This window comes from Mugil cephalus, chromosome 11 (assembly GCF_022458985.1).
Source record: "Mugil cephalus isolate CIBA_MC_2020 chromosome 11, CIBA_Mcephalus_1.1, whole genome shotgun sequence".
NCBI lineage: Eukaryota > Metazoa > Chordata > Actinopteri > Mugiliformes > Mugilidae > Mugil > Mugil cephalus.
This window is the reverse complement of record NC_061780.1, coordinates 1,196,631-1,319,165: the sequence shown is the minus strand read 5'-3', so window position 1 is coordinate 1,319,165 and position 122,535 is coordinate 1,196,631. Positions and strand designations below refer to the sequence as shown.

The 122,535-nt window shown below is 40.3% G+C and overlaps 4 protein-coding genes across 17 annotated transcripts; 1 reads left to right on the top strand and 3 right to left on the bottom strand.

Annotated features, from left to right (window-relative positions):
* Positions 1–4,510: 4,510 nt before the first annotated feature.
* ptpn23a (protein tyrosine phosphatase, non-receptor type 23, a) lies at positions 4,511–19,003 on the top strand. Of its 3 annotated transcripts, none has more exons than XM_047598710.1 (24): positions 4,511–4,749; positions 6,437–6,511; positions 7,199–7,326; positions 7,951–8,027; positions 8,374–8,423; positions 8,504–8,635; positions 8,709–8,789; positions 8,888–9,019; positions 9,114–9,161; positions 9,541–9,597; positions 9,729–9,790; positions 9,914–9,993; positions 10,601–10,715; positions 10,796–10,861; positions 11,271–11,416; positions 11,895–12,212; positions 12,407–12,561; positions 12,669–13,000; positions 13,181–15,722; positions 15,950–16,134; positions 16,251–16,355; positions 16,681–16,819; positions 17,091–17,238; positions 17,720–17,857. In XM_047598710.1, the coding sequence occupies exons 1-23, from the start codon at positions 4,666–4,668 to the stop codon at positions 17,208–17,210; spliced, it is 5,229 nt and encodes a 1,742-aa protein (XP_047454666.1). In that variant the 5' UTR covers positions 4,511–4,665; the 3' UTR covers positions 17,211–17,238; positions 17,720–17,857. The 3 variants fall into 3 exon arrangements, with proteins under 3 accessions (XP_047454666.1, XP_047454665.1, XP_047454664.1); XM_047598709.1 differs by having other exon boundaries at positions 4,513–4,749; positions 9,732–9,790; positions 17,091–17,204; positions 17,720–19,003; XM_047598708.1 differs by having other exon boundaries at positions 4,513–4,749; positions 17,091–17,204; positions 17,720–19,003.
* LOC125016292 (SREBF chaperone) lies at positions 19,004–49,356 on the bottom strand. Of its 5 annotated transcripts, none has more exons than XM_047598714.1 (23): positions 49,178–49,356; positions 43,321–43,521; positions 41,039–41,159; positions 39,802–39,959; positions 38,564–38,784; positions 37,076–37,181; positions 36,174–36,346; positions 35,461–35,587; positions 34,197–34,309; positions 34,020–34,114; positions 32,812–32,910; positions 32,125–32,337; positions 31,444–31,829; positions 30,647–30,796; positions 27,840–28,041; positions 27,188–27,303; positions 26,407–26,947; positions 26,031–26,116; positions 25,730–25,812; positions 25,436–25,602; positions 25,199–25,279; positions 24,851–25,057; positions 19,004–23,859 (listed from the first exon to the last, which is right to left on the bottom strand). In XM_047598714.1, the coding sequence occupies exons 2-23, from the start codon at positions 43,440–43,442 to the stop codon at positions 23,614–23,616; spliced, it is 3,813 nt and encodes a 1,270-aa protein (XP_047454670.1). In that variant the 5' UTR covers positions 43,443–43,521; positions 49,178–49,356; the 3' UTR covers positions 19,004–23,613. The 5 variants fall into 5 exon arrangements, with proteins under 5 accessions (XP_047454670.1, XP_047454669.1, XP_047454668.1 ...); XM_047598713.1 differs by having other exon boundaries at positions 49,182–49,356; XM_047598712.1 differs by lacking the exon at positions 49,178–49,356 and adding an exon at positions 47,286–47,967.
* A 103-nt stretch (positions 49,357–49,459) lies between these two features.
* elp6 (elongator acetyltransferase complex subunit 6) lies at positions 49,460–53,709 on the bottom strand. Its single transcript, XM_047598717.1, has 7 exons — positions 53,449–53,709; positions 53,216–53,294; positions 53,035–53,105; positions 51,641–51,765; positions 51,169–51,376; positions 50,890–51,051; positions 49,460–49,860 (listed from the first exon to the last, which is right to left on the bottom strand). The coding sequence occupies exons 1-7, from the start codon at positions 53,500–53,502 to the stop codon at positions 49,735–49,737; spliced, it is 825 nt and encodes a 274-aa protein (XP_047454673.1). The 5' UTR covers positions 53,503–53,709; the 3' UTR covers positions 49,460–49,734.
* Positions 53,710–66,965: 13,256 nt separating this feature from the next.
* Positions 66,966–117,049, bottom strand: cspg5a (chondroitin sulfate proteoglycan 5a). Of its 8 annotated transcripts, none has more exons than XM_047598526.1 (7): positions 116,501–117,049; positions 99,045–99,993; positions 84,521–84,709; positions 76,092–76,170; positions 72,310–72,366; positions 70,081–70,182; positions 67,836–67,983 (listed from the first exon to the last, which is right to left on the bottom strand). In XM_047598526.1, the coding sequence occupies exons 1-6, from the start codon at positions 116,595–116,597 to the stop codon at positions 70,096–70,098; spliced, it is 1,458 nt and encodes a 485-aa protein (XP_047454482.1). In that variant the 5' UTR covers positions 116,598–117,049; the 3' UTR covers positions 67,836–67,983; positions 70,081–70,095. The 8 variants fall into 8 exon arrangements, with proteins under 8 accessions (XP_047454478.1, XP_047454479.1, XP_047454480.1 ...); XM_047598527.1 differs by having other exon boundaries at positions 76,092–76,167; positions 116,501–117,046; XM_047598522.1 differs by lacking the exon at positions 70,081–70,182 and having other exon boundaries at positions 66,966–67,983; positions 116,501–117,047.
* Between the last annotated feature and the right edge of the window lie 5,486 nt (positions 117,050–122,535).

The window sequence follows — 122,535 nt, the reverse complement described above, 5'->3', positions numbered from 1 at the left end:
GTAAATGCGGGTGTTGTGGTAAAAACTATTTGTGGCTGTCAGGCAGAGCGAGGCTGCATGGCTACTGAAACCATGGCAACACCAGTCCAACTGGAACGATAGTCACACTTAAAAAACATTAAACGTATTTGGAAAATCACAAGGTGCCGTGCAAACAAGTTTATGCCTGCAATATCGCATTTGTCTTCTATGTTTTCTTTTTCGACTTTCCCACCTTGTTGGTATTCTACTCAGCTCCTGTATTTTTCCTCTTCACTGTCCATCCATTCTGTTCTGCTGTCCCTGTAATCTCTGTCCATCTTTCTCCCCCTTCCTCTCTCATAGGCACTTCATTTATCCATTTCTGTCTCCCTGTCTTCTCTGCCTTCATTTACCCGCCGATCTCTCCTTTCTATGCTCATTTATTCCTGCCTTCGCTGGAGTGTGCATGGTCATTTTCTTTCACATGTCTCCTGTAGTCTACTGTTGTCTCGTTTAATGAGCTTGTGCCCAAATGTATTTGTGACGCCAGAAGAAATACAGATGATGCTTTTCAGTCCTCCTCCTTGCATGCCTCATCCTTTCTTTTGCCTTATGTCCTTGTGTCATCACCCCTCTCCTTTGCCCTCATCACCATCTTTCTTCTTCTTCACATCATATCTGTTTTCTCTAACCCCACCCCTCCTTTGTCTCTGTGTCCTCTGCATTTTTGACTGATTCTGACTGATCTTACTTAGTGCCTTTTTCTGTCCTCAAATGAATTTCTCTCCATCCATTCATTCTATCCTTCCACCTGTAGCAGTATCCTGTTGAACTGCACCCATCTTCCCCCAGCAGGAGCTCGGCCACCTCCCTGTGGCCACGCTGAGCCGCTCCGTGCAGTGCAGTCATCTGGATGCTGTTCTGTACAGAAGAACATTGACCCCTGGTGGTGAAAGATGAAACGAGCACAAAAAGAGACTGATGAGAGCAGAGCAACATTGCAACAGAGTTAAACACGTGAAGCACACTGAAACATCACACAAACATTTGTGTCTGCGTTTCAGTCATTTGGTTCATGCTGAACCACTAAAACCAAAGTCGTCGGTGATATCTTTTCTTCCTCTTTATTTATTTATTTTTATATATGCCACAAACCTTTCATCATACGTCGTTTTGCCTACGGTATGTCGACATTAGGGATCGGTATCAGGACCGATCCAGACATTCTTAAAACGGGCGGATCAGATCGAGATTCTGTCTTGACACTACGTCAGCCACAGCTCTACAGGAGTTTGGGTTAAGGCGGTATTATCGCATTAACTTACAGCCCTGTTTAATGTACTTAATACAGTCGCAGGGTGCACACGTGACCTAGAAGAATACAGGTAAGATAAGACCAGGCCTTATGAGTCCTAAAGGAATTTTATTAATTTGTGGTCGGATTAGAACTCGAAAGATTGGAATTGGATTAGGGGGCAAAAAATCTGGATCAGGACGTGTATAGTAGACACGCGTCAGGAGCTACCAGCCACCGCTGCTATTGATTTCTGTCTGCATGTCACCTTTACAACCGTGCAAAGGTGTAGACAAGAAGCAGTTTACATCACACAGCAGATGTAGAGATAACAAGCATCACTGGAGGAAAGCTGGGGTGAATTAGCTAAGGGGATGATACATGCACGGTTATTTTTCTTACCTCGTGTTAATGAAACGTTTATTTTCTCCAAGAACAGCAGCAGCTATAGCTACATTTCACACTTACATAAGAATATTCTCATCCAGATTGTTCATACTGTAAATGTAGTACACTGATTTTACTTTTTTTTTTGTCCATTTTGGAAGTCAGATCCATACTAGTTGCAATTCTTTACGTTTTTCTATTGTTTCCCCTGTTGATTGTAGCTAAAAAAAAAAAAAAAAAAAACATTAAAAAAAACATTTAAGAGCAGTGAACTTCAGGGAAAGTCAGGGGACTCTTGTGATGCAGATTAAAAGAAACTGAGCTCATTTGGCTCTTGCTCAGGGCCGAGCTCACTTCCAACTTGATAGCAGTATCTTTCAAACTCAAACAATTCAAGTTTGCCAGGTCAACAAGTTTTACATACTTCAAATCCTGTTTCAGCACAAGCCAGAACAACTCAGGTTAAATCATCTGAGTAATGTTACATGAATTTACAGATAGTAACACTGTTACCAAACTCATACAAAGTCTGCTTACAGAGCTGTTAAATGCAGGTGAGGATTTATGTATAAACCTAGCCAGAGGAATTATGAACACGCTCCTAGTGTCAGTAAAGAAGTTCAGAATTACACCCCAATGAATTTTCTGCAACATAACTCCTGTCACCATCCACTTCTTTAAGTTAACTCTATGCTGCTCGCATCGTGTCAGATTTATCATTGGTTTTAGAGATGATATAAGTGGTTATCAGAGCCTTGGAAGTTTCCAGCACTGCAAATATGACAGCTAATTAACGAGTGCTGACACTCCAAGGTAATGGAAATCAAAATTATCATCATCAGTTTTATTCACATAGTCAGCTTTACCTTGGAAAAAAGTGACGAATCTGCACAAGTAGCTAATCTTGAATTCATATCTAGTATTAATATAAATGATCTGGGATGCGTCTCTTTTCAAAATGTATAAAGGTGAAAGCTTGCGTTTCTGTATTTATTTAAAAATGCAGACATCATGTGAACTTCGAACTAATCCACTGAATCCTTTGCCCTTCACAGCATCTCCACAGTTACAGTTATACCTTATCTTGTAGAAGACACAAGCATAAGGAAGCACGAAATGGATGAAAAATAAATAAATAAAACTGCATTAGTATTATGGACTGTGCTTGTGAGCAGTAAATTATACATGAATGTTATATATAGATATGATAATCAGAGCCAGAGGACTGGCTTGTAGATTTTCTTTAATGTATGCATGTAAAAAATATAACTAAATTATTTACAATAGTAGTTTGTTCATTACTTTCTTATATATAAAGTATGTCATTACATTTTTGGCAAATCTATCTCTTCAAAATATGCAATTTACTATCAAATACATATATAGACACTGAATATTCTGACTGTACACTGTGGTGCCGTACATGTTTATTACAGCAAAAGATTTGATACAACTGCTGGAATTTTTTTTATCTCTCATTATTATGTTTAATTTGTAGATATTTTGATAAACAGTTATAATTGCTTATCTATTGTTGCATTATTTCGAGCTTGGGAAAATTTATTGTATGATGGACAAAACATGGCCTTAAATAATCTTATAGACCAAATAATTAATTAATAAAGATAATATAAAAGTCACTCAAGCCCACTGTGTGAAAAGAAAAATCTAAGAAAGTCAAAGTGTTGCTTGTTGAATGTTTCATCCCGTCACACTTTCACTGCATGGCAACAAAGTCTGACATGATAATAACAGATGAAAATATCTGTTTCGTGGCAACCGATAAGATATCACACTCATTTTATTGCAGATTAGCCAGAAGATTATTCCATAATTAACCCATAAAAGCCTCACCCAGTTTTTTTTCTCTCTCTCTCTCTGACTTCACCATCAGTCCACCTCCATTAGCCGCTCTTAAGACACACCAGTGACATCTGAAAAAAACACTATGAGGCTTTCAGAAGGAAGTAAAGAGGCCAAACTCTGGCCACAATACAACACGGACTTAATATGAGATATGACTGTTCTAATGTTTTGGCATTGTTGGCATTAACTTTCATTTTACTTTTGGCTAGTGCATTTTTTTTTTTTTTTTGTATTTGGTTAATATTTTGAGAAAGAGAATGGATTGTGCATTCATGGTGATAGTTTTGTAACTTCTTGAAGATTAACAGCATTGTTTTTTTTTTCTTTTTGTTTTTTTGAGTGCGTGTGTAAAAGAGAAAAATATATACATAAATGTGCAAGGATTATATATATAGAATACATATATTATACAAAAAAATATTATTGGATGAGAGCAAATATCAAAGCAATCGCCAGGAAAACTGAGATGAGAGGGTTTTAACTGTGTTTTCCAGCCTAGTCAGCTCCTGGGTGCTTGTGTTAAATCACAGCAAACTCATTGTGTTGTTAGTGTTGGTTATGACTATGTAGGAAATTGTTATTAAATTCCTAAAAGCGGACTAGACCACCGAATCATTCCAAGCACCTTTTAACCCAATGAAATAGGCCTAATAATAGATTATATTTTCTGTTCGTCACTGTAACATGTTCTAAAGCATGCATTAATGTATAAAGTCACTTTAAAACTGAAAATACCATATTTCATCTAATTTGAAATGACATCACTGAACTATCCAACTGTAAACAGTCAACAAAAGAAGATAATTTGGGTGCATACTAAAGCATTTTGTTTGACACATTAAACACATACATGTAAACTGTGTATTTTTAAAAGATCTCACTTCAACAGTACCTGATTGGACCCGAATCCAACTGAAAGGAATTATTATTATTATTATTATTTTCTTGGGTTGTTTACCTGACTACATTTCCCAGAAGGGCTCACGTAATTCAGGGCTACGTCACGTACGTTCCCAGCTTCCGGTTGAAGTGTAAAACGATACATGACACAGTTGTTTGGGGAAAGCTATCTCCTGGAAAACCGTTACCGTTCACCAAACTACAAACGGGGTTTTTAAGACCGTACCGGCTGACAGTCCCGCGTGGAGCCGGCCGCGATGGAGGCGGTCCCCCGGATGCCGATGATCTGGCTGGATCTGAAGGAGGCTGGGGAGTTCCAGTTCAGCCCGTCCGTGAGGCAGGTGAGCTGGGTGGGGAATGGAGCAACAGGGCTGAGGTCGAAAGTCAACCTAAGAAGGATTATGTACGGGTAGACAACCCAGCCGAGAAGCTAGCGTTTCTCTGAGTTGAAAGCGGAGGGTTAGCTGTGGCTATTGGGGAATTTTCCAGAACAAGTAGCTTGCCAGCTAGCTGGAATCTTGCAAAGCCCACAGACCTCCGCCTATTGTTTGCTAATGTTAGCTAGCTGGTTGCTAGCTAAAACTGAGCTAGAGGCTCAAGTTGAAGTCCATACTTAACCTTCAACTGACTAACTGACAAGTGATAAGCTCCCGAGAAATTAACTAAACACTGCGTCAAAGGCAAATGTGCATATTTCTAAAGTAAGCAGACAGGCTCTTCCCGGCCCAGCCTGACTGCCGACATGAAAATAACAAACCGTGATCTCATCGTCACATGCACCTGAGCCAGAGCAGAAATGTCTGCTAAAGGAAATGCATAATAATAATAAAAAAGCCTGATATTGCCAATATATATATATATATATATATATATATATTATATATATATATATATATATATATATATATATATATATATAGTCGCATCATTGGGAAAAGAAAAGTCACCAAGTAACACTTTTTCACTGCTTCGATCAGAAGAAAACTGATGTCCAGTCCAGGTTTCCTGTTTTGTAGTACATGTCAGAGAACAGCCATGCAAAAGAATGTTTTGTACATGGCCAGAGAGTAAACTGTTTATATGAAGTCCACCTTCTCATCTCTATTCAATTCAATCTCTGTTTTCATATTGTAATGACTTAACATTTGGCGGATTTCAGTTTGCAAAACACAAATTTGCTCAATTACACATATTAAGGTAACTGAGATTACGACTTTAAAATCACTTGTATGTCTGATATTTAGAGGAAGGGATTTTCAGGTCATTCGATTTCATTATACTCGTCTTTATCTGGTGTCCCATTTTACAGATGCAGATAAAGTGAGAGATCTTTGCCCTCTTGACTAATTTGTGACTCCTTCCAGTAACCAGGCCCAAATTGATACATTGAACATTCTCCTTAAAGAATGCTTTAAGAACAGTATTTCACTAACCCATCACTACCATCAGTATTGAGGCAGGATTGTTTTTTCTTGTTGCTGTTGTAGTTTTTTTTAAATTTCATCTGTTGGTTCTCATCTTGCAACATGATAGTAAATATATTATGTGAGAGGAAACTTGCATCTGTTTTTTAAATCTTAAGTCTGAATTACCAGTATTTCTGCCCTCTACCCAAATCAAAAGACACACCAGCAAACTACCAACGGTGACTTGTGAAAGTCAAAATAGGACAGTTTTTGTGTTATCGTGCATCTTTCGCAGTGGTCTTGTGGCCCTCCAGCTTCCAAGATTTAATTATAGGCTAAAACAGAACTAGAAAAACAAGAGTGTGTCTGCAGGACGATTATCCACTTGACCTGACATTAAGTAGCTTGCTTCTTATTATAGTGGCTTGTGGGGACAGGGAAAATCGTTGCCAAGCATGATGAAAGATCTTCAGAGTCTGAGATTCGTATAATGATTAATTAGCTACTGAAATTGAAAGTCACTGTAAATAATCCTGAATAGAGAATATTCAATTCTGTTGTTATGTCTACAGCTTTAAGATGAAGCAGTTTGTTCATCTACTTTCACGTCTGTCTCCTCTAGTTCATACTGAAGAACTATGGAGAGAATCCGGACAAGTACAATGAACAGCTGAAGAAACTCGAGACTCTGCGGCAGGTGGGCAATGTGTGAATGAATGCTGTGTGTTTGGGACTGCTGTCATGCTACAGAATGTTTCTCATTAAATGGTGTCTAATGAAGACCTGAATATTTTGTGGTTTTGGCCATTGGATACCATTATTTTAAGCTTTGCATAATGATAATGGATTTCCTCAATTTTTGAAAGTTTTACTGATCTGTGCTAGTCACTCATCTGTTGAAGATGACATGATGATTTATCCTCAAAGTGTCTGATGTTGCTATAAAACTATTTTTAACCCCAGTATTGTGTAAAATGTCATTATTTAACATTATATTTTGTTCAGCATAATATAATCATAGATATTTGTTGTAAAAGGTCTTAAAGATGAAGATCATAAGAACAAAGACATAATAGCTCCTAATGTTTTCTTAGTGGTGCTAGTTTTCGATTAGTCTGTTTACATTACCACCAGAAAGTTAGCTGGACATTAGTAGGTAATGTGTTTTATTGTTTAAAGCTTTCAATATTTTGGATAGGTTCAGTCTAACATCGAAATGATAAGCATCTAAATGAAACCTAAATATTGTCTCTTTAGCTTTTGTCACTAAAACTTGTTAAATAATCTACAGCTGGAGCAGGTTACTGCGTGTTCTCAGAATGGTGATTTTGTCGCAGAACGTTCAGGAAACGGCTGGTTAAGTGCCACTGTGTCTGTTTTACAGAGCGCAGTGAATGTAACGAGAGATTTCGAGGGTTGCAGCACACTGAGGAAGTACTTCGGCCAGCTGCATTACCTCCAAAGCCGAGTACCCATGGGAGCAAGTCAGGAGGCTGCGGTACCCATCTCATGGTAGTAGCACTCAGAAATACGATGAACTAGTAGAACAAGAACAAGCATTCACATGTGCCCATCCTGCTACAGTCTGTAGTACTAAATTGACTTTTACAGTTACTGCAGCGTCCTCTGGGTGTGAGCTCTGCAGTGTAAATCTTAGTGTGACAAAATAATAGAGACATTCTACAAAAGATGGCAAATGCTAATGATCAGTTTCTGTGTCACTATGTAGCAAATGTTTGAGTTATAGCCATGTTGTAGTAGATTTGATCATGAAAATGGGTCTACATGTCCACAAACTAGATGCTGTCTATAGTCATTTAAGACGTGAAGCTAATGTGATTTCTTTATTTTGAAAGGTAGTTTGATACTAGCATTTTTTTTTTTTAAATGAAGTTCATTTTTTTTTCAACAGTAACAATCCAAGTTGTCTTGCTTTACAGAACTTGTAACCTGTATTAATGTAGTCTCATATTAGTCTATTAGAAGAACTGATGTCTGATATATACAAAAATCCAAAATCCATTGCCTTTTTGATTGTGTGTGTGTGTGTGTGTGTGTGTGTGTGTGTGTGTGTGTGTGTGTGTGTGTGTGTGTATGTGTATTTATATGTATATATTTATTTATTTTTTAATTCAGGACTGAAATATTCTCTGGAAAAACAGTCACCCATGATGACATCAGTTATGAGCAAGCATGTATCCTCTACAATCTTGGTGAGTCATCTGGTTCAAACTCTTAAATTGTTTTAATCCACTGACATAATCAGATGCAGCAGTTATGGCTCTAGTGAGTGGTTTTGATTTTATGTATGAACTAGTTAAAAGAAATATCTTGGACCTCATATTTTCCACCTGCAACTTGAACCGTTAGAGCAACTATTAACCCTTTTTTATGTACTTGCAATATTAGCCTGTCAAATGTGGAACTGTTTTTTAAAAGGCAAAAACAGTATTTACTTCCACTGAGATGGCTTGTGTTGGAAACTGAACAAGTATTAAATGAATGTGAACCAAACACCTTGTAAAGCCCTTCTAAATCTTGTCTGTGCATTCTCTGTAGGAGCCCTCCACTCTATGTTGGGCGCCATGGATAACAGGGTCTCTGAGGAGGTAAGAAATGCACACTGATAGAATACCTGTGTCTATAAGTGTACACACTCTCCCACTGACCCTCTGCACTCTGTGTTCAGGGGATGAAGGTGTCATGCACTCACTTCCAGTGCTCAGCAGGGGCTTTTTCCTACCTGAGAGACCATTTCAGCCACAACTTCAGCGTGGATATGAGCCACCAGATTCTTAACCTCAACATCAACCTTATGCTGGTAGGTTACACACATGAGTATGTGCACAAACTCACTCATACATGTGTCACATCAAACTGTGTATTCTTCCTAGGGCCAGGCTCAGGAGTGTCTTCTGGAGAAGTCCATGTTGGACAACAGGAAGAGTTTCCTGGTTGCCCGCATCAGTGCTCAGGTTAACTTCTTAACCATGACCATGCATTATCTACAATTCTATCACTGCAGTCAGTAGTTAAATATTAAAAGCTCATAAAATTGGTTGTTGTGCTGCAGGTGGTGGATTACTATAAAGAAGCCTGCAGAGCTCTGGAGAACTCTGAGACAGCCTCAATGCTGGGAAAGATTCAGAAAGACTGGAAGAAGCTGGTTCAGATGAAGATCTACTACTTTGCTGCCATCGCTCATGTGAGTGTCTAATGTGGCGAGTGTTTGTGCTCTTGTGTGTGGTACTTTCGTGCACATATCAACTTGTTTATTTGTTGTTGTTGTGTCTCATCAGCTTCATATGGGAAAACAGGCAGAGGAGCAGCAGAAGTACGGAGAACGGGTAGGGACAAACAACATAGTTGCTGTCATTGTTGCTGCATTGGTGTTAGCAGTGTAGAATTAATGCTCATTCAATTAGTAGCTATAATATCTGCAATATTATTTTTTCTCAATACCAGTTATTTGCTAATATTACCATTCACAGCTGTTCTACAATACCAACTCTAACTTCAGAACTATAAAACTGCTAAAAACGTAGAAAAGGGGGAGGGGCATTATATTCCTCTTGTCTTCTCTGGACATACAAACACTGGGCTTCACATTGTGTTCCAATTTTTTTTTCTAATATTTGTGTTCACGTGTTTGTGCAATAAATAATTTAGCACTAGCAATTAGCGCTAATGATCAACTGAAAGACTTAAATGCTCTGTTTCCTACAGCTGGCTTACCTGCAGAGCTCCTTGGACAAGCTCAGTGAAGCCATCAAGCTTGCCAAGGTACAAAATCTATCTTGTATTTTCCTGGAGCACATGAGAGGATTATATTAGTGTCACTGTAACTTGTCTTGGTGTCAACGTTCTCATTGTTTTCCAAAACTAAACTCTCCTTCATTTTGCTTCGGGGCAAGCAGGGTCAGCCTGACAGTGTGCAAGAGGCCTTGAGATTCACTATGGATGTCATTGGTGGAAAGTATGCAATTAGTTTTATGTAACAGATATGTCATTTATATGTTATATAACAGGTGTCTTTTTGGAAACCCTTAGAAAGAAATGGTAATGTTTTATTTTAATTACTTTCTCTTTCAACTTGTAGGTTTAATTCTGCCAAAAAAGACAATGACTTCATCTATCATGAGACCGTTCCTTCTCTGGAGACTCTTGCGTCAGTCAAAGGTAACAGGGAGCCTCAGTGCCTTTATCAGTGCCTTTATTGGTGTGTGTATGTAAAACTAGATTTGCACATGGATTTGTTTATATAGAGTTGTTGAGTGTAAATATGCGCAGTGATATGAATAGCATACTGTGTGTCTAATGGCCTTAACTTGGTCGGCTGTGACTTTCTGATGAGTTATAATCCTGACCTTTTACACTTACAGTTTGTTCATTGAGTGAATTAACATCTAATTGCAGCTACCATTACTATTTTTTTTTGTTTTGTTTTGTTTATGTAAATTAGAAGTTGTTTTCAGTGTGGAGTCATCTGGCAGTTGATTTTGATTATAATAGCTGCTCACTGCAATTTCTCAACATTGATAAATACAAATTGCTTCTTTTGTTTGGGCAAAGCTGTTTTGTATTACAGAAGTCTATGGAAACAACAATATATACCTAAGATCTAGAACAAGTTCATTTTCGATTTTTCTGAAGTTCATTTTTGGTCAGACAAAAGCAGAGGATTTTGTTGCAGAATACTTGTCTTTTGATTCTTTAATATCTTCAGTTCTTAGAAAGAATGACCTTAATATTACTGGGCTTGCTCAAATTCTAAAACCTGTTTCAGGCGCTCCACTGGTGAAGGCTCTGCCAGTCAATCCCACTGACCCCAGTGTCACTGGACCAGACCTGTTTTCCAAGTTAGTGCCGATGGCTGCCCATGAAGCATCCTCTCTATACAGGTAGGCACCATCTGTGGATGTTACATTCAGGTTAGTTTTTATGCATTAAGAAAGATTATTCATGTCTATGCTTTTTCCAGTGAGGAGAAAGCAAAGCTGCTAAGAGACGTCATGGCCAAGATTGAAACTAAGAATGAAACACTAGAGTGAGTACATGAGTGTATCTGACTAATTGACAGTAGTGTATTATATTAAGGTATCTGACAATTCCTTATAACAACATTTCTGTCAGTAGCCACTAACAAGCGCTGGTAGCTTGGCCACGCTTCAATAATTTTTTCCTCAGAATTTTTAAGGTGGTCATACATACAAAGCACAAACCATTGTATTCTTGGCAGTGTGTGAATGTAGTCCAGATTTCATAATTCACAGTTTATGTCTTGAATTGAGAACAAAGACCTTTGGACATCTTGGTACAACAAGACAATAATGATAATATAATGATAATAGTAATAACTATAGTAAATTGCCACACAAAAAATTAATAGCACAATCCTGGTTATAGACATCGACTTTTGCTTCTGTATCACTGACTGGCCTCATCTCCTCCTTCAGACAGTTCATGGACTCTCTGGGCTTGGAGCCGGAGTCTGTGGACAACTTGGACATGTACAGCCATATCCCTCCAGTCCTGATGGAGAAGTGCGCTGCTCTCAGCGTCCGACCTGACACCGTTAAGAGCCTTATTCAGTCTATGCAGGGTTGGTGCTTCAAACACTCGCACAAACACACTATAGCTATGTTCAGATCATAGACTGTATAGAAATGGTAAATGGTCTTGCTTTTATGTAGCGCCTTGCTACCTATTGGTATGGTAAGCACTATACGGTCACAGACGCGTCTATCCATTCGCTCACACAAGCACACACACATTCACACACCAGTGCCATGCACTGGGAGCAACTGGGGGCTGAGGGTCTTGACCAAGAACACAGTCCATTGAAATAAATTGTCTGCACTTTGAGGGAAGGCTTTTGTTCATGCAAAACTGGAATTATCTCTAGGAAAAAAACTGTCATGGCATCCATGGTGTTACTGCAGTACCACATCTATTATTGCTGGTGTATGCATATACATAATTTCTACCCTGAAATTAAAACGCCTTGTCTATGTCTTTGTGTTTTCTTCTCTGTTTTGCTGTGTGCATCTCTATAACTAATGCCTTTCACATCCTTCCAGTGCTCTCTGGTGTATTCACCGATGTGGAATCTTCACTGAAGGAGATCAGAGATGTCCTAGAGGCAGACGAAGCTGGTGAGCGAACTCTTCAGGAGGTTGGAGGCCCCACTGCAGGCGAGGTGCACCCAGCTTCACAGAGCCACACTCTGGCTGAAATCCGAAGGGACCTAGAGAAGTATATGGAGGCCCACGAAAAGGCCAGTTTCACCAATACTGAGCTCCACAGGGCCATGAATCTGCACATTAGTAATCTGCGGCTACTAGGAGGCCCGCTAGAAAGTCTGAGAGACGCCCTACCGCGGCCCCAGCTCAGTGAAGGTGAGGATGTAATTGTAATGTACTGTAATTAGTGACATTTAGATTCTTTAAATAAGTAGGATAAACGTAAAAAGTGTTTTGCCAATATAAAATGCAAATAGATTGTGAAATATACCTAGTGCAACGTCCAGATTCTGAATATAATTTTAATAAATAAACTGTAAATGTGAACAAATTTACATGTGTGTATTCAGAGGAAGTAGCAGGGCTTCAGTGTATGAAGCGAATCCTGGGTAAGGTGCAGGAGATGAGGGAACAGAGGAGCTCTTTGGAAAAACAGCTTCGTGACCTCATTCAGCAGGATGACATTACATCCACCCTTGTCACCACAGACAGAGCAGACATGAAGGTATTTGAAGTTTCCTTAAGTACACATAAGAAAGAAATTCAAATTAAAATGATACATGCACTTGTCAGTTATAAAGAGATTTTGCTGTTATATATCATTCTTTCCAGCGTATATTTGAGGAGCAGCTGAAGAAGTATGAGCAGGTGAAAGTGTATATTGACCAGAACCTTGCAGCTCAAGAAAACATCTTGAAGGCCCTGACTGAGGCAAACGTTCAGTACGCCTCCGTTCGTAAGGGTCTGAGCCAGACTGAGCAGCAGTGGAACAGCACTGTCCAGGGACTGGTAGGCTCATACGAAGCCTATGAGGACCTGATGAAGAAGTCCCAGGAAGGAAAAGAGTTCTATGATGACCTGGAGGCCAAAGCATCACGTTTGCTGGAAAGAGCAAAGGCCCTCTGTCAGACCAGGACAGATGAAAGGAAGCCCATCCTGGAAAAGTAAGGAAGACTTACGGACTTAGTCTTCTTTTATTGAAATCAAAAGATGACTAGACAAGATTCTTCTTTAGTTAAAGAAGTGAATTACCATGACAGTGTTACTTTGATTTTTCCCTACAAATTTTCTACAAAAGCATTTTTGATGTTGTACCACTGTTCTATGCTTTGTCCCCTCCTCAGAGAGACCCAGAAGAAGCCTCCAGCACGGCCCACAGCAGCTAAGCCCTCCCTTAAAGCCAAGGCTTCTGATGTTGATTCCGCTTGTTCAAGCCTAGATGATCCAGAGTTAGCCCAGCTCAGTGCAGCCATCTTAGCCTTGGGTGGTGACTTGCCTGAAGACCTCCGCAGCCTCCCCCCTGACATTCCTTCCCTCCCTACCGCTGCAGCTCGTCTTCCTGGTCCTGAAGCCTTTATCCCACCTTGCGCAAACTTGGGTGGAAGCGCGTCTCTGCCGTGGCCTGGTGCTCCAGCCGCTGGTCTTCCTCGCTTCCCTGCCAACCTCCCACCTCCAGAGCTTCTGGCAAGGATAGCTCAGTTTCCTACTTCAGGGGGTCTGGCAACACAAGGACCCCTACCACCTGGGCCCCTCCCTCAGATGTCTCCACAGAGGCCTCAACAAATGCCCACCCAAGCAGTGGTGTCCAGTTATAGACCACCCCCTCCCCAAGCTCCCCACCCAGGCCCTGTTGCCCCTGTCCCAGTGCGGCCCTCAACAACCACTGTAGACAGCATCCAAGGCCCTATCCCCAGTTACTCCCCTACACCACATCACCCTGTCTTACCCGCAGCCTCAACTGGCTACTCTGTACCCCCACAGATAGGAGCATATTCTCAGTATATGACCCAACCAGGGGTCCCTATTCAAGGCCCAGGCCATACACCTGCACCACAGTCACATCCACAGAAGCATCCACAGCAGTACCCTCAGCCCATTGGACAACCACTCCCTCAGGGTTATCCCCCTGGACCAAGGGCTATTCCTGGCCCTCATACTCCTCTCCACACCCAGCAAGCCTACCCACATGGCTATATGCCTGGTGTTCCTCACCAGTATGGACAGGCTTTCCCAGGTCACCTGCAGCCACATCAACAAAATGGCTTTCAGGCTCAGATACCCCAGGGCTACCAGACTCCACAGGGCTATGTGCCACAGCAGCACCCTCAGATGATCCCAGGCACTATTCCAAGGCCACCTCAGGTTCAGATGCCCCCTCAGGCTGCACATCCACCAACGCCTGCAACTTCACAACCACCACCCCCTGTATCTCAACCCTACCCTCCCCATCCTAACCAACAGATGCCCAATGCATTTCATCACCAACACATCATGCCACAACCACAACATATTTCAGTGCCCCCTAATGCACAGCAGATCCCTCCGCACCTACAGATGCAGATACCAGGTGGTCCTAGGCCACAGATGCCCCCCACAAGTCAGACAATGCCTCAAGTCTCACAGAACTACATACCCTCCTCTAGCCAACCAAATCAGACTCCTCATCACCCTCAGATGCCTCCTGTTTCACAACCTCATATGGTTCCTGGTCCTCAGGTCCACATGCCAAGGGGCCATATGTCCCAAGTGCCCCCCAATTCTCTACCCCCACAACATCACCCCCACCCTGGTCAGCCTCCTCTACCCCAGCAGCCAATGCGGATGCCCAGTCAACCTCAGTCTCAGCCTCCTCATTCTGGGGGAGTATGCTACCCTGGAGGGACTCCAATGATGCCCCAGAAGCCCCTGGCACCACAACCTGCTGCTCCGCAGCAGCCTCAGGCTCCTCTTCCTATGACACATCCACAGCCTTCTACTATGTATCCTTCAGCTCCAGGACCTAATGTACCTCAGAGTGCCCCACAGCAACCCCCTGCCATTGTCCCACATGTTCCACATGCCCCTCCTGCTCAGCACATGATTCAGCCCTCTCCTGGAGGCCCTACAGCAGTGCAACCACCCAACACTATCCCACCTTCCCCTTCCCCTGCCCCATCTCCATCGCCCTCTCCTGGTCCTACATCTCTGGGTCTGAACCCCCAGCAGAGACCCGCACCAGCCACCACTCCTGGAGCCACAGCCCCACACACTCTTCCCTCTCCCTCTGCTGTTTCTCCCTCCACATCACTTTTTCAACGGCAGAACTCAAGCACAGATGACCTCCTCTCCTCGAGTCCAGAGAGTCAGCCTGGAGGCGTCAAGGCCCCGACCAATGTCCTGCAACCCACCAAAGCTGACCCACAGGATGGTGAACGTCGAAGGAAGAGTTCCCAGGGGGTCCTCCTGATCCAAGGGGACCCATACCAAGCCCCAGAGCGTGTCGCCCGTCTTCATGGTGAACTGGAACGTTACAGAGCCCAGGTAGATTCCCTAGAGCACCCGTCAGAAAATGAAGGGGGCCTGTCGGTTCTGGATGCCCGCTGGAAAGAACTACAGGACCAGCAGGAAAAGGACGCCCGCCAGCTCTCCATTGCTATTGCTCGTTGCTACACCATGAAGAACCGTCATCAGGATGTAATGCCCTATGACCTTAACCGTGTGGTGCTGCATTCAGGCAAAGATGACTACATAAACGCCAGCTACGTGGAAGACTTGTCGCCATACTGCCCACGCCTTATTGCCACACAGGCTCCACTCACTGGCACCGCAGCAGACTTCTGGTTGATGGTGTATGAGCAGAAAGTGTCAATGATTGTCATGCTGGTTTCAGAGCAAGAACTGGATAAGGTACAGAACTGAGATCACCCAGTAGAAGTTATTAAAACAACACATGGTTGCAAAAAAAAAAATCAAATGTATTTTTTAATATTTACCATTGATTAAAATACTTGTGGGGCTAGTCTGATAGTAAACTCTTTAAACTGTCCACAACAAACAATGATTTTTTTTTTTTTTTTTTTTTACTGGTTTTGTTTTTTGGTGTCTGTGTTTAACGTCTTTGTAATGTTTCCCAGGGAAAGGTTCTGCGTTACTTCCCAACAGAGCGCGGCCAGCAGCTCTCTCAGGGACCAATCACACTCAGCCTCACCACACAGAAGACGACACCAACTCACATGGAGCGCATGATCAGCCTGCAGTACCGCGACCAAAGCCTCAAACGCACCGTTGTTCATCTCCAGTTTACATCCTGGCCGGAGCTGTGAGTCATTTGATGAGAAACATGTCTTGTTTTTTTAGCGATTAGCTGGAGGGGATTATTATTTATTCAGGTCATCTCATTAAAGTGTGTTTCATCATGTCTTTGCATCTCATTAGGGGTCTTCCTGATAGCAAGAGCAACCTGCTGCGATTCATCCAGGAGGTTCATGGACACTACCTCCACCAGAGGCCCTTGCACACACCTGTGGTGGTGCACTGCAGGTGATTCTATTTTTTATGGCTTTTCATCTCATCATTTTTTCACTCACATTACAAAGTTTAGCCATTCAGAACAGCTTGAAACACTTTTCCTTAAATGTGGTCAGAGGAACCCTAATGAACCTGTTTTTTTTTAATTTATTTATTTTTAGTTTTACTATTGAATGACTTCCTGGGATCTAGGAATCTAATTTCCAGATCGAAAGCCTGTAGCTTTCCATTTTTAATAATTATTTTAATAATTATCCTTTGATCACTGCAGATACAAACCCGTTATTTTAGCTTCACAGTTGAAAAATACTCATCAGCATTTACATCTGTACCTCAGCTCTGGTGTTGGACGTACTGGCGCCTTCTGTCTCCTGTACGCGGCCCTGCAGGAGCTGGAGGCAGGAAATGGGATCCCAGACCTCCCGCTGTTGGTGAAGAAGATGAGACAACAGCGGAAGAACATGCTACAGGAGAAGGTCAGATGCATGCAGAAATACAAAAGTTGTCTTTGGGGTCCATGACTTGTATCGGAGGCAGTGAATGATGAATCTTAACTTTATAAGGACCATATTACCCAAATGTAACTATTTAACAGACTTTATTTTAACATTTACAAATCAAAAACATTACCTGCTGACCCAGGGACTATTATTACAGTACAGTACGTATTACAGGTACAGTTCAGTCGCTGAGTCTCAGAATCCATTAACAATCCTTATATTAATACTATTTTGTATCTGTCTCAAGCTCCATTTGAAGTTCTGCTATGAGGCTGTGCTGAAGCACGCTGAGCAGGTTCTTCAGCGCCATGGCATCACGACAGCCACCTGCAGCAAGAACACCAACTGTGCAGCCACAAAGGTTTGATGCTCTTCTTCTTCAAGTCTCTGTTCAGGTGATAAAATGCTTTGGTCACCTGCCTGTAGTATGAACTTCGGTCTGAAGCTGTAGCTTGAGTTAGACCTTATTGTATAACAGCTGCAACTGATTACCTGCTCATGAATTGGTTTATTAAAAGAAAAAAAAGATCTCCAAATAAAATATGTACAAAAAGGACATTCTACATAGGAAGCTCCTTGAATGTTATTATTAATACATTAGAAGACATCTGGAAGGATTTGTGGTAGAATTTAGTCATCTCAGTCATTGGTAGCTCCAGATTTAAAGACTTATTTAAAAACTTTTATCTGATTTGAATGTTTGTATTTGTTTACATTTCGCACACCTGATTGTTCCAAAGGAATTCTACGAGCTCTGGTCAGAGGAGGTACTGCTTTTACTTTCTGTAGGAGTGTCACAGCAGTAGATGGAGCCAGAGCTTGATTTCCCTTCTTTTCTTCCTCTTATTTAATCTGAACATGCCCCTTGTTCTGCAGCCTTACTCCAGACAGGAGTCCCAGCAGGATATCGTCCTTGGTGGTGACATGCCCATTAGCTCCATCCAAGCCACCATCGCTAAGCTCAGCATCCGGCCACCGAGTGCCACAGACCCAGCCATGGAGGCTGGGGCCCCGTATGGTTTGGAGGAGCAAGTTGACACTATCCTACCTGCCCTGCACCAGGACCCTTGTGCTCCCACAGATGAACAGCCCCCATCCTCCTTCAATCCACCTCTCACCTCCCCCACTCACTCTCCTCCACCACCTAATGGCCTGGATGCTGTCTCCCCCTCTGCTCCGTTGGCACCCAACCACCAGTCAGCCCCAGCAGCTTCTCCCAGCATCAGCCCCCCCCCTTCCTCTGCACCGGCTCCATCGTCCCTGGAGCTCTTGGCCTCGCTGACACCTGAGGCCTTCTCCATGGACGGAGGAGGTCGAGGAAAGCAGCGGGTGACCAAGCAGAGCTTCCTACAGCCAGCAGAGGGCCAAGGTCTCCACGGGACTCGAGGTGATGAAGGCGATGATCCGCTCAGCAGCCTGGACCCTCTCTGGACCCTCAACAAGTAACGAGTAAACAGACTGCTGCCACTCTCTAACTTCATCACCAGGCCCTAGCCAAGGCCTGTATTTCTTTCTAACCTTGCTTTTAATTAAAAAAAACACACAAAAAAAACACAGAATCCTGGGAGACATTTTAGTGTGGTTGATTACCAAGACGTGCCTGGTGGCAAACAGTAGCGGTTGAGTTTTGAATTTGAGTGTATTACTATTTCAGCGTTGTGATCCCTGAGACACTAAACGCATCACTATTGGCTGCTGGGACCAGATCACTTTGCACTTGTCCTTCATTCGTCCTGTTGCTCTTTGCTGCTTTTCTTTGTCTGTCTGTGGTGGATGGAAGCACCTCTGCACTAGGCCCCACCAAAAATGAAAAACTTCCCAGCATGCACTCCACTTTCACAGCTCCCTTCACAGGTGAGTGTCAAGGCATCACCCTAGTGTGACCATGCTTGGCTGCTCCTTGGGATTGATTTGAAAGATGATGGAACAATGGATGGAGTCACGGGCAGGAACAGGAGCTGGGTGGAGCGAATAGCTCAGTCATCATGGTAACACAGAGAGGAATACAAATCAGCACGTCTTAACAAGTTGATTATTTTTCTTTCTAATACTGTAAATATCTTAAATACTATTCCAAAAGAAATTGCCCCTCTGGGGAAAAAAAAAAGACTAATCTTTCATTATTGTACAAATATTAAATAAATCCAGTAGACAAAACAATTGTTGTATCAAAGCGTCTTTATTTGAAAATTAGTACAAAGTCTTGTTCTTTTTTTTCCTTGTGTTACAAAACAGTAAATAAGTTACCTCTGATACTCCAGCCTGCGTAGATTGTAGCCAGCCGAGGAATGGAGCAGACGTGGGGTTTTACAGACTATGTTCGTGTTCCTCTCCCTTTCTCTGATCCCAATTCTCTTGACAGATGTGAAAAGTTACAGAGTATAATTTCTACTCACAGCTGGAGGAGGATTTCGGGCTTCTGACATTTATTGCGAAGATACTATGTGAAGGCTGCCCCCGCACACTCCCAATATGAATGAAAGGCACGGGGTAGAAAGGTTTGTTGGAAACTTAGAACGGCAAAAAAAAGGTTTCCTTTAATAAACTGGGCTCATTACCTGAAAGCAACCTGCTGGCTATGCTCCTTTAAGAAGGCCAAGTCCATCAGTACGAACCAGTAACATTCAAGATGAAGAAGCAAAGACTTAAATAGCCACACCACCCTCCCTTTCCTCCTTCCTTTACAGTAATAGTTTGACATTTTGGAAAATACTTTGTCACTTCAGTCACACTTAAATATTCTGTGAATTTGGCCGACAATATTTAAATGCTGTGTATTTTGGTTGAATTTTCAGTAATCTCATCAAGATTTCTGATGATCTCTGACCTAAGTGCAAATCATCCACAGATAAGTAGAACTTATAATCCTCATGTGAGGGATTTTACTGGAAATTAAACAGACTCCAACAATCACTACACAAGTGAATAACCACGCAACAGAAGCTCCAGTGGTCACAGAATAAATCGGTTAGGTCTGGAACATTTACAGCTTTACTTGTCATCTCATTGCAACCATTTCTTTATATCTGTGACAGTTATCTGTCATTCATATGAGTTTTTTTTTTTTTAAATAGATTTAGTCTTTCATCCAAGTAGCATCTTCAGTTCAAAGTGATTAACCTGAACCTGTATCCTTGGTGTTCATGATGAGCGGTTCTTAGAGTATGGAGAAAAGCACCCATAAATTTAGAAAAGAAGAAAGCACTTGGATGAAGTCGTGAAATGTCTGAGAAGACTCAATAAGTCCAGTTGTCCTTGTTTTAGTGGCTCTCGCCATGTAAAATGGTCATTTCCACACATTATAACTGGTGAGCCTCAGAGGCGCTGCTACATTTTGAGAAGCCCACTTTTCCCTCCTGTCTTGGTGCTAAAGCTAACCCAGTGTAACCGCTGGTCCTCATTTGAATGCCACAGAAAAGTGTAATTCCCAAAATGTCAAACTTTAACTCCAGTTCACATTGCTAAAAAAAAAAAGTTTTAAAAGAAATCTAAAAACTATGCATTTCCCATTTCAAAAGCATTCTAGACTACACAATAGACAACACAGAAGTAAATAAATGAACACAGCCTACAGTGCACAGGAGGCTGCTTTCCTGGTTTCAGTGGGATGAAGGCGCTGCCTGGTCCCTGCATGGAAACTGTGCACCTCTGATGTCCCAGTCAAACCAACACCGCAGGCCTTGACATGTGACTGTCTGCTGCAGGTGTGAAAGCTAGTTTCATTCACCTCTCCTGGAAGCTGATGTTTGTAAAAGTGCCTGTGTGAGCATGTGCATCGGAGAGGGTTAGTAGTGCATTGAATTAGTGTTTACGACAGAGGACCTGGCTGGACATTTCTTAAACTTTCAACAAAGATGGAGGATGATGGTATACATTCTGGATGTTGTTAGTGAAAGCTCGGGAGAAGTATTAAAACTTGAAAGATTTCATTCTTTCACCAGGGCCTACGTTTCCACGAACACTACACATCATCACAGTCATGTGATTGATCTGTATGTTTCTCTGTGGTTATAATAAACCGATTCTTTCTGCTCATCAGCGTGGGTCATCTTCTTCTGTTTAATGAATATGCTGTCGTCAAACATTTTCTGTTACATTTCCACAGCAGGCAGAGCCACTTTGAGCCTGGCAACAAAGTTTTTTGTGGCATGTAAACACCCAGTAGGACAGAAGAAATATTATCCATGTAAACATAGCCAGTTATCCAGAGCTGAAAGAGGCACTGATTAGAAAAGGAGGGGTTAAATGTCTCAAAACTTATGATCACTTTATAAATTATATCTTTTTTTTTGTCTGGGGATTGAGCTTGTACTTTCACTCATGTACTTGTACTTTCATTCATGATGATAGATTATCAGTTAAGGGATATTACTTCCACTTCATGTCTGAAAGCAGAGCAGCATCTAGAAATCCAACAGAAATCCAGGTTTCTGTAAGTGATCACTTATCAGTTCATACATGAAGGCACTGAATGAATGTACCCTGACTGACTACTACTGGGTGTAAACTAATGGCATAAACTAGGTTGTTAAGTATAAGATATCAACTCTTTCAAGAGGAATAGATTTTCATTGTATAGGTACTTAAACCAGGAGCTGGACACTGGGAGTCAAATCTAGTGAGTGGACTGTTATCCCTCAGTGCTCAGAGACAAGGATCCCATTTTTATAGCTGCTGAATCCGAGCATAAGCGTGAATAAGGGACTTTTTTGGAGAAAACAAACATGAAAGTGTTTATTGAGTTTATACTCACTTACCAGTTACTAGTGAAAACTGCTGAACCAGTGACAGGAAAGTGGGTAATCACTCACTTTGGAGGATGAGGTTTTTGGTGCTGTTAAACTGGATTGAATTATAAGTGTCCTCCACAATGAAAACAGTTTAAAGTTATTTTAAACAAATGCTGAATATGTTCCTGAAGCTCAGATTTAGTCCCAGACTGTTCCACTAGAATTCCCTCCTTTTCACTAGTGTACCTAATGCACTGGCAAGTGAGCGTATATGTCTGTCTTGAAACATCAGTAGTTTCTTGCTCCCACGGCTGCAGTTACTTTTCGAATCCTCAAATCCTCATCACGAGAAACGAGGGACCTGCCTTGCTTTGCTTTCCAGTCATCTCCTGTGTCTGGATTCCTCAGCCTCCAGTTCCAGCCAGTGACCTTTAAGACCGGGCGTCCTATATCAATATTTTACACTTGATGAAGAGCTGCTCTACAAATGACTGTGGGAGGAAAGAGACAATGAATACTAATGTTTCTTTTAAATTTGCTTTTTGGTCCACTAAAGAGTTTTTTTAGACACCTTTTTACACTTAATAAAATGAAAATCTAATTCAAGTAAAGCTGGGTTCACATGCATTGATTATTGAAATTAGCAGTCATGATCCAGACTTTCAGTTTTAACACAATCATATGTATGACATACACACAAACAGTATATATGTCATCTATAACCAGTTTATGGGGACATTTAACCAAGCAATGTCTTTAAAGTTCAGTTCAGTTTAATATATATTGACTACTTATTTGCCTTTCTTCAAGTTTTTACTGACCGTTTACGGGAAGAGGACACTTTTTAAGATGGACTCTGCTTAAGTTTGCATCAATAACTGAAAATCTACTTCGGTCCCATTTCCAGAACCTTTGTGGTAAAAATTTAAATCCTGGATTAAAAACAGTTTAAGTTGAGCCAGTACACAGTGATAAAAATCTGTAAAGGGCACAATTTATATAAAAAAAAAGAAAACAATACCAATGTACTGTAAACATGACGCCAGCCAATCACGGCCCGTGCAGAGCCACATCAGTCGTCCAAAACTCATGTGATTAGGAAAATGGAGGTAGTCTGATGAAGGTGTAACACACAGGGGGCAGAGCGACCCCCAAGTACAGCATCAGTAACCCCAGAATCAGGGGCCGAAGCCCCACCCCCCGCCCCCCAACTCCATCACAACAAATGCTTCCAGCTCAATATTACAAATAATCACTTTATAACCAAGCCCAACCCACCACTGCCAAACAAACACCTTCTTACATTTATTTCTGCATTATTATATTCTCCTTTAAGAGCTAGGATTAGCAAACATAAACAAAGTGTTATCCAAAAATGTATCGCTAATAAATAATAGATCTATACATATAAAAACAGCCCCCTCTGGAGGTTCACTTTATACAGTAATCATCAGTTCTCCCTCACATACTGCACACATGACCAATCAGTATATCGTTTTTTGTTCTCACCAGTGTTTGCCATAAAAAGGGTTCCATTCATTTCTCATTCAGCCTCTCTCACACAAAAACGCACACACATTGCTCAGTTTGTCCCAACAGGCTGCACATGTGTCCAGATCACTGTGGCTGCACTTTGCTGTCCAACCAACGGCACAGCAGGAATATGACGAAGAAGAGACTGTTTTATCTTCCTCACTGGGCGAGTGAAGCCCCACCCGTGTCAGCAGCATAGAGGGCAGATCCACAAAATAAAAACACATGAGCGTGGGCACACACAATCTGGGAACTGGCAAACTCTCTTACGGTGAGACGCGTCCAGCTTTTCTTTGACAAACCCCATGACCTTCATTAACATGACGGCTCTGATAAAATGCAGCAGGTTCAACAGTCAGCTTTTCTTCCTCACTGCCATTAATAATGTCTCACTGCCTCACAAAAATAACCTCGTACACAGCTCAAGTCCCATCCACATGTCAGAAACAACAAAGCAGAAACCCCAATGTTCTGAGTGTTCCCACCGACATCTGCAGCCGACGCTCCTCAGTCCAGTTTCTCCAGCACTGAGGGCACATAGACCAGGCTGAGCTCACTGCCAAAGTCGCAGACGATGGCCGCGTTGTCCAGCACCAGCAACTGCCGGACGCCCTGACCGTCACTACTCTGGCCCAGGTAGACTGTTTGCAGCAGGTCTCCAAAGTTCAGGTCCCAGAAGGAGACACAGCCCTGGCCCCCCGTCACCAGCAGAGACTCTGAGATCACTCCCAGACTGGCCCCACAACCCACCTCCTGGTGAGGAGAGGAAGAGAAGACAAAAAGGTAAGAAACAGCTGCTTATTACATTTCAGAGCATTAAATAATCATTACAAATTTAGTGAATCTTCTACAGATAGGTCTGAGGTCTGGGAACCTTCTTAGGCATAAAGGTCACAGTAAATCTAAGGGCGTATTCACACCAGGCTCGTTTAGTCCGCTTGAAGCAGACTTTTTCTCTGGTGCAGACAAGTGAACCGAGACCACCTCTATAGCTGGGACTCGGTTATCTTAACTATCGGACTTTCCTGGTGTGAATACGCCCTAAGAGCTGAAACACAGGTGAGACATTTCATCCAAATAACTTCTTAATGACCAGTGGGTAGTTTAGGTTTTTTATTTTTGGGTATCCAGTTTTTTTTTTTTCTTCCAATCTCTGGCTTGTGGCCAGCCAGAAAGTGGGATCAATACAGGATAAATAATTATCTTTCTTCTTTCTTATTGTATAATACATTAGTATAAAGATTATCACTTATCCAAACACTTATGTCCATGACTTGTGATATATCTATCATAACACACTGACACACTGTATGTACACTCAGTTCATTATTTTAACCTCTTTATACCTTATTTTGTAAATCATTACAGTACTAAACTGATAATGACAGGTGCAGCACATACCTACAAAACTACACAAATAGCAGTATTGTTTGGACTATGGAGGTTATTGACAATCTATAAATAGAATTTAGACATTGCTCCTTATACTGGCTGGTGTCTATTTGTTATTTGCTGGTTAGTAGCTGGCTGCTAGCCTCGTTTTTTTTTGTTGTTTTTTTTCCCCAGTTTGACTGGGCTTCTAAATGGGTTTTGTCTTGGATCTTGACACAAGGGACTGTAACATCTTACATGTGGTGTATGTATAATATATAATTACTACTTACTAGTAACAAATTATTCACATGAAACAATATAAAAATTAAATGGAAATTATACTGTTATATAAATACACACGCACACACACCTGCTGAATTGAATAGAGTTTGATCCCAGTACTCCGGTCCCAGATACAGATGAGGTCGTCCAGTCCTGAGCTGATGACACAAGAGGTGGTGCAGACCAATGAGGTGACGTCGCCACGGTGACCATAAACATGGCTGACGCGGCTTCCTGTCAGGACGTCCCACAGGCAGATGGCGCCGTCCTGCCCACCGCTCGCCAGAACCATCGTCTGAGGGGAACGACAGACAGGCTCTTTCTACATCAATGCTATAGTGCCTTATATGTGGCTCTAAATTACGTTGTGTCTCAAGCATTTTGGGCATTTTTGAATTTTGGAAAGGCAGTGAGATGTCGCCCTTATTTGACTGACCTGGTCTATGTAAATGGCTGTAATCCCCCCAGAATGACCCTGCAGGGTGAAGAGACAGCACGAGTCCTCCAGGCGATAAACCTGTCCAATAAACACAGACAAAGAGGAAAAGTATTAGTAGCGTTTTCCACCTTGTTTTATGAGAAACCAGGGCACAGACATATTTTTAGTATTTGTTGGCCTTTGTGAGTTACATGTCATTAATTCTTGACACGGTAGTGTTTGGTTCTGCTTTACCCGGACTGTGTGGTCCTGGCTGCCGGTGACGACCCTGCCGGCGGCTGCTCGCAGCACTGTGATCGGCTTGTGGTGAGCACACTGTACTGAGCGTGTGAGCTGGCAGCTGATAACGTCCTCACTGCTGTAACAGGGAGATGGAGGCATGCTGCCTCGCCCAGGAGCACCTGCAGGAGGAGGAACATTCTAAGTATCCCATATAAAATGTATTTCTTCCTCCTGATTCATCTTTCTGGGACTGTCTGGGTTTATATGTGTAGTAAAATATGTAATATAAGATACACTGAGCCTCACCTCTGTATTGCAACAGACCCAGAGGTTTGTTTATCTCAACAGTGAAGAAATCTAAGGAACCGTTCAGCCGAGCCGCCACGATTCTGAGGAGGAAGAGGAGACATGTAAAACTCTCACACTTTACCATTACACATTCTTAAGGAAGAAGGTGTAGTTACATTTTAACTGGATTTAATTGTTCGCTCAGCTGCAATTTTCTGGTTTTGTATACAGTCTACATGTGATGTGATAGGAAGAAAATCTTCTGAATTTAAAACTGAGGCAATGAGAAATGATTTCTTTTTGTTTCTGTGTGTTTAACCTGTTGTTGAGGAAGGCCAGAGCTGTGATCCCAGAGACACCATCCTCATTACTGCAGCGTAGCGACCCTTCCACTGCATCCCACAGCTGTAAACGATTTAACATTTCTTTAATCAGTTTCACAGAGATCCATGACAGAAAAAAAGCATTAAAGTTTGAGAATCAATTATCAAATCTTTCCAGAACCCAAACTTTCTTGACTTTGGGCTACGTATTAACTTCCTTACACTTTTCTAAACTAAAACACACCTCTTTTAATTGCTTAATTTGGACTCATAAGAAGCAGAAGATCCACAGAGATGTACAGAAAGGACTAATAATTTTATAAATAATAAATCAATCTTTAGATTATGTGTTACTTATATCATTTTACACACCTCCAGTTTCCCGCTGCTCCTACCAGCAGCTATCAGATTTCCTCTCAGCTCCATTGCCCAGACAGAGCTTTCCCAGTCGATTGCTTGGTTTCCAGCCACAGAGGCTCTCTCTTGGTTTAAGGGTGAGGCTACATCCCCTAAGCTCAGTCTTCTCTGGAGCTGAGCACCTGAGGGTGGCGAGGAAGAAGCTGAGGGGTAGGTGGATGGCGAGGGGGGCTCATGCTCCATGTAGGCGCGCTCCACCAGACCTCCAAAGTCGAAGCCTGTTCTGGGTGGAGTGGAGAGGTGTGACGGAGGCTGGGAGGTGAAGTTGGATGTGAAGTTGGTGTCAATGAGCGGGGTGAGATCTGGCTGGTCGGTGAATAATGTGGGCCGAGTGGGCGCCGCGCGGCGTCTCACTGGGTAGCCCTCGTCCTCTGACAGGCCGTCACCATTGATGGAGAGGTCTCGACCGTCAGTGCATAAACACTCTGAGTCTGCGGCACCGCTGTCCCACCCGTCACGCTGCTCCCAGCAGCCACTGCTGCTGCTTCTCCTCCGCCTGAAAATGGTGTCATTTCCCAATATTACTAGTAATGTCAACTCATTCTTTATTAGAACACATTTTGGCTAAATGATAAACTGCAGTACACAAATGCTTCCTCAATTTATACATTTTGAGATTTGAATAAAACTGTTGTCTTGATTCTGGATCATCTCGTTGGACAATAAGCCCAGTAAAGCTATTTAGATTTTTTTTTTTTTTTTTCTTTTTAAAGAAACTGTATCATGACTGTCTCACCCGTTGTTTGGAATGACAGTCAGACAGTCTCCAGTCTGTGCATCCCAAACCCGGATCTGTCCAGCCAGACAACAGCTAGCCAGCAGCATCCCATCACTGGCCAAACACTCGATGTCCTGCCAGAGGGAAAGACAAAACACCTCAATCACCTTCAACAAACCTTCTGAAAACCACTACATTACCTGGTTTTATTACTACTACTACTACTACTATCTGGCATGGTGCCAGAATAATTTAAGCCCTGTGATTACTTTACCTCTAGCGCTCATAATATGAGGAGTAGGTATGAGGCTTACATGCAATTTTAGATTCTGAAGCCTTAACTAATTTTTTTATACCAGTTCAAGTGTCTTGAATATCTGGACAGATTGTTACTCATCCAAGCTGTAATCTAATCCCTCCAGAGAAAAGCTCACACTCACTTCTGAGTAATTAGAAACAGAACCATTTTATAATTACACTACAACTGAACTCAACAACACCAGATCATTTAAGCTGTCAGTTGTTTCTCAGGTTCTCAGTTTTAAATAATATACGTTTTTCCAGCCAATTCATTACATAACATCAAGACTCACCTCATTTGTTGGTCGTCTGGTTAAATGTATTTGTAATCTGGTGTGTTATGCAGTTCTTAATCGGAGTATTTTCTCACCATATTGTGGCCTCTTAGAAGCAGTGGTGAAATCTCGCTGACAGGAGGAGAGTAACCATAATCATCACAAGGCAGGTCACCTCGACGCCGGCGCCCGTGGGCGACACCGTTCTGACCGTAGTTACGTGGGCACAGAACCCGGTAGAGACAGAAGAGCAGCAGAACCAGTAGGACCCCTGCAGCCAGGCCCAGAGCTGCTACCCTGGGGGAGAAAACAGAGAAGGACAGTTAGTCTCTACACACACACACACACACACACACACACTTGATTTCTGCAATATTTAAGCTGCTCTACTCGTTCAACATCAAAGCAAGCAGCACATTTTGAAGTGAATTCTTTTTTTTCAGACTTGGGGAACTAGGTTGAGAACTAGAAATACATGGCACATTTTCTACATTGTTCACTAAATGCTTTTAACTGGAATAGATGAACTATGAACTTTTGTCTGATAAACCTTTCCAAGTGCGCAACCTTATACATAATGTCTTCTGTTTTAAGGTCTCTTTCTATGTACGTATGTATGTAACCTCTTCAACACATGTAGTTTTGTCCAAGAAAGGAATCGTATTAAATAAAATAAAAAATTGAATGTGATTTTTCTTCTTTTGAGCTTGTTTAATTAATTAAAGCTGAAGCAGCAGATGTTAGCAATGACAATCATTTGAGTCCGTTTAACCAAGCTGAACAAGTTCAATTTTGTACTCAGCTCCACAAGGAATCAAAACTGATCTGGACAGTGCTGGATCTCTGCCCCGCTGAGCTTTGGATGATCCCGCAGCACATATGCACAGTTGGACACCTGATTCAAAGGCAGTTGCTGGAAGTATCTTGTTTTCAGTACTGGGAATAATAACACTGAATAATACAAAAGAAAACACAGCATGGCCCTATGGTCCTTAAAAGGCTGAAGCTGCTCCTTTCCAATTCTCTCTTCAGACAAATTAAACTAATATTCTCCACTTATTACACACTTTGCTTGCTACAAACACAACACTTGCACGGTTACAACCATACATTCCCAAGATCTATAGATTAGCACAAAGGCCACAGGTCATTACCTGAAGCCTTAAAGCTGCGTAGTCTCGGACAGGCTGGGTCATGAATTGTAAGGAGAAGGAACTGGCTACAGGCAGTAATTTTTATTCTCTTTGCTGACTCATTTGCTGATTATTTCTATGCATCTTCTAGATTATAAAAAAGCAAAGATGCACTTCAGAAACCAATAAATAAAATTAAAGATATTTCCATGTTGTTTTACATGAATTGATTAATTTTGTTTTATATACAGAACATTGTTAAAAAAAAAAGAAATAAAAGTTGTCTGAACTTCTCAATGCCACATTTATTTTCTTTTTTTGCATATTTTAGTGTGTTTAAAGTTCTGTTTTTACCTTCCTAACCCAATTTCCCTCACTGTGCTAGAACTTTCAGTTTCCAACACCTTTATCACACTGACCTTCTATCTGTCTAAGGGGCATCTAAACCAGCCATAAACTCGGCTGCCTCTTCCAAATTGTGAAGAACATGACCCTGACCCTTCTCCAGCTGATAACCTTCATATCTGTTGTCCAAAGATGAAATGTAGAACGCAACCTTTCACAGAGCAGTCAGGGTCAAACCATGTTACCTTACACAATACAGCACAATGACAACTCATCCCCACACTTCAGTGAAGCATTAACATGTGTGATTTCAAATGAATTGCAGAAAATCACAAACCACCATCTTAAAACACTGTTTCTACTGTCTAAGACGACCAAAATGTTAAATTAGACTGCAGAATGAAAATTTGTAAAGACATGGATTAGCTGACTGTCCCACACCTAAGTGACTCATCTGCATGAAAAAAAAAAAACTGTCAAATGCTGAAAGTAACCAGTCAACCAGGTTTGTCCAGTCACAGAGTAAATCCTTCCTGAGGCAGAGATTACAGAATATTTTCCTTTTCTTTGTTTTGTTTCTTTGTCTCTAACGTTTTGCCTCTGAAAAGATAACCATCAGTCCTGTGACACTTGACACAGTGAACTTCAAGTCAACATATGGACATAGCTTCAACTTTACTCCCACACACTGTTTGCAGACATAAAACACCCAAATACAACTTGTACCCCAATGAATGACAGAGTTAACCAAAGAATCCAAACCATTTGAATAAAAGGCCTCCTGCTCACGCCCATCTGTGTAGGAGTTCTCAGTGTTTTAACCACATGTGTATCAAACATTTATTTTCTTAATTGGTCAAATTATGTTCATGAATCTGGAGAGATATGATTTTGGTGTTGTGAAAAACACATTGCAACAAAATTCATGTTGTAAAACAATAAAATAAAAAAACAAACTAAAACTATTAATTATAAGGATTCGTCAGCATTGATGATGTAACTACTGAATTTAGGTGTTGTACAAAAAACTGAGGCTGAGGTCTATACCTGCTGCAAAATAGTTTTTAATTAAGGTGAACACAGTTCTTGTTTTGGTAATATGGCAGTGCAGTGTTCAGCTTTTTGGGACGGAAGAGCATTTAGACAGAACTGAACTTGATATAGACTACAAATGCAATAACCCATCATCATGTTTTCTGTTTGCTTTTCATCATAATCACACATAAGCATATGAATTCATTCCTGACAAAAATAATGTTTATTTGCAAAGCATTACGATGAAAATAGTTAAGACGCTGAGAACGTCCACAGAGATGGCAGATGCAAGTTAAGCATTACTCACGGAGCCATATGGAAATATAGGTTGTTAAAATTTTAGATGGGAAGATGTTTACGCCTGTGTGTGTGTGTGTCTCAGTACTAACTTGTAGAGGGTGAGATCCGTCTGTAAATCTGCAGAAACCTTAGGAATGGATGGTGGAGGGTGTTTCGTGTCCTGAGGGTGACGTGTCTCAATGGCCTCCTGAGGGTTCAGGTGAACGGTCACAGGAATGACAGGTAAGATGCTAATGTACCTGTCATTTGAAAAGACAACAGAGATGATTCATCTAAATCAAATCTGATGGGATTTCCTGTTTAAAATGAAAATGTGGTCAACGCGTCACAGGACAAAACAGTGATATTTGTGGATGTTACTAACAAAACTGTTACTTTCTCTATTCTCTACATATCTACATAATTAAAAACTGAAACAGGTTATTGGCTCATGTCTGCAAGGAAAAGCTGCAGGAATTTACTGATTATGTCTATGTCTGGTGTCTCTTTCATCTTTTATTTGGAAATAATCTATTTGAGCAAAATAGCATCATTCATTATATGCTGTGTCTTTTCAAATAAAAAAAATGGAAAACAATCTAAAGAGGGACAACATTTTAGTTCTTTAGTTACTCCGTTTGATGTCTATTTAAAATATCTCCTTCTGAGAGAACGATGCAGACATAAAATGCTTTTTAAGTCTTAAGTTTATGAAGGTTACTCTAACACAGTTATGACATCTTCTAAGTCCTTTCTCAGTAATTTATCACCCTGAATGAACTCATCTAGGTAACTTATTATTTGGAAGTAAATAAAAACACACATTTTTTAAAGTCTATATTTACTTCTGGCCCACTGTGTGGGACACTGTGACTGATGGACTTCAAACAACTTTAGCACCACTCACCTCTTTGCTAAAGTGATGTTGTAGTAGCTGAAGAGTGATGGCCAGTGTCTAAAGGACAACCTCCTCCATCCCTCCTCATCCTCTGCCCCCCAGGTGATCTGTGGAACAGCAGACGGGGCGTGGAGTAGGGGTCCTGCCCTGGCTGAGCCATGGTGGCCCTGTGACTGGTTCTCGGGTAAGGGAGTTGGATCTGGAGCAGGATGGATGCTCAAGGTGCTAGTTGGATCCCCACCACGGAAAACCGGGGCCACCCCCAGATGAGGAGGCAGACCTCCTCCTCCTGAGTCTCCTAGAGGGCTTTGCTCGGACACCTGTGCAGCCAGATAGGTGCGGATTCCAGCTGGGTCAGTATAGACGAGGATGCCTATCCAGATCACCGTACCAACCTGGAAATGAAAAAAAAAACAAGGATCATTAAATAGTTATGATTAGCTGTCTGTTGGGAAGAACCATCTGGAATTTTTGATTGATTTTAGCTGACATTTAACTTAACATAATTAAGCCACTAGCCTCTTTTATTTTTTTTTCTAATGCAAGCCTATGGCATACATTTTAAAGCAGACACCAAATTTCGGCCACATTGATATGTTACAATATGACGTTTCCTGAATCATGAAAGAAACCTGACAGCAGATGGCACAAATCACAAATTTCCTCTCGGTGTTGAATCTGTCTCCTCACCATAATGATGCGCTGAGCCAGACGTGTTCGGGCCAGGAAGTACACCACACGCAGCCTTTTTGGGAGCCTCAAGTTTCTGAAGGCCGGGGCCTGCAGGGTTATTGTGTGTGGGGAAGGTCGCGGTGGAGGGGGAACCTCGCGAGGACGAAGGGGGCCCGGCTTGGGAGGAGGCATACCCGCTTCAGCCGGCAGGCGACGATTCAGGTCAGCCAGCTGGATGGAATGGATGTGGTTTAGACATTTCTTTACATGGAGAGGTTGTTTATGTCCTCAAAGCCATGTAGATCTCAGGTCAAGCTGTTCATTCACCTTCATATACTTCTGAATATTGAATCTAGCTACTAGATCTTTTGTGTATATAAACAAAGGAGCATATGTGGCTAATGCTTATTTGGTTTATTCACTGAGCTAAACTGTGTTGAAATGCTTTGGTGTGTATGTGACAAAAAAAATGGCCAACAGCAAAACAGTGGAACTATGTGGTAAATGTATGTGGACCAGTGACCTCCACCTCCACCTGCTCATGAGGTACAAACAAGGCAGAAGAATGAACCCAATTCTTGTATTTTTGAATTTTTTTATTTTGAATGGCGTATTGCCGTTACTTACAAAAAGTCATTAGTGAAAAAAAGTTCTTAAATGTGATAGTATTGATTATCACAGTGGGTATATATGGGACAATCTCACCTCCATGCGGCGGATGTCTATAGATAGCACTGTGGTGAAGAAGAACATCTGGAGGAAGAAGTCAGACACCAGCCCCACAACAGCAAAGAGACAGAATTCCTACAACACAGAAAAAACAGTGGGGGTGTACAACAAAATAATAAGTCTGTTTAGTATATGACCTTTTTCTGAGTTTTGCAGTCATCTTGTTAGTGCATGCATAAATTCCATCTCAGCATATAGCATACGTCTAATATATATTTCAAAATAAAGGCACAGGCACACCAAAACAACATCGAAGAAATGCAACTGGTGTCTCCTTTAATCGTTTGTGTTTGGACCAAGAAGTGGCACTTGATCACACTGCGATGAATGCAGACAGTTTATTAAGTGCATAAGTGAATACAAATGCACTAAAATGTAAAAATCCTGCGTTAACTCTTATCCTCATGACTGGTCTAATGCTTCATTTATGCTGAGTCAGAAAGGTGGAAATTCAACTGGAGGCTCATTCTGGAGTATGTAGTTTGTGGAGCTGTTAAACTGGACTGATTAAACACTAAAGTGCTAAAATAAAACATGTGCCGGCACAACACCAAACAATTCAAGAGTACAACAAACCACAGCCTCCACAACCAAAACACAGTTAAGTTATCAGCTCTCTCAGTTATTTTAAATAGATGATAAGTACTATAAGTTTCATCTAGATCCGATTTACTGCAGAAATATCAGAATTATTTGTTTTTCACTAGTGTACCTTAAGTTTTGACATCGGAGAGTACGTCTTCTGCCTGCCCACCCACTTTGTGATGCTATTCTCTTGCTCTTTATTTTTTACGTTCCACTCATAGACGTCCTAATTGTCCCTCGGGGATAAATAAAGTTTTTTCTGATTCTGATTCTCCTTTCAACTTGCTGAAAAGCAGCTGTGGTTTGACTAAGAACAACAGTGCAGGACACAATGCAAATAGACAATCACTGTCTACACCAGCAAACCACTGACAGGTGGTTTGTGTGTGAAAATAATACATGAATATCTGAACCAAACAAGGACAGGTTTGCTGGACTGAAAAAAAGCACATAATAAAACCAACTGGAGAAACAGCAGGGCTCCACTTTTTACTCTTCTGGACAAAAACAATTCTCACTTTTTTTTCATCAAAGTTTTGTTAAACTATAGATTTTTCATATTTATCGTTTGTTGGGTTATTCAAGCATATTTCTGATACCTGGATAGCTGGCACTAGAGTGAAATATCCAATGAGGATGATGCAAAGTTCAGTGGCCATGTTCTTCATGATAGACCAGCTCTCATTACTGAGGCCTGGGAAAAACAAACACAAATTTAGAAAGATATTTTACGAACTCGCAAAATCTAATTTGTTCACTTCACTCTCTACCCCTACCCTGAGCAATACGTAGTTTGACCTCCAGGTCAACAGGTGTGGAAACCACGGACTTGGTGAGGACCAAGACGTTCTCCAGGCCGATCACCACCACCAGGTACGGGAAGATCTCACTGCAGAGAGAGCAACACAACCTCAGGAATAAATTGGAATTGAAAAAAAAAATAATAATAATAAAAAAAAACTTATTAGAAGGAGCAACCTTTGGATATTGTTGTCAACCGATAAACAATTATTTTGCACAATGCTCTGTTTTTTCCCCCCTCATTTTAATTAATTATATAGTATCAAAGACACAACAACAAAATTGTAAATTGTTGAGTGTAAAGTGAACGCGGTGGCTGGATCTCAGTATTAATGGTTCACAAGTCAAAACTACACCAATAACAAAAAGAACAGCTGGAAGAAAAGAGCAATCAATGTTCAAAAGTATCTGTCAATGTTAGGTAGACATCTGCTTGCAATTTCCTCTTCTACTGAAGAGTGGAGGCAGATTAGTGTGAGAGCAGAGATAAGCTCTAGAAGTAACTGTCTAACTGGGTTAACGGCTCTTCCTGTTACATCAGAGCCACTCAGTGAAAGTGTAAGCAATAAACACACTATCACAACAAGATCTCAGAGGGTGAAACCCATTGTGACTAAGCAGAATATGTAGCATGCATTTGTAGTTTGGTTACGCTGACCTTGATGTGTGTTTATGATAAAAAGTAAAAGGACAGCCCATAGCTGACCTGCGTGGATCTTAGTTAGTGGTCAGCCAACGGTGTGCCATTGTCACGCCATGAAGTCTGCTTTTTAATAATCCTCAAATGATTGGACAACTGTTACACGTCCATACAACCATATCTCCGCCCCCTGAGATAGTGCAACCCACTTTCATACTAAGTCCTTTCCTTTTTGTCCCCCGACACAAAAACATTGCCTCTCTGCCCTCCTGATGTAAACATTAACACAAATCTCAGTAAAATCAATATAGAGGAAGTGGGAAGTCAATAATCTCGTATGTGTGCTAGTGAGAGAGTTGGTGGACCTGTCCTTGTGTTTCTGTGACTATGATAAGAGATGATGATGAAAGTGTAACAGTAAATATTACAAGGACAACTTTGAATCTCAAAAAAGAGAACCTAAAGAGGACTACACAGCAGGCTCCTTCCTTTCTTAGAGGTTTAAATGTTAGAAATGAATAATTTTCTGCTGTATTACAAATTCTGACCAAATCTTGTTAGTGATCTTCACAAACTGTAGAAGAGGTGGGCAGTCCTACCCTCCATTGAGTGTGGGTGTCAGTCCAAACAGTGTACACAGTCCCACAGACATGAGCAGAGAGCTGAGGACTGTGACCACAGCAGCCAGAGCCAGGCCCCACTTAGACTTAACCATGTCAATCTTACCTGCAAGAAAGGAAATGGACATGTGTTGAGGACAAGGCACCGTAGACATGACTATTAACTATTTAACCCTTCAGCCATGAAATCACCACCATGAGTGTAATATCTAGTTCAGCACAGAAGGGGGAAATTTACTTGAAAGTATATCTTTTTGGGGGGAATCAAGACGGCCACCCCCACTGTGGGCCACACTACAGGAACTTTAACTTTAAATTTAAAGACAACATCATGAATACAGCAGGTACCAACAATAATTAGGTAATTTTAGCAACATGCATTTGAAAAATGTGTTAAAACAACGTGCCAAACGTGATCCGGACTAATCAGCCAGAGTGTGAATGTTGACCCTGAGGTAATGTTTGTGCTGGCAAGTTGCTGAGGGTTTGCTGGGTGCATTCTTACAGCAGCGTGCAATGTTCCAGTGAGAGGATAATCCCCACACCTGACAGGGACAAACTTGGCACACAAACACATGCATGCGCACAGAGTAGCGCAACAGGCATAAGCCTGAATCTCTGTTATTCTTCAGAAAAAAGAAAGACATCAAGATGGAAAAGGACAGAGCAGACAGAAAGGGAGTTGGACTTACGTGTGGAAAAGTAGATGTAGGCAAAAAGGATGATGTATGTGGTGACAAGGGGGATGAGTTCAGCGATGCCGATTTCCTCTTTAAAGTGGACATGAACCATGTGGTCGTCCCTCAGGCTACAGTTAACTGATGGGTGGAGCTGCTTCAGACGGGCCCGTAGGCTGCCCAGGAACCTGGACAAACACAGACATGAAGACCATCAACTTTTTGAAGACTTGGATGTGATACTAATAATGCAAGGAGAGGAGAGTTCTTATCATTTCCCACTTGCAGGACTGAAACATGAAATACAGTAGTATGTAAACCGTATTAGTGTAGACTGTCAAGACTCACATTCTCTACTGTCAGACCCTAGAAGAACTAATGATGAATTTTCCTGACAGTTTACATTTTTCAGTCTATCCTGTTGAGATTAGAATCTATTTTTCCATTTTTACAATTTCACTTTTTCCCTGTCCGGTAGCAAAACCATCCCGAAATAAATAAAAAAGATAAAAATGATTTCACAGTGACTGGAAACAACTGGATCCCTGTCACACAAACCTTCAGAAAGTCCTGGAGGCTCTGCAGTGGCGACTACATTTGAAAGACACATTGTAAATATACTTGAAACACTGAGTAGCTGGCAAGTCCCAACAAAGTTTCTCGCACAGTTTTCAAATATAACTATCTGACCTGTGGAACATGCAATTCAGACCAAAAAGAGCTACCAGATGTCTCAGTAATGCCTATTATTTCAAAATGACGCAAATTAACCATTGGAATGCAAACAAATGCCATTCAAAACACTAACGTCTGTACTGCAAAATACTGTACAGAGATGGCGCTAATATTGTTTGCTTAAGGCAAGAACATAACCAAACTAAACCTCCACTTTTATCACCTCTTCTATTGTAACTGACCTTGCATCATAGCTGGACAGCACTACAGTGATCGTGTACGTCACCACCCTCTTCCTGTTGTAGTGACTGACTCCTGTGTACTTCCCAGGTACGCCAAACAGCAGGTCTGAAACACAGACACGCATAAAAATGATCAGTATCACCTATTAAACAGCAAATCATATACAACTGTTATTACTGCACCACCAGATCAACACTAGACAGCGGTAACAACAGTTTCTTCATATACAGGTGTATCTTTATTGTTGCTTTAAACTTTTAACCTTGAATGTTACAATCTGATGTGACAAAATGTGTCATGTTTCAGAGCTTAAGCATGTGTAACAACAACGGGAAAACATGTCTCAGTGGAAATGTTAAACCAGGCATTTGATCACACCTAATTTCCTTAAAATACATAATGTGTTCTTTGTGATTTTAATACAATTCAAACTGGGTATCTTGTGAAATTTGAGGGCCACTGGCTGGCAATAGTAGTTGGAATATATTTCACAACTTTCCCAAGGCGGGCCATCTGTCAGCTCAATGTGAAGATCAGTCTGACGTTATCCAGCAGCCAAGCTGCCACTCTATCTGGCTCCAAAATAAGCTTCCCACGTCTACTTGAGTTGGAAGGTGAGGCAAAATGCTGAGTTGGCTGTGAGACAGCCAGGGAGGGTGTGACTTGGTTCACTGTGTCAGTGGGTAAAGTTTTAAGAGAATTCAATAAGTTTCTGAGGAATGAAACAGCTTGTTCTCAGTCAATACAAAAGCCTCTTAGTTTGCTGATACGACTAATCCCACATTCGTTCACTACCTCCCTACAGTAACTCATGCTGAATAATGAGCGACTACTTCAGACAGAATATAACGGACCTTTAGTTTTTGCAGCTCCGTGTGAATTTTAACCGAACAATAACTATAATGCAGACAATTTTAATTACTGAAAACAAATTACACAAGGAAACCAACAATCCAGGCACTCTTTATCAGCCTATAATTCAGGATATGTCTGGTTTGTCCCCTTCATGGCCCAAAAAATGTAGCACACATCTAGACTGGAGCTTTAAGAATGTCAAGAAAAGATGTCGAGTAAGAAAACATCAAAGATCAGGTTTGCTTCACTAATGCTAGTTTGCCCATTTGTAGTGAAGTCTAACAAAAACAAATTTATTATGTGATTTAAAACGATCACTGGATGATTGTCACTATGTCACTATATTCAAAGAGGTTCATTACATTGGTGGACTCTTGAAATATATTTATTTAAACTATGTTCCATCACTCAGTCATGGAAATGGAAAGGGAGCGTTGACATACTTGTGAACTCAGCAACAGGCTTCAGGAAAGTGAAATAAATATACCATAAATATATAACTGGTCTCAAGTTCAACAACCTCAACTTTTATTTTCTCCATTTACCAAAGTTCTACTGATCTGTCTGTATGAGCTTTTCATGCTGTCCTATCATAGAGCTTCCCACACCATCTGAATCCTCCAGATCTTTACCTCGCAGTGTCGCTGAGGTGTGCAGGCCCTTCGGCTCATGTTTCTGGATGGTCTTGAGGAGGTCAGCGTCCGAGTCAAACAACTCCCGTTGGTTCTGCCAGTAGTTACCAGGAGAGACGAGCAGGCAGCCGTGCTCCGGCAGCACCGACTGCATCCGCCGTAACCCTGGAAACAGGTCTGTCACCTGGAGACACAGCGACTCCAGACTGCGAGTGCCAGAGCTGACAAGACAAAAAGAAGATAGAAGTGAAGAAAAGAAGGGAGGGGGTGAGAGAAAAAGGAGTAGACACCAAATGCTTCTGGCATGATTAATTAATGTTGTAAATCATTGATAATAAGACAAGGCAAGTAATCAATTTGCTTTCCTGCAAGCTCCAGTAAACTGTTCTGTGAATCAGTCCTCATGCCAGTGCTCGGTACGCTACAGCTGTCAAACAGAAAACTGTGACACGGCATAACTCAAAGACCCTGTGCTTTGAAAGACATCACTGACTCACTGGAAATCCTGTTTGTCTTGTACACAACTGAAGGTCTAAACTGAAACTGACCTGTTTGTTTTTTTCTTTCCTCCCACCAAAGGCCAAATAGTTTTCAAAGCTTTGCTCTTACCTACTTTACTAGACTAGATGTATGAAAAAAAACAACAAAAAGTTTAAATGTGAGACATGAAATATTTTAATTTGGCATCTCTGTTTGTGGTCTACATTGATGGAAAGGAATTTATTACATTTAACTGAGGGGCAGTTGTCTAGGATAATTTACATAAGTATTTGAAGATATTCTATTATGAGAAAAACATTCCTATGTTTCTGCGAATTAGTAATAAATGTCTGAAAATAAAAACTACACACCGGAGCCATTCTGTATCAGGTGAATTCATTTTCATTGCTTCCATGTATTTTGAATCAGTTATATTCATAATGTTGGATTTTTGGTAAATGGTCTTGCTCTTATGTAGCGCTTTTCTACATACTCAAAAGTACTCAAAGTGCTTTTACAGTCAGAGACACATCCATCCACACATATTCACACACCAGTGCCAGTTGCACTGGGAGCAACTGGGGGTTCAGTGTCTTGCTCAAGGACACTTCGGCATATGGCACAGTCAAGGGATCAAACCGCTAACCCTTCGGTTTGTGGACAACCCGCTCTACTGAGTCACATGTCATATGTGGTGTTTTTCTTAAGATTTAAAGTTTTTTTCCTGACTGGTCATTGACCCATATGTGTGTGTGTACCTGTCAGTGTGGACATGGTTGCGAATCTCGTCCAGCAGGCTAAAGACTCGACCCAGCGGTGACCGGAACACATCCACCGGCACCAGGCTGCTGTCCCATGGAGACACCGCTGCCTTCACCAACACCTGCTGGATGTAGGCAACTGGAGGACCCCGGTACTACAACGCACACACAATACAAACATGTAGGTGACATATTCAAATATTGTTTAAGTCTAATACCAACATGTTTTCTGTTGTTCTGCCTGAAGGGCTTACATTAAATTAAAACTACTGCTGACAGACGGCGTCTTCTTTTGCCTCCATCATGTGTGTCAGAGAACCAGTTTAAATGAGTAGTATTTTTTTTTCCATGGTGCAGATTCAGGCTTAACAGTTAATTATACCGTGGTCTGGATGAATCCTCAATTCTGATTGGCTGCAGGATGTACATTAAAAAGTTATAATAGACACCCATAAAGATTACCTGATGACATTTCTAAATGATTGCACTAGCTCAAACGCTTGGGTAACCGTGGCAACAGAAACACAGATATACGTTATTTCACAGTTTATTTGTCACAATGGCAATACAGTTGACAAAAAAATCAAAGATTTTATAGTTAACTTTAACCTATTTGGTGAATTTGATCATTTTGAAGACTAGGATGCAGCAGAAGAGAAAGACAGACCCAAAGAAGAAGGAGATGCGACACAAGGAGATGACACCGGAGGAAATATTTCTTGCAATAAAAAACGATTTAGTAAACTAGTAAATCTGTGGACTCTGTGGAAATGTCTCATGATCCTTTGGACACATGCGGTAATAAGTGCACTGGATCTCAGAAATGATACTTTGTATCATGTAATGTAACGTTAAGACATCATCTCAATCATCTCTCTTCCCCTCCGCTGATTAATAACTGCTGCTGCAACGCCTGCGGACAGGAGATAGTCTGCTCAGCCGCTTCTTGTGAAATACGTATGATTTAAACAGTAAAAAAAAACATTAACGTATTAATAATTGACCTAATATTTATTTATTTCGTAAGTGACCATGGTATAAGCGGGTTAATGCCCTCCGAGGTGTCCATTTTCAGAAATGAATGGACTTCGCAGAAGTAACCATTACTTTCTGATAATGGACACTTCGTCGGGCATTAACCGTTACTTAATGTGGAGTAAGTTTCAGTGTTATGGAAAGTGTGCAATTGAAGGAACAATGGAAAAAGTATTTATTATGTTTTCTCTTCTCCTACCCAGTCAGGCCGTTCTCCGAGGTCTCCCTGAGGCTCGTGAGAAGGGACGCTGTAGTCTCGCACCCCTGTGGTGAACTCCACAGGACCTGTACCAGGCAGAGGAAGCCTCAATAATGGATAACTGGGAGAGACAGAGAAGGGAGGGGGTCATGAATTTCCCTTAAACTTATGTTCATCAATAACATCTTGTTTGTCCATCTAATTCATCTACCAAGAGATTGCTATTGCCAAATAAACCCACATAAAGTCTGATGATTCTGCAGCCAAGAAACCAGTGCCTCTGGCTTTTCTTAGTATAAGATAAATTGAGTCCAACGTGCTACCTGGAAAGACCTGCCTCCTCTTTCTCCAGGAAATGGGTGGGTCCTCATGAAACAGACTCCCTCTGAGTGTATGTGTAGGGGAAGTAAGTTTGCTTTGAAATGCTAGTGTTGGGCAACCCTGGAAAATATCTCACAGACTGAGCATTCAGTGGTAGAAAGAGGGACCGACAGGATAAAGCTTAGGAAGTTTCACATAGTGTTCATAGGACGGAATGATTCTCTTGATCCATGTATGCGTTACTACTGCTTTCTGATCTGGAATATGAACAGGATTAACACAGCTAATGTTTCTTAAAAACATCCAGTGTATTTGCTGCCTTTCAGCAAATACACTCATCAGCTTGAATAGCTGGAAAAATGCATGTTTTAGCCATAAAACAATGCAAATGTATGTATGTACAACTTAAAGAGATGGCTGATGTTTTATCACAATAGATCACGTATGACCATCTGAGAATCTGGAAAATATTTCTATTTATAGACAGGACATTGGCAATATACAGTACCTTTGCTGTGTTGATCATTTTGTTGGTTGACTGAAAGTTTGGTATGACTTAATTTAAAGAATGATGTAAAGAAAAAAAAATCTTTACATGTTTCATGTAAAGATTAGTGCTTGTGCCGTATGCATCTTTGCGCAAAAGAGTCAGTTTGAGAGAAACCTCGCTTCTCTGTTTTTCTGTCCTTCACTTCCCTCCCTCCATGTTTCCCGCTGCCTCCTCCGCTCTCCTAGGTCACTGTAAGTCCACAAAGGCCTCTTTTGTGTGGAGCCAGCTCCCCCCCTGACAGGCAGATGGAGGGACAGACATCCCATTCTCACAGGGCCACTTTCTCACAGCCCTCTGCTGTAGTCCTGCCTTTAGCATCCCTGTCGTCGGACTGTTTCTTTTACTTCCCCCCAGGTTGCGGTCAGTTGTCTATTTGGTCTGCACCCCTGCTGTAAGGTGCTAATAGGACAGTACGCAGCAGGTTCATGTGTATGGTTCAGATTGTTGAGGTTTCGTCACAATGCCTTAAATCATGAAATTCAGCCACCTCTCTGACCAATGTCCTCTCCTTTGACCAGTGATTTAGACCAGCACACATAGTAAGTGAACGTTTGTGTGGTAGTGTCAGCAAGGGGGTGTTATGTGTGTTCAGATGGCCGGTTAAACTGAGCAGAGCTGGTTACTTATCTCTTGTTTGCATTCTATTTACTCCATAATCCACCAGACGACTGTTTCCTCAAGTTTTATATTAGGCTGTACAAAAAACGCTGCTTTTATCAGGTGCTGCGCACCAAGCAAAGTCATAGCTGTTGCAGAAGATTTTAAGGATCCACTTATAATCAGAACTAGTTTGATCAGCCTTGTGTCCAACTACAAGACTGAAGGCAAAGTATTTACAGCTGTTGCTGCCTGAAGACAGGGTAAAAAAATGGAGCATTAAGAGGAGGAAGAAGGGGCAACAGCTCACATGTTCATAATTTTTCCTGTGTTGCATTCATCTGTAGACAGGAAAGGTCACATACTATTGATTAAAAGGTACAAAAGGTCTGAGCCTTGCCAGTCACTGTGTCAAGTGGCTGTCAATGAATATATTTACATGGACACCAATATTCCTCTAATCAGTATATGACTCTCATGTAACCACCTCAACCACAACAGACCAACCAGATCAGATGAAAATTTCAATCAGATTGTAAAGGGAGGTGTACACTTTTGATAATGGTTCAAGAGGAAAACATCCATCTATGAAATGATGAACAAAATATATCTTCTGTCTGTCTTTTGTTTCCGGCACATGTGACATTACACTGGGCAGAACTACTTGGTCAAAACAGTACTGTTACTGCAACCACTGTGACAGATAATCTGGGGCATGTAAAACATATACCTCATCAGATCATTTTATTTAGCATCTATGTTAACAGTTCAGTCATAATCTAATTTTAACAGAAAAACTTCACAGGATACCAACCAGCAGGTGAGGATGCTAGCGGAGGTGAAGAGGATGATGGGAACTGGGTAGGAGGCACACAGCAGCCCATGGCGGTAAAAGGCCGCCGAGATCTTCTCTCTGAGCTGCTCGCGCAGCGTCATCTTGGTGGGCGTGGTCAACTCCCGGCCATTGGGAAGCACTGGACGTCCAAGGACAGTGCGCCGTGGTGCATCCAGGGACCTGGGTGTGCAAGACAGATTGACCTTACAGTTTCATTACAAACACACTAACAGGTTATAAAACTATCGAACACTTGTTGCATCACATACATTCAGGCTTTCTTTCTGAATCTTTAATTTGTCATGGGAATATTTACACAGTAACTTATTACTCTTAACTATAATTTGATAGCAACTGTCAGTTTTTTGACTGCTGATCAAGCAAAACTAATAACTGGTAGTCCTTACATGAGGCTTATCTGACATGAATTATCCCTGAGAGCTTAACGTGACATGTTCAAATTGCTATTTTCTTCTATAATGAAAACCATAATCTACTTTTGGAAACATTTGGGTTTTTGTTTGGCAAAATAAGACTAGAATAGGATAGACTGACTTATTGTTTTAACTAAAATCAGTATCATTACATTTTGTCATAACATTTTAGTTCAGAATTACGGTATGTACACAAAATACAAGAAAAAAAATAGTTATGAAATACAGTGATGGTTATTTAAGTGTGGATAAATGAATTAAATGATTCTTAATTGAAAGTCTGAAAGCAAAATTAATCTGATTACCCAGCATATTTAGTTGAGAGGTAACAGGTTTTATGATATTTTTTCCCAGCTAGGTTGCCAAGTTTGAACAAATAATCAATTGTAAAAAGATTGCTTGAACTGATTTTTAGACACTGATTAGTCATTAAGAATATAAAATATCAGAAAATAGGAAAAATTGTTGTCTTATCCAGGATTTCAGAAACCTTATAACATTTTATAAGGGGAACATTTTACTATACATCTCTTACAGAATAACAACACACCCACAGAAGTCACCTCTTTACCGGGAAGCTCTGTCCTCAACACCTAATAAGTCACATACTCCTTATGCTGACATGCCTGCCTCTAACTAAAAGCACAGTGTGTTTTTCCTTCAGACCAGCTCGTACTGCGGTCACATGCTAGAAGGCACTACAACACACAGCTCATTCAGCAGCCAAAAAAGTATGTACACATTCCACGCCGTTGAAAACATCCAACTCTGGCAGAGGAGCCAGACTGAAACAAACACATGAACATCTCATCAATCACACCTGGAAAATGTCAACTTTCAGTTTCGCAGAGGCCGAACAAGGCATGAAGATGGCAGCATTTAGCAACAAAAACACATACAAAGGATCTGCTGGTTTCAATACGTCAAAGAAAATTCATTGACTACATAATTATTACCATAATCAGTATCATAATATGTTGTCAGAAGTATTAGGTTCAGTATTATGGTATGTACAGAAAATCTCACATGCAAAACAGTAACAAAATACAGCGATTGTTATTTTAGCTTGGGTAAACAATGAAATCATTCTCTTAGGGGTGGGCAGTACACTGGTTCATACAGACTACCGGTATTTTTTTTTTGTCATGATATGAATTTTTAATATACCGGCATACTGGTGTATTTGATTACACAGCGTTTGGAACGCTGCGCCGCAAAACACCGTTTCCAACCGCACTATTTTCAGTGTAGTGCAGAAGAACTGGTTCCATGTCAGTTGTGTGAGTTTTTTAGGGTGACTAGAAGTTCCCATTTTCTGTAGACAGTCCCCATTTTGGCCTATTTGTCGTTGTCAGGTGAAATAGAAGCGCCCTAACCACGCCTTCCACAAATCACGTCATCACTTAACTTATTATTATTATTATTATTATGGATGGTTATCTTTAAACAGCCGCTCCCACCTCCAGTAAAAAATCTCACTCCAAACTAAATTCAACACTTGAGAGCCCTGTTTTAAATATGAATAAATATGTCAAAATAAATTAAAACGCAATTGTCTCCGTTTCTTCAGTTAATCTTGATAACATTTAATTCTTTTTTTTTTTTTTTTTATCTCTGAGCTGTAAATGTCCCCAGATTTCATCTTATAACACGTTGTGAACTTGTAATTATTCATGAAAAAAAAAAAAATACCGTGATACCGTCAGAATTTTGAAAAATACCGCGATATCGATTTTTGGTCATGCCGGCTAGCCCTACATTCTCTTAGACTACGGGATCACCTTAATTTAAGTCCATAATTAATACAATGATATATTTTGGTTTCTTAAAACTTCTTGACAAGAGACTCAAAAAACATTTAAGTCAACTCCAGCTGAAGAAATGTGTGAAATCTTCAAGCTTATTGACTTCACTGCGAACGTAATCTGATTCATCAGTTTTTCTTATCGACTCAATCTCGGTTGACTTCTCTGGCTAATCTCAGCCCTGCCTGTCTGTTGACTCAGCTGACAGGTTCAGCGCTGCCTGCCTACCAGTGTTTGTAGTTACACATTGCTATATTACAATGTTTAACTGGCTTACTTGGCACACATGCGACTGATAAATTTGTACAGTATCACATTATTGATTGTTATCAAACAATGGTCAAATCTCTAAGCTACACTGTATACAGAAAACACAGCATCACACGCTAATAAACTGTACACATCATTCAAGCTTTGCTCTGTTCTGAGACCATACCTGCTAATAGGAGACCAGTTTATTTCTCTGGCTCGTAGCCGTTTACTTCCCCTGAAAGCAGCAGCGCTGGGTTTTTTTAGCTTGATCTGTGCCTTGTGGTTAACATAGTGCTCCCTCCTTGGCTCAGGCGGAGTGTGCAACCGCTTGGCTTGTCCCCCTGGGAGCAATGGAAACATTCCCTGGGAGGAGCTCGCCTCAGGAGTCCCTTGATCTGCCGTTATAAATACTACACAGTAAACACCACAACACCCCAGTGAGCTAGCACAATGGGTTCTGCAGAGGTGAAAAGAGGGGTGTGAAGTAAAGCCTTTCCACTCTGTTTTTGAAGCAGTGTCGATTCTCAGCCAGGTTCCCGTTCTATTTGCCATCTTGCCAGGAAAAATCTTCAATGAACACCTCCATCTTTCAGCTGTTGGTCCAGTTCACTGCATGCTGCACAGTTACATGGGTGTAGCTGCAAGGTCTGATTTGGCAAAGACTCAACAGCATCTCCGTCAGTAAACTAATCCGGGATTGAGCTGATCGGAAATTCAATGAGCAGGGCTCAGGCCCTGTGGCCACCTCCCACTGCTTCCCTCCTCCTTAGGTCAAATTGCCAGTGGTCTATCATGCAGGACCTAAGAATCCAAAACATCCCCCTCTCCAGAACACAAGTTGAACAACGACTCTACAAGAAAAAATTCTCTACTAGAAAGGAAAATTAACACCAGTCTCAGGTCAAACGCCGGTAAGCAGTAGTGTCAGGTTTTGTGTTCTGTCTTCAGACATTTTGGAAGGTGACCAGCAATTTTTTGTAAATCCTATTCTGTGCGGTCAGATGGTGTTTGTTAAAACCCAGCAAGACATGAACAAAAGTCTTTGGCAATGTTTCGAGAAAAATTAAATAAAAAATTTAAAAAAAATTAAAATAAAATAAATAAGTCTGTGCTTTTGCATCTGTGTGCTAGACAAACAATAATTTAACAGTGAACAGTCCACATTCTTCCCACACGAGAAGTCAGGACACTTACTTGGAAACAAAAACACAGCTACAGTGTTTCACACTGCAAGCACAATTTCAGTCTGCTGCTCTGAACCTTAATTAGATGCCTCGCAGATTCAGTTAGATTTATAAAGCCATGTGCCTACAGCAATGCTGAAAAATAATGTATAATTAGTTTTTAGCTGAACCTCAGCCAAACCTTTTCCCACTCTATTTTAAAACTAAGACAGTGCACTTGCAATGGAATGCAAGGTTTTGCAAAACAGCAAACAGCAGCAGCAACTTACCTCTTTTCAACACTTCCTAAAATGCCCAACTTGAAGGCATCTCCAGGGTTTATAGTAGTATAGTTCAGTGGCATAATCAGCAGCTTTGTGGCACACGCAATCCATTTACACAACTTAATAAATATCTTCACGTGAATTACAGCAAACGAATGTCCACAGACCCTACAGAGAGCTTTAGGCAATGTCCATTCTCCGAAGCATAATTGCATCCAAATTCAGTGGCACTGTTTCATAATCCTGAAGTGCACGCCTCTGATCACCGAAGACCATTAGTGTTGCTGTAAATGAGAATACGAACAAAGTGACTGCAGCACAGCCTTTTACAACCAAAGCTGCTGACAAAAGAGGGAAATATCTGGTTAATCAGTAACCATGCCTTTACATGTTAATAATAAATGGTACGTCACAGGCAGTCCGTTTCTGCGCAAGGAATTTTGTATTTTTGACCAAAAAAAAAAAAAAACACAAGTAGAAAAAGCAACTTTTGGTCAATTGAACTCTGAATTAGAAAAAAGCTTTAAAAAAAAAAAAAGCTAAACAAGATCATATTACACTAACCAAAGTGTTGAAATATCTAAGATGTGACACAAGTGAACACTGGCAGGGATAGTGAAGCTGATGCAACACTGTGGCAACATCACCTGCAAAGACAGAATAACTAACGTGACTCCTACAGCCAACACCAGAGATGCCCAAGGGTTCTTTACAATGTTCTGAATTTATATCCTGAACAAATATGCTTCTGTTTTGAATATGTACACTCGCAATGTATTTGCAAAATGACCAGGCACTGCAAAACTGGTTACATAAGACTGAGTAACCCACCTCAGTGTCATCAGCAGGCCTCTTAAAACACCACCATCAAAGCAATTCAACAATTATAGTTTGAAACCAGGAGAAGACACTGAACCCTAAGCCATTATATAAAATAAATAGCCCAATTTGGACTACCATTGAAGTATGTCAAGAGAACGAGAAACCCTCACCTGTTCACCTTTGTGTTTTTCCTGACATGTGGGAACAGATATGTGTAACTGAATACATTTTCAGATACCTGCAGGCAAGTGTGTCAACAAGCTAACACTATTTAAAACAGCTAGCTGCCGTTAGCCACCCCAACCTAACCAACTCTTATCACACTTATCACACTATAAATAACGGAATAGCACTTGGATTAAATTTACACCTAGACTCAGATTTTAGACTAAAACTGACAAAACTCATTAAGTGTTTACCTGTGATGAGACTATTTGTTAGCTTGCCAACATGCGTCAGTGTGACAGATCTCACACGAGAAACGGAAAATTAAAGAAAACAACAAGAGACCAAACGTGGACAATAAATGTGTTTCTTAATCTAGCTACTACTACGAAAAATGCAAGTGAAACGTTACTTTAACATATTGTACTTTTTCGGTGACAATTTGTGAAAGCGTCAAGAACAAGACTAACGCTGCTAGGAAACCATTAGCCCTGTTAGCTCCCCCCAACGAACCTGGTGAACTGGGCTCCCAGTCAATATAGATCAGACCAAAAAAGCTTATCTTAAGCAAAACAGGGACCTACGTGATGCGAGGAGCTAACGGAACCAACTCCCGAATTAACACTGCCGGGATAGATCAACTACTGGAAAGGTGCTACCTACAATGTTCCAAAGTGTCCAAAGTAGTGCTAACTTAGCCTGCTTTGTATTAGCATGGTGTTGTGGTTTGGGGAAATGTCATGTGAATTGTTGTCAAATCAAGGGTGCGAGCTAAGCAAAGTCAAACTCGCTTCTCTGACAATAACAGAGATAAACAGCTAGCTTTATACGCCGATTAAACAACTCAGAAGATGCCATGCTTTCCACGAAGTCGTCCCTCGCAACGCAGCTAATGCTAGCGGCTTACATACTTGCCTGGACAACCTTCACAGATGAGATTGTGGTCTTTCTGGGTGCACTGGCGGCCAGTCTAGGTGTGTTTTGTTCCGTTGTTTTATTTTAAGAAAGCTGAAGGTGGACGCTTTACATCTGAGCGATGATGCTGAGATGCAGAGGAGCACCGTTTGAGTGCTGCTAGTTGTCAGATCCCAGTGAAACCTCTCCACTTCGACCTCTCACCGTAAAGAGGAGCGAGAAGGGACAGAGAGACCCCTAGTGGACACAAACAGTGACAACTTTTTTTTTTTTTTTTATAACTCAACTTTATTTATAGCATTGTAGCTCAATAAGGCAGTTTAGGACTATTCTTCTCAGCCAAACACAGAACTATAATTACCAGCCAGGTAACTGTCCATTTGGAGTTCTATAACCAGGTAATATACATGTCTGCAGAACGCTATCCAGAGAACTTAAATCAGCTGACAGGATCAAGGTGCCCTTCATCCAGACGCTCTGCATTCAACACATTTTATTTCCGTCCCAGCTTCTGTGATGTCTTATAATATTTAAATAAAACAATTAAAGTGGACTAGAGAACAGCACTGGATGTTCCACGAGCAAAGAAAGAGGTTCCTTTATCGTGGACCTTGTACTGAAAGAGCTTCTTCTGTGTGTGCTGCCCATCACTGTGTCTCCTCCTCCAACACACCTCCACCTGAAAAACAGAGCTGGTTAACTGTTTGTCTCAATATTCTGTACACCATGTACAACATGTACTGTATAACTTCAAAGTCAATGCCACATCGCAATTAAAGGTGTGGTGTTCAATTATGGTGGTGTAAAAGACCAAATATTTTCAATTCTGAAAAAAACCCAGACATACAGTATTTCTACAATTGACTGAAATGAATGATCGTCTGTAGTTAACCTGCAATTTACAATAAAAAATCACACACTTTTCTCTGTTCTAAATTTACTTTAAAGAGATATTTTTCAGTTTTTTATGACTCTTAATATGGGAGATGACAATTGAAACAATCCAAAAAACAAAACAATGACATTTACTATTCAAAATATTCTCCACAAAAACCTTAAAGTTACCACATTTTCCAAAAATGAACTCATAAGGGGCAGGAAGGTTCTTCATATCAACTGTGTGCTTGGCCACTACTTGGGTGGTAACTCAGCTCATTTTGACTGTATAATGTATGTATATGTAAAGTGTGTTTGTTGTTGTTCAGACAATCATCATCCTGCTGCATCACTTCCTGACTACAAAACTACTGTTATGGTCAGGTTTCAAACCACACATCATGCTTGTGTTGATCATGTGTCTCAAAAATGAGTGGCATTAAAAGGAAAGCATGTTAACTGTCTATTATTGTTTTAACCTTGACAGCCATTTTTCAGCAACACTGCCAAAAATCATTGGTCACATTAGATTATTGTGCCATTCTATTAATCTGAAATTTAACAGAATTAATTTGTGTTAATTCAGTTCCGTTTTGATCCGTTAACAGAATTCAGCTTTTGGGACATTGCGGACATGAAAATACTGTGAAAATAATAAGCAGGTGAATTTGTGATTAAAATAACCATTACAGACTATTTTTTTTTGTTTACAGGATACACACACCAGATTGGGTCTTTACAATATTTGAATTACAGTATATGTATATACATATCTCCTGTTGTACTGGACTGTACTGCATTTGTAAAAAGAATTCTTTCTGCATACACACACCTGCCCGTGTATGTCCTTGCAGTAGCCGGTTGGAAGACCCTCAACATGAAGAGTGAGGCTACACTGGTGGGTCAGGCCCTTCAAGAGATGCTCTGAGCCCTCATCATCTCCGTCATCCTCCTCTTCTTCCCCATCACAACGTGCCAGCATCACCATATTACCCTGCAGTCAAAGTCGTGTTAACAAGAGCTCTTATATGATACATTTGCAGTTGAATCGCAGCGAGCCAACTGAGCATTGAGGCAAAACTGTGTTCATTATTCTTTACAATTGTACGACCTGTAGCTGAGAGCACACTGTGGTTCTGCAGTAGTGGCTGAAGTCCAACACGGCTCCAGCACTGACTCCCAGACTCAACAACACGCTGACGTCATCCACCAACAACACAGGGGGTCCCCACTCTTCTGTCCCTTCCTCTCCTCCACCAGAGCTGCTCACAGTGGACCGGACAAACTCAAACAGACTCCGCAGGCCAACAGCAGGATCCCTGAGTCAACAGAGAAAGTGGAATATCTGTCAGACTGGTCAAAAACTGTTATGTAGCATAATCCGCTGTCATTTTTCCTAAACATATTATGCATTAATATAAATATATATAAATATATTATCTGAGAATGTGTAATATTGATAGATATTAAAGTGAAATGACGACAAAGTGACAGTATGTCAATAAAATTCTCCAAAGTTGTGCAGAGGATGATGTTGATTATGTGAGAAAAGCTGGGAAAGAACAATATTTATTTGATTCTACCTGAGGAATTCCATGTCTTTACTTCCGATGCCAGCTTCTTGAGTTATTAAAATAGACAATGACTCTTTCAGTCCCTCAAGGAATATCAGCTGACCGTTCTCCTTTGCTTGTGTTAAATTGACACCCTGAGGAAACACATTTCACACACATATATCCGCTGATGATGAAAGGAGAACATCTACTTTCCACAATAATTTAGAATAACAGCTCTGTAGACCCATCAGTACTTGACCAACCATCATGTAAATCAATACAGAGATGTTAATTACTTCCCACCTATTGTCATGTAGCATAATGCACACTTTTGTGATCATGTATTTAACATACTTTATTTTCAGGCTTTTATGCAGTGTTCAGTCAAAATAATAAACCTAATAGATATGAATACACTACCAGTCAAAAGCTTGGACACACCTTCTCATTTTCATTAAGAAAGTGTATCCAAACTTTTGACTGGTAGTGCGTATATATAGATTTGAGACTTACATCAATCAGGCATGAAAATACGACCACCTACTTAATAAAAAAAAGCAGTTCTCCCTATGCCCTGACCTGAGGCATGAAATTCACTACACCGTGAAGATGTGCTGTGGTATCTGGCACCAAGACTTTAGCAGTCGATCGTGTAAGTCACGCAAGATGTGAGGTCAGGCCTCCATGGATCAGTTCAACTGGATTGAGATTTGGGGAATTTGAAGGGCAACTCAACACCTTGAGCTCACTGTGTTCCTCAGACCATTCGTTTTTTGCTTTTTGGCAAGGCACAATATTATTATTATTAATGGGAGGGTGTATATGGTCTGCAACAATGCAACAGCAGGTGGCTGTGGCTCAGTAGGTAGTGATGGTTGGATACTGAACCCTCACTCAGCCATGCACTTATCCACCTTCTTCCATGGCTCTGCAGTCCAGTACTGATGTGCATGTGCATTGTGGGCAAGTGTCACACGCATTTCAGAACAAACTGTGAATCACTGCGTGTTCTGGCTGGTATCAGAACCAGCATCAACATTTTCAGAATTTTGAGCTACAGTAGCTAATCTGTTGGATTTTTGTTCCCCACGTGCATTAGTCAGCCTTGGCCATCCATTATCCTCTGGTTTACCTCCTTTTCTTCCCTTCCACCACTTTCTTTGACACATACTGACTACTATCAGACATAACTAACTATCCCAATATGGTTCCTATCACAGTAGTACAAATTCTTTCTTTTGTCCATTTTTCATTTGTCTAACGTCATCTTTGAGAACATGTTCGCTAGCTGTGTGGTACTTCCCACCCACGGACAGGTGTCATAATAACCAGTGTAATGCCCTTAAAATGTCAGTGGTCATAACGTTAGTACTGATCGATGTGGTAATGTCAAATGAAAACTAAGAATTGCAGACACTGACCAGTCTTTGGCTGATGTGACTGTAGTGATTGAAGGACTGCACCAGACCAAGAAAACACACTTTGCATCGAGCTACAAACAGAAAACAGAAACATCAGCCGTTAAAATGACCAATTATCAAATTATCGGTGCAAAAGAATTCATTTAATTCTGACAACATACTAACAGGGGTTACATCTCACCTCGAAGGTAGAAAGACAGGAAATGGTTAATGAGGAAAGAGGCATCACTTTGCCTGTCTGACACCAAAATACATTCACCCTGTGGGTTAAAACGATATTACAAATATGTCATCAGTAAAGTAAGAATGCAGCACAATTCCACCGTGTACTGTCACGTTGGCACGAAGGACATCTGGATAACTAAATGAGTACTATTCACCATTCTCGATTATTGAAAAATGTTTAATCGTCACCTTTGTGAAGTTATCTGGAGTGGTGTTCAGGATACTGTTGAGCTCAGTAAACATGGCCAACCTTAGCCAGGCTAACTATAAAAAAAAAAACAAAAGAACAAGGCAAAAGAACTGGTATTATATATGAGTCGCAAGCAGGGTCGAGTCTAAATATGTCTCTTAAATTCACGGGTTAAAATAAATCAAAGGTTTAAAGGCTTTTCTCTCTGCTAGCCGATGAGCTAATGTCAAGCATGTTCCTAAAGATGCAATTAACAAAACAGCAGGTCTCACTCTGCACTATTTTTCCGCAGCGCTTGACCACGGAAACGCAAAATGATCATTGTTCCACAGAATTTTGGACACAGAATTATTCTGATCATCTGTACTTTGATCTTATGTTTAATTATATATATACTGCATATTCTCTGGAAACTACACCACAACCCTACCTTTTTATATGAATTTAGTTTTGAAAAACCCACCGCCTTCTTAATAGACGATCTTTGCTTGCACATGGCAACGTCTCTATCTTCCTTTGGTTTGCAGGCAGAGCCATCTGCTGGTCATGCTATGCTAATGAGTGAAAGCAAAGGAGTAGAGCGCTGACGTCGGGGGAACACAAGTGGAAGCTGGGATGACAAGAGCAGCAGGCGTATTATTAACAAAGGATTTATTTCAGTTAAATGTCAGGAAATAATAAATTGACTTCATGATCGAGAGGAATTCCAATTAAGAGATACTAAATCAGCACTCAGTTCTGTGTATTCACATCAATACACTATAAGCACAATAATTTCAGTTAGACCAATTTACTTACATGTAATATAATATTCATTCAATATCTGAAACTGCTTATTCTCTAAATCATTGATTCTCAACTGGTGGGTCGCGACCCAAATGTGAGTTGCAGGCATGTTTTCAATGTTTCAATTTTTCAAAAAAGAAATGTAAAGAAGGTGCTGGCTCTTCAAAGCTCAATGTTTTTTCAGTATTTATCTACTAATAAAGCAGTGGGGTCAAACTTATTTTAGTTTGCTCTGAGCTGGTCATGTGTTTCACGGGCGCCATATTAGATACATCTAACCAATATTCACCCATGAAGAAGTGGCAATAACAGAGAATAAAGTTGGATTAAAAGTTAATATGCCACAGTGCTCAGTCTACAGCTCGAGCACAGCATCAGGAAAACACAGGGGAAACTCCACCATTTCCCCAGTGAACAAAAACAGAGAAAGTAGGAGCAGAAGATTAAAAGGAAGAACTTAATGTCAACTGATTTCTCCCTATTATCTCAGGTAAATGTCAATTTCTCTCTTTCACGTTTGTTCTAGGAAAAGGAAAGTCATGCCAAAACCGCTTTAAAAATGAATAAATTTCAGGTTAACCAAGCCTCATGCTAGCTCTATGCTAGCTAGTTATCCAGAAGGTTTAGAGAAACAGCAGTTACCTTCATATATACTGTGAAACCCATGTGTGCATGTAATTTATGTCCATGTAGATAGACAAATTGAACTGACACACAACTTTACTTATTATGGCTACCGGGCTAATAATAATTATAATGATAATATTAAATAACAGTAAGACTTGTTTAATTTTCGCTATTTCTGTGTATTTATAATTTTTCTGAGCAATTTAAACTTTTAACGCAATGGATGAACACAGGTGTCTGAGGAGAAGGTAAACACAGCTCCATGACTGATGAGGTGATTGGGCTTCAAAGCATTTTACAGGCTCATTTAAAATATTTCATGTAAATTGACACTGGGATATTTAAGTGAGGGCCTTTTATATATTGACAGACATTGGCAATATAATTTATAGGCCTGTTAATGGTGAAAATAAAACATTTATTTAAACATAACTCATCCACTCCATAGGGTTACACTGTAGAATCTTCCCTCCAATGTATCAAATGTGGCACCCATGATTTGAGTTGGACAGACTCTCTCTAATATACATCTGCGATTTGTAGTATCAATTGTGTGCACTCAAAATATATGCAATATTCTAATAGATATTGTAGTTAAGTGAAGGTGAAAACAAGGATACAGATTTATTTAACTTTTTAACTGATGATGTTTGTGAAAAAGAAATAAAGCATTCTATTTTTTATAACTACCCCGTTTCTTGGTCGTATTCATTTTAACGATACTTGAACCTGGTACTACAGATATAAAATAGTATCTTGCAGGCTGGATACAATTGTACCACAGGCCTTGGGTTTGACATGTGTGATAATGTGTGTGTAAAAGAAAAGTTAATTTTGTATTCCTGAATCCTTTTGAATTGCACTTTGTGTTTAATTTATTTTGTGGATAACACTAACTACTGCTAAGTTGTCTGTCATTGATCCAGTAAGTGAGAATTCCAAGTTAATGCTACATTTATTTATTTTTTTATTTCTTTGGATTTTTCAGTAGTTGAACTTTTTTATTTCCTCTAGTTTGTATGAAAACACAATCTGTTAAAAATGTCTTTTAGTGAAATGTTGTGATTGTCATGTCAGCCTTATTATTAATAAATGAATAAGTGACTGAATTGTTTTAAGAGGACATTGTTATATATTTAATGAGTGTGTCATCAGCTCATTTAACCTGCTTCTCAGTAGTTGGCCTTTCTCATTTTGTGTGTGTACATGAAAGCTCTGTTGAGTTAAAAAAGACTGAAGTTACTGAGGTGAAAAGTTTTACTTTGAATTTAACTCCAGCTAATTGAGTGTAAATGGGAATAGTTCCCTCTCTAGCATCACCACTTGCTGGTCATTTTGCTTTATCATCTGTTGTTTTTGTGTTTTCATACTGTGATATTCTATTTTACTACCTGCACAATCTTTTCATTCAACAAATTTAAGAAGATGAACATTTTCTTTGATTTGGGTCACAGCTTGTCATTAAGGGGTGATGGTGAGTCCAGAAGACAGACCAGTTGAGAACCACTGCTTTAAATCAAGGGTGTCTCATACAGCCCTATTTGATCTTAAGGGGGGCAGACCAGTGACATGATTTCATAATACCCTATAAATAACAATAACTCCAAAAGAACTCGTTTTGATTCAAAATGCTCTTAATTGACTCACATTAAAATCTAGAATACAATTTAAAATCCTCCTCCTTACATACAAGGCCCTGAAAGGCCTACCTCCATCGCATCCTAAAGACCTCACTGTCCCAACAGGTCCCTTCAATCCCAAAGTGCGGGTCTACTTGTGGTTCCTAGAGTTTTGAAAAGTGGAATGGTCCTCTCCTGTGGAACCAGCTCCCAGTTCGGGTTCGAGAGGCAGACACCATCTCTACTTTTAAGGTCAGGCTTAAGGCTTTCCTTTTTGATCAAGCTTATAGTTAGAGCTGAAGTTAATCATCCCTTAGTTATGCTGCTATAGGCCTAGGCTGCTGGCGGACAATACACTGAGGACACGTCCTCTACCCTCTTCTCTCTCGCACCAAGCTCCTATCCTCTACTTTCTTTTCTCTGGCAGCGAACTCTTGTCCTCCAGTTTCTTGACATATTTCTTCTTTATTACTAGCCATGCAATTCTGTGCTACTACTGTATAACGTGTTAAATGTTGTGTGCCCCCCTCCTCTTCCTCCTCTCCTCTCCATCTTCTTGTGAGGGCCTTTGGCCCAGAGTGGTGAATATCTGACCTGTGGAGCTCCATAAACTACATCTGTTGTTGTGGTCTCATCAACCTGCCCAGTCTTCATGGCTTTCAGTTGTCCACTCCTACTTGTCTGAACAATTCTCCAACCACCTCTATTATTCCCGAATTTCCCCCAGTATTTTTGTATTCTGTTCTCACACTGTCATGTAACATCATCGGCTACTTTTTGTATCTCCACTAGCATCAGATTCTACATGTTTTCTTTAATCCAATGTATGGCAGAAGTTTGTTTATCTTGTTTCTCCTGCTCTTCCTTTCTCTCTATCTTCTTTGTTTCTACTCAGCTGGCCTTCAGCAGATGGGCCAAATATGAGCTGATATAAGCTGGGTTCGGCTCAGGGTTTCTTCCTGTTAAAAGGGAGTCAAGTCATCCATTTAATTTTGAATTAAATTAGAAAATAAAACGGGTGTGTGAAAATTAGACAATCATGGTTTATGTTTCTAATCAGCAGATGGCAGTGTGTAGCTCTCAAAAAACTTAAAATCATAGAGATCAAAATTCTTAGTGCAGTGAATTTGATTTTTTTCCTATGACCCTGCTTTTGGTACAGCATAGCATTGGGCTCAGTTGCCATGTTCCACATCCCAAAAATTATATCTTATAGGTGCATCAAGTTGTTGCTTAATCTGAGCTGAGAGAAAACCAAAACAGTACTTTACTAGCTGACTGTACAGTAAGTGGTGGAAACGTGATGACACTGTCATGTGAGATGAGCGATATAGCACAATCCATTGAACTTTCATTGACTTGTCCTTTGGCAGACTGCCTGCTTGTTATGGTATAATTGTTGGCACAGTCACACAAAGTAGGAATAAACAGTTGAAATTCCACCTCTTTGAAGGTTGACAGCAGCCTTTGTAGAAACTTTGCAGGTCGAATTCCTGCAGTTCCTGAAGTGCTCCTGTGCAAGACAGTAATACACTGCTTGGCCAAAAAAAGTCACACTAATATTTTTATTGGACATCTTTTAAGTTTGATTACAGTAGAATTCGCTGTGGCATTGTTTCAGTAAGATTGGGCACAATGTTGCTGAACCTAGTCCTGAGCAACTGCAGTAACCCCAGATCATAGCACTGACCACTTTTTTCTGACCACATTTCTTCTTCGAAGGTGATGATTCCCCACTGTTCTTCCAGTTTTTAATAGTGCGTTGGGCCATTTTGGATAGGCCAGCTGAAAGATAATCACCCATGCAGTAATTATCCTATAAGAGGTTCGTAGATATTTGCATAATTAAATCCAGGTGGTGACTTTTTTTTGGCCAGGCAGTCCATGACTTCACAATAAGACATGACAACAACAATATATTATTAACTTCAGCTTTTATATCATTGGGTGCAAGGCGAATTAAATTAAATTAAATTAATCACTAATTTATTGACTGTTTTGATTAATTTATTGATTTTATTGATAGATATTTTACAATAATTTCAAAAAACTCTTTTTCTATTCCAGAAAACATTATATGTTTAGCTCTTCTCAATTGCCAACAGTTATTTTTTTTTGGTGCAAGCCAGTGTTCCCCTGGAGCAAACTGTAAACTATTCCTTTTCATCTGAGTCACTTTGTTTGAGCCCGTTCAACCCTTTCTCCTCTGCATGATGGCTAGACTTCCTGTTTCAACTTGACATACAGTATGGGTCTTAAACTCAACAGAAATGTTTGTGAATATCAATTTCCCTGAAAGAAGACAGTGAGATGGAGAGTTTGTCAGGGGGCGTAGGGGCTGAGTGTCCACTGTCTCGGCTGCTGAAGCTCGTTGATCATGGAGGCTGGCAGTGAGTGAGTACTGGCAGGGCTGCAGATAGAACAAGGAGGAGAAGGTGGGTACATGTCATCCTCCCACCTCAGCACTCGATCTTTGAGTCTTCTGGGGCCATTAACATTCTTGTGCTTTGGCCCGTTGGGGATCTGGGGTGTGGTTTTGGGCACCCTGTAGAGATAGACTTCATAGTGTGCAAGAGGTCCTCTGGCAGACTTCTTGCTGAGGTGGAGCTCCAGGTCAATCGTCACCTTTCAGTGCAGGAATAGACTGGTTAGAGATGTGTAAAAGAAACTGAGAGAAACATACCAAAAATAATTGTTGTTTACACTAAAAAACATAAAGCAGCTTTAATATATTTTGCTTTAAGATCCATAGCACACTGCAACGTCCAGGTTTCCAGTATGTCATTCAGGTTTTGTAGTTTAATTAAATTCAGATTTGTCCTTGACTGACTGGCCTGACTGAATTAAGAGGTGGGTGTAAACTGTATATCCCTCTAGTAATCATATTCTATCAAGTTGGTATAAATCCATTATTTCTACACCAAAGAGGGACAGAAACATGGAGGTAGCAAAAACAACCAGCTCATTCAATTTGGGCATTGCTGTTTAAAATGCAAGTCCGTCTTGGTCATATTCTTCTGTTGAGTTACCAAGTGTTTTTTTCACATGTAAACTTTTCTATCTTATCTGGTCATTTTAATTAGTGTCCATGTCAACAGTTAAGGCCTAAATCCTAATCAGAATCAAGAAAAGGAAAAAAGAAACACTTTAACTCTGACCAAAAACCACCAACAACAGCACAGGCTAAAATGTTATTTGGTCATGGGTGGCCTCTTGATCATCATCAAACTACAGCCTCTGCAGAAGTGAGCAGATGGGTCACATCACTCTGGGCCCTCTGAAGTCGCTGCCATTACAGTGCCCCACCGCCAAGCCACTCACTCACATGTAGTGCAGAATGAGAGGAGGATGGGAGGGTGGGGGAGGTTACTCTGCTTTTGAATGGTGATGTATCACCAGATTTCCATTAGAAAAGAAGCCAGAGGGTCCTGTTCTGATCAACAGCATTCCTCTGAGCCTCATTAGTAAACTAGACGGTGCCAAAACGATTCATTTGACTCTGAGAGATGTGCCCTCTCGCCCCCCTGCCCCCCTTTCTCTGTGTGTATATATATATATATTTCTTTGGCTGCATTACATTTCAAAGAGAATAGGGTTTCAACATCTGATTTTGTGCTTGTGCATGCACGCATGTCAATCTAAATTCAAAGCAGTTTTCTAGATGTCCCTAAATATGTGTCATTTTTTGCATTTGCCTATTTGAATGCACAAGTATATCTAAATTTAGATTGAGTTCATTCCAGCATTTTGCATTTTTTTTTTTTTTTTTTTTTACAAAAATACATTCATGATTTTGTGTGTGTGTTTCAGCAGTCATGCCTCCTTCATGCACCACTATTTGTGTGCACCTGCCTCAGCCAATCACAACAGCCACTCTAGAACCCTAACACCATCATTCCACCGCATCGTCAGCCAATCACAGGCCGGTGATGCATCCCAAGTCCCAGCAGGTTTCACTCGGAACAGCGGAGGGAAAAAAAATAAATCTTCAAATGCCATCACCATGTTTTCTTTTTCCTAATTCTTTTCCTGCTCACAATCTTGATACCCTCCACATGTTCTTCACGCCCTTGAGAGCACATTTTCTCCTTAAGTGCAGCTACAAATTTACTACATTTACTCAAGCATTGTGTAGTCCTGAGGTTCGTCTTACTATTAACATGCTATTCTTTTTTGTCTGCTTTAGATGTCAAAGAAAACACTTGTACATTTTGCATACAAAACACAAAGTAAATATGATATTGTGAATTTTAGACCAGAGCAAATTATTTTGCTGACAAATCATGTGTACTTGTTCCTCAATACATAATGCTTAAACACATTTTTTTGCAGGTACAGAGACTATATACTAAAATTAGACCAGAGTCAAGATGAGGGCAATGCTGTGAACGCATTTGTGTGTCAACCAACAACTGTAAATGACAGCTGGACAGCTGCATTGGAGAGGATTAGGGTTCTGTGAAGAGATCATAGGGTGAAACGTTCAACCTAAAGTGAGGCTGAGAGCCATTTTAATGATCCGATATTCTACAGTTTATTATTAGATGACAGAAAAGCTACATAAGAGTTAATCTGCTTCATCCCCCTGTGTGTGTGCATGTGTGTGTAACTGTGTGAAGGCAGAGGAAGCTGGAGGCCATCGAGTTTGGATCTCGTCTGTTCAAACTGCAGCCACAGAATGGGTTTCCATAGCAACGACGCCCTCTGAAAACGCATAAAATCACCCACAGCAACAGATAAGTAAAAGCAAAAAAGAGAGAGATGTAGAGAGGGATGCAGTGATCCTTTCACTGCTGTAGTAAATACAGATCAATGCAGTTTTTGTCTTGTGGTGGATTGGGTATTAGGGTGGTGACATCCTTGTTGGAAGCTAAACTCAGTCCCTGCTAGTTCCTGGTTATATTCTCCTGGTTATAATCCTTATATCATATTTTGCATTTCCAAATCTTTCTGGCTTTAGCAACATTTAGTTTGAAATAAACACAGCACAGTAAGCACAGTAGCAGCAGCATTAGGCGTTAAGATTGAGCAAACACAACAGGACCACCTACTAAGGGCATATTCACACCAGGTTCATTTAGTCCACTTTTTGGTAGGTGTGAATACAAATCAGTGGACTCTGGTGTGGACCAAACAAGTGAACCGAGACCACCTCTGCAGCTGGGACTCGGTTCACTTGTTTGGTCTGCACCACAGTCCGTAACCAACCCTGGTACGCTTCGTTTGTCCTGTGAATGCAATCCGAACCTTTTCCGAACAAATGCAACATCTGAGTGGCTTTTTGGTATAAACAGGCTTCCGTTGTTAGTGTTAAATGTGAGAATTTTCTGAAGAAGATTACAGAAGTCATCGGTCGTTTCATTCATTCATTCACTCGTTTCTATTTTATACCAAGAATGAGCCGTGGGCCAACGTGGGGCACAGAAGAGAGCACTGCCTCCTTGATATATGGTCGGAGGAGAGCATATATCAGCTGCTTGAAAAGACGCACAAAAATGCAGACGTCTACGGCCAAATCGCCAAGAGAAATGTGGCTCCTGATGAAGCCTTCTGTTGATTAATGCTCTCCTACGTCGCTGTCTAGCGTGTCTTTGTCTCCGACGATGTAAAATGAGGAGGATGAGCAAATTACGTACATGTACATGTTGTTCATGTTCTATGAACATCTGCCACATTTGCGCCTGGAAATGCCAAAGTAAAAGGACAGCAAGAAACACTTGCATGACCTCCATTGTGGATTCCCTTTATGAAAGATCCCGCCAATAATTTTTATCCAATGATTGAGTGGCTACGGGACACACATGTTGGTCTTCTTGTTAAAAAATGCAATGTGAATACAAACTGACCTTTTCACACTGCCAAAAAGATCTGCAACGATCTGGGACAACACTACATTTTTGTGCAGTGTCAAAAACAGTATAGAAAGCACCCCTTATTCGTATCCTTATTCAGGGGAAAGTTTGGAGAATAGCTACTCACTGATAAATCCCAAAATATGATACATTTTTGTTAAAGCTGCACACTAAAATATATGAGTAAAGCATTATGCTTAATTCATTATTTTGTAAAGGCAAACCAATCCACAGGAATACATTAGTTAACTGTGTCTAGCAGTTTGTGTAGACTTGTTTATGCAATATGTACTGTGACTCACTCTCCAGGACAGTGTTACCAACCGGCGTTACCTCTTATTACCTGCAAAGGTTGGCATTGACAGGACCAGAATGGCCGACCTGTAGACAATAACACATTGGATGGATGATTTGACAGGACTTCCTACTGTTTAACATCTGGTACATTTACACATACCTGAGAAAGAAACCATACACTAAAAAGAAAATAAGAGCATAAAAATCCTTAGACGCCTACAACTGTGTCCTGAATGGTCACTGACAAGGCTTAACGTACAAAGATTTAACAGGTGAGTTTTGTGTTGACTGAGCAAAAGTTCTGCCTAGCTAGCAGCAAGGCTGAAAAACAAATCTGCATCTGGCTTGGTATATTGTGACAGCAAACTGCACTAGCATGACTGGTTAGGTAACCTAGATCAACCGTAAAGTTACATATTCAGGGGTTGAACAATAGAGAAGTCGACTGGTCAACCACTCTAAAAGCACCTTAAGAGAGAGAATTCATTTCACTATTATCACTTCCTGTGTTGAGCGAAGGTCTAGTTTTGGGTTCTAGTTTTTGTCTTAGCATAGAAGAAGAGCAACAGATGGACCCGAGGCTCAGTAGCGCCCTTTTCCATGCTTTTTCAGTGCAGTTTAATGTCAGATCAACAAGACTTGAAATACATTAAATAGGCTATGTAAAATTAGGATAAACAATAAAAGTACAACCATTATATTGATAAAATACAGAGAGTTAGTCACAGGCACGCTCCAAGGACACAAGCCTAACCCAGTGTGTGAGATTGCAAGGTGAGGCTCAGCTCGCTGCTTCTTCAAAAAAATAATGAAAAAATAGAATTTATGAAAGGAATAGACACCTGGCAGTGGGTTCATGATGGACAAAATATGCAGCAGCTACTGTTTTAGATGAGCATTTTGGGAGTTTATTTATCATTTAACTGTTTTTAGTGGCTTTAATCAGATTAAACTTTCTTTTAAACAAGCATGAAAAGGTTCAGTCTGTCACAGTGTTATACTCAGAGGGATGACTGCACTACCACCCCCACCCCCACCCTTCTTCTCTCTGTTGGTAATGTAATGCCCACTTGTTGCCATGGTATCTGTTGGTACTTCTGGCTTCACTCTTTTTACTTCAGATACCCTCCTTTACTATCGTTATGCGTGTTTGGGCATTTTCATGTCCTACTGCATGTGCCAGCATGTGTGCGGGTAAGTGTGATACTCTCTGTTGCTGCTGTTTTTTTGTTATTTAGTTCTTTTTGTAGCTTGCCTACTGCTGTTTCCTGTTCTGTATTTTAAGTATTTTCTTTCACCTTCTGTCGACTGAATTGCTCTCTTACCCCCTCAGTCTATTATTTGAAGAAAGGGAAGGGAAAGAAGACCTTCCCCCACCCTCTGCCCAACAGCACCCCTCCACCCTGGGAAGGAGTGCCCACAATACCGCTACATAACCCATGGCTTTCGCAGTGATCCAAAGGGAAAAAATGACAAAAGGCTGTAGGCACTGCGGCCTCATCTGAGACCCATTCAGGCCTGTTTGTCAGACCTGGGGTAAAACTGTGTGTTGTTTCTCTTCTTCTAGCCTTGTGGGAATGATGGTTTACATTGTTACAGTGAGATCACACTATATGAACCTCACATGAATCTCAACATACAGGACTTACATGACTGATATGAGATGTGATGTGTTACAGATCTGACTCACTTAAGACTTGACTTGATGACTGTAGTATAACCAAATATCACCTGTGTCTGGACCAGAGAGTTGAACTTAAAGCCCCTGCAAAGATTACTGAATGTACTGGCAATGGTGCAGGTCACAACAGCCCACACAGGCAAACACCTAAACTTGTGAAGACCTGAGACAGGATTTAAACTTGACTTTAGACTTGGCTTGACAAAAACATGCTTCAATTCAAACTTGGCTTGAACTCATCTCAACATCTCAATCTTATCTCTAGTTGCTTAAATCGTCCACTAGGACTTTTGAATCCAGTTGATATTTGACTTATACTCATCTTGATTGACTTAAGTATTTGAATAGAGAACCCCACAGGAAATTGAGTAGACTTGACTTGTACTTGAGATGCTTCTTTGATGTCACTGAAAATATAAAGAGTCCTTGGGTAGCTTAGTGTTGTAAATTGATTTAGACTTTTCTGTAAAGACTCATGATTTAATTCTTGACTTTAGCTAATTTTGAATGACTTGGCTTTGACTTCAGACTTGTCTAAAATGATCAAAGACTTGACTTGAAACTTGATATGACTTGATATAACTTTTCTGCAAAACTTTTGAGGTTTGACTTAAACTCGACTTGACTTGAACTCAAATGACTTTGCTTAGACTTGAGACTTATTTGGTTGTTGCGTTGAGCAAATGTGTTTTTGTTAGTGAGCGTCCTACCAAGTGTAGAAGTGCAAATGCCTTTAAATGTGTGTGTATATAAGAGCATGGGAAGCTGACAGATGTTTTGTGCATGTATGAATGTAAGTGTGCATAGTGTGTGTGTGTGTTCTTTTGTGCAGATTCAGCATCCTGAATGGAACAAAAAGTTCACTACAGCTGAATGTGTGTGGGATGTGTGTGGTTTGTGTAGGCAGAGAAGCATGAATATGAGTTAATTTCTATATCCGTGTAACAAAAGGTAAAGAAACTCGCATCTGTAAAATATTTGTCAACCAACAGCTACTGCAGTCATTTAATTTAGCTTTTAAATACACCTTTTTAAATCCATGTGTGGCTGCAGCTGTCTTCCTATCTTATTCCTTATTTACATTATGCGCCTCTGTAAGTGTTTTTTATTTGCAAGGGTGAGCTTGCCCGCGTGTGTCCAGCTGGAAACAGAGAGGCATCTCTGCGGACAGGCAATGTGCAGAAGTAGCAGACTGGTTCCTGGTCTTTGTTGTCATGATTTATGTGCTACAAATACAATTTCTTTAGGAGTCGACCAACTGTCAGTTTCGGAGATGGAATACTTCACAACCAGATCACTTGCTTTCTGACTTTTCTGCCAGTTTAATGTGAGAAAGCTTGTGTGATTTTAGTTTTTTGTAAATTTTGCATTACTTAACTCAGAAATCCTTTGATATTCAGTGATGCGTTGCTTCAGTGATGCGTATTAGTATAGTATAGTATAGTATAGTATAGTATAGTATAGTATAGTAATGCGTCTTATGGCCTGAGGGAAAAAACTTTCTCCTCAACCAGTCCATGGAGCAGGACAGACAGCAGCCTGTCACTGAATGAGCTACTCTGTCTGACTACAGTTTCATGTAGAGGGTGATGGACATTGTTGTTGATGAACCAAAGTTTTAATTAATATTAATTAAATTGGATTTAAACATATGGACTGCCTTAACAGTACATATTCTGTGAAATGTAACTAAATATGCACAATAGGATCACAGTAACCCTAGAGATCTGGGCCAGTGTGTAATCCACTCACCAAACAGTTATTAATTATATTCAGTTTATTTAACCCTATAACATTTTGTGGGATTGTATATGAGATAGCAATAGCTTTTTTGAAACAAAAGAGCCATGTACACAAGTTGTGTTTAAGTAAATGCTGCATGCAGTATTCAATTTTCAACAAATGTTTTCAAAACAAGAACAATCAGGCGAATCCAACAGCTTCTTATTTTTTAACGGTGTGCAAACTTCGATTACATTGACTGTTCAAGAACAATACCACTTAGAGTGATTCTGACTTTTGTGATAGAAACTTCAGAGTCTTGACTTTCAAAAGAGACCAAGACATGAGCATGAATAGTTGGTATGTCCTAAATAGGTTTTCTTTTTTTTTTTCCAGCAAAAAGGCTGGAATCACAAGAGCTTAAGGCATAAAAAGCATTAAAACCCAACTTTTGATGAGTACATTTTAATTTGTATAAATCCATTATCGTCTGGTTAAAAAATAATAATAATTGCATACTCACAATATGCATTATATTCATGGATTTCCTGTCAACTAGGCCAACTCCAATTGCCATTTAAGGCCATGATGTATATGTGTGTGCGTGTGTGTGCGTGTGTGTGTGTGTGTGTGTGTGTGTGTGTGTGTGTGTGTGTGTCAGGGACATCCAGTGAATAAATGGAGTTTTTGTGATTTTTTTTGTGTGAAATGGTATCAACTGGTAACTGGTAACTTTTTACTGGCTTGCAGTCAGTAAAAAGTCCTATAAGTGTTGAAAATGTATCTAAACCTGACTGTGTAGGAAGCACAAGTAGGCCTACTATATGTCAAGGATTGAAAAAGCTGCGTTCAAAGCCATGCAGAGAGCGTTGGAATTCAGGGAAAGCAAACGAGGGGATGCAGCATTGAGGAAAACACAGGATCCACAGACATCATGTTAAAAAGGTTTATTTCAACAACTGTCTGTATCTCGTTTGTTTATTCTCTGTTCAAAGTCCCAAAAAAGTACAAAAAAAAACATAAACAAGTACATCAAAGGATTAGAAATCACATCAATGAAAACCAAGACACATTGTGTTGCTTCTTTTAAATCAATCCAAGCAGATTCAATAATTTTTTCCAATATTTATACATACTCACTGGATTAGTCAGACAAACATCAAAACCTCTCAGTAGCTTTATCTTAACTTTTTTTTTTTTTTTTTTTTACAATGACGTTTTACGTACGTTTTTAAACTTCTGTATGATTTCTTCTTTTTACAAAATACACCAATGCAGGCAGGGGAATATGTGTGTTCATACATATAAGTGTGGTAATGTACTTCTCTTTTTACATTATGTGTATGCTGCTTATGTTTGTCTGTGTGTGTGCATGTAAGAAAGATAAGGGACAGTAGAGTGACAGCAACAAGGAGGGATGGGGCTGCGAAACAGGGGCTTGACTGGATTTGAGGGTTGGATTGCGGGAGCGGCAGCAAGGTGGGGCTGGGGGTGGGGTTACTTTCAACTGGGGCAGTGACAGTCGCGGTGTATGTTTTTCTTTTTTTTGCAGCAACTTGGGGCCGCTTAATGGCAGTGTTGCCGTGTCGGAGACGTTGCAGACTGTGTTGGTTGGCTGGTACGTTGGCAGGCTGGTTGGTTGGTTGGTTGGTTGACCAGTTAGGAGCACTCGGCAGTGGATGGACAGAGAGCAAAGGAATGCTTTGCAGGCTCTTATTGCCGGAGCACCTTGTCGTTTTCAGTGTTGTGTTGTCAGGTTGCTGGGGTTGGTTTTGTTTTGTTTCACATCATGTTGTTCTGCAGTGAGTTTACCTCCGAGGAGTTCTCCTCGCCCAGGACCTTGTGTTTCTCATGTTTGGGGGTCAGAGAGTTGTGGATGTTGAGGGAGTCATCCTCCTTGGTTGGAGCCTTCACCTGGTCCTCCAGCTTGTTCTGGGAATTAGGATCATCCTACCCGAGAAGGGGTGAAGGTGAAGGGGTGGGGGCATAAGGTACAGTTAAAACCACAGCAAGGAATCATGAGAAACCATTGAACTTTCCTCTAAGATCATACCACACAGCCCTACCACATTCAGTGATTCTGTAAACCTCCATTTTATGTCCATTGCTAGCATTCAAAGCACATTTAAGCAGTGCTGTGTTATTGTAAATGTGGGCAGCTGGGAGCCACGAAAGGATGTGGAGCTATGTCCAATTGCAAACCTTAAAATTAATGCCGTAACAAATGTTTCCTCGTTTTGATCAAGAGTCAAGGTCATGTAGAACAAATCAGTAAGCTGCAGATAAACAAGAAAAGACTTTTCGATGAGCTCTGCGTTATTAAGTTGCATTATGTAATTGAATTTTTTAAACGTTAGCAATGGACTTAATTTCTGTTTTTTTTTTTTCCAGAATTGCTCAACACTGACTTCAAAATTTGGTTATAAGTTTTAAGAAAATAAAGTGACACTAAGGTGGATTAATTTCATGCATTGATTTTCATGTTCCATATTCATGCTTTAAAGGACTACACTCGAGTGAGTTTTAGCTACTTAACTACAAATTTTAAGCCACTGACTTCCATTCATCTCTGTACAGAGTTAATATTTCTGTAGTTACTTGAGTAATCCATGACAGGGAGGATAATGTTTGAAATTCTTCTCTTCATTTTTGTCTGTACTGCATTTCTTTTTAACAACTGGCAGGTTTCACTACAGACATTTTGACAGGACACAAAAAATGACTATAGAACAATGAGCCAATTAAATGAAGGTGCCACAGCTTACTGCAGCACAAAAACTACTAGTAGCTGGGTTCTCGTGAAAATTTGTATTATTGTATAAATAAAAAAAAAATTTAATTGAAGTTATCTATCATAATTCAACAAAAATAACGTTTGCTTTTAAAACATGTTTAAAAAGGGGCCTGGTTAATTTTCCAATGTGTATAGAAATTAAAGGAAACCAACTGGAATCTGGAATGCGCCATTGGCAACACTTTGCTTTAACCCAAGTATCTCAAATTGATTACCAATATGCAAACAAATGATTGGTAATTATAATAAGTAGTAACGTACATTGCTTTGTACTTAAACACGTGCAATGACAATGAAGTTGAACCTAATCGAATTTTTTTTTGCCAAACAACTCTTAAAAAAATCATTCCAACTGTGTTTTACTAATATTTACTAGTAACTAATTGAATTATAGTTTGTTATAAAGCAGGGATTACAGAAAACATACAAGAAAACTAAATGCAACACATGTATTATCCTTTAAATACTGCCAGAATGGAGCAAAATATAAAATGTTTAGGAAAATCAAAATAAAAGCTACGACAAGCAATACCAGTTTTTTTAGCAGCCATTCCAGCAGATTGAAAGCTCCGTTTGAAAATCATCCTGCTTGGCTGTATTCGGTTGAGGAGGCACTGAGGTGAGCTGCATGAGCGACACCACCCACCCATTTTCCCCTTTCAGGCACCCAAGGAAGCACATGCACATCCACATGCAAGACCCCTATAATACACTGTGTGGACAGTCATGTTCGCTCATGCAGAACATTCCATTTTGTCCTTCTTCACCTCTAATGCCCATTTATTGGCCTAAAACAAAAAATTGTCCACCCTGATTGGTGATCTGTGGGTACCACCGTCATACATACCCAAGAAGGGCGGCATCATGTTTTAGTACTTTCAGTTTAATTCATCTGAATTTATTTCAGGTCAAAGGGGAGATGAGGAGGTTTGGGGGGTCGGGGGGGGCGGTGATTGCAGAGTCCGTTTTAGCTCAGTTTTCCAGGCTCTTATCCCTATTAATTTTGCATGGCGTCATCGACCCTGCTGTGCAAAGGCATCCTGGGGCATCAGTCTGTGCCTCTTTATCACACTCGCAATCGTACAGACAGACACACAAGCAGAGTTTGGCGAGACAGACACATTAATTTGTACGCACACACGCATCAGATTCCAGGCCCTGAGGCCTGTGCCATTTAGAAACACTCCCTAATTGAATGTTTGCATTTGAATTCAATGGCACTCTTAGAAAGGAAGAGCAGTGAGAGAATTTACCCGCTGGCTGCTGGCCTAGATAGTAACTTCAGGCAGGACGTGTGGATACGTCACTTCCATGGTTACGGGATAGGGGCCCTCTGTCCTCCCGTCAGCGTGAAACTGGAAAATGTTTTGCGTTTGTTGGATTTCATTGTTGCTGTGCATGGGTGGAGGGGTGTGGGCAGTGGGTGGGAGGCACAGAGTCACAAGGACTTTTGAGTGGGTATTGTTTAGTGGGAGTGGGAACAGAGATAAACAGGGTTTTGATGATGATGATGATGGAGGTATATGGACACTTTAGTCTTGTACTGGATTGTTTGAAGGGGGGAAACACGTCAATATTCATTTTAACAGAAACTATCACTATTGAAATATGTATGATGTTGTTGGGTCCAGAACACAATGGAGGTTTTTAGTAATGAAAGACCAATCTTCTCAGAGTTTGACTGCAGATTTTGATGTGATCAGAGGATCTTTCAAATTGTGAGTAGGTCATCTCTGCATTATCTTTTTGTTGCCATTGCGACACAATAGAGCAGAATGTTGGTTTGCTGGACCGACTGGTTTTGAGTGAAAAATCTGAACTACGACAGCCTTTAAATTAGGTTTCAATGCCCTAGTCCCCTGTGGATCAATTTTATCTTTAAATTTTTATGTAGAACCATCATCGAATCAATATTTGTGGTTTGTAACTGTGTGACATGCAAATCATTGCATTAGTATTAACTTAATGATGTTAGCCTGATAAAAATGCTAAGATAAAATCGTGATCACCATCATTTCTTACTTGATAAAACCTCACTATGTTGGCATGATAGGTTGGCATCTCATTAAACTAGAGTTCCAAAAGTGTGAAAAAGTTCAAAATAACACCTTCAAGTTAAGTAAAAGGAAAACTGATTGAATGGATAGCAGCCTTCAAGTGGAACTCTTGGGTAGGAATGATATGGGACCTTATTGAAAATTTCCACTTACGAGGAAAACATAGGATGCCTAATTTGTAGGAAGAGATTCATAGGAAGTGACTTTTAGCTGTGCCATTTTCATGGTGATGCATGTATTTTTACATATTTTCCTGAGTTATGTACTTTTTATGACTTTTAAACTTGTACAGCAGTGTGTTTGGTATGAACTGCCTTAAGTCAAATTTAAAACTCAGAAACTGTTTTGCATCACAACAATTTATCTATTCACTTTAAGGAGATTCATTTCAAATGCACTGTCCTACTGAAAACCTGCAGAGTTTGGACTTCAGGTCAATTCAGTTGTGATAAGTCATTGTGAAAGCCAATTCAGTCGATGGAAATAAAATCCTCTTAGAAATTATAGCCAGCACCACCTGGGTCAATTCATTTTCTATGTCAATTTATGTAGTATTGACAAAAAACAATTTCATTTCATTTACTGCAGAGGAAACTGTGCAACTAGACCCCACTGAATTACTGTAAATGGAAGACTGTGGACAAGTGGATTCAATCCACCACTGTGAATGAAACACAAAGCATTATATTACTACAGGGAAACATAAGTACTTTTTTAGTATTATTGTGAAGAAATTACTGGCCAGTGATTGTGTTTGTTTGGTTGTAGGATGTCGGCCTGTTTGTGTGTACTCATGTGTGGTTCAATTGTTCTGTAAATTATTTTCTAAATGCGTTTTCATCTTCTATAAAAGACTCATTTTGAGTGTCTGCACTTCACCTGTCTAGACATGTGACTGAACCTCACAAGCTCACCTGGGCTCTTTTGTGTCTGTGTATGACTGGGTTTGGATTTTACCTACCGACTCTGTATCTTAACGTGTGCTAAAATACAATTTATTTCGTAGAATTTAATTAAATTATCTGTGCAGGGATTTGCATCTACTGTAACTATGCTCTCTTGGGTGATAGTTCCTTTGCAAACACAATTTTTCTAAGATTCATGTCATTTGCGTACACTGAACTGTGTCAACACTATTAGTTGCCCTCAAAATTGCTTGTTAAACCATAAACTTATATAAGCTTTTACCTATAAATGTATAATTCTCTGCACAAGTCTAATTAAGTATTCTTTATGATAAGAATTTTCTTTATATTTTTGTACATCTGTTTATGTGTATTTATTTGGCAGGCAGGAGTAAAGGCAGCAATTGATTCATTGAGAGTTGAAAAGGGTGATTGACAGGGCCACAGTAACAATGAGAGAGTTTTTTGGGAAAGTGAGAGAGGGGATCGGGACTATCTGACATTTGGAATTTGGTCTTACCTCACAGTCGGACTCCTCTTTGGTCTTACACTCCCAGGTGTATCTGCTCATGGTTTTCTGAGGGGAGGGGGATTGGGCAAAGGGTTATACTCCTCAAAACCATAAAAGGCATCCTCAGAGAAAGACAGATAGAGGTGGACAGAAAGAAAGCAGTGGGAGACGATACAGAGAGATAATATGGCAAGAGAGATGGAGAAACGAGAAGCAGACAAGAAGAGATAGAGAGAGAGACAGATAAAATAGACAGAGAGAAATAGAGCGTTAGAGACAGCGAGCAACAGTAGGAGTGACTAGACTTCCTTTCAGATGACAGCTGATATTCCCAGCTGGCTGCAAACACTGACTCCGTTTAGACACTCTACTGCTGCCTTGCCGTTATTCTGTATCACCACAGTACATACAGGTTTGGATATTTCTGTGGAGGTTCTCTACCGTAGTGGCACAGACTGTTAGTGTGGAGGGAGACTGAGGTTAATTGCCTTATTATAAGGAGTATTTGGGTTTATTTGGGGAAAACTGCTGAGTCGGTATGGTTTTTGGTTTAGGGAAGCCCATATGTAGAGATGAGATTTGTGTGTGTGGTTGGAAAACTTGTTAGAAAACAACTGGGTTGAATAGTAGTTGTGTGTACTGTGTTTTTTAAGATGAGCTGAATACAAGCTAATGAGATACAGTATCCAAAATACAGTGAAAAAGATTTTGTATCCTTTATCAAATCTGTCTAGCTCTCAATATTACTATTACCAAACCAGATACAAGATGGAAGCAGGTACTGTTTCTTAAAGGCTGTATCTCACCAAATGTGCTGAGTCTATTTACTAACTCATAAAATCAGATATGTTGTACAATGCACTGAACATACTGTACATAGCCTCAAAAACCAGAGCCGTATATTAGAAAGAGTTTAACCAACTAGGGTATGGACCGTCTGAGCTATCGCTCTATGCTGAGAGAAACTTTATGTCACTGTTAGGGTCACGCCCCCTTCTGGGTATAAACAAAGGAGATGTCGGGAGCAGATTTTCTCTGCTCCCCTAAAGAGAGAGGGACAAAAACCGAATGAATGTATGGTTTGAGGCCATAAAACAGGTGGACAAAGATGGAAAGCCATGGGACCCTGATAGATGTGTACGCTGTGTGTACATGTGCAGCAAACACTTAATCATGATGATGCTAATGTTAGCTAATGTCAGTCGTCACAGTTGTAAGTTTTGTCTAATTTGTTAAAAATTCTAAATTCATGTTGAAAAGTCAAATTAGTGAATGTTGATGCTGAACTGAAATGACAGTAGGTAACGACAGAGCACAGAGATACATTACTATAAAGCGTTTTTATAGTGAAAGGGTTAGTGTTGGCTAAGCTTCATGTTGTATTTATGTCATGATTAATTAATTTAACATTAAATGATTATGAATTGATGACAGATGTCACACATTACTGGGTGATTCAATGATGTAAGAGTAAATGGGTATGACACATCTGGCCACTGAGTGGGGTCATTCACCCATTTCTTGGTCAGTAGGCTATATGGACATACGGCACTTATTTTTTCAGGTTTTTCTTGATAACGTCAGCGACCGTCGCTCGGCAACAACATTATATATGTATCTGCCTGACTAACGGTAGCCATTTCCCCTGCTTTCTGGTCAACACATGCTAGCAACACAAAATAAACATCGATCACAGGGGGATTTGTATTTACAGCCAGTGGTTTGTTTTCACCCAAATGGTGGTGTGGCCTAATTTGCTACTCTCTTCTATATGGCTCTGTCAAAAACAGCTCAATAGCACCACAAATGACCAAAATTTCACAGCATACTCTTAAGTACCTTTTTTAAACAAATTATTCATATAATTTACAAATACTATTCAACCCAGTGGAGGAGAAAACTTTCAAGGGTGTAATGTTTAGGTTGTGTTGAGGTAGTTAGTTTGAATTTAAGATATGTTAACATGTGATGATGGATTTATTTTGTTTTTCCTTCTGTTTTGGGATTTAATGTCTGTCATGATAATGGCAATGACATTTAGGTGTGGTTAAATGAGTGGGTGAAACACACTTGCCTATAAAGGTACTAAGCCTAAAACTACTGCAAGAAATAAATTAGCATTACAAGGTCAGAAATTTCATACCGTAATTTAACCAGTTAACAAAACTTACGAGTTGTTAGAGGGTGGTACCACATTTCTAAAAGTATTTAAATTTCAAAACAAAACAAAAACCTCAACAAAAACAAACTATTTCAGTTGTAGCACGACCACTACCCATGCTGCTACAACGTTAGCATTAGTGCTAGCTACCCATGCTTCTGTTAGTCAGGCACCTGTTGGCGCTCTGCTGCCACCTGCAGAGCAGCGACACGTTGCATCTCAGATGTTTATCCTGATAACCGTGACCATTTCTTATACACGCCCCACAACTGGTTACCTTACCTGGTTGTCACATCAAGCGTTTCCACATCTCCCACCCAGAAAAGCAGGATAAACCATTTTTTACTGATTGTAACGACCCCTCCCACTTCCCTGTCCACTTTCAGGATAAACAAGTCAAGCAGACATTTTGTTAAAAGTGCAGATTTGTAAAATAAATAAATAAATAAAATAAAAATAATAATAATAATAATAATAATAATAATAATAATAATAATAATAGCAAAGCAGAGCTGCGGTGGCTGACATGGCCACAGTGTGGCGCATATTAGCGATAGAGCAGGCATGCCATGATACCGATGCAAGAGGTGATCAGAGAGAGAGCGCAGGTTAGGAGGAGGCGGGATGGGGAGGGGTCATCATGAGGAGTTTTCTCATTAGCTTGGGTTAAAGTCTCAGGAGCTTGATTGTCAGTTGCACTGTGAGGACATGCCATAAATACTGAGTCTACATAGTTTCAGGGGGAATGTAACCCCTAACCCCGGCTGTGTAAGTGCCCTGGATTTATGCCCTTAGCATGTAACCTTAAAAATGTCTGACTTTGTTAGGACATACATTTAAGTGTTTCTTGGTGTCTGCTCAGTCAAAATAAATCAAGTGTATATTGCGGCACATTCCTAAAATAATTAAACAGGATTTGAAGTACCTTCAGAACACGATCATAAGCAATGAACCAGGAAACTAATCAAATAGACACAATAAAACCATAAGGCTTAATAGAGTTTGTGAAGTGTTCTTTTGCATTTATTTAACTATAGAGCTTGTATAATTTACATTTCTGTATGTGACACTTGTGGTGACACTTTTAACATGCAGCTTTTCAAAGGTTTCAGTACACATTTCCAACGTCCCATTCACCTTATCACTTTAATTTTTTTACATGCAATATGAATGTAGATTTTTGAAAATTGCTTCTCTGTGTTTCTAACCTTTTGTGGTGATAACAAAGCAGCCTTTGTTTAAATGTTCCAATCGAAAGGTGAGTGGATTACTGAAAAGGGTCTAAAACATACCAAACCCCTGGTATGAACTCAAAAATGTGCAGAAATTGTTTACAGCACAGACTCCTGTTTTTTTGATTCCGTGCACTATTTGAGAAAACTCCCACTACCCTTCCTTGAACTCCAACCCCATCCCCCTCCTTTGGCGTTTCACACCTCTGAGTATCGGAGAATACTCATGCCCATGCGTTGGAGGGGAGTCACGGGGCCCGGGCAGGGTTTGGGAGGGGGATGCAGAAAAAGGGGTGAGAGAGAGGCGAGAACCACGTTACCTGACAGATAATGTTATCATAGTAAGCCAATGCACGGGCATGAGGGACGTTAGGAGGGGTGTCGCACAGTTTCCTTACATTTGGGTGGGAGCCCTCAGCGATGGTGGACAGTGAGAAATTATCATTGTGCTGCTCCGATGAAGGCCGGTACTTACTGCTGGGCATTGGATGGTAGGGGGTAGGGGAATGGAGAGGAGAATCAGGGAAAGAGTTTAGGGGAACAAAGAAGAAAGGAAGAGAAGGAAATTAAAGTAAGTCCAGAAAAAAGGAGGAAGGAAAGATTTGCAGCAAGGCAAGAGAAGATTGAGATGAGATGGAGATGGAGAGAAAATTTGAGAGCGAAAGAAACAAGAATGTTAGAAACAGAGAGTCACATTGGGAAGACAAAGAAGCCAAAGAATAAAAAAGTAGAGTAAAAAGAGTAATGGGTGGAAATTGAGGAGGTGAGATAATGAAAAGGAGTTTTGGAAAGGCAAGATTTTTGAAAAAAAAAAAAAAAAGATTCAGGAGGATGTGATTACATAAAGATGGATGAAGTGTGAAAAAGAGGGAGTGGGACATTTGAGCAAATTCAAAAAAAAAGATTTTAAAAAAGATAAAAGGAGAAACAAAAAAAATCAAAAGAAGAAACAAGGGGAAATGACCAGGGAATAGGAGCAAGAAAATGACAAGTTTAGGAAAAAAAAAACATTTTCAAGGAACACAGATAGAGAAGGGATTGTCAGAGAAGAAACAGGAGGGTGGAGAAAAAGCAAGAAGGCAGCATTAGTTAGACAGCAAGATTACAGCTTTGTTTGTGAATAGGCAAACAGAATAACATTGCAAAAGAAACATTTTATCTGTGATGCAACAAACTAATGAGAGTAAAATGTAACTGAATCTAAAAATACAAACATTCATTTGCCGGTGGAGGACTCATCAGAAGTGTTACATGGCTAAAAGTTTCACGAAGGGAATAAATGACAAATTCCCAATTTTTTTTCAATATTTTTTATTGTATTCTTATTTTTTCTTTATCCTCAGTATGAACGTTTTGATGTTATGAAGTAACTAATGCTGCGCTTCGTTTAATGCTGGGATTTGTTTTCTGCCTCTTCATGCAGATGTACTGTACTTTTGCACCTCACCGATATGTTATATTGACGAATAAACAAGCACACAAGCACAATATTAACTGTGTCATGCTGAAAACTAGACTGTGACTGACTTTTTTGTCTGGGCTTATTTCAAACATACAGTCTTGTTGCTTTTTATTGCATGCCTGATTCATGCAAACCCTACTTATTATATCAGAATCAGAATCTCTTTATCGGTCAAATGTACAATGTACACAGGATTTTTACCTGGTGTAATAGCACCACATAACATTAAATAAAAGTTAACTTAGCGAGAAAATAGGACAATATATACAATTTAGACAAATTAAAACCTGGAGATATACAGTGAGCAATAACTGTAATAAATACAGCCAAGAGATAACTGTTGCTGTGGATGATGCATGTAGAAATTGAGGGGGGTTCTACTGTTTTAAGTGTGTTATATTATTAAAATCCATACTCACCAACCATACTAACCACATAATAATTAGAAAGCATCAATTCTCGCATATTTTGGTTTAAGTCAATCTAATGAAGTAGGGGAAGCTTCCATAGAAAACAGGAAATTTGTTGTTATTCTGAGAAATGTTTCATCTTCAGGTATACTATAAAGAAACATTGTTTTACATAATTTTATTGACACACTGGAGATAAAGTTATCGTGTGATTCCAGCTTCTGCCATTAACAATTTAATCTGATCAATAGGATGGTCATCTGAAAACTTACTGTACTACTTTTAAACAGACATTAATAAACAGACGCTTTGCTTTCATCTCGTCAGGGAGGGAGCAAACTTCAGGAAGTTCTCTTCTGACTGACTTAGACTGAACTCCTTGAAATTCGACCTACTTTCTCTTCTTCACCAACTTACCAAAGAAAGTTGTTTCAGGGACCTAACTTAGCAGATGAATAAATAAAGCAAATAAAAATAATAATAAAATATCTATCTAACCTTTCTCTTTTTCCCATCAGTCTTCCTTGTCATATTTGTTACAGTTGTCATTTGCCTGTCACTCATATAAACCTTTACTCTCAATGTTTTAAGACACCAAGAAGCTCACGTCTGGTTGTGTTTGTTCTTCTCATCCTTTCACTCCCACATCAAATCTATAGTTAAAGAGGCCGTGATCTACTTTCTGCTCAACGAGCAAGGCATGCAAGCTTCCATTCCATTTATATTTGATGAATGATGCGACAGGACAATCAAAGTAGAGGTGACGACAAGAGAAGGACAGAAAACTGTTTCCCACCATAGATGGCCTGGAAGTTCCGCCCCATTTACACGTAGCTGGGTTTCACACTAAACCGTAATATATTTTATCATTTTGGCATTCTGTCTTAATGGAGCTGGTGTTTTCAGAGCACAACTTCTTTGAGAGTCTGAAACCACACCAGCATCCAGAGAGGGAAAGTTTGAAAATGCCACCCCGTGCAGTTCCGTCATTTTGCTGATCACTAGATTTTTTTTGGAGACGATGATGTTACAGCTTACTCGCTTGCTCCAGGTCTTCTTCTCTGGTTCCAGTGAGTAACCTTAGAGGGCCTGGCTTAAGTACTGCAGTGGTTTCAGTCATTTTCAGTGGTTCGTCTAGATGCTAACATTTTAACCAAGATGGACGCATGTTTTTTTCTTAATCTTTTCAAACACATTTGTTTTACTATCTTCTTGTTTCTGTCCTTCATGAAAATTCACCATGACATTTATTCTACATGGAGCAAACATGCTCAGAAAGGATGGATTTATTCCAACCAGAGAAACAATCAGATCAAGTGTTTGCCTGGTTACTAGGAATTATTTTCCTACTAAACAGATCAAAGAATATCACCACTCCTCTCAATCTAAAAACTTTATTTTGCTTATTGGAATAGTAGCAACCTAGCCAGTGGCTTTTCCTTCTAAGGCAGGCCTATTCAGTTACAAATTCAGTTGGGCCAAGTTTCAAAATCAAGAAATAAAGACGAGCCAGACATGGCAAGCACCCAGTAAGAAGCTGGTTATGAAAAATTTCAAACCAATACAGATCAATGTGATGAAAAATTAAGCACTTATTCATTCCTCATTCATAGCCGTGAAAATGTTACCAAATTTGCACTTGATGGTAAACTAAAGTATTTGTCAGTCCAGATAGAGTTAAATGAAAGCTTTTAATTTTAGAGTTGAAAAGGACATGCTTTACACTCTACACGAGGTTTCAAAATAACATGCTGCATTGTGGGTAGACTGCTGCATTAATGGTGTAATAACACTGTAGGAATTTCTGAAGTCTTGTAAAACAAGATGCTCTTGTTGAATCTCTTCAATTCATTTCAATCCAGTTGAGGCTGTACCGCAGGCTGGATCACTCAGGGGTTGGTTCTGGGAGGCATGCGGCCTGTGGGCCATTAAGTGAATAGGCCTGCTCTAAGTGGACAAGTGCACCCAAACTATGCCAACACTACACCACTGAACCTATGCTACTCGTTTTTTTCATGTGCATGTAAACGTACCGAGTGATTGACTATACTTAATTTAAATTATGCACTACTGGGCAAAAGTTTTAGAACACCACACTTTTTCCTTTTTTTTTTTTTACTGAAAATTATTCAGTTTGTTTCATGTCACTCTGAAATGAAAACATAGAGCAAATAAGCAATTTGAGTTGAAGAAGAAATCATGGAATCAATTTATAGACCAAAATGTATTAAACTTTTAACTCAAAGTAGCCACCTCTGGCAGATGTAACAGCTGAACACACTCATGGCATCTTTCTACAATAGAAATGAAATATTCTTCAGAAAGTTCTTCCCAAGTCTGTTGCAGAAGTTCCCATTAATGTGTGGCACTTGTCGGTTGCTTGGCTTTCACTCTTCTGTCCAGTTCATCCTAAACCAGCTCGATGGGGTTTAAGTCTGGAGACTGTGCTGGCCACTCCATGTTTTCAAGCTTACCATCTTGTTCTTTTTTCCCTGAGGTAGTTTTGGCATAGTTTGGACTTGTGTTTTGGGTCATTGTCTTGCTGTAGGTTGAACCTCTGACCAACTAGGTCCATTCCAGAGGGTATTGCATGGCGTTGCAGAATGCTGTGGCAGCTGTTTTGGTTCAGGGTGCCACTCACTCTGTACAAGTCACCGACCCTGGATCCAGCAAAACAGCCCCAGACCATCACACTCCTTCCTTCATGTTTGACAGTTGATGTCACACACTGTGGAACCATCCTCTCGCCTACTTGACAGCGCACAAAGATCCTGCGTGATGAACCGAAGATTTGAAATTTTGATTTATCAGTCCATAATACCTTTTTCCAGTCTTCAGTAGTCCAATGGCAGCCCAGGTGGCCCAGGAGAGCCTCTTTGTCTTATTCTGACATCTGAGCAATGGCTTTCTTGCTGCTCTTCTCTTCACAGTTGAAACTGAGACTTGCTTACTACGACCACTATTAAGCTGTGCTTGAAGCCGTTGTCCTGTGAGCCGCCTATCATGCAAGCTGTTAACTCTGCTTCAGTTGTGGCTTTGGGTCTGCCAGATCGCTTCCTGTCAGAGTTTCCCCCAGCACCTTTTGCCTTTTGATGGTGAAGAAAACTGTACTCACTGACACCTTGACTTTCTTTGCAATTTCTCTGTAGGAAAGACCTACATTTTTAAGTGTTATGATGGTCTGTCTCTCTTCCACTGTTAATTGCCTTTTACTCACCATTTTTGTAGCAACACACTACTTTCTGCAGTGCAGTACTGTTCGCCTGATGCTCATGAGGGTCTGGTACCACAGTGTGTTCCTACACTGCTTTAATGCAGACAGAGGGGGTTGTAAGTAATCAAGAAAAGTTGGAACACCTGTAGGAATTAGTAGCACAAGCTTTCAAGGCTGATTCAACCTTCATTGCTGCAGAACAGCAGTTTTGGGTAACCAAACCTTTTTTTAATCTCTGGCTGTTCAGTACTCATCTTTGTACCATTTCAAGCTATTCATTGGGCTTGCATGACTTGAACTGCAATAAATAACTGGAAAAATTAGGGTGTTCTAAAACTTTTGACCGGTAGTGTATATATATTATGTATTTAAACTATGCTCAGTTTAAAGGTTCGCCTCTAATTTGGAGGACCTTTATATAATATCTACAAAATGAATAATAACTAAATCCTATTACTTTAGCAGACAGATAACACATTTTAAAATGTCTTATGTTGAAGGTCATCTGTCACTTCTTCCTTACTTCCTTCCCACTCTTTCACTCCATCCTTGACCAAGTTGTTGGGTCTAATCTCAACTGCGGCAGAGAAACACTGTGACTGCAATTCCCTAAAGCAGGTTGGTTGTATTCATGAGCCAGCAGCTGATACTCGTCTGAATATGTCCTGCTGAGCATTTTTCCATGTCCTGTTTCCTGATTCCTCTTTCACTTTCTCTTTGTCTTCTGCAACGGTTTCTCCCTCATGCTTCCCAACCTCCGTCTCACCCTGCCCCCCTTCCTACCCCATTCAATTCCTCCTCCTTCTCTTCTTCATCATTCTCCTTGTCCCTCTTCAATTTTGTTTAGCAGACCACTGGATGAGGCTGTGTTGTGTCTTTCATGCTGTACCCTGCTGCTCACACCCCTCAGGTCGCACAGCTGTATGTAGGTCAACCCCGCCCCCCCTCCTTTCTCCCTGCCTCCCCTCCTCCTGTTCAGACTGCCCTACTTTCAGCTGGATCCAGAGTACCAATGACATCACCTCTTTCTCTCTCTCTCTCTCTGTCTTTTTTTGTTGCTTGCTAGCATTACAGCCGCTACTAAGTGAACCACTTTTCCTCCTCGCTACCATCTTTATCATTCACCCTCTCCTCCACCATGATGAAGTTAAAAATAACGTGGGATCTGGTGCAGAGGATTCGGTCATTCAGTTCACATTTGCATGCATGATGCTCCATCGCCGCGCTGCTGCTCATCCACGACGGCTCTGTTGCTAGGGAGATGACTGCTAAAACACCAGTACTACCAAAGCAATGCTGAAACAACCCCCACCCACACCTTTTTTAATATTCAATCCAGCCCTTCAATCTGTCTGTCACTCTCCTTTTCTCCTTTACTGTTGGTTCAGTCCACTTCTCTGATTCCCCTTTCCTCTGTAAATATTACACAAAAATGTCTTTTATAAGCCTCTAACAGGTTCCTTTTGGACTCTGGTGACATGGCTGTAATCCAAAGCATCAACCGTTTGGATTTCTTTTGATTAAATCTTGGAATGGGAATTATTTTACATTTTAAGAGGACAAACAAAAATCTATGAAAACTAGAAGATTTTCTTGTGAATGCCCCTAACTATACTGCAAAATACAACTCAACTTATAGACCTATGTCTATTTTTCAGCAGTACGAGTCTATGGCTTGTTTCTTATCTTATCTTGTGCAATTTATTTATTTTAATAATCATATTAAATTATTGGTCAAATTTGTGTCCCTTGAAGCATCCTGAGCGCCATGTAGTATTTTGTGACTTTGACATATTGGTCACTCCTGTGGTATCTTTACCCTGTACATGATTTATTTACATTATTTATTGACTGCTTATATTTGTACAGACTAATATAATCCAGCACAACTGCTCTGCAACACAGTCTCTTACTAAGGTTACTGTTCAACTCCTAGATTCTGTTAAAAATGGTTTATTTTAAACATTTTAGTGCTGACCATCTAAGTAAACAAACTTTTAAATCCAGTTACAACAGTTACAAAAGTGGTTAAAACATTTGGGCCACAGAAGCATTCAAGGTTTCTAAAATGTTTTCATCCCACACATTAATTATTCTTAATCCTACAAAACCATAAAGACTCTTTCCTGGTTTGTTCCCTGAAAGTTAGATTCTTTGTCCTTGAGCCAGGCACTGAACCCTTCACTGTATCAATCGTTTAGTCGTTCTTCATTCTTGAGTCATGCTTCCTGGAAAATGTAGCTGTGGGAAGTTATTGGTGTGAAGAATAATTCTGCCCTCAGGGCACAGCAACATCTTCTACACCTCCTGCTGAAGGACACATGCTGTTGTTTACTTTCCTTTTTCTTCTATGTTTTCCACCTACATCGCAAGCTTTACTTGTAACTCTGCTGTGAGCACCTGGCATTTTACAGAAGCTCCTCCCCCTCAGTGTTTGCAGCTCTGTCACTTTCATTGACTGTCTCATCATTTCCGCTGTTTTAATGGGAACACATTTTTAATGAAGAATTCAATTTTAAAGAAGAATTTGACCAAGTTTCTAAATCTTTCAATAAGACTGAAAGTCTGAGTTGCAAAACACAAATTCTTTGAGATTGGTGGCTCCCAAAGAGGAGGTCAGGTTGCTATGGAGTTTAAGAGAACAATCAAGATATGTTGATTGTAGCATATCATGGTTCAATTCTAATTTAGAAAAAGAAAAACCTGCCCACTTCAAGACAGTCTACGTATGTTGCTACCAGGTGCAATGCACATGCTACTTTAAATCTGAAACACTCTTAGTATGACAACTTTCTTTGAATTTAAACATTTCGTCCTGGTGATCAGCAGATTCCAATATATAAATGCAGCATATGCAGCTCTACTTGTACCTTCTAGACAGTTTTTATAGAATTATATACCACTAGCATTCAGAGGCCTTGTACATTTTGTGTTCCTTGTATAATTTTTTCTTTATCCTCTCTGTCCTTCCCTGTCTGCTTCTGCAATTATTTCGCAGTGAACACAAGCCCAGGCAGCGCCAGTCAAGAAAACACTATTTTCTGGTTTAATCTTTGACATCGATGTAGGAAACAAGTGTCGCTTCAAACAAAGTGCTCTGAGCAAGGCTCTAAATACTTCAACTTTAAGTTTTGTCTGATTGATCTTTGAAACTTCAACCAATGGATCTATACTCTAGTGCCTCTATTTCAGTCCTTGGTTTATGGACAAACATTTCTGAAAATAAATCTAATGTGTATGGGCTGCTGGTATAGTCAGACAGACAGACTAAATAAACATAGACTTTCATGCTTTTTCATGCCTTTTCTGTTTTCTTTTTATTGTGTATTGGAATTAATTAACCCTAGCTCAGATAAGAAGACAGCTAACTTTGTTATTTCAAAGCTAAAAGAACAGGTTGATTTCGATAATGTCAGTTGTTAGAGAGAAAATAATCGACACAACTCTTATGTCTGTACAGTAAGTGTGAAATTTAGCAGCTAGTTAACTTAGCATAAAGTCTAGAAACTACTAGCCCAGCTCGGTCCATAGGTAACAACGTCTGCCTACCAACGCCTTCATGTGAGCAATGAACTCCTTGTTTGTTTGGCTCAGTCTGTCATATGGTGTCTTGTCTTTTTTATTTAAAATAGAAAGGCATTAGATTACAGCAGAAAGTGACGAAAAGCAGAAATAATCTGTTGAGCTTTGGAGGTATTGTTAGCTTTTTGTAGTTTTGTACAGTATCAATATATCTCTCACCTGCGCTTACGCAACTTCTTGTTTTCTGTCTTGAGCACGTGGAGCTTCTTGGCAAAGCACACAATGATCATGAAGAGCAGCAGAGCCACCACAGCCGAGGCGCCCACGGCAAGACACATCACCTGGAACTCAGTCACCACCGACTCGCAGCGGGCACCTTTGTGCCAGATGTAATCCTGGACGTTACATCTGAGACGGAGAAAGAGGGCATAGAGGACAGATTGAAAGAGGAAAATGAGTTCAAAGGCAGGAAACAGAGCAGAAAAAAATTAAGATGACAGACGAAAAGTTTTAGAGATTAGAAATGCAGGAAAAGGACGGACAATGAAAGGGAAAACAAAGACAAAAGAAGAAATAAAAGAGAATGATTAATGGATTAAAACCACATCTAAGTAATTGAGAGTATTGTGTGTATGTAATTGATACTTATTTAACATTCAAGCGTACTCAAGGTTCAGGATTGCCCCTCTGCTTCTGATTATCTTTAGCTGCTTTCCTTTATAATCCAAAACAGCTCTTCATATTAAGCCAAAATGAAAAAATTCTTGAAATGTTCCACAACATGCACATTACATAAATCTTTGCAGAGTCAATTGCAGATTTCGATCGGCGCTTTATTAAAAAAATATAAATTAAAAAGTATATATAATGTCATCACTTTCACACATCACATGTAAGTGAAAAGGAAAAGACAGCCTGAGGTGATTTTCTGGCTGTGTGGTCACCACCACACACTACCACATGATCTCTGTCAAACATACACTCAGTATATGATCTAACACTATACATAACGCACACAGCATTATCCACGTGTGCATGTACATTATGAAGACACATGTTGACATACGCACAAAGACACACACAGCTGCCGTTTAAGTCCCAGACTCCCTTCATAGCCATTTGGCAGAGTACGGTGTCCGCCCGGGGAAATAAACGACAGAGGCAGATGGCTCTGTCTACCTGTGGTTTGGCATGTAAAATGGCAAATCTATTTCACCACTTAATAAGACTATGATGCTGCTGAGCGATGCTGCCTCACTGTCACCTCACTGTAAAAATATGTAGCTGTGTTTTGTAGTGTGTGTGTCTCCTTTTCCAAAAGAAATTCTCATTCTGTTTTTCTTGTTCTTGTTGTCTGTCAATACCACACACTCAAAAGGTTTTAAGCACCGTACACAAGAATGCACCGAATCACATCACAAATGTGGGAGAAACAATATAACTTAAATTAAAGACTAACAAAGCAATTAACTTGATACTTTCTTCACCACATATTGGACATTATCACTACACACACACACACACACAAACACACACACACACACACACGCACACTGATGAGGAGTGTAAATTGTATGTAGTTGTCAGGGTTTAGTGTGGTCATGCTTTCTACATGCTAAGCAGGCTCCTTTCACTGGTCTGCTTCCCAAATCCTTCCTGAATGCTTGACATTGGTAACTAGCCAGGAGACATTTTGAGAAAGGAGCGAGATGAAGTCTGATATCACATTTTCAAGGAGACTTTAATGTACTCAACCTCTGAGTGTTTCTGTGTTCAGACAAAGAGGTGTTTTATGTAAGACAGAGTTAGATGGAGGGAGGGCGAATGTGGGGGAGGGATGGAAATAGAGTAAAAGAGAGAGAGGGATGCATAAATGGAGGAGGCTAGCAACCAAGGATGTGCTGGTTGTCACGGCAACCCAGCTGAGCTGCAAACGGAGCAGATGTGGCTCTGACATGTCATGCCATCACATACGTGCATCTTTGCTGAGCTGTTCAGATGGACACATTTCTGTGTTCTGTGCAACTAGTTCACCATTAACTTTGCTTTCTTCCCCGTCTCCCACCCTCCGCCCTGCTTTCTTGCTCCTGCTTCTTGTCTTCTTGAGAATTTCTCCTTCATTGCCTCCACCCATCTTCCCTCCCTCTCCTCTTTCTCTTGACTGTCGTTCCCCTTCCTCCTCCATCCTTCAGCACTTTGCCAAGCGCATCCAGCTGAATCATGCCTCTCCCTTTGGTTTTGCAATGTATTCTTTTTATCTCATTCTTTGACATTAGAAGGGAAACACAGCAGACCACTGTGAACATTGGGATGAGAAAACCTAGGCCAGCGAAGAATTTAACTACACAGGTCAATTGCAGTATAAGTCATAAGCTCCACCTCCTCCATATTAGTGGCAGGGACTTGGGCAAAATTAATACATATCAAATCATTTCATTTTCAAGGATGCAAACTCAAGTGTCCATTTTACAGATAACTTTTGTTTTAATTATTTGGTGCCATAGAAACAGGATGAGACATCATCATGAGTACAAGTTGCCATGCCAACTGCTGTGAAGTAGGGCTGTGAGAGTTGGAAAAAATATGTAAATAAATAAATGCTGTGTATAATCCAACTGGTGGAGGGAAGAGCAGAGTGCAGTATTAACCAAACAAAAACGTGAGTGAGTCAGGAGGGAGTGTCAGTTTATGGTCCAACATCATTAGTACTTTTTGGACTCCTGACAGGACTCTCTCAGCATAGAGAGTGAACAAAATGACAAAGTTCATAGGGCACACATCAAAGACCTTCTTGTTTTTAGAAATTCACGATATGATCGACTAAAATAAACCACCGATGATCAGCTGATTGGCACAATTCAACGATGTGTTGCAATGTCTTAAATGCAGTTATTATTGTTCCAGACACAGATGACATGAGGTGATGTCACTGTCAGCCTCTGTTGCCGATATCTTTCGGGTCGTTTAATTGTGTCCATCTCACATTTTTAGTGCTTGCTGCTCAGTAAGGATACACTGAGCACAAAGTTAAATGCTATCAGCAGCACTCTAAAAGGCTAAAAATTATAATGACAGCATTAATTATCTCCATTTGTGTTGGCATGTAGATATTCATTCAGTGACTGCAGACAATATCCTCAACGAACCTGCGCATCTTAGATTCAAGAGAAGAACCTAGGAAATCCCCCAGTGATATCTGAACTGGGAGCTCAGACATCAGGTATCTGTAAAGTAAAACACTTCATTTATTCCAACACAGGAAAGTCTCTCCGATTCAAAGCCAAATAGGAGGACACCCTGGTTGGCCTGAGGGTGGAGTGCTGGTTAAGCAGTCATATAATGAAATTATAAATCTCCAAGTTCCTGGCAAAAGCATACTATCAGACCGCAAAGCACGAGATGTGTATAAATCCACAGCTGGAAATAGTTCCTGTCAAATGCACTATTTACTCTTTTGAGGTGCATCATGTTAAAAATGCTAAACACTACAATGGCCAGCTGTTTTATGACATTGAGTGTTTTATTACATATTTCTACCCTGTTTTATGTCTCCTCTAGGAATCAGCGTGTGGTGGGGAAATCAAAAACTACTGAGTACATTGTTTGTTCTGGTGTTTCTGTGAGGAAAATACATATAGAATGACACCAGCTTTATCCATCAAGTTGGGACGTAATTTAACGAGCTGATGCAAGAGGATATGACTGTTGGCTGGATTTTCGAAGACAATCTTTAAGATTAGATTTCCTTTTCCAAAAGTCCCACGTCCAAAGCAGCTGCAAAGAGCAGCAATCAAACTGGAAACAACTCCTCATCCTGAGCCAACCTCACTCACTCCCACTGCTTCCCCTATAAAACAGCCCACGTGTCCCACAAGCCTTCCTATTATGTCCCACAGAACAGTTTTCCCTCTTCATAACCTGCCATTGTCTTCCTTGCTGTGGCTCACCGCAGCCACATTTAAAAAGATGTTGCAGTCTGGCAGGACTATGGCAGCAGGGTGACCCAAGCTTCAAGACAAGGAGCTGGCAAAGCCTCTCATATTTAGCTGATTAGTCTGGCCTGCTCGACTGAGAGAGGGAGTGAGGGCCTTTAACTTACAGAGGATGATAATGGTGCAGATGGAGAAGTGGGTGACTAACGAGACCCTCTGTTGGTTTCCATAGTGTAATGGGGAGGGAGGATAGAAGAGACAAATGGGGAAGAGAGGAGAAGGGGAGGACAGGGAAGTATGCAAGGGAAATTTCAGACTGTTGGGTCAGTTGATTTTGGCCTAAAGTTTTCATTCATTTATTCAAACACACTTGAATATATTTCTCCCAGGACTATAGCAGACTAGAATGAACAGAATTTGGACACTGTGTTTGAAATTTGAAGATTTGTGTCCCATCTCTGTGATTAGTACAAACCTAAAAAGAAAAGTTAATTTTAAAAAGTAGAGGGAGAACAAGCAGGGGGAGATGTACCGGTATTTTACAAAGACTAAGAAGGTTAGAGGGGGAATGACTAAACAGCAGGCCAGACCTCAAGAGCTGGATCTGGACTGACAGGAGAGGACACAGAAGGGTGGTTATTGAATATTTTAGTACAAACTTCAGATTTGCATAAAAGGAGCATTATTTTTTGGAACATTTCTTCCTTGAAGCAAAGCATATTTTCCTATGCAATAACTGCAGAGAGCAAGAAGGCAGGGAAAACTGAGTCAAGGCAGAAGCACCCACAAAGAGGTGGATGTGAGGATAAAAGGCCAGCAGAGGATGGGGGAGGGAGGAGAGGATTAAGTATGTTGCCTCTGACAACTATAAACAACATAACATCTGAAATGGACACTCAAACAAAAGCTTCGAGCTTATCTTTTTTGAAAAACAGCAAAGTTTCTCATTTCGCTAAGGGTTTTGGGCTAGAAAGGGATTCAAAATTTAATGAAGGCAAAAGATAAAAGTTTATAGTTTAGTTTTAATGAGGAAAAGATGCCTGAGTGGTTAGAGTGAGGTAGGTTCAATAAAGGTGTGGGAATTCATTTTAGGATGATTTTGCTCTCTTATAAACAGAGCTGTGCAAAGTCACATAAACTTCAAAGAAGTAAAGAAAAAAATTGAATCAAATCTAAAACAGTTTCTACAGTTCGTGTGTGGATTTAGTCAGTCTGTGTATCCTCTCTCATTTTTCAATATAATGTGAGATTAACAGTATCGCCTGTTGGACATTTTGGAGCTAATTTAAGTTTTGCTGTTGGTGTCTGTTTGAGTAGCACTCCTTCTATGCAGAGGCAGGGTTTATGGGAATTCAACTAGTGTAGAGATTACAGTTCAACCAGATTTTCCTGAGAGCTAAAGGCAGTGGTTACTAGGGGTTGTACAGATCAATTGACTGGTCAACTAATTGCCATTCAAGTGACAATAACAACATGGGTGCATCCTAGAAGACAGATGAGGAGCCTAGTGGGTCATTGCAGCAAACTAAGAGCTGTTCATCAAATGTGTGGAAAAACTTCACTGAAGATGAAACACGCCTTACTGTGACATGCAGAATATGTAATATGAATATGTCAGTCCTGAAATACACCAAATGTACTACTGCAAAAAAGACATCCACTAATGTCAGCAGAGGAACAGTCCAAATCCTCTGGACAGCAGTAAGTTAACAACTTACACCAACAGCACATCAATAATTTCGTCTAAAGTTATTAGACCTTAAGCTGCTTTATACAGAAAAGGCTTCAGAGATATACTGCTTTTTATTATTATTTTTTTTTTTTTACCCCAAATATGCTGTGAAGTACTATTAAATGCTACTGATAGTGATGATTTATATATATTATACATATAATTTATCCCAGATAGCATCCATCTAAAAGAGGTCATATCAAAATCATCACAAATTTGCATTCTTTTCAAAAGAGCTCAGAACTGCAGTAAAACTTATGGGGAAGGTGGTCTCTGGAAAACATCACTCTTAAAGTTGGAAATTAATTATCTTTAGCAATTTAACAGTTTAACCTGTTTAAATTGGAATAAATTAATATATAATTTTTTTTTTCTGTCCCTGTAAGACTCGGTTTGAGACTGAATGGAGCCAGTGGCCTGAGTAGATTATCTAGATTAACTTTCCATTGTTCCAATAAATTGCTAAGCAGACTACACATATACAAGTCTTTACCCGTCATCAGTAATTGTGAACTGAGCACATGTGACATGTGTTCATCAGATGGCTAAAAAAATAAATAAAACCGATTATGAAGACAACATGTTCTGTTGCAACATGTCCACAACTGAAACGACTGGGCAGCTCAGCACATGTATTGTTCTGTTATTCTAGGTCAGATGATTTTGGTCTTTCATCCACCATCCTCCTAGATATCCCCGAGGAATAGAATCCTCTTCAGCATGTTCAAAACAAACAAGCTTAAAAAAATATCACTACATCGGCTTCCATTATGCAGATGAAACCAGGGTAACCTTATTAGCAGCCACAGTGGAGGGACGACTGGACCATTCAATCTGCCAGTAAATCCTCTCCATTTGAAAACTGAAAAAGGATTTTTAAATATTGATGACACTGTGGCTGTTTTCCATTCAGCATTAGAATGATCTGACCAATTCAAATATGTTGTTCTGATATATTTGAGAAAAGTTACAGTGTCTTGAGATTTTGAATGAACATAGCTAGACAGGAACGCATTTATACTTGGTAAACTCATTGGTAAACTCATTTTGGAGGAGTGGTGTAGTGGTTAGAGCTGCAGCTTAGGGCCGAAGGGTCCCAGGTTCTCCTCCCACTCTGTCCATGACTGTGGCACCTAAGCACCTAACCCCCAATTTGCTCCCTGGGTGCAACCCACCTGTACACTCCAACACTCCGACATACGCTCTGACTGTACACACTACTGTGTGAACAAATGGATGGGTCAAACAGCAGGAACAAATTTCCCCATTGTGGGACAATTAAGGGTTACAACAATTACAATTATTGCCTGCAAAGTTGTGAGTCTTTTTTGTAAAAAGCCTAACCTAACCTTTCTGCTATAAATCCATGTGTCTGTAACCAAGACTAATTTACATAAACCCTTGAATCCCTGGAGCGCACTTTGTAGATGTGTCCCATGTCACATTTACCATGACTATTACATGCAGGATATGTTCAGTGAAAACTCCTCAGCTTGTGATGTGTACAGTGAATTAGCTCAAAAGACGCTAAAGTTTCTCTCAAGAGACCCACACATGACTAGGAGGGTTGCCTTACTATCCACGTAAAGTCACTAATAGATGTTAGAGAATTTTGGTCCACAAATCAGCTGTTGAAGTAGATCCCACCAATGCTTGTTTCTCTACAACTGTGGCCTAAATTTAGTTTATTTCATTGGAATCACCATGGTTTGTTTATTTGGCACAAGCAATCATGTTTAGCTAGAGAGAAAAATTTCAAGAAAGAGTCAGCAGAGCAGGTCTAGATTCTAATAAACTGTATGACTGCATGCTTTAAATTTGTGTCTTGATAAAATCTAGTTGAAGTTGACAAAATCTACGACAGTGTGTGCTGAAGTAGTTCAATCTGAAGGGTCTTTATTTGCATTTGTGTGATTTGTGTGTGTGTGTGTGTGTGTGTGTGCGCGCGCGTGTGTGTGTGTGTGTGTGTGTGTGTGTGTGTGTGTGTGTGTGTGTGTGTGTGTGTGTGTGTGTGTGTGTGTGTGTGTGTGTGTGTGTGTATCAGCAATTTAACCACAGCCCAAAACTAATTTGTACATTTGTGCATGTGTGGTCAGAGATTAAATGTACTACTTTTGGCAAAAACAAACTGCGTCAGTCCCTGTGTATGTGTGCGTTCTTGTAAATCTATGTTTCTGAGGACCAGGTTGAGTTTTATGCCATCAGAGTGAAGATATTTGTCTGAAGTGAGGACAGTTTTGACCGGTCTTTACTATTTTACAAGGCTGTTTTCAGGATCAGGATTGTTGAATGTCCTCACAAGGAGACTCATACAAACATAAAAATGCGTGTGTGTCTCTTTCGTCCTGGCCTGCTTGGCAGCTGCAAATCTCCTGTGTTTGACCTCTGGCCTGGTTCCATGACCCCACACTCTTGGATGTGATCCCAAATACACTAATAATCTCATGTGTGTTTTTATTAATGTGTGTGTGTGTGTATTTGAGTGTGTTTCCATGATGCGATCGTGAATTGGTGCTCAAAGCTTCCCTTAATTACATCAAGCTGCAAGACACACATACACATACATACACACACCAGTAAACTCAACCTGGCTCACCCAGAGTCGTTTCCACACTGGCAGGCATTATAAAGTTATGACTCATTCTCTCACTCAGTTTGTCTTCTGCCTCCCCTCTTTTCTTTTCTTTTCTCTGTCCACATCTCACCCTGTTTTTGTCTCTCTCTTGTTCACATTCTGTTGCTCACTCATTTGTTGCTCTCCTTACCGCTCTTTCGGTTTCTCTGAATACTTTTTTGTTCCCCTCTTGCTCTCTTTCCATATCTGCCCTTTTCTGTGACAAACAGAACGTAAACAATGTCTCAGTTGGCCTTTCTCTCTCTTTCCCCAACACAGATCCTTGTTCCTTCCCTCCCTCAGTTCTCTCATCTGTTTCTCCGAATATGGCCCTCAGTCCAGCAGCTCGAGAGGAGGAAGTGATTTATGACACTAGACTGTGTCAGCTCTCATCAGTCACAGGGACAGGGGAGCCAGTGCCGTAGATGCCGCAGATAGCTTGAAGAGAGGAGATCACATTGCACTGTGTTTATTCAGATCCACTTAGGTTTAGAGTTAAATTCGCAAAACATGAAAACATAGTTCAAACAGAACATTATTTGCCTTGCTTTAACTGAGGGAATCTGACCAATGCAATGTGACTTCATGGGAGTTTGATGAGACGACTGTCGGCAACTTTTTTCCTCCTGGTTATTGTACACTCTTTTTTCATGTGGTTGTTTGTAGCAACTTTCACAGATGGAAATAAATGCTGTATTATGTTACTACTAGTGTAATCTCCATAATTATAGGTCACTGCTGCAGCTTCACATTCAAAGCATTTAACACGTTTTTAATTATGAAGTAGCCACATGACTATGCTATCGTTCAAACGTCTACTAAACAAGACGACAGGCATTGTGTGTGTGTGTGTGTGTGTGTGTGTGTTTAATAAGAACTTTAATATGTTTATTAAAGTTTGTTTTGTTGTGACTGGTAGTACCAAACCACATGTACCGTGACCACCAGTAACTAGAGGTGACAACAATTCAACAAAGACTAAAATGCCTGATATTGCTACTTTAATTAACTATTACTAACTAAAAAAACTCCTTCTTAGAGGTGCTATGGATGTGATCTGAAACAATTTCAACACAGGTTTTCATTTCAGTTCACTCTTCAAATTGAGAAGATGTCCGCTTTCCTTATTGTTTTGACTTTAACCTTCAGACCCGAAGATTGCTGCTTCCACTTTTGTTAAAATAACAACAAAGGCTGAACTATAGACATTTAGTTTTTTGATAAAACTCCAATAGTCATCATCAACTCTATCTCCACAGCTTGCAATACAGACATACATGTGCAGTGGATTGTTTTAATAAAACAACAGGTTTGTTGGTGACTTATATTTTATCCTATGAAATCAAAAATAAACATTTTCATAAATTCAATACACAGTGGATGTATCATTTTACGTAGAGCTCCCTTTTGGCCAAGGCTTTACAGAAAGAGGAAGTAATGATAACAGCTGCTTTTCTGGAGGACTAAGATGCAACGTTGCTGGAAGCAGTCTCCTTGATGTGTAAAATCAATGAAGTGGTCCTTCAAACACACTCTTCTAACAGCAGTTGAACTGTAACATATAAAGTGCTGAATTTGTGATTAGTAACCTCTAATGCATTGTGAAAGGTAAGCTTTCCAGCTGGTCTGAGGTCAGTAAACACCCCTTCAAAGGTTCATGTGTTTAACTGCAGAGGGCGAAAGGTCCAAACATTCATCCCACTGTAGTTGAATTGGCCTGATGTATGAACACTGATCACTCACACACACACACACACACAGCACACAGAGGGACATACTGGCCCTCATCTGTGCCCACGCTCCATTGACCCAATATTAAGCTTTTGCCCAGCAGTCAAACGTATCTCTGTATCTGCTCCAGCTCTCGCCTGACTCACTCTCAGGAGGTTCATCAGTGTTACTATCTGCTGACTGAAGTCCAAAATCTGCCCTAAATATCTGAGTCACATTGTATGCTTAGCAAGAGGTTTTCAGCATCACTGTGTTAGAGCTGCTCCATTTCCCTCTCAGCCAGTAACACTTCTCATCTATTGACTTGATTCAACAGTGATGATTAGTTCTGCTTCCTGCTCCATCATCACCTACACTAAATACTTAAGACACAGATTTTACTCTGAGGATCTAATCAGAGTTATTGTTTGTATTTCAAAAATAGCTAAGAATTAATGTTGGGATGAGTGGCCGCTTGAATATACTGTGATGTTATGTGTGTCAAATTAACTATTGTTAATTGAATTCCATGGTACCTAGGAAGGTATATGAGCCAGGACTACAAGGGGACTCTGTCTTAGGGCAGTCATACCAACATTTAAAAAACGTTCAAATGTATATAACAGCTCATTCTTAGTTGTGCTGGTTTGAGTCTTTGTGATGTAAATTAGTCATTTGACCATAGCAATATGTTTGTGCGGACTCCTCTTTGGTCCTCTGACTGCAACTGGAAATCTGAGACCATGCAGAATATGTCAGAAAAGTTAACTAGACTATGGTTTATTGCATCATATGCATTGTATGTCAGTATATGTCTGCTGTGTTCTGTTTTGACTCTCTTCCTTCTTCTTTGATGATACTAGACATACAAATTTGCACCAGTATAAAAGCGCAGACCTAGCTAGACTCTAAAGGCCATGACACACCAAGACAATGGTCTGCCATTTACCAGAGTCATGTTGTCAGTGACTGTCTCTGACCCAGGTTATGGCAGCATTGTAGTGACATTCTCAGCCTTTTGGCAAGAGGTGAAATAAAAGTATAAGAAGCTTCTGTTATTGCAAATGATTTATTTTAAATCAAAAGCTCAATATATCGTCATATTTGGATTCAAGTTATGATGTGTATGTGGCATTTCCACATGGAGGAGGTAAAGGTCAGCCAATCTGAAGATTACTATAACAACATGGGTTACAGCCATCAGCCCTCAGTGAGCATATGGCAGAGACGTGATACTGCGGTCCACAGAGACGGGAGATTTTGTTTCTATATTTCAGGTAAATCTGTGATGTTGTTAAAATGCTGTTCATGTTCAAACAGAGATGTGCCTGAAGTCTGTGTGTGTTTTACATGAATCTGAATAAAGCTGTCAACCCCAATATTTTGTATATTTTCAGCTCTAACCACGAGCTTGATCGCCACCATGCATAAATTTGCATGTTAATTGGTGCAGCTGTTCACTAATTGGAAATCTCTCCTCACTGATTGATTGGTTCATTCATTTTATGATTATGGATAAATGTTTGTCAAGTCAGCCTCAGACCCAACACCATTAGAGCTCATCAGTGACTAGTGGACGAGTTCTTTGGCAACTGTTTTTTTCTTCCTGTATTATTGATGGCTTTTAGTTCAAGCGGGCAGTTTCTGGAAGTCTTTTACAACTATGTGATTTGTTTTATTCTCAGACTTACAATTAAACCCTTCATGTAGAATTCACACATCACTAAAGAAAACATAAACAAACTATTTTTCGCCCAGTTAATGTTGATATTTACATCACTTAGTTTTATAGATCTATGTGTGCATAAATAAACTGCTCAGAAATTGCACTTTAGTGCAGTGTTGCTATATTAGACATTAGAATCTGTTCAAGAGAGTCTTTATTATATTGGCTGTCCTTGCCTTGGGAGTTATTGTCTTAAACATGAAAGATGCGCTGTGCAACCAACAATCAGACCAACAACCAACAACCAGACAAAACTCTCTGTTTTGGACATGGAAAGCTAGCGAATGTGTTTTGTTGAGGTCTTGCATATCATTAGCCTAATGGCATAAATGCATAATTTTTTGACTTACTGTTACAAGATCAATAAAAATAGCAATGCGCTTGCTAAAAATTGTGTTTTTTGTTGTTTTCAAAAAACATTCAAGTATGAATTAAGCAATTACGTTATTAGGGTAACGATATGGTGTTTTGACTTGAATTTAAAATGACAACCTTATCATTTTATCAGTGCAGAATGTAGTAGTCCAATGCAGATTATTTTTTATTTAACTTTTGTTTATCCTCCTCGGCTGGAATTGGTTAAATGGTAAGATGTAAACAGGAACTGCTATTATAAATATATAAATAAATATTGTGAAGTCATTGTACCACTTCATCCGAGCTACCAAGCTTTCCAATATGCTACCAAAATTTGATGATGTTTCTGTGACCCGAATGCCAGCTAATACATGAAAGGCACAAGGTAGGGGTAAGATGAACAACCAGTCAATTTTAAAATAAAAATTTAAAATCAATCAATGACTGTCTGAATGCATGTTTCTTACTGCAGATTCATGCTTGGTGTTGATTCGTTCTTTTCCATTTGAATACATTAGAAACAACATCACATCTACAGTACAGTATCAGAAATCAGAGAAGCTATCAGAAAAGCACACACCACCCTTCCCCCATCTACAGCAGCGCTAATCCTGAACACAGCACACTGATGTGGTGAACTCGCAGATTGGGATGTTTTTGATCCGGCCATGTTGACTTTCAGATCCATTGGCAGAGGACTCATATTGAGCTGAAACTATTCTGTGGCTTACACCATATTTTCATAAATGATTCTCTTAATCTGTATGACTCTCGACCTCCGCCTAGATCCGCCGCCCGAGCAGCCCTATTGGATTGAGCACTGAGGATAGTTATTACTGCAGTTTGTGGCCAATGCCTTGAAGGCAAATCATACTAATGGAATCGCCTTGTTGATAGAGGCACTAAATATGAATATAAAATCAATTTACACATCATGCACGCATTCATGTATCTACTCTAACTACAAACAGTGTTTGTGTGTGTCTTTGTACAGCATAGTGTGCATTTGTGATTCCACTTGTCACCTCTCTCTCACACAGTTTATTTTACTAATTACAGTTTTGGTTTTTATTATTATTGTCATTGAATGCAACACATTGAATGCAATTCATCTTAATTTCATATATTTCATATCTAACTGTTTAACTGTTTTTTTTTTGTTTGTTTGTTTGTTTTTTTACATCTTCATAATATTTTAGCTCCCTGTTGGTTGGGCATCTAAGTTGTGGGAGTGACAGTGTTTTTACTTGTTGGTTGCATGATTAGCAAGTGGTCAGTTAGCTAAGCAATATTTTGTTTTCCCTTCATGATGTGGTTTGAGAGGTGGTTATTTGTTTTAGGTCTGCCATAAACCAAAAACCATATCTCTGTTGTGTCAAAACATCTTCTTGCATCAAAGCTGCCAAAAAACAAAGAAAAACAAGAAGAAGAGGAACCAAAATCACACGACTAAACATGACTCCTTTTTTGTTTATTTTATATATATATATGGCAAGATTTACAGACAGACGTATCCACAGGCAGCCCTATGTGTTTTTTTTTTTTTTTTAGCAACTGTTACTCTTGTTGTTGTTAATTCGGAGTTTGCTAGCTGACATTTTTTTTTCTTTCTGGTAAACTAATGGTGCAAGTTGTCGTTCAATCACAGTCCACAGTTTAGATCGGAGTTGTTGTGCTGTTGTTAAGCTTTTGGTAGGAATATGTGTTGATGTTAAAGCCAAGGTGTAAGACTAATACTGCCTGTAAGCTAAACATACTTGGCTGAGAAGGACCACGGGCCAAAGCAGACTCCAGCACCTAGCTGTGATGTCCATTGAGAAGCAGGTGATCGAGCGTCAAGCAAGAAAAAGTAATTGACAGATTTGCCTCTCTTAAGGTGAGGCACCATAGACTGGAGTCTGCAGGGTCTGTTCAGTCCAAAAGGAGAGGCAGAGGATAGAATGATGTCTCTCAGGCAGGGTTGCCTATCTGTATTAACCTTCAGACCTTTGTCTTTCTTTCTCTCTTCTTTCTATCTTTTATTTGGGCGTCTCTGACCCTAAAATTCATTGAGTTCAATAAATAAATAAAATAAATAAATAAATTTATGTTTTTGGTTAAATTGAGACTTGTAAATAGAGGTGAATAAGCAGCATTGGCACCAAATATCGACTCAGAAAAATCGACATGTATGGACCATCGGTCAATGCTCATGTAAAAAAAACGGTATTGGCCCTAAAAAATCCATAACGATTAATCTCTAGTGAAAACTGGTGCAGGAACGTGTTTAATGCAGAGTGTGAGTTTTCTGACTGCATGTCCAAATGTTTTTAGCATGTCAAACAAATGTGTGCTTCAGCTCCGGACATAAATAGATTTTGTTGATAGTTGTAACAAGCAAAATAAGCCTGTTTATAAGGACTCTTTAGTCATGCTAAAAGTGGTTCTTGGTGCACTGTAACACTGCATGTACAGATAGTCAGTCTGGTCCCAGTGTACATGTCTGACTGTAATCACTGCAGTGTACTGAATAATTTCTTAGTGTCTAACAATGGTTTGTGCTACATGAGTCCTAAATTGTTATGATATATTTTGATGCTGGTTAGAGCTGCTTGGACCACTTGCAATGTATATTGCTGAGTTTGTGCATGTAGAGTGCAGTATGTACTTGTGTCACAGAAGCTGCATCATACCTGCAGAAAACCTCCATGCCATCCAGCAGATAACACTGTCCTCCGTTGAAGCAGTAGTTGGGCTGCATGTCGCAGGGCGAGCGGCAACTTCCGTTTACCATCTGGTACCCAATACGGCATCCGTTAGGCAAGACCGCTGGAGGTGCCGCCACAGGGACATTCAGTACTGGGTTGAATGAGCCAGACCCTGGAACCCGAGGCCTGGAGCGTGCAGGAGACCCAGCAGCCAGTCGGAGGTCTTCGTCGCTCTCATAAGCATCAGTTGTGGTGCTGTAGGTGTACTCATCAGCTGTTGGGGAAACACCGTCCTCGTATGGTGTAAGGTAGTCATAGTTTTCTGGCATTGCCCAAGATGTCGCATCACCACCTTGCAGCTCGTGGCCGTGTGATGAAGGAGATGGTGGGGCTAGGTCAAGGCCGCGTCCACGAGAAGACGGGTCAAAGAAGTCCACGTGAAGTATGTCGGGATTAGTGGCAGCTGAAGGCGGGGCAGTGGTGGTGGTGGTGAACAGGCGGTCTAGGTCAAACACAGCTGTGTCCTTGGCGTGAATCCAAGGTGGGTCAGTGTGTGGCACACGCACCTCCTCATCATCCACCTCCTCCTTGCCCTCCACGACTCCCTGTGTGTGCGGGTTGCTAGGTAACAGGTGCTCTGTCTCAGCTGAATCCGGGCTGAGCTGGGGTGGGGCTGCCACGCCAGCTTCCTCCACCGTCTGAACCACCGTTTCACCGAACATGCCGCTGCTCTGTTCCTCCTCTTCACCGGCACGGGGGATACGGCCCGCCCTCAGGGTCACAGTGTTGATAGTGTCAGAAGCAGGTGTGCTACTCATCCTTGTTACAGTAGCGATAACCTCATTGACCTTGGCTGGCCCTTCCTCCTCGTTGAGCAGCGAGGTGACATTGGCCGTGCTGTCAGACTCAGTGCCATTGGTCCCAACAACGTTTCCTGCAAAACACAAAGACATCTTCTCAGTACAAACATTATACAGAGATTGCAAAACAATGACTTTATAATCCATCCGATACTTGCTGGATATCATCAATTATTTCTCTTCATTATGAATTATTTAAACATGAAGAGGATATACTTGTAAACCTTTCCAAGCCCCATGGACTTGAGCTGAGGCTCTGAGCATAAAAACTCCCCAAAACAGAAGGGAAAGAAATAGAAAAAGACAGCAGCGAAAGAAATGCAGTGGATTTAATGAGGTCAAAACTGTTTCACTCTTAAAAAAAAGACACAGTTCGTATCGATCAACTTAGCAAAAACTATTGCTAAGCTTGAGAAAAGAGTTCTCAATTGGCCCTGTTATTGGAACGCAGCTGAACCAATTTAGTGCAGGTATAATAGGTTACATCATCATTATAGAAAATATTTTGTCAGGTTAAGAAAAGGAAAACCAATGGAAAAAAAAAATATTCTGAGGACATTACAGCGATTATGTTATACATGTGTCTGTAGCCAGGAATCACTGATAAATGGCTACAGGCATATTTCTGGAATATTTATAAAAATATCACAATATTAGTTCATTTTGAAGCTCTGTCTTTTAGAGACACCCTTACCTGCTACACATTTCTAATCTAACTTATTCTAATCAAATAATGATAATGATAGTGAGCCAATGGGGAATTGTTCCCCACGGACCCCCAACAGATTAATCTGACTATGGCCAGCACAGACAATTAATTTGCAATTGAATGTGATCCTTTTCAGTGTGATCCGGACCATCAGACTGTTGGTCTCCCAAACTATAAATGAAACAGTCTTCTCTAGTATCATGTTGTCTGTGTGTTTAGAGTTGACCCCAAGGAAGGTTTTAAAGAACGTTAATGGCCTAACCTGTATGTGATGAACTGTAGCCAGACAGCTACCACCACTTTCACTTATCTCATGCTTCCTATATAAATTAAACTACTTGTTTATAGACTAAAACTGCACAATATCTACAGCCAGAGGTAGAAACCACAATGAGTCAAACTATGATGCAGTTATCAAAAAGTTGGAAATAAACTTCATCATCCGTCCACCAATTGAAGTAATTCCACAATGAATGCCTGATCAACTGAAAACAATTACTGTTTGCTGAGAATGATAGAAGCAAATGCAACATCTGCTGTTGTTTGCTTGACTATACTATACAAACATACAATGGACAATCTGGGTTAGTTTCCTCACAGCTCACAGTCCACTGCCACACAATGACTTCACACACTTAAACTCTTTTAGCATTACAGGATGAACAAAGTGGGCTCAAGGAGTCTGGCTGGGGATACAAATTAAAACGAGAGGTGATTGGCTGTATACTTATCCACCAGTTGATTACTTCATGCGAGGGTGGCTCGTTGAGTCATGCTGCTAAAAAGCTGCTTTGCGGCCGCACCCCCCTTTGGATTAAAGGAATAATTCACTAATGTACTTGAATGGCGAGGAGCACGGATTAGGGATTACAGGGTTGGAGAGATGGAGGGATTTGGGGGTGCCCTGCAGGGGGAGGGTTGACATTCTCTGGGACACTTGGATATGACAACCTCACAACAATAGTAAGAAAGCTGTAACATAAATATGCGATGACCAAGACTGTTACGCCTACATCTTACCTGCATTAGAGACTGAACACATGGATATTATTGTCACAAGTCATTACACTGGATCTCAAGAAGAAAGAGGAAAAGTTCAAAAGTAAATACCATGACGACTGTCAGTGTTTTATGTACTGTAAGAAAGTCAGTCTAACCTTCTGGTTTAGCGTGACAGTGATGGGGACTCAATCTACAAGATGAAGATGAAATAATTTGTCTTGTTTCCAGAATCATCATACTCTCAATCTGCCTTGATGATCCTGCTTGGACAAACATTCTTCCTTGTTGTTAAGAACCAGTTGCAGCTGGTTAAATTCATCGATATCATTAGCCTACATGCTTATCGATTCCCCTTATCGATTCTTTTCATGCCAAATCTTTAGGGCCCAGCCCAAATAGTGGTGGTAATGAAAAGGTTGTTTTCCATAAAACTAAATAATAATAAGAATCTTTACGTCGAAGCATGTCATTCACATCATGTGATGCTCATGTGACTACAAGGAAGCGATGGCAAAGAGACTGAAACAATGGCTTCACTTCACCAGAAGGGACTTTAATGGTCAAGCAAGGGCAGCAACACCACCAACATGATGAAGCAGTTGTCAGTAATGCATGGCATTAAATATAGAGAACGCCATGTGTTCAGCAGTCCCCGGTGCACAAGTGCTGCCATCGCTAAGTCTCAGCACAGCAGTACTAGTGAGGATCCAGTTACTTACACAAGCTCGTATCTCTTGTTTAGAAACTCAATAGCATTTCTGATGTTTAAACAAAACCACGAACGCAGAGTTTTCTACACTAAAAATCCACAAGAGGATAAGGGAAATCGATAAAGAATTGGATCAATAAGCAGAATCAATTATGACATCAGTATCAATAAAATCTTATCGATGCCCATCCCTATTTCAGGTGAGTTGTAGTTTAAAAAATGCAAGTGATGGAAATTAAACTGGCACTAAACTGTCTGCCTGTTAATTAAACAGCTCTCACTCAGTCTTTAGCCACTAATAATTAATGTGACAGAATTCAGTAAAAGATGACTATTGGAAAAGTATGCAGTCATTTTATGGGATGGGATTGTTATTATAGAGCAGGGTGGAATTAAACAATAAATAAAATCTCTTAGGAGCAATAAACTGCAACAGCAATGCTGACTGCACTGAATAAGGAAACCAAACTATACAGTAATATGGCAGTTCAGTTTGTTTTGTAAAAGGAACTGGCTATATCAGACTGTGATGATGCAGATACAATATTTACAATAATAAGTAAAATTACAAACATTTTCCAAGTGTAGTAATGGGGCCAATAGGAGACAAAGTATCCCATTAACTAATCACTTGTAACTGCAACCAGGATTTGTCATTTGTGTAAGATGACTGGACATTATTCATAACTGGTGTATAATAGATGCTAAAATGCCCCTCTTTATGACACATATTTATCTGGAGAGAAATAACAACAGCCCCACACTCTGTAATTATATCTCTTATTCATCATTTGTTCTTTATGTGTCCTTGTTTTAGGCATTAATGCTGCAGAGTTTCGGGGATTCATTCCCACCATAATGCTCTCGTTGGCTGTGTAAGGAGCTTTGGTTAACAGACTCCTCCTAATGGCATATGTGAGGGTATCCGTGAGGATCTTGATTGATGTTAAACCGAGATCGAGAGCCTCAGGGATTTTAATCTCTAAACCTCCATTTTACGCAGCTAAGAGTTGATTATGTACCATGGTATACACCAAAGTTTTATGATCATGACATGATGTCTGATTTTACTGAACCGTATCCATTTTTCTACATTTCACATTGACGGCCCACAGATCACCTGTCTGGACTAAATCCTCAAATTCAGATGTGTATTATGTGTATGTGCATGTAAATAGAAGAATCCAAGCCTGGAAGTCAGATTCAACTTCTCTCCCCACAACATTTTTGTGTCAAAATGTTGGTCTTAAAGTACCCCATTAGGAAATGAATGATCAAATTATTTGGTTGGAGGTTTTTTGCCATTGAGTTCAATTGGTTTACAACAAAATGCTTTTGATAGGTTGAAGCACTATGTAATTCCATGCAGGGATATTCTTTTTTTCTCTGTATCAGTTTGAACATACCCCATAATGAAATCCAAATAGTGTGCTACCGGACTCATATTCTAATAAGAATTGTGTCTGGCTAATTGTGTATTATCTTTGGTAGAAGTATGACAGATGTTTCTGTGAGAAAGGTAACATTGGTGGTGGATTTCATTTTGTTTGGAACAATAGCCCAATCAGAGCTTTAAAAAAAAGCCTCATGTAACCACCTCAGTGAGTACAGACTGACCTGGTCAGAAGGTACTCACTGAGAGGGGTGGTGTAAATCTTTGATAATCTATCTATAATCTGTTCAATATGAAAATGCTGTATTAGCACCTAATAACCATATAAACACACAATACATAATCAGAATTAGAATAATTTCCATCTGTTGAGGAAATATTGTCTATGTAAATATGGCCATTGTTCATCTTCCAAAGAAAAATTACGCGTTACACAAAACAAATCCATATGTATGCATAAGCATGGCGGTTTCTTTCAAAGATTTATGCCATCATAAAGCATGAGGCTGTCATTTGAGCCACGAGGCATTTGACATGTGGAAGTATTCAGTTTATAGAAGATTTTATTTTTTGTGGTACCACAGTAGCAGCGAGCTGCGTCTTTGAAGCCGGGGTCGTTCTGGGCAGTCCTTCCAGCAGTCCCACAATCCACTGCTGTTTAACACATCAACTGAGCAGCCAGGGTTAATATGCAAAGACCATGCTCTCCCACATTAAAAATAGACTTTACAATAATTACAAAAGCATTTTACATTCTAAATTACTGATAAGGAAATAAAGACCATATATCCACCTGCATTTTGCCTCAGTCTCTTATGTTTGCTTTGTCTTGCGCTCTCTGTAAACCACACACACCTGACAGCTCATTAAGTGACAGCTTGTTCAGGTGAGTGCTGTGTTTAAATGCATCTCCTGGGTAAGCTAGTCAGCCTCTAACATAACCAACTCCCCCTCCTCCTGTGGCTGCGACAAGTCTGACAGTACGTGTGAAAACTGGAGGACAGACAGCAACGACTACCTCACAATTCAAGATAATGACAGGGGGTGATGACAAGAGAAGGGGAGAAGTGACACATCATGACAGAGAGAAAAAAAAGAGAAACAGACAGAAGAGGGAAATGGAGGAGGAGCTGACAATGTGAAGGATTTAGAGACATGGTGAAAAGACAAAGTGAGAGTGACAAAGATGCTTTCAGTGAAAGACACTTGGAAATAAAAGACACTACAGAGATCAACTTTCCACTCTGAACTGTCGACTGTCAGTTACCCCAAACCTCACACTGAACTCAGGCAGGTTTTTCAGTATTAGAGATGGAAGCTCCAGCATCAAGAATCAGCAACACTAGGTTGCTGCATTCCTCTTGTTAATTTGTACAAGATTCAAACATCTGCTGCTGCATCCCTAAACAACACAGGGAATGACCGCAATACTTCAACAAATATTTAACACCTTTACTAACTCAGCTGATTTATCTATTACCTCACCCCAGTGTTGCATGTATGTGTGATATCCAGATAACTGCATGCAAGGCCTCAACAGACTACCTCTGCAGGGGAAGCTATGGCTCAGTATGTGGAGGGGTAGATTACGAACCAAAGTGTTTCAACCCACATTGCATGGACCACACCTTGTAAGCAAGATACTTAACCCTAAGTTCCAAGTGCTTAGTACTAGTGAGTGGCTGACTATATGTCTCAACGTGTTTACATGCAGAGCTTAATTGAGCTATGCTCAAAATTTGACTTTCTCACTACAGTCCTTGTCCCAGTTTACATGCAGCGCAAGAAAATAGAATAACTGTTCTCCTCTTCCACACTAGGTGGCGATACGTGTCTTTTCAGCAGGATAATACCACGTTAATACGGCCTTATTTCCGGTTGACATATTACATGATATAATAAACGAGTCATAATAAACATTTCAAACAACAACCAGACGGATAATAGTACATTTTTAAATCTTGTATGTAATGTTCGTGCTACTTCTGGTGCAGGTAAGATCTGCGCTACCCCTCAGACGGTTCTTCTAGCGGCTCCGTTTCTCTTCGCTTTCTTCTGCGCCCTGCTTTCTTGGATGTGTTTTTCCGGGGTCACACGCCAGTGCAGTGGTTGTGGCGCATGCGCACACGCAATATCAGATGAAAACTCCGATTCCAATCGCATTATCTGGGTGTCTCAAACGGATAATGAGAACTCCGGAGTAACGTGTTTACATGCACTGAAGTTCTCCTGTTATAGTCCGATTAAAGCAATAATTCATTTTTTTCACGTGCATGTAAACGCACTGATTGTGAATACCAGTAGAAAAGATCAGATCAATTTATTTAGTGTCAGTATAAACAGTTAAGTGGAAATCTCTGATCAGAATGACTTCAGTTCATGAAAACAGTCTGTGATGTTCCACTTAGCGGTGTGAGCTTATAAGATATCAAAAAGCTTAACTGATAAAAAAATAACTATATTCATTCACTGTAAATGTCTCCACAAACCATAAACAAAAGTGTAAATCTCCCACAGTTGTGAGCTTTAAGAGACAATATTTGTAGACAGTCATAGCAGGTGTGACCAACCCTCAGATCTCTAAGCTCTTAGCACTTCATTACCACACAAGCTGTAAAATATCATAATTTCTGTCACATCAGCTTCAGGTTAGTGCCAGTGATAGGACATAATGACTGGATTGTACCATTGCACTATTCTCAGTAAGTGGATAGTACTGGGTAAAAAAAAAGAAAAAAAAAAGATGGAACTAGTCCATTGCTTAGGTTGTGTTACCTGTCAATCCTACACACAGTTCCTCAGCTTGGATGGTAATTTTAAAATCTTACCTTTAAATCTGAGGCTTTTCCACCCACTTAAACTCATCAGAGCTATGCTCTGGTTAATCACTTTGAATCTACATTTCCAACTAGTCTGGTCTACGCACGAAAGAATCTTCTTGAAGTTATTAAACTTGAGAAGATGTCAGAGTTACTCTGCGCTGGGATGTCTTGTCAGACAGTAAAAGAACACTCAAACTCTTTACTAGTACGCTCACATTAACATGCACAGATGGCCACAACTTGGGCTGTCTGTTGTTTGAGATCACAGTGGTGTCGACCGTCTCCCAGAACCTTCACTCATCTGTCTCTCTGGACTGGGCTCCAATTAAGTGATGTCTTCCTTTCAACACCTCATTAGCCTGATGGGATTAATGAGGAGGAAACTTTTGACGGACGACTGGTGTAGGAGCTGTGCTGTGGCACTTTGAGGTGGCGAGAAGTTCTGCATCACAGTGGTGCACAACAATTTTCTTTTCCAGATATTAATGTCCTAAAGTCACTGTAGCAGTAATACAATCCATACAAAAATAAGTAAAAGACAAAATATGTGTTGAGTACTGTGTAAAATGCTGTCGACCTGTGGTCTGTGAAAACCCCTGAGAACCAGTTAGACATAAAGAACTGGAACTGGAAACTGGGAACAAGCATTGTGCATAGTTACAAACACACTGTCCTCCCTGTGGTGCTTCGTGGTGGTGGAATCATGTTGTGGGGATGTTTCTCTGCAGTAGGCATTGGGTGCCTTGTAAAAGTTGCATGTAAAAGGCTACTAAATAGACTTTTAGATTGCAGTGCTTACTGAAAAGCTGCCCCTACAGTAAAAAACAAAAAATCTAAAAAGATTTAACCTTTTACCTCAGCTTTTAAATAAGGAACAAGAAGCTGTTAAAGTGCCCAGAAAAATGCCCAAATCAAACAGAAGGGACTGAATAAAAGAGTCTTTGTTTGTTTCCTTCCAACTTTAAATAAGGCAATAAAACAGCATTCCACAAGGAGATTCCTTATATTACACGTATATGACTTTGTTCATATATATACTGTGTATATGTATATATATATATTTATAGCAATTTTCAAAAGTCATTATGCGTAGGAATTTGTGTGCATTGTCTCCATGCCACTGTAACCCACTGGTAATTGGGTTGGCTTCCAGTTCCTCTGGAAGAGGGTGTGGATGGTCATAATGAGAGGAAAGAGTTTGGCTTGTCTTCATGTGCATGTGTGTATGTGAGACTGATCGTATGGGGGTTATGGCGCCTCAAGGCCAAGCGCTGTTGGCTTGTGTTGGCTTGGCCGCCGACCCTCAGGATTTGCCTTTTGTTTAACTCAGATCAGTTTGGAGAGGGGAAGCCACTAAACCACCCACAGACCCGAGGGACTCGGATTGGCTGTGGTAGGCTGTAGAGAGGAATCTGATTGGTTGTGACAGTTATGGCCCGCCAGACAATTTGGTGACCCAGACTGGGGGGAGAAGGGGTAAGGTTGGACACTGGACATTTAATAAACAAAAGCTCCTGTAGAGACAATGTGGTTTGTTGTGAAATCTGCATACAGTATGTTTTCAAATAACCAAACCCTGGTTCAGAAGTCTTCAGAACTGGAATGATTAAAATTTTATGTAAAATTAGGAAATTAATGAGGAATTCAAGTGTAATGTGTAACATATTCCTGGAAGTCAGTTATTTTAGCCATGAAAAATGGCAAACTGAAGCGAGTTCTGAAGCAGTATCAATGGACATGCCAAAAAAAAATGTTATGGCTATGAATGGGAATTTGTACCTATATGCAAATCACTGAAACAACAACAGCAAAAAACAAACAAACAAACAAACAAAAACAGATTTCTTCAGGCAATGCAGCTGCATTTAAGAGGAACTATTTTATGTATATCCTGACGCTCAACTTTAAGCATCAGGACTTCAAATAGGAACACTGTACACTGACCAAAAAAAACATTTTTTTATTCGAGAAGACATCTTGAAATCTTATGATGTGGACATAAAGAGGACATGCCCAGACCTGCATTTAGCTATCACTCTTCCTCACACTTTTATTCATCATTTCATTCAAGATATCTCTCTCTACTTGTAGCTTCTGCGATAGTCTTCTCTCTCTCTCTCTGTCTCTCTCTCTCCTTTTGCTCCTTTTGTTGTTTCACTCTCACTCTGCCTTTCTCCTCCTTCCATCACATAAATCCTTTCATTTCTGACTCCACAGGTGGTGAGATGGAGGAAGGACGTGTTGCCACAGTAACGGCCTCAGCCTCGCTAGAGTTGTTGCGCGCTCGCAAAGCCTGACAAGATCAGACCCAGACGCACACAGGGACTCGCACAGCAGATAATATTGCATTTATTTTCAAAGAGCTGTGGTTTTAAAATAAATAAATAAATAACACTACATCATGTGTGCACATAGATGTGAATGAGACCATGAATATTAGATTTCCTCTGTTAAACACACTTTTCCTCTGCTTCTTTACATCTCAGTATTAAACTGACAGCTTTGTGTGTCTGTATATATAAGTGTGCGTCTGTATATTTAATAGTAGATGTATGGCTGTGTGTCTGGCAGCACTTTGAACAGCCACTTAATTACTGATTATTATTCTCTAAAAGCTACGATGGGCAGCATCCTCCTGACAGACATGAATCAGTTAAAATTAATCAATTTTTCAGCAGAAGTTTAAAGAAGGACAGACACAGGTTTTTTCTAAAATAACTTTTCTAAACTGGTGGAAAGAATAAAAGAGGTGGTTTGCAAATTGTCTTTCAATTACAATCACTTGTCAATCAATACAAAATGTGTAAGTCTTTGTTTCTGAATGTTCATGAAAATTTAATATGAATGAAGGCAAGTTGTTTGTTTCTGTGGTAGCCCTGTGATAGTCCGGTGACCTGTCCAGGGTGTACCCGCCTCTCACACGATGACAGCTGGGATAGGCTCCAGCAGCCCCCACGATTCTAGTGAGGATAAGTACTGGTAGAAGATGAGATGAGATGAATGAGATGAATGAGATGAGATGAGATGAGATGAGATGAGATGAGATGAGATGAGATGAGATGAGATGAGATGAGGTTGGTCTGGTCCTTTATTTCACACCAGTCAAGGTTAAAAGAAACAGTTTTGACTGCTTGTAGCAAACAGCAAACAAATAGCAACCTCCACTGTTGAAGTCTGACATTTGACTGATCTATCCATCACTATGACCTCCTCTCTCTCTCATCATAATCTTTTGGAGATAAATACAGAATAATAATACTACACAATACCCATGTAAAGAACTGCAGCAGCTGTTCCTGCACTCAACACCATCACATTAAATGCTTTCTTTTTCTTAACATGCTTATTTTTCCAACCAGGAAAATGCAATTTTATTTTTTTGTACATTGCAATTTCGAAAAGCTCTGACGTGTTTTTCAGCTCTGAACCCATAAATACTGCAACAATATATAAGAGCAAAAGCAAGTTTAAGAAGCAAAATATTAATTTTGTTAATATTCTGTTCCAAGCCAAAATCACATAATTCAAATAAAACCAGCTGTGTCATTATCTGCCTTTCTGCTGAACCTGGTTTGTACAGGTGTATGTGTGTGTGATGGGTGCACTGAATGCTAATATGACCATCCGCAGCAGAAGACGGAGTGTGCTCAGCCAGACGAGGAGAAGAGAGCTTGTACACGAGCATGAACTCAATGACTCGCTTTACCAAGGACATGCTGACACACATGCAGTGCAAGATCTACACAATCCACCAACATCGCACACATTTTAAGGCGTACAGACAGTGGAACGCAGCCGTACTGCAGCACACATTAACGCAAAGACAGGTGCAAGCCAAACTAAAAGACACTTTTTTTGTCTCAAACTGAACTGATGTAAATTACTGTTCAAGGGCACCCAGAGTTTGAGAACAACGCCAACTCAGCACTGCTAAAAAACACACACGCTCGGTATCATGATCGTGTTGTCTTCGAGTGGGACACACAGATTCACTTCATTGTTGTCAGGCTGCTCCTGAAACCTTTTCATCAAGGTTTTTTTAATGACCTTCTCCACCTGCAATAAAAGAAAACTTCTGGAGGACTGCACCACAGAGAATGGCTGTGATTACTCCACAAACAACCATCACACCTGTGAGTCACAGCTGCACCAGAAAAAACACACCTGGAGGCTGACAAGGTCGACATCGTGGAGGAGAAACAATGGCACAAAGAGACACTTACTTACTGGAAGGTTTAAATGAGATTTCTCAAAATCTGTTCAGTCTTTTTCTGGTGCAATATACCGTAACCCCACTGCCACGATTTGATCACTTTGAAAATACAAAATAAGTGCAACAAATGTGCAGAAATTATTCATTAAATGCGTAAAATGAATGAAACCAATAAAAATATTTAAACCACCATCAATTAATGAATTAAATTAAATGTTAATGGGAAACTTGATTCCTGCCATCTGAAACCACCTGAAAGCAGCAGGACTGATATGTTCCAGGCCAGTCATCCACCTTTGATTCAGATAAAAATGAACTTGACTTGTGCTTAATTACCCCCAAAACCTTAAACCAGCTGGTTTAATTATGGAGCAGTCATCTTAATTTGCAATCTTATACATCCACCATGCAAATAAGTGTATTTTTGTCCTATTTTTAAGTGTAATGTGTTATAAAAACACACCTTGCTTGTTAATTAATGCCCAGTTTCGTAATGTACAATATGTTTGACTTTCCAGACGTACAGTGCTGTACAAATGTTTTAGGCAGGTGTGAAAAATGCTGTAAACTAAGAATGCTTTCAAAACTGGAAGTGTTAATCATTTATTTTCATCAATTAACAAAAAGCAGTGAATAAACAAAAAAGTAATCTAAATCAATCAATGTTTGGTGTGACCACTCTTTGCCTTGAAGACACCATCAGTTCTTCTAGCTACACTTGCACACAAATAGTTCTTAATGACCTTGGCTGTATGTTTGCAGAATAAATTTGGGGCCTGCCTGTATTTCTCAGAGGACACCATTAATCCTGACCAAATCTCCATCATTATTTATATTTTAGATAGCATTCTTAGTTTACAGCACTTTTCCCCTACACCTGCCTAAAACATTTGCACAGTACTGTATGTATGTGTGGGTATTTCACGAAGCACCACAATAAATTCCTCATATGTGTAAACAAACTGTAGCCTTATAAAGTTAACAGCTAGTGGGCCAAGCCTGTGGCCAGCTACGTATGCTAATGTTGGCCTGCAGCCACATCCAGGTGTGAGGATATAACAAATGAGATCAGGATCATTTAGTTTCCCAACAGATTTATCTTGGTGAGATGTATAATAGCTGATGCTTGGAGCTCCTCCTGGATCTCTCAGTCTTTGTTATAGTGGTTTAATTTGATCAATCAAAAAACTTGTCTGACATAAAAGTAAAAATGAAATCACTCTTCACGTTCCACTGTACTGAAGACAAAATCAATAAATATGTGTATATCTTTTTCATTAATAATGACTTAATCTAATAATCCGAGGAAAAAAGGTTCTCGTCCCAGTGAACTAATGGCAGTGAATATCATTGTCGTTGTAATACATTTCAAACTTTTCAAATTATGTCTTTTTTCTTTTTAGTTTAAAAGAGGTGAAGAAGTCAGATGAGTTTTAAAAGTAACAGGTGGAACATTTGCCTTTAACTCCATTTCTTTTTCTTCTGGAGAGAAACTGGAGAGAATTGTTCATCTTAAATATTGTCCTTAATCTGAGCAATACTCACCTGCAGTTCCTCTATTTGCAGGTTAATTGGATCATTTTAGGTGGACAGCGTTCATAGATGTTTCTAATATTAAGCTAAACTCCACTCCTGTCATTTAGAACTGAACAGGACATTTGGACGAGTGGTGAAACATCAAGAAAATAGATTTTTGGGGATTTGAGTGGGATGACATGAAAATCTTCACATGTATAAATTATGATGGTCACAACTATGTTGTACCACAAAAGTGAAAGGCTGGTTAGAGTAAGTGCTAAGAATGGGGGTAAGTGGACCTTTATTAAGATAAAGTTAAATATCATACTAAAAATATGCATACCAACATGCAGCTTGGTGTATCACTCATAATCTCTCCACATAATGAAATGTGTTTGAGCATGACACAAAAACAAAAAATATTTATTTGCATCTCTAAGGAAGACTAATAAAGACTGTGACTGAGTGTACTACGGGAACACAGGGGAAGTGTTCCCATTTGCTGTCACTCTGCTACCAGAATCTCAATTTTAATTGGGCATGTTATATAGAAACACAGCAATCTGACAGACTGTCAGATTGCTGTGTTTGCTGCTCTACATGACCATGCCTCACACTCTGTCAACTCAAATGCCTCAAACAATGAAAATTACAATTAAGCTTTTAAAATTTAGAAATGCCAATGCAGATTCTGCTGCAGATATAATGAATACCTGAGTACAAATAATGAAATCATCTACATATCAGATCTGGTAAAGATACCATTAGAAAGGTTCCATACTACAACTACTGCCAGTCGCTTTGCACACATCGCACACAAATATAAACTAAGTATCATATGTGTATGTATACACTGATCAGCCAACATTAAAACCAACAGAAGTGGTAAATAACATTGACCATTTTGTGACAATACAATGTTCTACTGGGAAACATTTGGCCATGGTATCTGTGTGGATGTTACTCAGACATGTACCACCCACTAACAACAGTCTGTTGCCAGACACAACAGGACACCTTCAGAAGGCCCATGTCATGTCCATGTCCATGAACTACAACTGTTTGGCAGAAGGGAGACATGCATGTCTATCTATCTATCTATCTATCTATCTATCTATCTATCTATCTATCTATCTATCTATCTATCTATCTATCTATCTATCTATCTATCTATCTATGTGAATGTGTGTCAAAATCTGACCAAGAGTTTGAGCTTAATAAAATGTGAAAACTCCTTATTGCGGCTACATGAACATGCTGTTCTGCTGGCTGGTGTCAGTGGATGTGTGTGGTTTCCATGGAGACCAAAAGGAGGAGGATGAGAGAGTAAAAACCCATTGTTCACCAATAACCAGGGCTGTAGACAGAGTCAATTCTATGATTGTTTATACAGTTTTTGCAATAAAAAAGACTGGAGTGGGGTAGTGCAGTTAGGGAGGGAGGATTTAAAGATTAACCCACTACACATTAAAGATTATCTGTCAGCGAGCAGATATGTGTCAGCAGGCCAGAGGAGAAAAGACCCAGAGAGAAGGGGAGGAGACAGAGGAGGAGGAGGAGGAGGAGGAGGAGGAGGAGGAAGATGAAAATGGAGAGGTGGAGTGGGGTTAGGGGTGGGGGGGATTGCCGCGTACATCCATGAGTCTCAGTGCAGAAATGAGCACCGGGAGGTTTTACTCCATCCATCACACATCCATCACCTTAACCGTTCATGAGGGAGGGAAGGAGAGGTGACGATGTATCATCAGTATTAAACACATAGGGAGGAGGATTGCAAATGGCCACTGCAAAAAAAAGCCAACACGAAGTGAGTGACGGTATTCTGGTTGATGTGGGCCAAGCTGCCCTCTCCACACTACACCGATCCCACATGAAGGCGTTTGCATGCGTCATGATGGTGTGTGTGAATGGGGATGGGTAGGAAGAGGAGGGGTTAGCTCAAGGTTGTTTTAAGTCGTCTGCTCCAGATATGCCAAAGTTTTTTTGTTTTACATCCACCAGAGCAGGAACTTATGCCAAATCGCTGCTGCAGCGATGATGCAAAGTGAGTAACATGTTCCTGAGGAGGTTATTTAATCTTAATTTGAGGTTCGTTGTTCACTTGTTTGCTAATATCCTATGGTGTCCTACATTAACATCATTATCCAACACATGGAAGTCAATGTCTGTCCTTCAGTTTCGTCTGCACAGAAACATCTCAACATCAGCTGGCCTCTCAAAGTACTGAACGCATTTCCATTCCTTTCCAGACATTCATACTCCCCCGATATAGGGGGAGTGCACACTGCCACATTGGCAGCAATGTTGAGATCATGAAATATTAATGTTCATTTAGCAAAGTGCAGCAATGACAAAAAAAAAATTGTGACGACTAATGGGAGAAATGGCTGACTGACATTTAACACAATAAGTTCCCAAAAAACATTCAGGAAGCACAGGATCCGTTCATCTTGAATGCTGATATAAATCCTGGCAGGTGTTTGTGTTTTGGATTAAGATCTTAAACAATACTAATACACTTTGTTATTGGAATAGGAACATTTTGAAGAATTAACAGCCAGGCCCCATGTAGCAGACACTCCAGACAGTCACTGCACATGGCACCTGTCCAAGAAATCGTTCCAGCACATAATTCCAATAGTCACTTTAAAATTAAAATTTTATTTTATTTTTTAACATAATGGCCATTGCCTGGCAATCGTTGACAATCAGGTGACACGATGTCCAAACTGTCTCATTTAGAGGATGAGGGTCAAATTCTTACAAAAACAAAATATGCATAAGTCTGCACACAAGCTTTTAAAAACTGGTTAGTTGCTTTAACATATCATATGTATGTTCAATGATGAAGTCAGGGTGAAAATGGGGATGGAATTCCAAAATGTACCTGCCTCTTAAAAGAATAAGGAAAACACCCATACCCACAGAAACACTGCACTTCTTCAAATGTCTTTCAGACACATTTTAAAGCTCTAAATATACCATAAAAATAAAAATAAATGTATATCTTTTGAATGCACCTTAAAACCGCACGCTGATTTGAAACCAACATTACGTAAAGAATCAGTCAGATTATATTAGATGATAACACCAGACTGATTTCATCTCGTGCGCACTCCTGCATTATTAACCTTGTCCGCCGTGTGCAGTGGATCTCGCACAAAGGGACAGAGAGAGACTCCTTGTCTTTTTTAAATGTTTACCCGGCAGTTTTCTCTTTCTTTTCTTCTCTGTGTATCAGAATGTCCGCTCAGATCCCTTCATGAATTATTCATCGCATCCTCCTCCTCCCCGCCACTAGGCCTAATTCTCGCTTTTGTGTCGCTGTTGTGCCAGTGCGCCTCCAGGGATACAGTTTACTGCATCGACTGGATTCTGTCACTGACACAAATTTTTAAATTCGTCTAATAATTCTTCCTGCAGATGCTCGTTGAGTGACTGCAGAAAGGACTGATTTAGTGACCTGATTTTGCTGTTATTGCATCCTGAAATGCCGCTGCATTAATTATGTGTTGGAATGAGTTAACCCTTCCATAGACTTACAGTCCACTACAATCCCTCACTGAACTAATAGTCAGCTTACTGTATGTTTATATCCTCATATTAGTATCATCTCATGACAGCATTGGAACTTAAGATATCTTGAATAATGTCTGAACATCCTGTCTGCAGAGTGTCTGTGGGGTCCAGTCGGTTTGCACTGACCCCATTGTTACCTCCTCCGGAGTCTCTCTATAGGATACATTATATCCATCAGGATTTAGACAGTGCAATTGTCTCTTTATCTATGCTGACCTAATTTTGGTTCATGCCATTTTTGTCTCCTGTGGCACTCTTACAAAATCCCTCACAGGGACCTAATGTTCACTAATGAGCATCCAGTGGTTTAATCAGAATATTTTGTCCCCTGTGGGTTGATATCACAATTGTGAGCATGATATTAAAATGATCTTCTGGAATGCCAATAAAAAGAGAATAATCGATGTTTCTGGTGTTCAGTTCTCTTAAAGCCACCATCACTGAGCAGTAGTATGAGTGAAGTGCTTCCTAACCTACAACCCGAGCCTCACTGACCTCCTTTCTGGCTGCCCTGTGGGAGTGCGTTAAGGTACCCTGAATCCACAGAGGATACGTGCTGCAGCAGCAAAATCCAAGTGAGCGATAAATGTGTAGATTGCATGATTTATCGTGGCCATCTGAAGGGCAGTTTCTTACCGTGGACGTACAACGGGATCAAGTGCAGGGCCAGGACGCACGACAGCAGCGTCAGTCTCCAGCATCCCGTGGAAATCCTCGCCTTCTTCCCCTGCATCCTTGCAGTGCAATGACAGCCTAAGATGGAATCAGTCGTCAAAGAAAAGCTCCTTGGTCTAAATGACAATTAGAATGAGGATGGAGTTCGAAGTTTGTCGCAAAAAGTAATCCGAACGAGTGGATCTGTTGAGTTGCGTTCAGTCTAGACTCCAGTCTCCCTAAGCCTCCATAGCCGCTTGGACTCAGCTGTCTCCTCGTATCCGCCGCTATTTCACTCGCTCGGTACAGTTTAGCGCACTGAGGCTGCCTATGGCTCCATTGCCACAAAACAGTGGTTGTTGGTGGAGGCGGGGGATATTTTTTGGGGGGTGGCGCAGAGGCACGCCGTGGATCGGCTGTGTTTGGCTCGGAGCGGACCGGTGCTTTGGGCACTTTGTGGCTGAGAGTGAAACAAACGCACGTCGGTGTGCAGCGCGCTCGGCAGTTTTCTCATCTGGGGAGGAGGAAAAACTGGATTGTTGATGCCCCCCGCCTTCTCCCTCAGCCCCCCCCCCACCTCTCTCCCTCCCTCTCTGCCTCCCTCAACCATTTCCCAAGACGTTTCCCTTCTTAGCCTTTCCTAAAACTTTTCAGTTATTTTTTGTTTTTTCAAAGAGTCCTTTAACCACATTTCTTTTCCTCTTCCCCTCCAATCAAGTGTTTATTTTAGTTCCCCAAGACTTAATTTTTTCTCTCTTCAGACTGTCTTTCTCTGTCTCTTTTTACTCATTTTCTTCCTGGGTGTCCTTGCTATTTGCCAAAGACATTTATTCCCACGTTTTCCACGTCCATTTGTCAGATTGCACGTTTCCCACCCATCGTCCTTCCTCCTTCCATTCCTCTATCCACTTTCCTCTTCCCCTGACTTTTTACTCCCCTTTTCCTCCCAGAAATCATTTGTACTGTTTGATGCACCTTTCTCACAAGTGCCTTCTCTTTCTACTTAGATCACCTCCCTAAAATGCCCATTTCCTCTTATTTCCTTCCCTCTTTCCTCAGACACATTCCTCTTCTCTTCCTCTCCATCCTACCCTTCTGCCTTTCCAGTTTCTTACTTCCAACATTTTCTGCTTCCTAATACCAAGTTTCCTCTTCCCTTTTCTGTGTATCTTTCCAAAGATGATCACCTTCAAACTCATCCCTCGTTTTCTCTCTGAAGTTAAGACAATTCCCTCCTGTTTCGGGGTGTGTTGTATTCTTCTCAGTTACATTATCTTCCATTCTCAACGTATACTTCCCTCCTTATCAGTTCCAGAAGACTTTTAAATCCTTCCTTTCATCTGAAAGTTGGTTTTCCTCTTCCCATCATTCCTTCCATCTTTCAGGTCTTGCCGGTCCTTCTCCCCTTACTTTCTTCCTCTTTTTTTTTTATATTTACTACTTAACTTCTTCTTCTCTTGTTCACAAACGACTCACACCTTTTTTTATTCTTTCCTCCCTCATTTCAAAAATCTTCCTTTAACGCAGTCTGTATTTGATCCTCCCTCTGCTACAAAAATGAATTCCTCTCGTTTCTTTACTGCTCTAAAAAACTGTTCCTCCTTTCCTTCCTTCCAGGGAATTCAACTTCCTCTATTAGCATCTAAACACATCTCTCTGCCTCCTCTCTTACTCAGATTGTTGTTCCTCTTACAATTGCAGTTACATCTCCCATCTCTTCCACCTCCCGTCTTTCTTTCCCAAAACATTTCTCCGTCCCTCCCTCCCTCCCACCCTTCCACCCTGCCTTTCCCATAGGTTTCGGTTATTTGCTATTCATCTGCAAGTGTTGGATCTCAATAGAAGCTCACACTCCACTCTGGCCACTTTTTTTCCGAAGACCGGCCTGTTTTAAAGGACTCTAACTTCCCTTCATCCATCCCTGCCTGAGTGCGCGTCTCGATGAGGATGAAGCAGTCTGAGATTACGCAAAAAGCACAAGCAGAGTTTGATGCCATCAAAACAACCAGCTTTTTGTTTGATGGTGTGACACAGAGAAGCAAACAAAAGGGGTGGAGGAGAGGTAGGGGGGTGGTTGAGTGAAAGAGGAGGGTTTTAGGGGAAAATGGGTGGGGGGTTGGGGTGGGGGGTTGCACACGGCGATGAAAGCCCAAGGGCCCTGGGGGTAATGATCGTGGAGGGGGTCGTGGGCATTCTTCCACACACAAAAAAGCATAAAAGAAGAGAAAGGCTGGCAACAGGAGACATTTTGAGTGTGTGTTCCTTATGTGTATGTGTACATGTGAAAGCAGTCGTGATGCCCGTTAGTTTTTCTTACTAACAAAATGTTTAGTGGAATAGAAAATGTGTTCAGTGGTTTGTGAAAAGTAGGTCAAGATGACATTTTGGTGGCTTCAGCATAAATAATATAAAATAATTTTTCTGTAAGACAAATATTTCAGGAACAGCTTATGACGAGGATATATCCTCCCTTAAAGTGAAGCCAAGAACACCTGTCCTCTCACTGTCTTTCTGCCTCCTGCACAGACACACACTACCATCACTCAATCAATGGTCTTGTTTTTTTGTATTGTACTTTTCTACCTATTGGTACTCAAAGTGCTTTACAGTCACAGACAAATCTACCCATTGACTTACAAAAGCACACACACATTCACACACCAGTGCCTGTTCAGTGTATTGCTCAAGGACACTTCAGCATGTGGCGTGTTCCAGGGATCCTGCGCTACCTACTTAGCCGCAGTTGCTCCAACAACAGTTCATGTTCATTTCTGGTTTCGTCAGATTTTACTAGATGAACATATACCGATTCCACTGTGTGATGCTAATGTGACCTGACAGCAGCACTGCACAGAGAAACAATAATAATCAGTGTCTAAACGTATTTTGAACTCTTGTTTTAAGACACTTCAGTTGTGTATGTGCATTCCGCCTTTGACAGAAATCGGGTTTCCTCCAAAATCTAATAAAGTCCTATATTTGTCCTTTCATCTATCTTTTCCTCATTTTGTCCCACTTGGTTTGTGCTAAAGCCGACTAGCCGGCAAGCTGTTGTCTTGGCAATACCAATGTTAGATTTCATTTCAACCCTTCAAATACTGTATTTGTTGAGATATATCATTCAAAACCATAAATGAAGGCACTACATGAAAAGTCACCAAAGCCATTAGCATTCATACTCTGGAGACAACAAACAACTGCTAAAGAATTTGTGAATGTATCCAATAGCTGTTGAGATATATTCTTCTGGATAATTTAGGTGGAGATACAACACTACAATCTACAGGTTAAAACAAGATAAGACCTCTTTGATCCTCAGGAAGATCATCAATCATTTCAATTATAAAATACATAAAAAGTGAAAAGGTGGGAACTGGGAATGCCCTTGTCCAAAAGTCAGGTGTTTAGACATACCTTTAAACTGTCACATTTTAATCAGTCGAAGCCGTCAATTAGATTTAGTTTGTTGTCTTGTTCTAAGTTGTGTAAACATTGTCCAAATGTACAAGAATCTGGATCAGACACACTCAGTGTGTTTACATGCATGTGAAAAAAACAAATGATTTTTTCCATTTTTTCCTGACTTCCTGACAAAGTGTAGCATTGAAGACATGCTATTGTTAAAGCCCTCTTACAGCATACATCGTTCTTGTCTGTGCTTGGAAGTCACCATGACCACGATGGATAGCACACATCTTATCTGCACCATAATTAGGGTCGCATTATTTACAAGAATAAAAAACTATTGTATAACTGTTATTCATCTTGATGTTTGAAATGCCGGTCTGACGCATGAATGACTCCAGTTGTTTATTATATGATGTATTATGTCAACCGGAAAAGGTGGCCGTATTAACCCGCTGGAAAGACACATATTGCCACCTAGTGTGGAGGAGGAGGACATGTTCCTGTCAGTTATTTGATTTTCTCTGTTGGGACAAACTGGGACAAGGACTGCATTCAGAAAGTCGAATTCCGAACATAGCTCAATTAAGCTGTAAAAAAAAAAAAAATTATTGCCAACTTAATCCAACTTTAACTGGACAGCTTAAACGCATCCAAATGCATTACTATGACTAATATTAGAGTTTTCCTTATCCAATTAAGACACCCAGATAATACGATTGGAAATCGATTTGCCACGGCATGTCTACGCCTTAATCAGAGTTAAACCAGACAATGCGTGTGCGTATGCTCTATAACCGCTACGCTGGTGTATGACCCAAAGACACACATCGCCACCTAGTGTGGAGGAGGAGGAGATGTTCCTGTCAATTATCCAATTTTCTCCGTTGCATGTAAACTGGGACAAGGACCACATTCAGAAAGTTGAATTTCGAACATAGCTCGGCCAAGCTGTGCATTTAAACGCACTGACTGATGCAGCTGGGGAAAGAGTGTGAGTATAATGAGACTTGATGTCTTCTATTAAAGCGGGATGCTGTCATGTTCAGGATGAACACACAACACATCATACAAGAACCATACAAGAACCTAAAGCTAGATTTGTACTTCTGCATGGGTTGTCTGCAGTAGGTCAGCTGTGGCTCTGTACCCTACGCCATAGCTGGATGTGCATGTCTGCTGTGGAAGTATGTTGTGACGTTTATTCTATCTGGAAGTGTGCAGCTTTTCTCTGTTTTGGGTTCAGTGCTTCTTGTAGGTCTCATGAAAATAATTTTTAATAAAGCTGAACAAACACCAAAACACACGTTTTGCCACACTAGAACCAATAAAACTCATAAGAACTTATTCTCGTGGCAAGAGAAATTGAACAGCTGATCAAAAATTACACAAAGGAAATTTGAAAAAATGGAAAGTCTATTCTGTTTCATATCTATAAATCAAAAGCAAAGTCGAGAGAAACAAAAACGTGTTTTACATTAACATCCGCAGATAGATATAATTAAAAATATAATGACTCATAAATCAAATTGCTCACTAGCGTGAATGTAGTGTTGTTCCAACCACAGCACTGTAGCGGACCTGGGGTTATTTTATGACCTATATCTCTATACATGCAGCCTAAACTGTACCTAGACTAATTAGGTCACTTGGATAAATATGTGGTAATGAGAAAAACATCTGGCATTGGAGCTGAGCACGCAATTTTCTGTGCAAATGGAAATGAGAATCCTGGTTTATTGTTAAAGAATAGATTCAGATTTTTCTTTTACAGAGCTGCTGTAGCCGCTGCTCATTAGTGGTATTATCTGTGACTACGCTTATCAAAATATCTGCAGTGAAAAAGGTAATTCGTGAATCCTAATTACTATGTTTAGGATCTCCAGTTGAATACCTGACCCAGGAGGATTGCCTCTCACACTGTACCAAATAAACCAAACTTAACTAAATTCCTGTGGAAATAAGAAAAACTACCTAAAGGGAGAAGTCTGCATCATTAAAGCATGATTTTAAGGACCTACAACTGCCACCACATGCCATAACAAAATTCAAAAAATACTCATTCAAAATTAAATGTGACTGATGAAGACTGATTCTAGGTAGTCATCTCTTGTCATGTTAGGTCAAAATACTAAATTTAAAGATCTCGAATTTTTAACATGATCTTTTCTCCAGGATCTGCTTAATTTCTGAACCACCAAACAGAAGAGCAGAACTCTGTGTGTGTTTCTGTGTGCTTTAAAGTCATAGTTTTTGGTCTTGATGGACAAGCAACAAACAAAGACCCAGAGGAGACAATGAGACAATAGAAGTGGAGGAGAGGGATGGAAGGAGGACAGAGATGAGGAAGGGAAAGGAGGAGTCTCTGTGTGGCTCCTTCTCTCCATCAGCTCCCGTCGTGCTCTGAACCACTGGCCTACTTTCGCCTTCTCCATTTTTTATGACACTCACACATACACACACACAGGCAATATTTATGCACTCATGAGCATGCAGACACAGCAGTGAAATGTTGTGGAACGCTGTGGAAACATGCATGACCTCACATGGATATGAAAAACAGAAAATGACTAGTTTGCAATAACATCTAATCTAAACAGTATTTCACAAAG

Excerpts from the sequence above, each read along its gene's own strand:
- ptpn23a (XM_047598708.1), top strand. The coding sequence starts at position 4,666 with ATGGAGGCGGTCCCCCGGATGCCGATGATCTGGCTGGATCTGAAGGAG. Across the intron at positions 9,020-9,113 it reads ACTTTGCTGCCATCGCTCAT|CTTCATATGGGAAAACAGGC; the intron begins GTGAGTGTCTAA and ends GTGTCTCATCAG. Across the intron at positions 9,162-9,540 it reads AGCAGAAGTACGGAGAACGG|CTGGCTTACCTGCAGAGCTC; the intron begins GTAGGGACAAAC and ends TGTTTCCTACAG.
- LOC125016292 (XM_047598711.1), bottom strand. The coding sequence starts at position 46,384 with ATGGCAAATAGAACGGGAACCTGGCTGAGAATCGACACTGCTTCAAAA. Across the intron at positions 34,310-35,460 it reads ACACCCACACTCAATGGAGG|TGAGATCTTCCCGTACCTGG; the intron begins GTAGGACTGCCC and ends CTCTCTCTGCAG. Across the intron at positions 25,058-25,198 it reads CAGCCATTTACATAGACCAG|ACGATGGTTCTGGCGAGCGG; the intron begins GTCAGTCAAATA and ends CGTTCCCCTCAG.
- elp6 (XM_047598717.1), bottom strand. The coding sequence starts at position 53,502 with ATGTTTACTGAGCTCAACAGTATCCTGAACACCACTCCAGATAACTTC. Across the intron at positions 53,295-53,448 it reads CTCCAGATAACTTCACAAAG|GGTGAATGTATTTTGGTGTC; the intron begins GTGACGATTAAA and ends TTTAACCCACAG. Across the intron at positions 53,106-53,215 it reads CCTGTCTTTCTACCTTCGAG|CTCGATGCAAAGTGTGTTTT; the intron begins GTGAGATGTAAC and ends TTCTGTTTGTAG.
- cspg5a (XM_047598520.1), bottom strand. The coding sequence starts at position 116,597 with ATGCAGGGGAAGAAGGCGAGGATTTCCACGGGATGCTGGAGACTGACG. Across the intron at positions 99,994-116,500 it reads GATCCCGTTGTACGTCCACG|GAAACGTTGTTGGGACCAAT; the intron begins GTAAGAAACTGC and ends TGTGTTTTGCAG. Across the intron at positions 67,984-76,013 it reads ATGATAACATTATCTGTCAG|GATGATCCTAATTCCCAGAA; the intron begins GTAACGTGGTTC and ends CTTCTCGGGTAG.